General features: G+C 40.3%; 4 protein-coding genes and 4 pseudogenes across 4 annotated transcripts; 1 reads left to right on the forward strand and 7 right to left on the reverse strand.

Annotated features, from left to right (window-relative positions):
- Positions 1-1187: 1187 nt before the first annotated feature.
- On the reverse strand, positions 1188-2075 carry LOC137235776 (uncharacterized). The gene has a single exon (XM_067758620.1). It carries the CDS (start codon positions 2073-2075, stop codon positions 1188-1190), a length of 888 nt encoding a protein of 295 aa, XP_067614721.1.
- Positions 2076-33002: 30927 nt separating this feature from the next.
- On the reverse strand, positions 33003-33956 carry LOC137235777 (uncharacterized). Its single transcript, XM_067758621.1, has one exon. It carries the CDS (start codon positions 33954-33956, stop codon positions 33003-33005), a length of 954 nt encoding a protein of 317 aa, XP_067614722.1.
- A 13014-nt stretch (positions 33957-46970) lies between these two features.
- Positions 46971-47858, reverse strand: LOC137235778 (uncharacterized). Its single transcript, XM_067758622.1, has one exon. The coding sequence runs from the start codon at positions 47856-47858 to the stop codon at positions 46971-46973; it is 888 nt and encodes a 295-aa protein (XP_067614723.1).
- A 14261-nt stretch (positions 47859-62119) lies between these two features.
- On the reverse strand, positions 62120-63007 carry LOC137235779 (uncharacterized). Its single transcript, XM_067758623.1, has one exon. The coding sequence runs from the start codon at positions 63005-63007 to the stop codon at positions 62120-62122; it is 888 nt and encodes a 295-aa protein (XP_067614724.1).
- Positions 63008-64952: 1945 nt separating this feature from the next.
- Positions 64953-67496, reverse strand: LOC137235780 (uncharacterized protein DDB_G0287625-like; annotated as a pseudogene).
- Positions 67497-67830: 334 nt separating this feature from the next.
- Positions 67831-68883, reverse strand: LOC137235781 (uncharacterized; annotated as a pseudogene).
- Positions 68884-85489: 16606 nt separating this feature from the next.
- On the reverse strand, positions 85490-93920 carry LOC137235783 (exocyst complex component 4-like; annotated as a pseudogene).
- A 44506-nt stretch (positions 93921-138426) lies between these two features.
- LOC137235784 (exocyst complex component 4-like) overlaps positions 138427-144179 on the forward strand; it is an 8576-nt pseudogene continuing 2823 nt past the window's right edge.

A 144179-nucleotide genomic window follows, 5' to 3' on the forward strand; every position in this document is an offset into this window, starting at 1 on the left:
TCTCACCAACGAAATTAGAGCGGAGGAAAACCTTCACCCAAGATTACCCGGAGATAGATAGGATTCGAATACCATGTTGGGTACAATTCTCACCAGAAGACGAGGTTGAAATCTACGGCTTCTGTGACGCGTCGGAGAAAGCATATGCAGCAGCCGTGTACATGCGCGTCAAAAAAGAGAATTATGTTTATCACACCTACTTATGGCAAAAACCAGAGTCGCACCAGTGAAGACAATCTCCCTCCCACGTATAGAACTTTGCGGTGCAGTATTGCTCGCGGAGATGATTGACTCAATCTGTAGGAACATCAAATTAGGACCAATCACCATTCATCTATGGACTGATTCCAGCATTGTCCTCGCATTGCTACGGAAACCGCCCTGTTCCTGGTCCACCTTTGTCGCACACCGCATCACGAAGATCATCGACATGGTCGGAAGCAAGGACTGGCTACATGTGGATTCAGAATCAAATCCGGCGGATTTAGGAAGCAGAGGCCTACCAGCGGGTGAATTAGTCAACAATTCGTTGTGGTGGCAGGGACCATCTTGGTTGCAAGAGGACAACATCCAATGGCCAGTACAGGAAACGGACTACCATACATCATATGAGGAGAAGAAAGTGAAAGCACAGTCGTATGCCGTCACACAGGCTGAACAAGAAGATATACTCGATCGTTTTTCAGACTTGCCACGAGCTCTAAGAGTCCTATCCTACGTTAGGAGATTTATAAAAAGAACGCATCCTAAAACAAAAACGGTATGCCACGAAAAGTGGTGAATAATCTCAGCCGAGGAGATTAAGGCAACGACTCAAGCACTAATAAAAGTATGTCAGAAAATATCCTATGGTACAGAATACTTGCAATTAAAAAATAGGGAACCTATTGATCGGAAGAGTGAAACCCTGACGGGATATTATCCGCGTCTTTAAAAGGATTGCACCACGAAGGGCAATACAAAAGAATAGTTCATTCGACAAATTTTTCGCCTCGTCCAAAACGAAGATTTTATATTTTTTCTTTATATTTTTTTTCAACATAAAATTTTTTGGCAATAAATAAGTAAAGAACTAAATATTTATTTTAAACGTTTAATCATGACAATGTTTTACATTAAAACATACATACATATTCATATGTACTCGCACCTACATATTTGCATACGAACTAAGTATAATTTGTTAATTATTCATGAATGAATGTTGCCTTTTGTTTGGGTTTAAATTTGGTCTCACCAATTTCACGTACAATCGGCTTAATATGCGTACAAATTTTTGGTCGTTGATTAAGTTCCATTGAAGCTTTCGATTTTTTATAATTCAAAATATTCATAGCATTTTGACGTTGTGCGTAGAATAAATCATCATAGGGATTAACTTTTTTATCTGTTATAACTGTATCAGTTCCAGCAATGCTCATTGTTTTGGAAGTATCGCCAACAACTTTGACCTCACCACCATCACCATTACCTGCACCTTTATTGGCATCATCTATAACCATTCTTTGCACTACATTACGTAATTCCTCGCGTATCACTTCTGTATTAATTTTAAATTTCTTAGCTTGCAAATGACGCAATTTTGGTACCGTTTGTAGTACCGTTGAAATACGTTCCTCATTTAACATTTCCACAGTTACTTCGATCTCTTGATTGTCGTTATCGTCGTCGTCCGGCAAGGATTCTGCACTGGTTGTTGAGCTCTTACCATTATCGATACGTGATTTATCTTTTAAGCAACGTTCGATTAAAGCATCGATCTCTTCTTTGCGTATAAATTGATCGGTAACGCGTAATTCTTTTAAAATATTTTGAACTTCTTCGCGCACCAAACTTGTTATTGAGTAATTATTGTAGAAGTTCTTTTCCGATAGGCTTGTGCTCGAGTGTGAGCCATTAAAATCCATCATTGTTTTAAAGATTTGTTGTGTCAATGGTATCAAACGTAATTGACTATTCCTTGGCGTACGATGATCTTTCGCTAAGCTAATTAAAGATCCTGCGTAGTTTAGCTCTATTTGTTGTTGCTGTTGCTTGGGTAGCTTTTGCTTTGCAGAATGGAAATCCCTTTCCATATACTAAATAATTCGCACGTTAATCTCGCTTTTATTGTTTGTCGTCCTTTTTGTTAATATAATTAATTGATTTTTTTCCCCTAGATTTTTAAATTTTTGTCACACTTTAAATTTAGCTTTGCAAACTTTATTGACAAATGACTTTAAAATTTTATAAACACACGTTCGAGATTTGAAATTTATTTCCTTTTCTAACGTAAAATTCAAAGCTATATTTCTAAACGTATGGTAAAAACTACTGCGATCGTATTAGAAATCAAAGGCAGTTCCATTGTAAATTTTACGCACAGTTCTCGACTCAGTTTCAAAAACAACTTTAGATTATTTAATTCAAATTTTAAAGTGAGATAATACTTGCCAATTTATGTATACGGAATATATATGGCGTTTTTGTTGTTATTAAAACAATAGTTTTATTTATATTAAAGCTTTTATCATTTTTTTTTTAACTTTGAAAAAACTCCGAACACTATTCCTTCATTATATGACATTCGACTGCCTAGTCCACTGCCTTCCACTCTATTCGCAACATAACCTCTACTTAAGCTGCCAAACTATATAGTAAACAATGGGCAGTTCTGTATGATAGACAACCCTCTAAATTATGCATGCAGAACTTGTCAGAATAACGGAAAACGTCAACGGGATGAGAACACCTGAATATTAATTACATCATGGCGTCTATCCATGATTCAGTTACTAGATTTTTGTTCTCCAATTATGAGAGAGTTTTGACACTCCCAAATTGAAAAATCTGGACGGGTTGGTTTTACGAAGTAAGGAAAACGGGGAATAATTCAATCCCCTTCAGTGAAATTGTAGTAGACAAGTATCTTTGGTAGTATATTAGTAGTGATAATAAATTTGTAAATGCCAAAAGTTTTTGGGGAAATAATTAATAATAATTAATAATTAATTTTCGTGACAAATCCTGAATTGGGAAAATTTTGAAAAATATTTTGAGATAGCATGATTTTGAACAAGCAGCCGACTACTCAGCAGCCGCAATGAACTGACAAAAACAAAAATAAAAGAAAATGGCTTATTGTCTTAGAACTTTATACCTACCTTGACTTTGACAGAAGAGTTAAGCTTTTGTTCGGTCCTGCTACACAGGGAGTATTCACCTTTTTATTCTGAAATTTCGGAAAGCTCTTTTCCGTTAAGTATTCATGGAAGCGTTCCGGATAAAGCGTTAATTTAGAATATTCGTAATACGTTCATTTGATACTACTTCACGAGGTCGAATATGCATAATATTCCAAATATAAGCCGATTCTCCAAATTCTAAAATGGATACGAATGTTCCAAACATACGGAATTAATAGAACAGAAGGTCGACTTTTAATACGCGCCCAAAAATATCTAGAGAAGTGTCAAAAGAGGCGTATTGACCTCGATAACAATAATTCGAAGGCGGTAATCAAAATTTTAGCTCGTTAAAAAAATATTGACGAAAAACCGAAAAATGTTCCCGGGTTGCATTTGCGGCCTCGCGTCGGTTGTGTTACGTGGCTGACTGTTTGGGTGGTGAGGAGCGGCGGCAAGCAGGTATGCTTGCGGGCCCAGGCGGGGTATTGCACCACCGACCTCACCCGCAGCCACATGAACAAAAAAAAGGTTCATACCTGCATGTGATTACAAAGGAAAGCTGAAATAGATAGAAATAGACGTGAGGGGCAAAGTTATAGAGGGGAAAGCATGAGGGGCAGAAAAAGGTGAAGGCCTGTCCTGTCAGGTGGAGTCTACCCTCCCTCTGCAGTGCAACTTGCACTGCACCGTGGGCACTGTGCTGACTCCTGTTTACCTTACAGTGCCCCCAAACCTGACCTGAGTCTGTCCATCCGTCAATAAGTCATTTCCCTATTAGTCACCTTCACCTTACCTTAACGCGCGCAAGCGCAGCACCAACACCAAAATTCGACTTAGCCCCGCATTATGAATGTCTTAAAATTTCATCCAGACATAATTCTTATAATTTATTTACAAAATTTTTTTGGTTTACAAATTACCAACTAATACCCTACTACTAGTTCAATAATTTCAACAAACTTTAAAATCAAAATTTACTACAAAATAATTTTCCAAGGGCTTCAAAAGTTTACTCAAAGTAACAATAAAAAAATTGCTCAAACTTAATGCTAACTTTTATTACTGGCGAACATTAAAAATTCATAAGAGTGCAAGAACCAGTGGATACATTCCAAATTCAATTCTATAAAAAAAAATACCTACGACTAATAGACCCAGTGTCTGGCCTCAAACAAAAAAATTTAAACTTTTAGGGCCACCCTAATGCGATATTATTACTAAGACCTAGTTCTAAGCCCTAAAATTACAAATTCAAATAAAATAAAATAAGAGGGCGAATAAGTAAAAAAATCCAAGTACCCTAATCTCTGACCTACCGCAACCTCACCAGCAAATCCAGAATCAATTTTCTACCACGTAAAAGTAGGTCATCTAAAAAGGTATGTAGGTGCAATTGTATGTTTGAAAAATTCTTATGTATGCATATATATTATTTTGGTTTCCTTTGTCAACGCCAATTCCTTTTCTACTTTAGCAAGACTAGGAAAATTGCCTGGCAATATATGTACATACATACATACGTGCATATATACTCTTCCAAATGTTAAATATTATCACTCACCGTGTCACTCACTCCGTTGAAGGCGCCTGCATGAAGTTGAGCTCGCGAGCTGTAAAGAGAAAACACTCAAAGCATATATGCTCAATGCACATACATTTATCCGGCACACTATTCTTTCTCCGCACTCAGCAAGACCACTCGCTTGTGATCTTGCTGAGTGCGGAGAAAGAATAGTGTGCCGGATAAATGTATGTGCATTGAGCATATATGCTTTGAGTGTTTTCTCTTTACAGCTCGCGAGCTCAACTTCATGCAGGCGCCTTCAACGGAGTGAGTGACACGGTGAGTGATAATATTTAACATTTGGAAGAGTATATATGCACGTATGTATGTATGTACATATATTGCCAGGCAATTTTCCTAGTCTTGCTAAAGTAGAAAAGGAATTGGCGTTGACAAAGGAAACCAAAATAATATATATGCATACATAAGAATTTTTCAAACATACAATTGCACCTACATACCTTTTTAGATGACCTACTTTTACGTGGTAGAAAATTGATTCTGGATTTGCTGGTGAGGTTGCGGTAGGTCAGGGATTAGGGTTTTGAATTTTTTGTTTACCTTTTTTTTTGCACTTAGCTTGAATTTTGTATCTGTAGATTTTAAGATTCTTGTTGGTTGGATAATGCATTAGGGCGGTTCATAAATCCTTTTTTTATGAGAAATCGCCGCCTCTCGTTTTCTTTGTCTGCCTACTTTACTTGTTTTCTTTTCGTTACAAACAATTGTATGGAATCAAACTGAATTTAAATCGTATACTATTATTTCATTTTGCTACTTTTAAAAGGTAATCTTAAGTTTTTTTTGCATCTATATCTTTGGGGACATCCGATAGATTAGATAGCTTTAGGTAAGGAAAATTATAACTGGATTTAGCCAACGTTCGTAGTATATATGCATGAATAGCATTTGACCTTCGTTTTTTTGAATTCTTTGAGTATTGCGTACATTTCCCTAAGCGTGAATATCTACATATTTGTAACTAACTTTGTAATTGCTTTGATGAAGGTCCAATTTGGTATAATTTGTAAGGAGATTGGATAGTGAGATAAAAACTAGGGTATTTCTGGCAGAGCCTTTTCATAGTTATTTTAATTTTTGAAGAATTGTAAATAAAAATGTTTGGATGAAAATATTGACTTGAAATATGCAGAGCTAAATCCAAATTTTTGGTGTTGGTGCTGCGCTTGTGCGCGGTAAGGTAAGGTGAAGGTGAGTGATAGGGAAATGACTTATTGACGGGCGGACAGACTTAAGTCAGGTTTGGGGGCACTGTAAGTAGATAGGAGTCAGCACAGTGCCCACGGTGCAGTACAAGTTGCACTGCAGAGGGAGGGTAGACTCCACCTGACAGGACAGGCCTTCATCTGTTTCTACCTCTTATGCTTTCCCCTTCTAACTTTGCCCCTCACGTGTATTTCTATTTGTTTCAGCTTTTCTCCCCTTTATATATACATGCAGGTATGAACCCTTTTTGTTCATGTGGCTGCGGGTGAGGTCGGTGGTGCAATACCCCGCCCAAGACGACGAGCTAGCCTGGGCCCGCAAGCATACCTGCTTGCCGCCGCTCCTCACCACCCAACAAGCCAGTCACGTAACAATGGCGCCCAACGACAATAGCCCGATCACCTTTTTCACTCTTCCATTTCCCTTTTTATCAATTTTAAATTTGTATTTTGTTTTGCAGTTTTTTTTTTTTTCGATCCCGATTAATCCTTCAAGTTCCGCTTACATTTTTTTTTTAGTTTCCAAAATTTTCTATCAGTTTTTAGCGTTGGTATTACGAACGTTAATAGCTCGACCAATTTTTCATTTCCACGTTAATTATTGATCTCTTGTTTTAAATTTCACAATTTTACTTTAATTAATTATTTCCTATTTATCATTTTTGAAATTCTTAATTTTTTCCCAACCTTTCCTTTCTTAGATTTTCCATTTTTTTCTTTTACCCTTCCAAACCCAATCCTTATTTCCGTCTTTTGACAGGACAGGGACAGTCATGATGGCAACGCCGGTTGGGTTCACCTGATCGACAAGTGTCATCATGACCAGAGGATAGGGATTAGCTGAGTGTCCATGTCAGGGTTCCTTTGTTGAACTTCAACAGCTCAACAAAGTGGTAACTGGTATGACACTTAGCTAGAGACGGACTTAGGTAGGAGATCGTGGCGAGCTGTTCAAGCTACCTTACCGGGAGTCCAGCACTGCCGGTAAGTGAGGTTTACAGTCGTCGCCACGATATTTAGGAGTAGGAGGTGTGGCATCCACGCTTAGGAACAAGTTCTCGAACGTGAAGTGCCACACTTCCACGGACAGCACGATTGACCAGACTTCAAATACATAGAGACGGACTAACCACTTTCGCTGAACCTTCGCCAAGGCAGCACCACGGACACCAATACAAATACATTAAATTTCATTTCTTAACTTTTTAGTTCGAAGTCAAAATTAAATATTTTTGAAGTTTCGAAGTTATAAACTATTTTTGTTTTTTTTATGTTCTTACGGATTATTTTCGTATTAGGATTGTTTCCAAACATTTTTTTTTGAAATTGTGTTTTAAAATTTTTGGGTTTGGAGTAATCCACTACAAATACAACCACTAACAAAGTGCCTGGATAATAACAAACTGTTTCTTATTTTTATTTAATTTTAAGATTTTTACTATTTTGGGTTCATAGAAGGGCTAGAGTAGTACCATTTTTTTTTTTGTTCTTGAATTCGGGAGCATTTTCTCTATTTATATTTTTTTTTATTTGTTTCCTTCATACCTTTGTATCGTAGTTTACCAACTTGAATTTGAATATTTTTTGGTTTCAACTACATATACCCCCGGTTATTTTTTTTTTTTCGGCTTTGGGGTAATTTTTATAGGTCTGCCTACTGGACATATAAGGCATAAAATTTAATCCTTTTAAACATATACACTAATTGAATTACACACACATACACACTAACATATTACTTTTATACATATAAACTGAATTCTTTTGGTATCTTTATGTTATTTATTATTTTTTTTTGAATCACATTACCTGGTTGTTTTATATTTACTTAAGCCTATTTCGATCTGCAAATATACACAGATTGTTCTTATTGAAATTAATTCTTTGGGTCACATTTTTAAATTTTCCTTCTTTTTTCCATTTGAGTTGAACGTCGGTGGGTACTCGCAGTTTGGGATATCGTGCCCGTGGATACATTAGGGCGTCCGGAGCAAAATTTTTATTCCATTCGTTTTTATTTTTCCGATTTTACTTGGGTTTACTTTTGTTTCTGGGTTTCCTTCAGACAGTGAATGTCTGACAAGGACGAGGAGGCCGAGAATCGTGTTGCAGGGGGATTAGGTATACTGAGCACTGCTAGACCAGTCACTAGGAGCGTTACGAGGGCCGCACTAGAAAACCAGATCGCTGGTTCGGTGTTCAATCAAATCGACACTGGTATTCCCAGGGCTGTCGACTTTGTGCCCACAGACTACTTCAATAGGTGCGCGTCGCGGATTTTCGGATCGTTTGGCCCTGAACGTCCGCTGAGGGTGTCTTTCGCGAACGGGGTGTCGTTCAACGACTCGGAAAATAGTTTAAATTTCTCGCAGAAAATCGATTTGGTGTGCCAAATGTCCGACAGCGAGAACGTGGGTGCACAGGGGGGCGATGTTCATTCGCGAAACGCACCAGCAGTAGTTCACGGTGGCCTAAATGCTCCTCGCACCGACGCCAGTGATCACGCAACCAATGTTGAACAGCTGAGCCGCATGATGGCGATGATGGCGCAACAACAAGATTTGGTGGTGCAAATGGCGGGTGAAGTGCGGAGCATCAAGACCAACGTCGATCATCTTGGTGGTCGCGTGGCAGAGATGGAGGCATCCAGTCACGCGGTGGGACATCGGTCCGCTGTGGCATCCACGCCCGAGCCTCAGAACCGTAGGGGGGAGCCTGCTACCCGCAATGGTATTCCGAGTGGCAGTCGGTTGACTGAGCGAGATGGCAGTGACCCTCCAAGGTGGAAAAAGTTAGATTTAGAAAAGTGGCACATCAAATTTGATGGGACCGATAAGAGTATAAGCGTCGAGAGCTTCATCTTTCGTGTTGAACGCATGCGGGAGCAACACAATATTTCCTACTTCCAGCTTTGCACGGACTTTCATAGTCTGGTTTCCGGCGGTGCCTTGAAGTGGTATTGGCAGGTCCTAGAGGACCATGCAGATGAGCCCGATTTCGGCTATTTCGAGCTGAAGGCCGAGATGCTAAGCCACTTCAAGACTGCCGAGTCCGACTATGAAATCATCCGTGAAATAATGGAACGGAAACAGCAGCCCGCAGAAGCTTTCGACGACTTTTATAGCGAAGTCCACAACTTGACGTTCCGTTTGCGGAAGAGGATCCCTGAGAGGGAGTTGGTTGGCATCATCAGGGGCAACCTCAAACCGTATCTGGCCAACTTGACCTTCGCCATAAAAATGGACTCGTTGGCGGAGCTCAAGTCGGAATGCAAGAGAGCCGAAAAACTTATTAAAGAGAATAAGAGTAGGACTAGGGTCGTTAATGAGGTCGATTTTGAGCAGTCAAGGTTAGGAGAGGCAACGAAAGTCGAAGCCTTTGATAGGAAACCCCAACACCAATCCCAATCCTTACCCCAGCACCAAACCACAGCCAATCCCAATATTGTTCGTCCTTCTGTTAGTCCCGCGTCCAAGTCGACTGTGAATTCCTTTTGTGCATCACCCTTCCACTTGATGTTGTGTTTTTCGTGCGGTATGCCGGTGGATCACCTTGTGAAAAACCCGGCAGAAGCACAAAAACCAAATAAGTGTTCGTCGTCGTTTCACAACATGGTCTGTTTTGCGTGTGGAAGTGATTCGTCCTTTTGTGTTTTTAAACCGAAGCAGGGAAACCCCAGGCTGGCGGAGTTGACCGGGGACTTCAGCCAGAAGCCAGGCAACCCGGCAGCACAACCGTAAAGATTTTGAGCAGGGAAGAGGGAGATAGAAGAGTTGAAAAGGTAGAGGGAAAGTTGAAAATGCGCGAGGGAAAAAGTTTACATCAGAGGAAAATTGAATATGAAGAAGCTAGGAAAAGAATATTTTGTGATACAATAAATGCAAGTAGGAAAAACAGAAATTTCAAGAAAATAGAAAAGATGAGGGAGAAGAGAAAATATTTCAAAAGGTTGAAGAATAAAATAGTTGCAACAATCGTTACCGTGAAAGGAGATAACAGATTTTACGCCAAAACAAAGATAGGAGGTCATGAGGTTCTGGCTCTCTTGGACTCAGGGGCGAGTGCCAGCTGCTTAGGCAAAGACTCAGCTGCACTCCTTCGGGGAAAGGAAGCCTCGATTGTGCCAATCAGGGGCCAAAATATCCGAACCGCGAACGGGGAGGAAACCGCCGTGGTAGGAGTAATAAAGTTACCGGTTGTGTGGGATAATTCGATGGAAGAATTAGAATTTTTGATAGTGCCAGGTCTACAACAACAAGTTTATTTAGGTATAGACTTTTGGCAGGCATTCCGTATGAGTGTCGTGAGTAAAGGTATGAATGGGAATGTGTGTCCAAATATAGCCAGTGTGGCGGAGCTCGTGCCCGCCGAGGGTGACTTGTCTTTCGATGCTGTGCAGCACGTTTTAACGCCGGAGCAAAATAATAGGTTGGAGCGTGTGAAAGCCCAATTCCCGTCCTTCGCGGTATTAGGGTTAGGTCAAACAGATAAGGAGGAACACGTCATCGAGGTGGTTGACGAGAATCTGCCAGTAAAGCAGCGCCATTACCCGATTTCACCAGCTATTCAAAAACTCATATACGCAGAGTTAGATCGAATGTTGGACATGGGAGTCATCGAGGAGTCCAACAGCAGCTGGAATTCGCCGGTATCGCTGGTAATAAAAGGGACGAAAAACCGCTTGTGCCTTGACGCTCGCAAAGTCAACGAACGAACAATTAAGGATGCCTACCCCTTACCCCACATTGATGGAATCCTCAGCCGACTACAAAATACACGATTTATTTCCGCGATAGATTTGAAGGACGCTTTCTGGCAGATTCCTCTGGAGAAGAAGTCAAGAGAAAAGACTGCTTTTACTGTCCCTGGCCGACCCCTTTACCAATTTACCGTCATGCCTTTCGGGTTGTGCAATGCAGCACAACGAATGTGTCGTCTCATGGACAAGGTCATTCCGGCCGCTTTACGTGAATGTGTTTTTGTTTATCTTGACGATTTGTTAGTTTGTTCTGTAGATTTCGAGTCCCATATGTGTTTATTGGAAAAGGTCGCTCGGTGTCTTCGCGAGGCTAAGTTAACAATTAACGTAGAAAAAAGCAAGTTTTGTTTTAAAGAAGTTCGCTATTTAGGATACGTAGTCGGGGATGGTTGTATCAGAACGGACGCCAACAAAGTGGTAGCTGTGAGGGACTTTCCAGTTCCGAAAACCCCGAAGCAACTACGACGGTTCCTGGGTATGTCGGGCTGGTACCGACGTTTTATACAGGACTATGCGACTATTGCAGCCCCGCTGCACGACTGCCTCAAGAAAGACAAAATCAAAAAGTTTGCAATGACGGAAGAAGCAATAAAATCATTTGAAATTTTAAAGCAGAGTTTGGTTTCTGCACCGGTGCTCACACATCCTGACTTTAAGCGTCGTTTCTATATTCAATGTGATGCATCAACGGACGGAGTGGGAGGGGTTTTGTTTCAACTGGACGATGACCAGAACGAAAGACCGATTGCCTACGTTTCGGCAAAACTTAATAAGGCGCAGAAAAACTATAGCATTACTGAACTTGAATGCTACGCCGCGATCGTGAGTGTGAAAAGATTCCGACCTTATGTGGAAGGAACCCCGTTCACCATCATAACTGATCATGCCAGCCTCAAATGGCTCATGAATCAGAAAGATCTTTCTGGGAGGCTGGCAAGGTGGAGTTTGAAACTCCAGGGTTATGATTTTGATATCCAACATCGAAAGGGTGCACAAAACGTGGTTCCCGACACACTCTCACGAATGCACATGGACGAAATACAGACGAATGACAGAGCCATAGACGTGTGTCTCGAGTCACCGTGCTTCGAGTCGGAGGAGTATACGGAGTTAAAAAAGACGGTGACCGAAAACAAAGATAAGTTGCCAGACTTATGCATATCGGACGGTTACGTTTATAAACGGACGCAATTCGACAGGGGGGACGATCTTCTAGCGGACCAGACCTGGAAGCTCTGGGTTCCGTCGGAACTGCGACCGGGGCTGGTAGAGTCGTCTCATAGCTCACCGTCCGCTGGTCATGGTGGCATCCACAAGACACTGTCACGACTACGTCAAAAATATTATTGGCCAGGAATGGTCACCGACGTATGCGCCCATGTAAAAGACTGCGAAACCTGCAAAACTAACAAAACTCAAAACGTGTTTAAACAACCCATGATGGGAAAGCAAAAGCTCACAGAGCGACCTTTCCAGCGTCTTTTCATTGATTTTATGGGTCCCTATCCACGTTCTAGTGATGGTAATGTGTATGTCTTTGTATGTTTAGATCATTTTTCAAAGTTCGTGTTCTTAAAACCCATGAAAAGGGCGACTTCAGCTGAGGTAGTCAAGTTTTTGGAAAAGGATGTTTTTCATGTTTTTGGCGTGCCCGAATATGTACATTCGGACAACGGAAAGCAGTTTGTTTCTGAGATGTTCGGTCACTTTTTAGAGAAATATGGCACAAAACATGTGAAAACGGCCTTTTATTCACCTCAGGGTAACGCTGCGGAGAGGGTAAATCGATCTGTCCTACAGATCATTAGATCATTTATAAAAGAGAATCAGAAAAATTGGGACAAATGCGTCAGTGATGCCGCATTTGCACTCCGCAGCGTTACACATGCAGCAATCAACATGTCGCCGTACTACGCCACTTTCGGTATGCCTATGATACAGCATGCTGCATCATATGAGCTATACCGAAAGCTGGCAGCGGTGAAGGATGTGGATTGCGAGGTAGAGGCCTCAGGTGATAAACTGCAACTAATTAGGAACAAAATTATGAAAGAGCTGAAGTTGGCCCATGAGAGAAGCCAAAAGGTATATGACACTAGGAGTAGGGATGTTAAGTTTCGAATTGGACAAGTGGTATATCGCCGAAACTTTAAGCAAAGTTCCCAGGTCGATAACTACAACGCCAAGCTAGCTCCGAAACAAGTAAAGTGTATCGTACTTAATTCTGTAGGTAATTCAATGTACGAGCTTGGCGACAGCAATGGGAAAAAGATCGGCGTATACCACGCTAAAGACATTTTTGCAAAATAGTTTAATGTTTTTTTGTAGTGCTAGTACTCTCGTTCTATGTTATTTATTTATTTATCGACGTATTTTATTTATTAATTTATTGACGTATGTGATTATATTATTAAGTTATTTTTATGCATTTTTTTTTTTTTTTTTTTACCTTTTTATTTATTTGATTATTTTCGCATTTATTTATTCTTTTATTTATTTTACCTACTTGACTATTTGATCTGTGATATTTTTTTATATACATTTTTTTTTGCCATCGGTGATATTTTATTTTATAAATTTTTTTTTGTTCTGCTAACTGTGATATTTTATTTTATTTTATTTTTTTATGTATTCTTTTATTCTATCTGTGATATCTTATTTACTATTAGATATGTAGAGTAGTATCTGTGATATACGTTTAAGTAGTAGCATTAGCCCAGTGACTTAGTTCGTAAGTAAACAGAGCAAAAGTTTAAAGGCGTGAAAAAAAAAATAGGCCCGGCATTGAGTCGTGGGTCGAGGCCACACGTTGGACGCAGGAAATAATACTTAGCAGGCTGCGTTTGGATTCTTTACGCACACGCTCCATAGTGCAGACACCATCGGCGGTTGCGAGCCTGTAACGACAGCCTGTCTCCATACTGGCTTGAATGAGTGGCAGAGTGTATATGCGTCTATGTGTTTATGTGTTTTGTGTCCAGGTCCGTGCCTTAGCCGCAATGTTGCCATTAAAATAATATTAACATGATAACATTAACATTGACAACATTGTGCCTGTAGGGAACACAATGTTGGAACGGAAATTAGATGTTGCGCTTGGCATCATGTTGTTACAATAAGAAAAATTTCACCATGTTGCTAACAACCTAGCAGCCTTGACGAATGGTATGTAACTATGTGTTTGTTCTGTTCGGTATTATGTAGGTGGATGGGTATTCGTGAAAGGCTAGGAACGTGTGGATGCATCAGTGTAAGCGGCCAAGGCGCGAACAAAATGTATCTGTGTAGGTGTTCGTTTTGTGGAGCGGTAAGCGTATGGATGTATGAGTGCATGATTGTATAGACGGAAAATACGGGAAAGCCGAAAAGAAGGTTTAGCTTGTATAGGTAGGAATTTTCCGTTTTCTGGGTAACGTTCCTTACCACGGCGGTGGCTATAAGAAGGGGAAAACTGAGTCAACGGGCCAAAGTCTTGTTTTAACAGTGTCCAGTGCAAGTCTAGTGGTGATAGTCAAAAGTGAAGTGCGCGCTTTTAAACGAAAGTGAAAAAAAAAAAAAAAAAAAAAAAAAATTTAACAAAGTTTGTAGTGCGCGAATTTAATCGCATTTTTGAAAGTTTGTGCGCGTCGAAAGTTTCCGCGGTACGTGCAAGGAGCTGGAAGCAGTTTTCTGTCAATAAATTCTGCAAGAGGTAAGAACACATATTTTTTTTTTTCAGGCATGCTTGACTGGAGCTGGGTCATCCACCTGGCCTACCTCCCAAGCGAGCCAAAAGAAAACTTGCATTATCATTTACGCTCCTACATACAAATATAGGTATGTAGATGAGTATATGACTATGCAGACAGAAAATCCATAGGCAACTGTGTATAGGTACATGTACATAAATACGCTTTTACCTCTGAATTTTCTAAAGAGATTTTTTTTTTGCATTTAATTGCAGCGCATGATTGATTTTTCTGGGGAGAGGGTCCACTGGGCACGGTTCTTGGCGGCGTACCGCCCAAAAACAAATACAGTATTCTTGGCGAAATACCGCCCGGCAACAACAACCACGCACTACACTACACTTTTAATTTGGTGGCGCACACCACAACAACAACTACAACATTTTTGTCATATCGGCGGCGCAACACCAACCACAACCGGTAGTTAGTCTCTATATTGGCGATATACGGAAGCAACAACCACAACAACAATTTATATATATTGGCGGCGAAACGCCCAACGACAACTATATCACATTGGCGACATACCGCTCAGCACCAATTATATCATCCCCATTACATTGGCGACGCAACGCCAACAACAACAACATCACACTGGTGACATTCCGGCCAAAAACAACTGCTACGCATCCACAAGCACCACACTTTATTATTTAGCCGACGGCTAAACACCCAAAAACAATACCCTTGATACACAAGTCTGTTAGCATTCCTTTATTGGCGGAGTAAAACGCATCCACAACAACAACTAACATTGGCTTGCACCGACAATTACACCATTCCAACCACCACAATTGCGATGCATATGCACTGCGGCTAACCACAACAGGTGTCGGCAACACGGATACATCGCCACCATAACAACTACCATTACTCATGCTTATATAGGCCAGCAAAACTACCACAACAACTCAAACATTTCATTATAACACTGGAAAAAGGGTGCTGGCAACATTGTAACAACTACAACATCACGACTGGATCAGCTACCAGATTGGAGAAACAACACAGTCCACGAGATACATTTTTGTCCTGTACATTTGTATTAATTAATAATGGTTACTGGGTTTTTTTTTGTACTTAACCATACTAGCGGTGTAGATATTTGGGAAAAAGGGCATAAGTAGGCATAAACGCCACGAAGTTATCAAGGGGAAGTCATATTTTTAATAAAGTAGGTTTTTTTTTTGATTACGGGGCAAGCTTACGGAAGATATAACCAAAGATAATTTTTCTTTGAACCTTTTTAAGTTTTCTTTCACAAATTCTCATCTCTTTCCCACTGGAAGGAATTCTTGCACATTTTTGTGCCTTTTGCCTTTTTTTTTCTTTTCTTCTTCCTTTTGTTTCTTTTTTTGCAAACTTTCGTTTTTTTTTATTTTTTTTTCACCATACTTCCACCCACACACTCGTGTAAGAACCCATGCGGTTCATCTAACTTTTCGCTAATTTAATAATTGTTTTCTTGCTTTGGCACTTACTGCATTTTATTATTTTTTTTTCTTCTGTAATTCCCGTGGGGTCTCTGAGGCCTCCGGTGCACTCCCATCCCGGAAAGAAACCAGAAAACTAGTAAATTTTTTTTTTGAATAGGAATGCACACAGTAGCAGGCATTTTGGTATTGTCATCGACGCTTTGTCAAACTAACTAACTCAATATCCAAGATCACAAGCGAGTGGTCTTGCTGAGTGCGGAGAAAGAATAGTGGGCCGGATAAATGTATGTGCATTGAGCATATATGCTTTGAGTGTTTTCTCTTTACAGCTCGCGAGCTCAACTTCATGCAGGCGCCTTCAACGGAGTGAGTGACACGGTGAGTGATAATATTTAACATTTGGAAGAGTATATATGCACGTATGTATGTATGTACATATATTGCCGGGCAATTTTCCTAGTCTTGCTAAAGTAGAAAAGGAATTGGCGTTGACAAAGGAAACCAAAATAATATATATGCATACATAAGAATTTTTCAAACATACAATTGCACCTACATACCTTTTTAGATGACCTACTTTTACTTTGTAGAAAATTGATTCTGGATTTGCTGGTGAGTTTGCGGTAGGTCAGGGATTAGGGTTTTGAATTTTTTGTTTACCTTTTTTTTTGCACTTAGCTTGAATTTTGTATCTGTAGATTTTAAGATTCTTGTTGGTTGGATAATGCATTAGGGCGGTTCATAAATCCTTTTTTTATGAGAAATCGCCGCCTCTCGTTTTCTTTGTCTGCCTACTTTACTTGTTTTCTTTTCGTTACAAACAATTGTATGGAATCAAACTGAATTTAAATCGTATACTATTATTTCATTTTGCTACTTTTAAAAGGTAATCTTAAGTTTTTTTTGCATCTATATCTTTGGGGACATCCGATAGATTAGATAGCTTTAGGTAAGGAAAATTATAACTGGATTTAGCCAACGTTCGTAGTATATATGCATGAATAGCATTTGACCTTCGTTTTTTTGAATTCTTTGAGTATTGCGTACATTTCCCTAAGCGTGAATATCTACATATTTGTAACTAACTTTGTAATTGCTTTGATGAAGGTCCAATTTGGTATAATTTGTAAGGAGATTGGATAGTGAGATAAAAACTAGGGTATTTCTGGCAGAGCCTTTTCATAGTTATTTTAATTTTTGAAGAATTGTAAATAAAAATGTTTGGATGAAAATATTGACTTGAAATATGCAGAGCTAAATCCAAATTTTTGGTGTTGGTGCTGCGCTTGTGCGCGGTAAGGTAAGGTGAAGGTGAGTGATAGGGAAATGACTTATTGACGGGCGGACAGACTTAAGTCAGGTTTGGGGGCACTGTAAGTAGATAGGAGTCAGCACAGTGCCCACGGTGCAGTACAAGTTGCACTGCAGAGGGAGGGTAGACTCCACCTGACAGGACAGGCCTTCATCTGTTTCTACCTCTTATGCTTTCCCCTTCTAACTTTGCCCCTCACGTGTATTTCTATTTGTTTCAGCTTTTCTCCCCTTTATATATACATGCAGGTATGAACCCTTTTTGTTCATGTGGCTGCGGGTGAGGTCGGTGGTGCAATACCCCGCCCAAGACGACGAGCTAGCCTGGGCCCGCAAGCATACCTGCTTGCCGCCGCTCCTCACCACCCAACAAGCCAGTCACGTAACACTTAAATCTGTCCGCCCGTCAATAAGTCATTTCCCTATCACTCACCTTCACCTTACCTTACCGCGCACAAGCGCAGCACCAACACCAAAAATTTGGATTTAGCTCTGCATATTTCAAGTCAATATTTTCATCCAAACATTTTTATTTACAATTCTTCAAAAATTAAAATAACTATGAAAAGGCTCTGCCAGAAATACCCTAGTTTTTATCTCACTATCCAATCTCCTTACAAATTATACCAAATTGGACCTTCATCAAAGCAATTACAAAGTTAGTTACAAATATGTAGATATTCACGCTTAGGGAAATGTACGCAATACTCAAAGAATTCAAAAAAACGAAGGTCAAATGCTATTCATGCATATATACTACGAACGTTGGCTAAATCCAGTTATAATTTTCCTTACCTAAAGCTATCTAATCTATCGGATGTCCCCAAAGATATAGATGCAAAAAAAACTTAAGATTACCTTTTAAAAGTAGCAAAATGAAATAATAGTATACGATTTAAATTCAGTTTGATTCCATACAATTGTTTGTAACGAAAAGAAAACAAGTAAAGTAGGCAGACAAAGAAAACGAGAGGCGGCGATTTCTCATAAAAAAAGGATTTATGAACCGCCCTAATGCATTATCCAACCAACAAGAATCTTAAAATCTACAGATACAAAATTCAAGCTAAGTGCAAAAAAAAAGGTAAACAAAAAATTCAAAACCCTAATCCCTGACCTACCGCAAACTCACCAGCAAATCCAGAATCAATTTTCTACAAAGTAAAAGTAGGTCATCTAAAAAGGTATGTAGGTGCAATTGTATGTTTGAAAAATTCTTATGTATGCATATATATTATTTTGGTTTCCTTTGTCAACGCCAATTCCTTTTCTACTTTAGCAAGACTAGGAAAATTGCCCGGCAATATATGTACATACATACATACGTGCATATATACTCTTCCAAATGTTAAATATTATCACTCACCGTGTCACTCACTCCGTTGAAGGCGCCTGCATGAAGTTGAGCTCGCGAGCTGTAAAGAGAAAACACTCAAAGCATATATGCTCAATGCACATACATTTATCCGGCCCACTATTCTTTCTCCGCACTCAGCAAGACCACTCGCTTGTGATCTTGGATATTGAGTTAGTTAGTTTGACAAAGCGTCGATGACAATACCAAAATGCCTGCTACTGTGTGCATTCCTATTCAAAAAAAAAATTTACTAGTTTTCTGGTTTCTTTCCGGGATGGGAGTGCACCGGAGGCCTCAGAGACCCCACGGGAATTACAGAAGAAAAAAAAATAATAAAATGCAGTAAGTGCCAAAGCAAGAAAACAATTATTAAATTAGCGAAAAGTTAGATGAACCGCATGGGTTCTTACACGAGTGTGTGGGTGGAAGTATGGTGAAAAAAAAATAAAAAAAAACGAAAGTTTGCAAAAAAAGAAACAAAAGGAAGAAGAAAAGAAAAAAAAAGGCAAAAGGCACAAAAATGTGCAAGAATTCCTTCCAGTGGGAAAGAGATGAGAATTTGTGAAAGAAAACTTAAAAAGGTTCAAAGAAAAATTATCTTTGGTTATATCTTCCGTAAGCTTGCCCCGTAATCAAAAAAAAAACCTACTTTATTAAAAATATGACTTCCCCTTGATAACTTCGTGGCGTTTATGCCTACTTATGCCCTTTTTCCCAAATATCTACACCGCTAGTATGGTTAAGTACAAAAAAAAACCCAGTAACCATTATTAATTAATACAAATGTACAGGACAAAAATGTATCTCGTGGACTGTGTTGTTTCTCCAATCTGGTAGCTGATCCAGTCGTGATGTTGTAGTTGTTACAATGTTGCCAGCACCCTTTTTCCAGTGTTATAATGAAATGTTTGAGTTGTTGTGGTAGTTTTGCTGGCCTATATAAGCATGAGTAATGGTAGTTGTTATGGTGGCGATGTATCCGTGTTGCCGACACCTGTTGTGGTTAGCCGCAGTGCATATGCATCGCAATTGTGGTGGTTGGAATGGTGTAATTGTCGGTGCAAGCCAATGTTAGTTGTTGTTGTGGATGCGTTTTACTCCGCCAATAAAGGAATGCTAACAGACTTGTGTATCAAGGGTATTGTTTTTGGGTGTTTAGCCGTCGGCTAAATAATAAAGTGTGGTGCTTGTGGATGCGTAGCAGTTGTTTTTGGCCGGAATGTCACCAGTGTGATGTTGTTGTTGTTGGCGTTGCGTCGCCAATGTAATGGGGATGATATAATTGGTGCTGAGCGGTATGTCGCCAATGTGATATAGTTGTCGTTGGGCGTTTCGCCGCCAATATATATAAATTGTTGTTGTGGTTGTTGCTTCCGTATATCGCCAATATAGAGACTAACTACCGGTTGTGGTTGGTGTTGCGCCGCCGATATGACAAAAATGTTGTAGTTGTTGTTGTGGTGTGCGCCACCAAATTAAAAGTGTAGTGTAGTGCGTGGTTGTTGTTGCCGGGCGGTATTTCGCCAAGAATACTGTATTTGTTTTTGGGCGGTACGCCGCCAAGAACCGTGCCCAGTGGACCCTCTCCCCAGAAAAATCAATCATGCGCTGCAATTAAATGCAAAAAAAAAATCTCTTTAGAAAATTCAGAGGTAAAAGCGTATTTATGTACATGTACCTATACACAGTTGCCTATGGATTTTCTGTCTGCATAGTCATATACTCATCTACATACCTATATTTGTATGTAGGAGCGTAAATGATAATGCAAGTTTTCTTTTGGCTCGCTTGGGAGGTAGGCCAGGTGGATGACCCAGCTCCAGTCAAGCATGCCTGAAAAAAAAAAAATATGTGTTCTTACCTCTTGCAGAATTTATTGACAGAAAACTGCTTCCAGCTCCTTGCACGTACCGCGGAAACTTTCGACGCGCACAAACTTTCAAAAATGCGATTAAATTCGCGCACTACAAACTTTGTTAAATTTTTTTTTTTTTTTTTTTTTTTTTCACTTTCGTTTAAAAGCGCGCACTTCACTTTTGACTATCACCACTAGACTTGCACTGGACACTGTTAAAACAAGACTTTGGCCCGTTGACTCAGTTTTCCCCTTCTTATAGCCACCGCCGTGGTAAGGAACGTTACCCAGAAAACGGAAAATTCCTACCTATACAAGCTAAACCTTCTTTTCGGCTTTCCCGTATTTTCCGTCTATACAATCATGCACTCATACATCCATACGCTTACCGCTCCACAAAACGAACACCTACACAGATACATTTTGTTCGCGCCTTGGCCGCTTACACTGATGCATCCACACGTTCCTAGCCTTTCACGAATACCCATCCACCTACATAATACCGAACAGAACAAACACATAGTTACATACCATTCGTCAAGGCTGCTAGGTTGTTAGCAACATGGTGAAATTTTTCTTATTGTAACAACATGATGCCAAGCGCAACATCTAATTTCCGTTCCAACATTGTGTTCCCTACAGGCACAATGTTGTCAATGTTAATGTTATCATGTTAATATTATTTTAATGGCAACATTGCGGCTAAGGCACGGACCTGGACACAAAACACATAAACACATAGACGCATATACACTCTGCCACTCATTCAAGCCAGTATGGAGACAGGCTGTCGTTACAGTTGGGTGGGCTTTGGAGGGTATTAATCCGTTGCGTATTATTATTATTTCGATGCACACTCAGATAAAAACACTTTAGAGGCTTAACTACAAGAAATACGGTTGTATCTGAAATTTTCTTCCCATAAGCTTTAAATTCCCCTTTTAAGATTGCGGGATAAAAGCTGAAGAATTAATTTAAATTGTATTTTGACCTTGTGACCCACAATGACACTGTCAAGGCCACCAATCATTCCTTATGAATCTAAAAAATCTGTATGTGATGCAATGAATTCCTATGCAGTGATTTTTTTAAACATACTCCTTTTGTGTGAATGAAGAATTACATACAAACTGGTTTATCTGAACATAAGCATAGAGATACAATACTTGTTTTAGTAGTTATTAACATTTCAATGAACTTTATTATGAAGCAACGTTTTCCATTTTATTATTCTGTTTATTGTCTTTTTAAATAGTTCAACCCTTATGATTACATTCATAAATATAAAGAGAAAACAATTAACAAAAGAAATCGAGACAATTACTACCCATCGAAGCTGTGCTGTCTTCTTCTCAGTATGCCTAGTCTCTAGTAATCAACGAGTTTCTTTAGCTTTGGTGGTGCAGATATTACGTGAGTAGTATAAACCAACCATTTTCAACATTTTCCATTTTTACTAAATTGCGATTTTGTCATTGTAATTAATATTCGCAAATTAATAGTTTCCATAAATGTGAATTTACCAAGAGTGAATTGTCGATTTCATTAATTTTGCTCTTTAATCAATATAACTTTTTCTGAAGCTTTAACGCGCTCATCCATGCGCATTTGGATTAATAACATTAGAATTATACGCTTTGAATTGCGAGTATACTGTGAAATAATTAGCTTTCCTGACGAACGGGAAGTCTGTGAGTGCTTCACATGCATGAAGAAATATTGTGAAATATTTATCTTTTATAAATAAATTGTAACTACTCGGTATTAATTCTTCTCTTTTTATTTGTTATATTTGCGTGCGATAGCGCCCTACGACACGGGTGCCACATTCCCTCCGCAAGCAAAATATTTTAAAAGGGAGTGGGCCTTAGTTCTATAGGTGGATGCCTTTTCCCAATATCGTTATAAAGGTGGACCAGGATTAACTCTAGAATGCTTTTGTACAATATGAGGATCAAACGAAAGGTGTTAATAAGTATTTTAAAAGGGAATGGGCCTTAGTTCTATGGGTGGACGCCTTTTCGGGATATCACCATAAACGTGGACCAGGGGTGACTCTAGAATGCTTTTGTACAAATTGGGAGTCAAACGAAAGGTGCGAATAAGTATTTTAAAAGGGAATGGGCCTTAGTTCTATGGGTGGACGCCTTTTCGGGATATCAACATAAACGTGGACCAGGGGTGACTCTAGAATGCGTTTGTACAATATGGATATCAAATGAAAAGTGTTAATGAGTATTTTAAAAGGGAGTGGGCCTTAGTTATATAGGTGGACGCCTTTTCGAGATACCGCCATAAAGGTGGACCAGGGGTGACTATAGAATTTTTTTGTACGATATGAGTATCAAATGAAAGGTGTTAATGAGTATTTTAAAAGGGAGTGGGTCTTAAATCTATAAATGGATGCCTTTTCGAGATATCGCCATAAACGTGGACAAGGGGTGACTCTAGAATGCGTTTGTACAATATCGGTATCAAACGAAAGGTGTTGATGAGTATTTTAAAACGGAGTGCGCCTTAGTTCTATAGGTGGACGCCTTTTCGAGATATCACCATAAAGTTGGATCCGGGGTGACTCTACGCTTCCCAAGGCAGTCGGTTCTATGTACCGGAGCGACTCGGAATTTTTCCCGACCAAGGATTGTCATTTCAGTGTAACCCCATTTAATTTGTTGCGTCCCCCCCACAAATTGTCATCCTCCCAGCAGCTCCTTGCAGCAGGACTGCTCCATATTCTCTTGCTCCGGGAAGGTATCGAATCCAATCCGGGTCCGTCTCCTGACCCCGGTCCTGAGAAATGGTTTTGCTGCATCTGCCGGAAAGGAATCTTTTTAGGATGGTCATACTCTGTTCAGTGTGTCTCGTGTAAGGGATGGTTGCATCGGACAGGTTGTTCTGGGCTTGATCCCAAAACCCGACGTCCACGTAACTTTTATAAATCTTTTATGGCTCCTTGCTGTTCACGCCCAAGGGCGTCCCGTAGTCTACGTCTAAGCGCCCTCTACTATCTTCCAGCAGCCCCGCTGCTCTGCAAGCCACAACAAGTACCCGCTGCTGCTCGCACCCCACGGCGCCAACAACTCAAACAGCTGCTACCATTCATAACTACAATCTTCGTAGTAGAGTCGGAAGCAATGCTGAGCAACAGCCCCTGCCCCCGGCTTCTCCTCCCCCTCTTTTCCGGCAGCAATCGTGTAGTCCCTACCTCCGTTTGCACCGTTTGCCAGCACAGAATATATATGTTTGTGACATCCGCCCTATGCAGCTCCTGCCTGGGTTGGTGCCACTTTCCTAGATGTTCTGGTCTCCGCGACGGCAACCCCCCGACGGATTTCATCGCGCCATGTTGCCAGGTCGCAAACCCGGGTACCCCAATGCTTGCCCAAGGACGCCCAGTCCCAGGGCCATAACAGAAATTGCGTCCTGGCCTTCCTCAACCCAGGCGTAGTCACCCGTCACTTACCCCCAAAGTGGCGACGTCTCCCCCCATGCACTTCAGAATTCTGCAGTTAAACTGTAATGGATTAACTGGGAAGATTACGGAGATAGTCAATTTCAAGAAGCGGGACAACATCCGCATTGCTGCGATTCAAGAGACTAAACTCACAGCACGATCTGCATTGCAGACCTGCTCTGGGTATAATGTCCACAGAAAAGATCGCGAGAGCGGAAATGGAGGCGCCCTCGCGTTATAATACATACACTCTGTGCAATATCACATATTTAATCCTGGCATAGAACGCAGGGACAATGTCTTAGAACGTCAAGGCCTATCTGTCCGGTCAGGCGATGCAAACCTCAAAATCATCAACATCTACATCCCCCCTGCCACCTGTTGCCCCAGTGGATACCGCCCTAATATCAGAGCCTTACTCACTGGCAACAATAGCATTATCTTAGGCGATTTCAATGCCCATCATGATCTATGGCATTAAAATTTGCGGGCGGACAGTAGGGGTGAGATGTTGGCGGATCAAATAGAAGAAACGACGTTCTACACAATAAACGGAGATGCCCCCTCACGCATGGTAGGAAGCTGTCACAGCTCGCCTGATATCTCAATCGTGAGCGCAGAACTCGTAAACTGCGTCAACTGGCATCCGACCACCTGCCTATACTTATTTCGCTCGAGCGTACCGCCGATTTCATCGTCACCGAAAAACGCACTTTCATAAACTTTAAAAAAGGAAAGTGTTAAGAATATAAATCTATTACAGACCACCTCTTTGCTGCCCTCCCTATCCCGACTGATGGCCGCCAAGGGAAGCGTGCCTTCCGCAAGGTCATTGAATCCGCCTCGGCACGTTTCATTCCCTCCGGGAGAATTCCCGAAATCCGGCCCACTTCTCGGCGGAGGTCGCAAACTTAGCGAGAGAACGTGACGTTATAAGGTAGCTTGATCCAGGCGACCCCCAAATAAGGGATATAAACCAACGCATCAGATTGCTTGTGGATGAACAAAAGGGGGCGAAATGGGAGGAGCACCTAAGAGGTTGTAACCTCTCTACCGGTGTGGGTAAACTTTGGTCCACTGTAAAGTCCCTATCGAATCCGAATAAGCATAAAGACAAAGTTTCCATCGCCTTTGGCGACAAAGTGCTGTCGGATGCGAAAAAATGCGCGAGCGCTTTCTGCCGACAATATATAATGCATTCTTCGGTCGACAAAGATAGACGGAGGGCCAACAGACACGCACATAAACACAAATTCAGCGCGTCACCAATCACTATCACCGCTAAAGAGGTTGAGGACGCCATTGGTCGCGCTAAACCATCCAAAGCAGTGGGCCCAGACGGCATAGCCATGCCGATGCTTAAAAGCCTAGGGAAAGAGGGTTTCAAATATTTAGCGCAGGTCTTGAACCTGTCTCTTGCCACCTTTGTCATACCCAAGAAATGGAAAATGGCCAAGGTGGTCCCGCTACTAAAGCCTGGTAAACCAGCTAACATAGGAGAGTCGTATCGTCCGATATCTCTCCTATCGCCAGTAGCAAAGACGCTCGAAGCCATTTTGCTCCCTTATTTCCAAGCAAATTTGCAGCTAGCCTCTCATCACCATGGCTTCAGAAAACTCAATAGCACTACCTCCGCGCTAAATGCCATTAGCACCCAGATAAATTGCGGTTTAAAACAAAACCCCCACCATAAAACAGTACTCGTCGCGCTAGACCTATCAAAAGCTTTTGATACGGTCAACCATGGCTCGTTACTGCAAGACCTGGAAGGGTCTACCCTTCCCCCATGTCTTAAAAGGTGGACCGCAAATTATCTGGGTGGTCGGCAGGCATCGGTGCAATTTAGAAACAAAACATCAAAACCAAGGAGAATTAAACAAGGGGTGCCACAGGGTGGTGTACTATTCCCTCTTTTGTTTAATTTCTACATATCTAAGCTACCTTCACCATCGGAAAGAGTCACAATCGTTTCCTACGCCGAATACTGCACAGTAATGGCCACAGGCCCAGGCCCACAGATCGATGAGCTATGCAATAAATTAAACGGCTACCTCCCTGATCTCTCCAGTTTTTTGGCCTCGCGAAACCTGGCATTATCACCGACTAAATCTTCCGCGACCTTATTTACAACATGGACGTCCCAAATGTCGACCATTTTGAACATCCACGTCGATGGCTCTACGCTACCGACTGTCCTACACCCCAAAATCTTGGGTGTGACGTTTGATCAGGATCTACATTTTGGTTGCACGCAGCCGCAATTGTTCCGAGAATTCAGAGTCGTAACAAAATCCTCAAATCCCTTGCTGGCAGTACCTGGGGAAAAGATAAAGAAACGCTCATGACTACATGCAAAGCAATTAACCAGCCGATTACATGCTACGCGTCACCCATATGGTCGCCAAGCCTAAAAATTACCCACTGGAAGAAGTTACAGGCCTGCCAAAATACTGCTCTCAGAATTGCCACGGGCTGTCTTCTTATTTCCCCAGAACACCATCTGCATAATGAGGCGAGAATACTCCCCATCAGGGAAAGAAACGAGATGTTGACCAAACAGTTCCTGTTGTATACCCAGAAGCCTGGGCATCCCAACAGACATCTGATTGATGAGCCAGCACCGCCTAGGGGCTTAAGGAGTCATCTCCGTAAGCATTTTGAGGAAATACGGCACCTGAGAACCCAGCCGTATGAAGCGAACACAAGCAGGTCCTTGGTGAACTCCACAAACAGCCGTCGGACCTTTATGCCGGGAACTGCCCGGTGATTCCAGTACTCAAAGTAAGTATCCAAAACTTGTGGAAGAGGAACGCATACTCCCCAGGGAAACGCGCGTCACTCTGGCTCGTTCTGGATACTGTAACAGGTTAAACTCTTACCTATCCCGAATCAACCCCGACATACAAAATGTATGGCCCGCTTGCAATGTGTCCCCACATGACACCAACCATCTCTTAATTGTAATGTGGAACCAACGCCTCTAACACCCCTTTCCTTATGGTCCACCCCTGTTGAAACAGCAAGTTTCCTTGGACTCCCGTTAGAGGATATTGATGACAATTTGTGATCGGTCTCATCTGTTAGGTGGGGCGAAGCACTGCTTCAACAACAACAACAACAGGGGTGACTCTAGAATTTGTTTGTACGACATGGGTATCAAACGAAAGGCGATAATGAGCATTTTAAAAGGGAGTGGGCCTTAGTTCTATAGGTGGACGCCTTTTCGAGATATCGCCATAAAGGTGGACCAGGGGTGACTCTATAATGTGTTTGTACGATATGGGTATCCAATTAAAGGTATTAATGAGGGTTTTAAAAGGGAGTGGTGGTAGTTGTATATGTGAAGGCTTTTTCGAGATATCGACCAAAATGTTGACCAGGGTGACCCAGAACATCATTTGTCGGGTACCGCTAATTTATTTATATATGTAATACCACGAGCAGTTACGCTTCCAAGATTCCAAGTGCTTTTGATTTCGCCCTGCAAAACCTTTCAATTTCTTCTATTTAATATGGTAGGTGTTTAGGCCCGACGCCTAAATTCTTATTAATTTGCGCCACCCTAATAGCACCATATTATCGACGACTAGTTCGCCCACATGCATGTATAGGTGTATATGGATAGGGTTATTTTGTCCGCACACATATACATGCATGCCGGTACAACTGTGTGGGGAAGCTTCCCCTTAAAACCGGAGACTTTTTCCACGGTTCAACGGTTGTCCTCGACAAGGCAACCGTCTACTTTTCCAGCGATCGCTGAGCGAACCACAGCTACCACCGTCCGAGGAGGCCGGCCACACATTCTTATAAAAGGTAAATTATTGTTCTAATTTAACTTTCACTATAATAAAGAAATTATTATAACGAGAAATATCTCTCGCCTTTCTTTTTCTTTTCATTTAAATTTTTCCCAAACGCAATTGTGGTGCCTCCACTCCGTTGCCGAGTTTGCGACACACCATAATTGTACATGGTCCTTTCTCCCCGTAAAAAGGAACCAACACCTTTATACATCTACAGTTCACATTGCGCAAAATTTTAACAAAATTATCGTGGTGCTTCATATAAAAGAACAAAAAATCAATCTATCCACATCAACGTCGACACATACTGCATTTTATATAAATCTTCGTGGTGATACACTCTTGGTGCTATTGTTGCAGTTTCTTGGTGATACGCACATTACTCAACAAATCTCAAAAAATCATCTTGGTGATACATTACTGGTGGTAACTTGCATCATCCACATACACAACAAACACTCCTTCACGCAGCAGCTACGTAAGTAATATATTTCTTGCCACTTTTTTTTTTGGTTAATTTTGAGGTTAATTTAAATTTAAAAAGTGCTTTCCCCCTACCGCATGTGTCGATCCGGAGTATCCCACGACCACGGCAATTTGATACACAAGAGTACCATAACCCCACTTTTTAAAAGCACCAAATATTTTTCTTGAAAGCAACTACACGGACTCAGCACGTATATCCACTCACGAACACAATAATTTAGTTCAAACATTTTGGCACTGGTAATTTTCACTAGTCCGAGACGGTTTATTATATCGCGCACTCTGCACTTTGCTCCTTATCTGAGCCACAACCTCTTACAAATAAATTAATATACACACCGATACATACATACATATAAATTTACGTGCGGGTGGCGAGTAAGCCACATTGTTGTGTTTTATTCTTTTCGTGGGAAAATCAGACGATTCGGCCAAGTCTGTTCCAAACAAAAAAACGCGTCCTCAACACAAATTAATCATACAGACACATAAATATATATACGTCTGGGTGGCGAGTAGATCCATTTTGTTCAAAGAATTAGATTGGTTTTTTAGTTGGGTAGGAATAATTTGTTGAAAAAATGGAAAATTATGTCCGGTCAGCTGAGGTAATTACAGAGTTTGAGAAACAGTACAGCCTTATTCCAAAGGAACATCATAATAAGCACACTCTTGCGATACAGCAAGAAGAGTTGCGCTCCTTATGGAAGCAGGTTAAGTCTGTGTTTGACTCACTGATGGGATCAGACGATGTCGACGCAAATGATGTGGTGGCCATCCGGAAAAAGCATATGACTACCTACTCAATATATATGCGATGCTCATCCACAATATCTGCTGAGGCAGAGAAATCTAAAAAAGTAGAAAATAGTGCCATCCCTGAGCAAGCACCCCCAGCCGCACCTCGCGGGCATAAGATCCGCCTCCCTCCTTGCGACACGGAGATTTTCAAAGGTGATTATTTATCATGGCCAACCTTTCGTGACCTGTTTACGGCCATATACATAAATAATTCCGACCTACAGGGGGTGGAAAAACTATTCCATCTGAACAACAAGACACAGGGCGAGGCCAAAGATATTGTAAAAAATGCCCTCTAACAAATGATAGGTTCGATATGGCCTGGAAAAACCTGTGCGAAAGGTATGAAAAGAAGGGTATATTAGTCAACACGCAATTGCAAATTCTTTTTAATTTAAAGAAGGTAGAGAGTGAGTGTGGGAGCGCGTTAAAGAAATTACATAGCGATATAAACAATTATCTATCGTCCCTCAAGTGTCACAAAATCGACACATCTAATTGGGATGCAATACTAACATATTTGTGTTCGACAAAGTTACCGGAAAGTACCCCGGCTCTATGGGAACAAAGCATAGACCATAAAATGGACATATCTAAATGGGAAGATATGGACAAATTTCTATCAAATAAGTTTCAGACACTGGAAACAGTGTCTGGTTTCACCGGCACTAACGCCCAAAAGGGACAAAAGCCAGCGAATACTCGGCATACAACATACAACCGAAACCCCCATAAAAAGACTTGGTGCCTTCCAAACGAAGGTATCAAAACCTACTTCAAAATCGACAGCAAGGGTTTTTTGTAAAATGTGCAAAGCTGAACACAGGTTAAGGAATTGTCCCCGATTCTGTGATCTGACCCCAGTGGAGAGAATCAACTTCATCAAATCCACGGAGGGATGCCTGAACTGCTTATCCCCAGGACACACAGTGACGAGGTGCTCCAGTTCGTACAACTGTGCCAAATGCCATTCTCGTCACCACACGCTCCTGCATGCGGATACAGTTCAGCAAACTACGAGGCGCAATCCTTTTAAAGATACGGATAATATCCCGTCAACTTCAGCACAAGCACAAAGAAGACAGGAATCAGGGCAACCAAATTCTTCTGCGAACCAGAATGTAAAATCCTGTCATGCTCATTCCAGCACAGGCGTGCTATTAGGAACTGCTCGCGTACACATCCACCATAATGGTACCGACTTCTCAGCGCGGGCATTAATTAATTCAGGGTCTGAATGTTCCTTCATGACAGAAAGACTCAAACGCACAATCAATTTGCCGGCAAGGAAAATGCATGCCGATGTTTCAGGCGTCGCCAATGCAGTATCTGCTCAAGTTAAAGAGGCATCCACCATCGAGCTACGTTCACCAGTGGATCCATGCTTCAGCTTGACTACTCCTGTTCTAAATTTAGCCAAACTAGCTGGGAATCTGCCATCCTGCCATATCGAAACAATGACTATGCAGGCATTCCCAGACTTAGTTTTGGCAGACAAGAGGTTCTACGTCAATGAAGATGTAGACCTCATACTTGGTGGAGATATATATCCCCAAATTATACTAAGCGGTCTAAAAAAGAAGGTACTTAATACACTTCTGGCCCAAGAGAAAGTGTTCGGTTGGATACTAACCAGTCGTATTGAAGCACCGAATCCAACGAAGAGCATCGTGTCATTTTACAACGAGGTCGCGTTGGACAACCAACTAAAAGCCTTTTGGGAGTTGGAAAATGTACCGAAAATTAAAAGCCCTAGCGACGATGACAGATATTGTGAAAAATTATATAGAGGAACCACAAAGAGAAATGAGGATGGAAGATATGTCGTTTCACTCCCATTTAGAAGGGAATACCCGGAAGAACGAAAATTAGCAGGGTCCCTTAAACGCGCATGCTCGCAATTCTATCGAAATGAAACGCGGTTAACGAAAAATCCGGAGTTAGGGAATGAATACATAAGGGTACTTTCAGAATACCAGACGCTCGGACATATGCACAAAATTAAGGGCACAGTCGCAGCAGATGACCGTGATAATTATTTCCTGCACCATCAAGCCGTGGTAAAGGCGGAAAGCACAACTACTAAAGTCCGGGTCGTTTTAAACGCTTCAAGTCCGACTGCTAATGGTACAAGTCTGAACGACGTTTTGCTCCCAGGCCCGGTACTCCAAGCAGATCTCCCGACTTTCATCATTCGTTGGAGACTTTATCGCTATGTCTTCAACAGTGATATAGAGAAAATGTATAGGCAGATTTGGATGAACGATAATCATACCAAATTTCAACGAATTATTTTTCGAAAAGACATGAACGAACCAATAGGTCTCTACGAATTAAAAACGGTAACTTTCGGAGTTAATTGTGCCCCTTACCTTGCTATAAGAACGCTGTTACAGTTGGCTGACGACGTACAAAGTTCCCATCCCACTGCATCAAACATACTCCGGGAATGTGTGTATGTAGATGACGTCCTCGCAAGAGGACACAACCTCACCTCCACCATTATGGCAAGAAACGAAATTCGACAGGTTTTACATTCGGCAGGGTTCATATTACGAAAGTGGACCTCAAACTCGGAGGAGGTTTTCAAAGACATCCCGAAATCGGATCTGCTCAGCGAGGACTTCTTAGCCTTTGAAGACACCAGCACCGTGAAAGCATAAGGTATAAGGTGGAACGCACATGCTGACTTATTTTATTTCAAAGCGGAATCAATAGACAACCCTAACATGCTAACAAAAAGAGAGATCCTGTCAGTTATTGCCAAACTCTTTGACCCGTTAGGGTGGCTTGCCCCAATGGTCATAGTGGCAAAAATAATTATGCAAAACATTTTGTTAGAAGGTACAGGGTGGGACGAGCCAGTCTCACCAACGAAATTAGAGCGGAGGAAAACCTTCACCCAAGATTACCCGGAGATAGATAGGATTCGAATACCATGTTGGGTACAATTCTCACCAGAATACGAGGTTGAAATCTACGGCTTCTGTGACGCGTCGGAGAAAGCATATGCAGCAGCCGTGTACATGCGCGTCAAAAAAGAGAATTATGTTTATCACACCTACTTATGGCAAAAACCAGAGTCGCACCAGTGAAGACAATCTCCCTCCCACGTCTGGAACTTTGCGGTGCAGTATTGCTCGCGGAGATGATTGACTCAATCTGTAGGAGCATCAAATTAGGACCAATCACCATTCATCTATGGACTGATTCCAGCATTGTCCTCGCATGGCTACGGAAACCGCCCTGTTCCTGGTCCACCTTTGTCGCACACCGCATCACGAAGATCATCGACATGGTCGGAAGCAAGGACTGGCTACATGTGGATTCAGAATCAAATCCGGCGGATTTAGGAAGCAGAGGCCTACCAGCGGGTGAATTAGTCAACAATTCGTTGTGGTGGCAGGGACCATATTGGTTGCAAGAGGACAACATCCAATGGCCAGTACAGGAAACGGACTACCATACATCATATGAGGAGAAGAAAGTGAAAGCACAGTCGTATGCCGTCACACAGGGTGAACAAGAAGATATACTCGATCGTTTTTCAGACTTGCCACGAGCTCTAAGAGTCCTATCCTACGTTAGGAGATTTATAAAAAGAACGCATCCTAAAACAAAAACGGTATGCCACGAAAAGTGGTGAATAATCTCAGCCGAGGAGATTAAGGCAACGACTCAAGCACTAATAAAAGTATGTCAGAAAATATCCTACGGTACAGAATACTTGAAATTAAAAAATAGGGAACCTATTGATCGGAAGAGTGAAATCCTGACGGGATATTATCCGCGTCTTTAAAAGGATTGCACCACGAAGGGCAATACAAAAGAATAGTTCATTCGACAAATTTTTCGCCTCGTCCAAAACGAAGATTTTATACTTTTTCTTTATATTTTTTTTCAACATAAAATTTTTTGGCAATAAATAAGTAAAGAACTAAATATTTATTTTAAACGTTTAATCATGACAATGTTTTACATTAAAACATACATACATATTCATATGTACTCGCACCTACATATTTGCATACGAAATAAGTATAATTTGTTAATTATTCATGAATGAATGTTGCCTTTTGTTTGGGTTTAAATTTGATCTCACCAATTTCACGTACAATCGGCTTAATATGCGTACAAATTTTTGGTCGTTGATTAAGTTCCATTGAAGCTTTCGATTTTTTATAATTCAAAATATTCATAGCATTTTGACGTTGTGCGTAGAATAAATCATCATAGGGATTAACTTTTTTATCTGTTATAACTATATCAGTTCCAGCAATGCTCATTGTTTTGGAAGTATCGCCAACAACTTTGACCTCACCACCATCACCATTACCTGCACCTTTATTGGCATCATCTATAACCATTCTTTGCACTACATTACGTAATTCCTCGCGTATCACTTCTGTATTAATTTCAAATTTCTTAGCTTGCAAATGACTCAATTTTGGTACCGTTTGTAGTACCGTTGAAATACGTTCCTCCAAATTGGTGATACGTTGCTCTAATATTTGAAAATTCTCAACAATTAATTTATTCTTATCTGTTGCATTTAACATTTCCACAGTTACTTCGATCTCTTGATTGTCTTTATCGTCGTCGTCCGGCAAGGATTCTGCACTGGTTGTTGAGCTCTTACCATTATCGATACGTGATTTATCTTTTAAGCAACGTTCGATTAAAGCATCGATCTCTTCTTTGCGTATAAATTGATCGGTAACGCGTAATTCTTTTAAAATATTTTGAACTTCTTCGCGCACCAAACTTGTTATTGAGTAATTATTGTAGAAGTTATTTTCTGATAGGCTTGTGCTCGAGTGTGAGCCATTAAAATCCATCATTGTTTTAAAGATTTGTTGTGTCAATGGTATCAAACGTAATTGACTATTCCTTGGCGTACGATGATCTTTCGCTAAGCTAATTAAAGATCCTGCGTAGTTTAGCTCTATTTGTTGTTGCTGTTGCTTGGGTAGCTTTTGCTTTGCAGAATGGAAATCCCTTTCCATATACTAAATAATTCGCACGTTAATCTCGCTTTTATTGTTTGTCGTCCTTTTTGTTAATATAATTAATTGATTTTTTTCCCCTAGATTTTTAAATTTTTGTCACACTTTAAATTTAGCTTTTCAAACTTTATTGACAAATGACTTTAAAATTTTATAAACACACGTTCGAGATTTGAAATTTATTTCCTTTTCTAACGTAAAATTCAAAGCTATATTTCTAAACGTATGGTAAAAACTACTGCGATCGTATTAGAAATCAAAGGCAGTTCCATTGTAAATTTTACGCACAGTTCTCGACTCAGTTTCAAAAACAACTTTATATTATTTAATTCAAATTTTAAAGTGAGATAATCCTTGCCAATTTATGTATACGGAATATATATGGCGTTTTTGTTGTTATTAAAACAATAGTTTTATTTATATTAAAGCTTTTATCATTTTTTTTTTTAACTTTGAAAAAACTCCGAACACTATTCCTTCATTATATGACATTCGACTGCCTAGTCCACTGCCTTCCACTCTATTCGCAACATAACCTCTACTTAAGCTGCCAAACTATATAGTAAACAATGGGCAGTTCTGTATGATAGACAACCCTCTAAATTATGCATGCAGAACTTGTCAGAATAACGGAAAACGTCAACGGGATGAGAACACCTGAATATTAATTCCATCATGGCGTCTATCCATGATTCAATTACTAGATTTTTGTTCTCCAATTATGAGAGAGTTTTGACACTCCCAAATTGAAAAATCTGGACGGGTTGGTTTTACGAAGTAAGGAAAACGGGGAATAATTCAATCCCCTTCAGTGAAATTGTAGTAGACAAGTATCTTTGGTAGTATATTAGTAGTGATAATAAATTTGTAAATGCCAAAAGTTTTTGGGGAAATAATTAATAATAATTAATAATTAATTTTCGTGACAAATCCTGAATTGGGAAAATTTTGAAAAATATTTTGAGATAGCATGATTTTGAACAAGCAGCCGACTACTCAGCAGCCGCAATGAACTGACAAAAACAAAAATAAAAGAAAATGGCTTATTGTCTTAGAACTTTATACCTACCTTGACTTTGACAGAAGAGTTAAGCTTTTGTTCGGTCCTGCTACACAGGGAGTATTCACCTTTTTATTCTGAAATTTCGGAAAGCTCTTTTCCGTTAAGTATTCATGGAAGCGTTCCGGATAAAGCGTTAATTTAGAATATTCGTAATACGTTCATTTGATACTACTTCACGAGGTCGAATATGCATAATATTCCAAATATAAGCCGATTCTCCAAATTCTAAAATGGATACGAATGTTCCAAACATACGGAATTAATAGAACAGAAGTTCGACTTTTAATACGCGCCCAAAAATATCTAGAGAAGTGTCAAAAGAGGCGTATTGACCTCGATAACAATAATTCGAAGGCGGTAATCAAAATTTTAGCTCGTTAAAAAAATATTGACGAAAAACCGAAAAATGTCCCCGGGTTGCATTTGCGGCCTCGCGTCGGTTGGGTGGGCTTTGGAGGGTATTAATCCGTTGCGTATTATTATTATTTCGATGCACACTCAGATAAAAACACTTTAGAGGCTTAACTACAAGAAATACGGTTGTATCTGAAATTTTCTTCCCATAAGCTCTAAATTCCCCTTTTAAGATTGCGGGATAAAAGCTGAAGAATTAATTTAAATTGTATTTTGACCTTGTGACCCACAATGACACTGTCAAGGCCACCAATCATTCCTTATGAATCTAAAAAATCTGTATGTGATGCAATGAATTCCTATGCAGTGATTTTTTTAAACATACTCCTTTTGTGTGAATGAAGAATTACATACAAACTGGTTTATCTGAACATAAGCATAGAGATACAATACTTGTTTTAGTAGTTATTAACATTTCAATGAACTTTATTATGAAGCAACGTTTTCCATTTTATTATTCTGTTTATTGTCTTTTTAAATAGTTCAACCCTTATGATTACATTCATAAATATAAAGAGAAAACAAATAAACAAAAGAAATCGAGACAATTACTACCCATCCAAGCTGTGCTGTCTTCTTCTCAGTATGCCTAGTCTCTAGTAATCAACGAGTTTCTTTAGCTTTGGTGGTGCAGATATTACGTGAGTAGTATAAACCAACCATTTTCAACATTTTCCATTTTTACTAAGTTGCGATTTTGTCATTGTAATTAATATTCGCAAATTAATAGTTTCCATAAATGTGAATTTACCAAGAGTGAATTGTCGATTTCATTAATTTTGCTCTTTAATCAATATAACTTTTCTGAAGCTTTAACGCGCTCATCCATGCGCATTTGGATTAATAACATTAGAATTGTACGCTTTGAATTGCGAGTATACTGTGAAATAATTAGCTTTCCTGACGAACGGGAAGTCTGTGAGTGCTTCACATGCATGAACAAATATTGTGAAATATTTATCTTTTATAAATAAATTGTAACTACGCGGTATTAATTCTTCTCTTTTTATTTCTTATATTTGCGTGCGATAGCGCCCTACGACGCGGGTGCCACATTCCTCCGCAAACAGAATATTTTAAAAGGGAGTGGGCCTTAGTTCTATAGGTGGATGCCTTTTCCCAATATCGTTATAAAGGTGGACCAGGATTAACTCTAGAATGCTTTTGTACAATATGAGGATCAAAAGAAAGGTGTTAATAAGTATTTTAAAAGGGAATGGGCCTTAGTTCTATGTGTGGACGCCTTTTCGGGATATCATCATAAACGTGGACCAGGGGTGACTCTAGAATGCTTTTGTACAAATTGGGAATCAAACGAAAGGTGCGAATAAGTATTTTAAAAGGGAATGGGCCTTAGTTCTATGGGTGGACGCCTTTTCGGGATATCAACATAAACGTGGACCAGGGGTGACTCTAGAATGCGTTTGTACAATATGGATATCAAAAGAAAAGTGTTAATGAGTATTTTAAAAGGGAGTGGGCCTTAGTTATATAGGTGGACGCCTTTTCGAGATACCACCATAAAGGTGGACCAGGGGTGACTCTAGAATTTTTTTGTACGATATGAGTATCAAATGAAAGGTGTTAATGAGTATTTTAAAAGGGAGTGGGTCTTAAATCTATAAATGGATGCCTTTTCGAGATATCGCCATAAACGTGGACAAGGGGTGACTCTAGAATGCGTTTGTACAATATCGGTATCAAACGAAAGGTGCTGATGAGTATTTTAAAACGGAGTGCGCCTTAGTTCTATAGGTGGACGCCTTTTCGCGATATCACCATAAAGGTGGATCCGGGGTGACTCTACGCTTCATAAGGCAGTCGGTTCTATGTACCGGAGCGACTCGGAATTTTTCCCGACCAAGGATTGTCATTTCAGTGTAACCCCATTTAATTTGTTGCGTCCCTCCCACAAATTGTCATCCTCCCAGCAGCTCCTTGCAGCAGGACTGCTCCATATTCTCTTGCTCCGGGAAGGTATCGAATCCAATCCGGGTCCGTCTCCTGACCCCGGTCCTGAGAAATGGTTTTGCTGCATCTGCCGGAAAGGAATCTTTTTAGGATGGTCATACTCTGTTCAGTGTGTCTCGTGTAAGGGATGGTTGCATCGGACAGGTTGTTCTGGGCTTGATCCCAAAACCCGACGTCCACGTAACTTTTATAAATCTTTTGTGGCTCCTTGCTGTTCACGCCCAAGGTCGTCCCGTAGTCTACGTCTAAGCGCCCTCTACTATCTTCCGGCAGCCCCGCTACTCTGCAAGCCACAACAAGTACCCGCTGCTGCTCGCACCCCACGGCGCCAACAACTCAAACAGCTGCTACCATTCATAACTACAATCTTCGTAGTAGAGTCGGAAGCAATGCTGAGCAACAGCCCCTGCCCCCGTCTTCTCCTCCCCCCTCTTTTCCGGCAGCAATCGTGTAGTCCCTACCTCCGTTTGCACCGTTTGCCAGCACAGAATATATATGTTTGCGACATCCGTCCTATGCAGCTCCTGCCTGGGTTGGTGCCACTTTCCTAGATGTTCTGGTCTCCGCGACGGCAACCCCCCGACGGATTTCATCGCGCCATGTTGCCAGGTCGCAAACCCGGGTACCCCAATGCTTGCCCAAGGACGCCCAGTCCCAGGGCCACAACAGAAATTGCGTCCTGGCCTTCCTCAACCCAGGCGTAGTCACCCGTCACTTACCCCCAAAGTGGCGACGTCTCCCCCCATGCACTTCAGAATTCTGCAGTTAAACTGTAATGGACTAACTGGGAAGATTACGGAGATAGTCAATTTCATGAAGCGGGACAACATCCGCATTGCTGCGATTCAAGAGAATAAACTCACAGCACGATCTGCATTGCAGACCTGCTCTGGGTATAATGTCCACAGAAAAGATCGCGAGAGCGGAAATGGAGGCGCCCTCGCGTTATAATACATACACTCTGTGCAATATCACATATTTAATCCTGGCATAGACCGCAGGGACAATGTCTTAGAACGTCAAGGCCTATCTGTCCGGTCAGGCGATGCAAACCTCGAAATCATCAACATCTACATCCCCCCTGCCACCTGTTGCCCCAGTGGATACCGCCCTAATATCAGAGCCTTACTCACTGGCAACAATAGCATTATCTTAGGCGATTTCAATGCCCATCATGATCTATGGCATTAAAATTTGCGGGCGGACAGTAGGGGTGAGATGTTGGCGGATCAAATAGAAGAAACGACGTTCTACACAATAAACGGAGATGCCCCCTCACGCATGGTAGGAAGCTGTCACAGCTCGCCTGATATCTCAATCGTGAGCGCAGAACTCGTAAACTGCGTCAACTGGCATCCGACCACCTGCCTATACTTATTTCGCTCGAGCGTACCGCCGATTTCATCGTCACCGAAAAACGCACTTTCATAAACTTTAAAAAAGGAAAGTGTTAAGAATATAAATCTATTACAGACCACCTCTTTGCTGCCCTCCCTATCCCGACTGATGGCCGCCAAGGGAAGCGTGCCTTCCGCAAGGTCATTGAATCCGCCTCGGCACGTTTCATTCCCTCCGGGAGAATTCCCGAAATCCGGCCCACTTCTCGGCGGAGGTCGCAAACTTAGCGAGAGAACGTGACGTTATAAGGTAGCTTGATCCAGGCGACCCCCAAATAAGGGATATAAACCAACGCATCAGATTGCTTGTGGATGAACAAAAGGGGGCGAAATGGGAGGAGCACCTAAGAGGTTGTAACCTCTCTACCGGTGTGGGTAAACTTTGGTCCACTGTAAAGTCCCTATCGAATCCGACTTAGCATAAAGACAAAGTTTCCATCGCCTTTGGCGACAAAGTGCTGTCGGATGCGAAAAAATGCGCGAGCGCTTTCTGCCGACAATATATAATGCATTCTTCGGTCGAAAAAGATAGACGGAGGGCCAACAGACACGCACATAAACACAAATTCAGCGCGTCACCAATCACTATCACCGCTAAAGAGGTTGAGGACGCCATTGGTCGCGCTAAACCATCCAAAGCAGTGGGCCCAGACGGCATAGCCATGCCGATGCTTAAAAGCCTAGGGAAAGAGGGTTTCAAATATTTAGCGCAGGTCTTCAACCTGTCTCTTTCCACCTTTGTCATACCCAAGAAATGGAAAATGGCCAAGGTGGTCCCGCTACTAAAGCCTGGTAAACCAGCTAACATAGGAGAGTCGTATCGTCCGATATCTCTCCTATCGCCAGTAGCAAAGATGCTCGAAGCCATTTTGCTCCCTTATTTCCAAGCAAATTTGCAGCTAGCCTCTCATCACCATGGCTTCAGAAAACTCAATAGCACTACCTCCGCGCTAAATGCCATTAGCACCCAGATAAATTGCGGTTTAAATCAAAACCCCCACCGAATACTGCACAGTAATGGCCACAGGCCCAGGCCCACAGATCGATGAGCTATGCAATAAATTAAACGGCTACCTCCCTGATCTCTCCAGTTTTTTGGCCTCGCGAAACCTGGCATTATCACCGACTAAATCTTCCGCGACCTTATTTACAACATGGACGTCCCAAATGTCGACCATTTTGAACATCCACGTCGATGGCTCTACGCTACCGACTGTCCTACACCCCAAAATCTTGGGTGTGACGTTTGATCAGGATCTACATTTTGGTTGCACGCAGCCGCAATTTTTCCGAGAATTCAGAGTCGTAACAAAATCCTCAAATCCCTTGCTGGCAGTACCTGGGGAAAATATAAAGAAACGCTCATGACTACATGCAAAGCAATTAACCAGCCGATTACATGCTACGCGTCACCCATATGGTCGCCAAGCCTAAAAATTACCCACTGGAAGAAGCTACAGGCCTGCCAAAATACTGCTCTCAGAATTGCCACGGGCTGTCTTCTTATTTCCCCAGAACACCATCTGCATAATGAGGCGAGAATACTCCCCATCAGGGAAAGAAACGAGATGTTGACCAAACAGTTCCTGTTGTATACCCAGAAACCTGGGCATCCCAACAGACATCTGATTGATGAGCCAGCACCGCCTAGGGGCTTAAGGAGTCATCTCCGTAAGCATTTTGAGGAAATACGGCACCTGAGAACCCAGTCGTATGAAGCGAACACAAGCAGGTCCTTGGTGAACTCCACAAACAGCCGTCGGACCTTTATGCCGGGAATTGCCCGGTGATTCCAGTACTCAAAGTAAAGTATCCAAAACTTGCGGAAGAGGAACGCATACTCCCCAGGGAAACGCGCGTCACTCTGGCTCAACTTCGTTCTGGATACTGTAACAGGTTAAACTCTTACCTATCCCGAATCAACCCCGACATACAAAATGTATGGCCCGCTTGCAATGTGTCCCCACATGACACCAACCATCTCTTTAGTTGTAATGTGGAACCAACGCCTCTAACACCCCTTTCCTTATGGTCCACCCCTGTTGAAACAGCAAGTTTCCTTGGACTCCCGTTAGAGGATATTGATGACAATTTGTGATCGGTCTCATCTGTTAGGTGGGGCGAAGCACTGCTTCAACAACAACAACAACAGGGGTGACTCTAGAATTTGTTTGTACGATATGGGTATCAAACGAAAGGCGATAATGAGCATTTTAAAAGGGAGTGGGCCTTAGTTCTATAGGTGGACGCCTTTTCGAGATATCGCCATAAAGGTGAACCAGGGGTGACTCTATAATGTGTTTGTACGATATGGGTATCCAATTAAAGGTATTAATGAGGGTTTTAAAAGGGAGTGGTGGTAGTTGTATATGTGAAGGCTTTTTCGAGATATCGACCAAAATGTTGACCAGGGTGACCCAGAACATCATTTGTCGGGTACCGCTAATTTATTTATATATGTAATACCACGAGCAGTTACGCTTCCAAGATTCCAAGTGCTTTTGATTTCGCCCTGCAAAACCTTTCAATTTCTTCTATTTAATATGGTAGGTGTTTAGGCCCGACGCCTAAATTCTTATTAATTTGCGCCACCCTAATAGCACCATATTATCGACGACTAGTTCGCCCACATGCATGTATAGGTGTATATGGATAGGGTTATTTTGTCCGCACACATATACATGCATGCCAGTACAACTGTGTGGGGAAGCTTCCCCTTAAAACCGGAGACTTTTTCCACGGTTCAACGGTTGTCCTCGACAAGGCAACCGTCTACTTTTCAAGCGATCGCTGAGCGAACCACAGCTACCACCGTCCGAGGAGGCCGGCCACACATTCTTATAAAAGGTAAATTATTGTTCTAATTTAACTTTCACTATAATAAAGAAATTATTATAACGAGAAATATCTCTCGCATTTCTTTTTCTTTTCATTTAAATTTTTCCCAAACGCAATTGTGGTGCCTCCACTCCGTTGCCGAGTTTGCGACACACCATAATTGTACATGGTCCTTTCTCCCCGTAAAAAGGAACCAACACCTTTATACATCTACAGTTCACATTGCGCAAAATTTTAACAAAATTATCGTGGTGCTTCATATAAAAGAACAAAAAATCAATCTATCCACATCAACGTCGACACATACTGCATTTTATATAAATCTTCGTGGTGATACACTCTTGGTGCTATTGTTGTAGTTTCTTGGTGATACGCACATTACTCAACAAATCTCAAAAAATCATCTTGGTGATACATTACTGGTGGTAACTTGCATCATCCACATACACAACAAACACTCCTTCACGCAGCAGCTACGTAAGTAATATATTTCTTGCCACTTTTTTTTTTGGTTAATTTTGAGGTTAATTTAAATTTAAAAAGTGCTTTCCCCCTACCGCATGTGTCGATCCGGAGTATCCCACGACCACGGCAATTTGATACACAAGAGTACCATAACCCCACTTTTTAAAAGCACCAAATATTTTTCTAGAAAGCAACTACACGGACTCAGCACGTATATCCACTCACGAACACAATAATTTAGTTCAAACATTTTGGCACTGGTAATTTTCACTAGTCCGAGACGGTTTATTATATCGCGCACTCTGCACTTTGCTCCTTATCTGAGCCACAACCTCTTACAAATAAATTAATATACACACCGATACATACATACATATAAATTTACGTGCGGGTGGCGAGTAAGCCACATTGTTGTGTTTTATTCTTTTCGTGGGAAAATCAGACGATTCGGCCAAGTCTGTTCCAAACAAAAAAACGCGTCCTCAACACAAATTAATCATACAGACACATAAATATATATACGTCTGGGTGGCGAGTAGATCCATTTTGTTCAAAGAATTAGATTGGTTTTTTAGTTGGGTAGGAATAATTTGTTGAAAAAATGGAAAATTATGTCCGGTCAGCTGAGGTAATTACAGAGTTTGAGAAACAGTACAGCCTTATTCCAAAGGAACATCATAATAAGCACACTCTTGCGATACAGCAAGAAGAGTTGCGCTCCTTATGGAAGCAGGTTAAGTCTGTGTTTGACTCACTGATGGGATCAGACGATGTCGACGCAAATGATGTGGTGGCCATCCGGAAAAAGCATATGACTACCTACTCAATATATATGCGATGCTCATCCACAATATCTGCTGAGGCAGAGAAATCTAAAAAAGTAGAAAATAGTGCCATCCCTGAGCAAGCACCCCCAGCCGCACCTCGCGGGCATAAGATCCGCCTCCCTCCTTGCGACACGGAGATTTTCAAAGGTGATTATTTATCATGGCCAACCTTTCGTGACCTGTTTACGGCCATATACATAAATAATTCCGACCTACAGGGGGTGGAAAAACTATTCCATCTGAACAACAAGACACAGGGCGAGGCCAAAGATATTGTAAAAAATGCCCTCTAACAAATGATAGGTTCGATATGGCCTGGAAAAACCTGTGCGAAAGGTATGAAAAGAAGCGTATATTAGTCAACACGCAATTGCAAATTCTTTTTAATTTAAAGAAGGTAGAGAGTGAGTGTGGGAGCGCGTTAAAGAAATTACATAGCGATATAAACAATTGTCTATCGTCCCTCAAGTGTCACAAAATCGACACATCTAATTGGGATGCAATACTAACATATTTGTGTTCGACAAAGTTACCGGAAAGTACCCCGGCTCTATGGGAACAAAGCATAGACCATAAAATGGACATATCTAAATGGGAAGGTATGGACAAATTTCTATCAAATAAGTTTCAGACACTGGAAACAGTGTCTGGTTTCACCGGCACCAACGCCCAAAAGGGACAAAAGCCAGCGAATACTCGGCATACAACCGAAACCCCCATAAAAAGACTTGGTGCCTTCCAAACGAAGGTATCAAAACCTACTTCAAAATCGACAGCAAGGGTTTTTTGTAAAATGTGCAAAGCTGAACACAGGTTAAGGAATTGTCCCCGATTCTGTGATCTGACCCCAGTGGAGAGAATCAACTTCATCAAATCCACGGAGGGATGCCTGAACTGCTTATCCCCAGGACACACAGTGACGAGGTGCTCCAGTTCGTACAACTGTGCCAAATGCCATTCTCGTCACCACACGCTCCTGCATGCGGATACAGTTCAGCAAACTACGAGGCGCAATCCTTTTAAAGATACGGATAATATCCCGTCAACTTCAGCACAAGCACAAAGAAGACAGGAATCAGGGCAACCAAATTCTTCTGCGAACCAGAATGTAAAATCCTGTCATGCTCATTCCAGGACAGGCGTGCTATTAGGAACTGCTCGCGTACACATCCACCATAATGGTACCGACTTCTCAGCGCGGGCATTAATTAATTCAGGGTCTGAATGTTCCTTCATGACAGAAAGACTCAAACGCACAATCAATTTGCCGGCAAGGAAAATGCATGCCGATGTTTCAGGCATCGCCAATGCAGTATCTGCTCAAGTTAAAGAGGCATCCACCATCGAGCTACGTTCACCAGTGGATCCATGCTTCAGCTTGACTACTCCTGTTCTAAATTTAGCCAAACTAGCTGGGAATCTGCCATCCTGCCATATCGAAACAATGACTATGCAGGCATTCCCAGACTTAGTTTTGGCAGACAAGAGGTTCTACGTCAATGAAGATGTAGACCTCATACTTGGTGGAGATATATATCCCCAAATTATACTAAGCGGTCTAAAAAAGAAGGTACTTAATACACTTCTGGCCCAAGAGACAGTGTTCGGTTGGATACTAACCAGTCGTATTGAAGCACCGAATCCAACGAAGAGCATCGTGTCATTTTACAACGAGGTCGCGTTGGACAACCAACTAAAAGCCTTTTGGGAGTTGGAAAATGTACCGAAAATTAAAAGCCCTAGCGACGATGACAGATATTGTGAAAAATTATATAGAGGAACCACAAAGAGAAATGAGGATGGAAGATATGCCGTTTCACTCCCATTTAGAAGGGAATACCCGGAAGAACGAAAATTAGCAGGGTCCCTTAAACGCGCATGCTCGCAATTCTATCGAAATGAAACGCGGTTAACGAAAAATCCGGAGTTAGGGAATGAATACATGAGGGTACTTTCAGAATACCAGACGCTCGGACATATGCACAAAATTAAGGGCACAGTCGCAGCAGATGACCGTGATAATTATTTCCTGCACCATCAAGCCGTGGTAAAGGCGGAAAGCACAACTACTAAAGTCCGGGTCGTTTTAAACGCTTCAAGTCCGACTGCTAATGGTACAAGTCTGAACGACGTTTTGCTCCCAGGCCCGGTACTCCAAGCAGATCTCCCGACTTTCATCATTCGTTGGAGACTTTATCGCTATGTCTTCAACAGTGATATAGAGAAAATGTATAGGCAGATTTGGATGAACGATAATCATACCAAATTTCAACGAATTATTTTTCGAAAAGACATGAACGAACCAATAGGCCTCTACGACTTAAAAACGGTAACCTTCGGAGTTAATTGTGCCCCTTACCTTGCTATAAGAACGCTGTTACAGTTGGCTGACGACGTACAAAGTTCCCATCCCACTGCATCAAACATACTCCGGGAATGTGTGTATGTAGATGACGTCCTCGCAAGAGGACACAACCTCACCTCCACCATTATGGCAAGAAACGAAATTCGACAGGTTTTACATTCGGCAGGGTTCATATTACGAAAGTGGACCTCAAACTCGGAGGAGGTTTTCAAAGACATCCCGAAATCGGATCTGCTCAGCGAGGACTTCTTAGCCTTTGAAGACACCAGCACCGTGAAAGCATAAGGTATAAGGTGGAACTCACATGCTGACTTATTTTATTTCAAAGCGGAATCAATAGACAACCCTAACATGCTAACAAAAAGAGAGATCCTGTCAGTTATTGCCAAACTCTTTGACCCGTTAGGGTGGCTTGCCCCAATGGTCATAGTGGCAAAAATAATTATGCAAAACATTTGGTTAGAAGGTACAGGGTGGGACGAGCCAGTCTCACCAACGAAATTAGAGCGGAGGAAAACCTTCACCCAAGATTACCCGGAGATAGATAGGATTCGAATACCATGTTGGGTACAATTCTCACCAGAAGACGAGGTTGAAATCTACGGCTTCTGTGACGCGTCGGAGAAAGCATATGCAGCAGCCGTGTACATGCGCGTCAAAAAAGAGAATTATGTTTATCACACCTACTTATGGCAAAAACCAGAGTCGCACCAGTGAAGACAATCTCCCTCCCACGTCTGGAACTTTGCGGTGCAGTATTGCTCGCGGAGATGATTGACTCAATCTGTAGGAGCATCAAATTAGGACCAATCACCATTCATCTATGGACTGATTCCAGCATTGTCCTCGCATGGCTACGGAAACCGCCCTGTTCCTGGTCCACCTTTGTCGCACACCGCATCACGAAGATCATCGACATGGTCGGAAGCAAGGACTGGCTACATGTGGATTCAGAATCAAATCCGGCGGATTTAGGAAGCAGAGGCCTACCAGCGGGTGAATTAGTCAACAATTCGTTGTGGTGGCAGGGACCATCTTGGTTGCAAGAGGACAACATCCAATGGCCAGTACAGGAAACGGACTACCATACATCATATGAGGAGAAGAAAGTGAAAGCACAGTCGTATGCCGTCACACAGGCTGAACAAGAAGATATACTCGATCGTTTTTCAGACTTGCCACGAGCTCTAAGAGTCCTATCCTACGTTAGGAGATTTATAAAAAGAACGCATCCTAAAACAAAAACGGTATGCCACGAAAAGTGGTGAATAATCTCAGCCGAGGAGATTAAGGCAACGACTCAAGCACTAATAAAAGTATGTCAGAAAATATCCTACGGTACAGAATACTTGAAATTAAAAAATAGGGAACCTATTGATCGGAAGAGTGAAATCCTGACGGGATATTATCCGCGTCTTTAAAAGGATTGCACCACGAAGGGCAATACAAAAGAATAGTTCATTCGACAAATTTTTCGCCTCGTCCAAAACGAAGATTTTATATTTTTTCTTTATATTTTTTTTCAACATAAAATTTTTTGGCAATAAATAAGTAAAGAACTAAATATTTATTTTAAACGTTTAATCATGACAATGTTTTACATTAAAACATACATACATATTCATATGTACTCGCACCTACATATTTGCATACGAACTAAGTATAATTTGTTAATTATTCATGAATGAATGTTGCCTTTTGTTTGGGTTTAAATTTGATCTCACCAATTTCACGTACAATCGGCTTAATATGCGTACAAATTTTTGGTCGTTGATTAAGTTCCATTGAAGCTTTCGATTTTTTATAATTCAAAATATTCATAGCATTTTGACGTTGTGCGTAGAATAAATCATCATAGGGATTAACTTTTTTATCTGTTATAACTGTATCAGTTCCAGCAATGCTCATTGTTTTGGAAGTATCGCCAACAACTTTGACCTCACCACCATCACCATTACCTGCACCTTTATTGGCATCATCTATAACCATTCTTTGCACTACATTACGTAATTCCTCGCGTATCACTTCTGTATTAATTTTAAATTTCTTAGCTTGCAAATGACGCAATTTTGGTACCGTTTGTAGTACCGTTGAAATACGTTCCTCATTTAACATTTCCACAGTTACTTCGATCTCTTGATTGTCGTTATCGTCGTCGTCCGGCAAAGATTCTGCACTGGTTGTTGAGCTCTTACCATTACCGATACGTGATTTATCTTTTAAGCAACGTTCGATTAAAGCATCGATCTCTTCTTTGCGTATAAATTGATCGGTAACGCGTAATTCTTTTAAAATATTTTGAACTTCTTCGCGCACCAAACTTGTTATTGAGTAATTATTGTAGAAGTTCTTTTCCGAAAGGCTTGTGCTCGAGTGTGAGCCATTAAAATCCATCATTGTTTTAAAGATTTGTTGTGTCAATGGTATCAAACGTAATTGACTATTCCTTGGCGTACGATGATCTTTCGCTAAGCTAATTAAAGATCCTGCGTAGTTTAGCTCTATTTGTTGTTGCTGTTGCTTGGGTAGCTTTTGCTTTGCAGAATGGAAATCCCTTTCCATATACTAAATAATTCGCACGTTAATCTCGCTTTTATTGTTTGTCGTCCTTTTTGTTAATATAATTAATTGATTTTTTTCCCCTAGATTTTTAAATTTTTGTCACACTTTAAATTTAGCTTTTCAAACTTTATTGACAAATGACTTTAAAATTTTATAAACACACGTTCGAGATTTGAAATTTATTTCCTTTTCTAACGTAAAATTCAAAGCTATATTTCTAAACGTATGGTAAAAACTACTGCGATCGTATTAGAAATCAAAGGCAGTTCCATTGTAAATTTTACGCACAGTTCTCGACTCAGTTTCAAAAACAACTTTAGATTATTTAATTCAAATTTTAAAGGGAGATAATCCTTGCCAATTTATGTATACGGAATATATATGGCGTTTTTGTTGTTATTAAAACAATAGTTTTATTTATATTAAAGCTTTTATCATTTTTTTTTTAACTTTGAAAAAACTCCGAACACTATTCCTTCATTATATGACATTCGACTGCCTAGTCCACTGCCTTCCACTCTATTCGCAACATAACCTCTACTTAAGCTGCCAAACTATATAGTAAACAATGGGCAGTTCTGTATGATAGACAACCCTCTAAATTATGCATGCAGAACTTGTCAGAATAACGGAAAACGTCAACGGGATGAGAACACCTGAAAATTAATTCCATCATGGCGTCTATCCATGATTCAATTACTAGATTTTTGTTCTCCAATTAAGAGAGAGTTTTGACACTCCCAAATTGAAAAATCTGGACGGGTTGGTTTTACGAAGTAAGGAAAACGGGGAATAATTCAATCCCCTTCAGTGAAATTGTAGTAGACAAGTATCTTTGGTAGTATATTAGTAGTGATAATAAATTTGTAAATGCCAAAAGTTTTTGGGGAAATAATTAATAATAATTAATAATTAATTTTCGTGACAAATCCTGAATTGGGAAAATTTTGAAAAATATTTTGAGATAGCATGATTTTGAACAAGCAGCCGACTACTCAGCAGCCGCAATGAACTGACAAAAACAAAAATAAAAGAAAATGGCTTATTGTCTTAGAACTTTATACCTACCTTGACTTTGACAGAAGAGTTAAGCTTTTGTTCGGTCCTGCTACACAGGGAGTATTCACCTTTTTATTCTGAAATTTCGGAAAGCTCTTTTCCGTTAAGTATTCATGGAAGCGTTCCGGATAAAGCGTTAATTTAGAATATTCGTAATACGTTCATTTGATACTACTTCACGAGGTCGAATATGCATAATATTCCAAATATAAGCCGATTCTCCAAATTCTAAAATGGATACGAATGTTCCAAACATACGGAATTAATAGAACAGAAGGTCGACTTTTAATACGCGCCCAAAAATATTTAGAGAAGTGTCAAAAGAGGCGTATTGACCTCGATAACAATAATTCGAAGGCGGTAATCAAAATTTTAGCTCGTTAAAAAAATATTGACGAAAAACCGAAAAATGTCCCCGGGTTGGATTTGCGGCCTCGCGTCGGTTGGGTGGGCTTTGGAGGGTATTAATCCGTTGCGTATTATTATTATTTCGATGCACACTCAGATAAAAACACTTTAAAGGCTTAACTACAAGAAATACGGTTGTATCTGAAATTTTCTTCCCATAAGCTTTAAATTCCCCTTTTAAGATTGCGGGATAAAAGCTGAAGAATTAATTTAAATTGTATTTTGACCTTGTGACCCACAATGACACTGTCAAGGCCACCAATCATTCCTTATGAATCTAAAAAATCTGTATGTGATGCAATGAATTCCTATGCAGTGATTTTTTTAAACATACTCCTTTTGTGTGAATGAAGAATTACATACAAACTGGTTTATCTGAACATAAGCATAGAGATACAATACTTGTTTTAGTAGTTATTAACATTTCAATGAACTTTATTATGAAGCAACGTTTTCCATTTTATTATTCTGTTTATTGTCTTTTTAAATAGTTCAACCCTTATGATTACATTCATAAATATAAAGAGAAAACAAATTAACAAAAGAAATCGAGACAATTACTACCCATCGAAGCTGTGCTGTCTTCTTCTCAGTATGCCTAGTCTCTAGTAATCAACGAGTTTCTTTAGCTTTGGTGGTGCAGATATTACGTGAGTAGTATAAACCAACCATTTTCAACATTTTCCATTTTTACTAAGTTGCGATTTTGTCATTGTAATTAATATTCGCAAATTAATAGTTTCCATAAATGTGAATTTACCAAGAGTGAATTGTCGATTTCATTAATTTTGCTCTTTAATCAATATAACTTTTTCTGAAGCTTTAACGCGCTCATCCATGCGCATTTGGATTAATAACATTAGAATTGTACGCTTTGAATTGCGAGTATACTGTGATATAATTAGCTTTCCTGACGAACGGGAAGTCTGTGAGTGCTTCACCTGCATGAACAAATATTGTGAAATATTTATCTTTTATAAATAAATTGTAACTACTCGGTATTAATTCTTCTCTTTTTATTTCTTATATTTGCGTGCGATAGCGCCCTACGACACGGGTGCCACATTCCTTCCGCAAACAGAATATTTTAAAAGGGAGTGGGCCTTAGTTCTATAGGTGGATGCCTTTTCCCAATATCGTTATAAAGGTGGACCAGGATTAACTCTAGAATGCTTTTGTACAATATGAGGATCAAACGAAAGGTGTTAATAAGTATTTTAAAAGGGAATGGGCCTTAGTTCTATGGGTGGACGCCTTTTCGGGATATCACCATAAACGTGGACCAGGGGTGACTCTAGAATGCTTTTGTACAAATTGGGAATCAAACGAAAGGTGCGAATAAGTATTTTAAAAGGGAATGGGCCTTAGTTCTATGGGTGGACGCCTTTTCGGGATATCAACATAAACGTGGACCAGGGGTGACTCTAGAATGCGTTTGTACAATATGAATATCAAATGAAAAGTGTTAATGAGTATTTTAAAAGGGAGTGGGCCTTAGTTATATAGGTGGACGCCTTTTCGAGGTACCGCCATAAAGGTGGACCAGGGGTGACTCTAGAATTTTTTTGTACGATATGAGTATCAAATGAAAGGTGTTAATGAGTATTTTAAAAGGGAGTGGGTCTTAAATCTATAAATGGATGCCTTTTCGAGATATCGCCATAAACGTGGACAAGGGGTGACTCTAGAATTCGTTTGTACAATATCGGTATCAAACGAAAGGTGTTGATGAGTATTTTAAAACGGAGTGCGCCTTATTTCTATAGGTGGACGCCTTTTCGAGATATCACCATAAAGGTGGATGCGGGGTGACTCTACGCTTCCCAAGGCAGTCGGTTCTATGTACCGGAGCGACTCGGAATTTTTCCCGACCAAGGATTGTCATTTCAGTGTAACCCCATTTAATTTGTTGCGTCCCTCCCACAAATTGTCATCCTCCCAGCAGCTCCTTGCAGCAGGACTTCTCCATATTCTCTTGCTCCGGGAAGGTATCGAATCCAATCCGGGTCCGTCTCCTGACCCCGGTCCTGAGAAATGGTTTTGCTACATCTGCCGGAAAGGAATCTTTTTAGGATGGTCATACTCTGTTCAGTGTGTCTCGTGTAAGGGATGGTTGCATCGGACAGGTTGTTCTGGGCTTGATCCCAAAACCCGACGTCCACGTAGCTTTTATAAATCTTTTGTGGCTCCTTGCTGTTCACGCCCAAGGGCGTCCCGTAGTCTACGTCTAAGCGTCCTCTACTATCTTCCAGCAGCCCCGCTGCTCTGCAAGCCACAACAAGTACCCGCTGCTGCTCGCACCCCACGGCGCCAACAACTCAAACAGCTGCTACCATTCATAACTACAATCTTCGTAGTAGAGTCGGAAGCAATGCTGAGCAACAGCCCCTGCCCCCGTCTTCTCCTCCCCCCTCTTTTCCGGCAGCAATCGTGTAGTCCCTACCTCCGTTTGCACCGTTTGCCAGCACAGAATATATATGTTTGCGACATCCGCCCTATGCAGCTCCTGCCTGGGTTGGTGCCACTTTCCTAGATGTTCTGGTCTCTGCGACGGCAACCCCCCGACGGATTTCATCGCGCCATGTTGCCAGGTCGCAAACCCGGGTACCCCAATGCTTGCCCAAGGACGCCCAGTCCCAGGGCCACAACAGAAATTGTGTCCTGGCCTTCCTCAACCCAGGCGTAGTCACCCGTCACTTACCCCCAAAGTGGCGACGTCTCCCCCCATGCACTTCAGAATTCTGCAGTTAAACTGTAATGGACTAACTGGGAAGATTACGGAGATAGTCAATTTCATGAAGCGGGACAACATCCGCATTGCTGCGATTCAAGAGACTAAACTCACAGCACGATCTGCATTGCAGACCTGCTCTGGGTATAATGTCCACAAAAAAGATCGCGAGAGCGGAAATGGAGGCGCCCTCGCGTTATAATACATACACTCTGTGCAATATCACACATTTAATCCTGGCATAGACCGCAGGGACAATGTCTTAGAACGTCAAGGCCTATCTGTCCGGTCAGGCGATGCAAACCTCGAAATCATCAACATCTACATCCCCCCTGCCACCTGTTGCCCCAGTGGATACCGCCCTAATATCAGAGCCTTACTCACTGGCAACAATAGCATTATCTTAGGCGATTTCAATGCCCATCATGATCTATGGCATTAAAATTTGCGGGCGGACAGTAGGGGTGAGATGTTGGCGGATCAAATAGAAGACACGACGTTCTACACAACAAACGGAGATGCCCCCTCACGCATGGTAGGAAGCTGTCACAGCTCGCCTGATATCTCAATCGTGAGCGCAGAACTCGTAAACTGCGTCAACTGGCAGCCGATGGTAACAGTGGCATCCGACCACCTGCCTATACTTATTTCGCTCGAGCGTACCGCCGATTTCATCGTCACCGAAAAACGCACTTTCATAAACTTTAAAAAAGGAAAGTGTTAAGAATATAAATCTATTACAGACCACCTCTTTGCTGCCCTCCCTATCCCGACTGATGGCCGCCAAGGGAAGCGTGCCTTCCGCAAGGTCATTGAATCCGCCTCGGCACGTTTCATTCCCGCCGGGAGAATTCCCGAAATCCGGCCCACTTCTCGGCGGAGGTCGCAAACTTAGCGAGAGAACGTGACGTTATAAGGTAGCTTGATCCAGGCGACCCCCAAATAAGGGATATAAACCAACGCATCAGATTGCTTGTGGATGAACAAAAGGGGGCGAAATGGGAGGAGCACCTAAGAGGTTGTAACCTCTCTACCGGTGTGGGTAAACTTTGGTCCACTGTAAAGTCCCTATCGAATCCGACTAAGCACAAAGACAAAGTTTCCATCGCCTTTGGCGACAAAGTGCTGTCGGATGCGAAAAAATGCGCGAGCGCTTTCTGCCGACAATATAATGCATTCTTCGGTCGACAAAGATAGACGGAGGGCCAACAGACACGCACATAAACACAAATTCAGCGCGTCACCAATCACTATCACCGCTAAAGAGGTTGAGGACGACATTGGTCGCGCTAAACCATCCAAAGCAGTGGGCCCAGACGGCATAGCCATGCCGATGCTTAAAAGCCTAGGGAAAGAGGGTTTCAAATATTTAGCGCAGGTCTTCAACCTGTCTCTTGCCACCTTTGTCATACCCAAGAAATGGAAAATGGCAAAGGTGGTCCCGCTACTAAAGCCTGGTAAACCAGCTAACATAGGAGAGTCGTATCGTCCGATATCTCTCCTATCGCCAGTAGCAAAGACGCTCGAAGCCATTTTGCTCCCTTATTTCCAAGCAAATTTGCAGCTAGCCTCTCATCACCATGGCTTCAGAAAACTCAATAGCACTACCTCCGCGCTAAATGCCATTAGCACCCAGATAAATTGCGGTTTAAATCAAAACCCCCACCATAAAACAGTACTCGTCGCGCTAGACCTATCAAAAGCTTTTGATACGGTCAACCATGGCTCGTTACTGCAAGACCTGGAAGGGTCTACCCTTCCCCCATGTCTTAAAAGGTGGACCGCAAATTATCTGGGTGGTCGGCAGGCATCGGTGCAATTTAGAAACAAAACATCAAAACCAAGGAGAATTAAACAAGGGGTGCCACAGGGTGGTGTACTATTCCCTCTTTTGTTTAATTTCTACATATCTAAGCTACCTTCACCATCGGAAAGAGTCACAATCGTTTCCTACGCCGAATACTGCACAGTAATGGCCACAGGCCCAGGCCCACAGATCGATGAGTTATGCAATAAATTAAACGGCTACCTCCCTGATCTCTCCAGTTTTTTCGCCTCGCGAAACCTGGCATTATCACCGACTAAATCTTCCGCGACCTTATTTACAACATGGACGTCCCAAATGTCGACCATTTTGAACATCCACGTCGATGGCTCTACGCTACCGACTGTCCTACACCCCAAAATCTTGGGTGTGACGTTTGATCAGGATCTACATTTTGGTTGCACGCAGCCGCAATTGTTCCGAGAATTCAGAGTCGTAACAAAATCCTCAAATCCCTTGCTGGCAGTACCTGGGGAAAAGATAAAGAAACGCTCATGACTACATGCAAAGCAATTAACCAGCCGATTACATGCTACGCGTCACCCATATTTAATTTAATTTAATTTATTTGGATTAAAGTCGACACAGACACAATGCGGTCGACTACTAAGATATATAAAACATAAAATTAATGTTATAATTAAAAATATTTAAATTCAACCATACATAGGAAAGAAAGTACAAAATATCAGGCCAGACGTGACAGTATTGAATTATGCAACTCGGAAAACGAACATTCAAAACTGATGCAGTTATACAAGTTGTTGTAGTGCGAACACCAACTTCGCAGTGGATTATTTTTGGCAAAATTTTGCCGCCAAAGTGGTAAATAAAAAGGCACAAAGTGCCTGGACGTTCTACCAGGAACAGCAAAATTTAGTCGACTAACAAGATCAGATGAGTCAATCTCGCCCATAATGAGCTTGTGAATGAACATTACCCCGAGTAAAGTTCTTCGATTTTCTAAAGTTGGCAGATTTATAAGGAGAAGCCTATTTCTATATGGTGGCAAATGCACACTAGAATCCCAGTTAAGACCACGTAGTGCAAATATAATGAATTGCTTCTGTACTGACTCAATACGCTTTATAAAGTTTTGATACCCTGGGCACCAGACACACGAACAATACTCTAAGATTGGTCGTACCAACGATGTGTAGAGGGTCTTAGTCAGATACGGATCATTAAACTCCTTAGCCCATCGCTTCACAAAACCGAGTATACCCGTTGCTTTGCTTACCATTGATGAGATATGCGTATTAAAAGTCAGTTTAGGATCAAAAAGAACGCCTAGATCACTTACGACAGATATACGCTCCAAAGGCGTGCTGTTTAACGTATACGATGTCAAACTTGGCTTCACTCGGTGAAATGTCATTAGTTTACACTTCGAGCAATTCAAAACTAGTAAATTTGCAGTACACCAACATTGAAATGAGTCCAAGTCTGCCTGAAGAAACTCCACACGGGAAGACTCCGAAGGCCAAGCCTAAAAATTACCCCCAAGCCTAAAAATTACCCCCTGGAAGAAGCTACAGGCCTGCCAAAATACTGCTCTCAGAATTGCCACGGGCTGTCTTCTTATTTCCCCAGAACACCATCTGCATAATGAGGCGAGAATACTCCCCATCAGGGAAAGAAACGAGATGTTGACCAAACAGTTCCTGTTGTATACCCAGAAACCTGGGCATCCCAACAGACATCTGATTGATGAGCCAGCACCCACTAGGGGCTTAAGGAGTCATCTCCGTAAGCATTTTGAGGAAATACGGCACCTGAGAACCCAGTCGTATGAAGCGAACACAAGCAGGTCCTTGGTGAACTCCATAAACAGCCGTCGGACCTTTATGCCGGGAATTGCCCGGTGATTCCAATACTCAAAGTAAAGTATCCAAAACTTGCGGAAGAGGAAGGCATACTCCCCAGGGAAACGCGCGTCACTCTGGCTCAACTTCGTTCTGGATACTGTAACAGGTTAAACTCTTACCTATCCCGAATCAACCCCGACATACAAAATGTATGGCCCGCTTGCAATGTGTCCCCACATGACACCAACCATCTCTTTAGTTGTAATGTGGAACCAACGCCTCTAACACCCCTTTCCTTATGGTCCACCCCTGTTGAAACAGCAAGTTTCCTTGGACTCCCGTTAGAGGATATTGATGACAATTTGTGATCGGTCTCATCTGTTAGGTGGGGCGAAGCACTGCTTCAACAACAACAACAACAGGGGTGACTCTAGAATTTGTTTGTACGATATGGGTATCAAACGAAAGGCGATAATGAGCATTTTAAAAGGGAGTGGGCCTTAGTTCTATAGGTGGACGCCTTTTCGAGATATCGCCATAAAGGTGGACCAGGGGTGACTCTATAATGTGTTTGTACGATATGGGTATCCAATTAAAGGTATTAATGAGGGTTTTAAAAGGGAGTGGTGGTAGTTGTATATGTGAAGGCTTTTTCGAGATATCGACCAAAATGTTGACCAGGGTGACCCAGAACATCATTTGTCGGGTACCGCTAATTTATTTATATATGTAATAACACGAGCAGTTACGCTTCCAAGATTCCAAGTGCTTTTGATTTCGCCCTGCAAAACCTTTCAATTTCTTCTATTTAATATGGTAGGTGTTTAGGCCTGACGCCTAAATTCTTATTAATTTGCGCCACCCTAATAGCACCATATTATCGACGACTAGTTCGCCCACATGCATGTATAGGTGTATATGGATAGGGTTATTTTGTCCGCACACATATACATGCATGCCGGTACAACTGTGTGGGGAAGCTTCCCCTTAAAACCGGAGACTTTTTCTACGGTTCAACGGTTGTCCTCGACAAGGCAACCGTCTACTTTTCCAGCGATCGCTGAGCGAACCACAGCTACCACCGTCCGAGGAGGCCGGCCACACATTCTTATAAAAGGTAAATTATTGTTCTAATTTAACTTTCACTATAATAAAGAAATTATTATAACGAGAAATATCTCTCGCCTTTCTTTTTGGTCTCATTTAAATTTTTCCCAAACGCAATTGTGGTGCCTCCACTCCGTTGCCGAGTTTGCGACACACCATAATTGTACATGGTCCTTTCTCCCCGTAAAAAGGAACCAACACCTATATACATCTACAGTTCACATTGCGCAAAATTTTAACAAAATTATCGTGGTGCTTCATATAAAAGAACAAAAAATCAATCTATCCACATCAACGTCGACACATACTGCATTTTATATAAATCTTCGTGGTGATACACTCTTGGTGCTATTGTTGTAGTTTCTTGGTGATACGCACATTACTCAACAAATCTCAAAAAATCATCTTGGTGATACATTACTGGTGGTAACTTGCATCATCCACATACACAACAAACACTCCTTCACGCAGCAGCTACGTAAGTAATATATTTCTTGCCACTTTTTTTTTTGGTTAATTTTGAGGTTAATTTAAATTTAAAAAGTGCTTTCCCCCTACCGCATGTGTCGATCCGGAGTATCCCACGACCACGGCAATTTGATACACAAGAGTACCATAACCCCACTTTTTAAAAGCACCAAATATTTTTCTTGAAAGCAACTACACGGACTCAGCACGTATATCCACTCACGAACACAATAATTTAGTTCAAACATTTTGGCACTGGTAATTTTCACTAGTCCGAGACGGTTTATTATATCGCGCACTCTGCACTTTGCTCCTTATCTGAGCCACAACCCCTTACAAATAAATTAATACACACACCGATACATACATACATACATATAAATTTACGTGCGGGTGGCAAGTAAGCCACATTGTTGTGTTTTATTCTTTTCGTGGGAAAATCAGACGATTCGGCCAAGTCTGATCCAAACAAAAAAACGCGTCCTCAACACAAATTAATCATACAGACACATAAATATATATACGTCTGGGTGGCGAGTAGATCCATTTTGTTCAAAGAATTAGATTGGTTTTTTAGTTGGGTAGGAATAATTTGTTGAAAAAATGGAAAATTATGTCCGGTCAGCTGAGGTAATTACAGAGTTTGAGAAACAGTACAGCCTTATTCCAAAGGAACATCATAATAAGCACACTCTTGCGATACAGCAAGAAGAGTTGCACTCCTTATGGAAGCAGGTTAAGTCTGTGTTTGACTCACTGATGGGATCAGACGATGTCGACGCAAATGATGTGTTGGCCATCCGGAAAAAGCATATGACTACCTACTCAATATATATGCGATGCTCATCCACAATATCTGCTGAGGCAGAGAAATTTAAAAAAGTAGAAAATAGTGCCATCCCTGAGCAAGCACCCCCAGCCGCACCTCGCGGGCATAAGATCCGCCTCCCTCCTTGCGACACGGAGATTTTCAAAGGTGATTATTTATCATGGCCAACCTTTCGTGACCTGTTGACGGCCATATACATAAATAATTCCGACCTACAGGGGGTGGAAAAACTATTCCATCTGAACAACAAGACACAGGGCGAGGCCAAAGATATTGTAAAAAATGGCCTCTAACAAATGATAGGTTCGATATGGCCTGGAAAAACCTGTGCGAAAGGTATGAAAAGAAGCGTATATTAGTCAACACGCAATTGCAAATTCTTTTTAATTTAAAGAAGGTAGAGAGTGAGTGTGGGAGCGCGTTAAAGAAATTACATAGCGATATAAACAATTGTCTATCGTCCCTCAAGTGTCACACATCTAATTGGGATGCAATACTAACATATTTGTGTTCGACAAAGTTACCGGAAAGTACCCCGGCTCTATGGGAACAAAGCATAGACCATAAAATGGACACATCTAAATGGGAAGATATGGACAAATGTCTATCAAATAAGTTTCAGACACTGGAAACAGTGTCTGGTTTCACCGGCACTAACGCCCAAAAGGGACAAAAGCCAGCGAATACTCGGCATACAACCGAAACCCCCATAAAAAGACTTAGTGCCTTCCAAACGAAGGTATCAAAACCTACTTCAAAATCGACAGCAAGGGTTTTTTGTAAAATGTGCAAAGCTGAACACAGGTTAAGGAATTGTCCCCGATTCTGTGATCTGACCCCAGTGGAGAGAATCAACTTTATCAAATCCACGGAGGGATGCCTGAACTGCTTATCCCCAGGACACACAGTGACGAGGTGCTCCAGTTCGTACAACTGTGCCAAATGCCATTCTCGTCACCACACGCTCCTGCATGCGGATACAGTTCAGCAAACTACGAGGCGCAAACCTTTTAAAGATACGGATAATATCCCGTCAACTTCAGCACAAGCACAAAGAAGACAGGAATCAGGGCAACCAAATTCTTCTGCGAACCAGAATGTAAAATCCTGTCATGCTCATTCCAGCACAGGCATGCTATTAGGAACTGCTCGCGTACACATCCACCATAATGGTACCGACTTCTCAGCGCGGGCATTAATTAATTCAGGGTCTGAATGTTCCTTCATGACAGAAAGACTCAAACGCACAATCAATTTGCCGGCAAGGAAAATGCATGCCGATGTTTCAGGCATCGCCAATGCAGTATCTGCTCAAGTTAAAGAGGCATTCACCATCGAGCTACGTTCACCAGTGGATCCATGCTTCAGCTTGACTACTCCTGTTCTAAATTTAGCCAAACTAGCTGGGAATCTGCCATCCTGCCATATCGAAACAATGACTATGCAGGCATTCCCAGACTTAGTTTTGGCAGACAAGAGGTTCTACGTCAATGAAGATGTAGACCTCATACTTGGTGGAGATATATATCCCCAAATTATACTAAGCGGTCTAAAAAAGAAGGTACTTAATACACTTCTGGCCCAAGAGACAGTGTTCGGTTGGATACTAACCAGTCGTATTGAAGCACCGAATCCAACGAAGAGCATCGTGTCATTTTACAACGAGGTCGCGTTGGACAACCAACTAAAAGCCTTTTGGGAGTTGGAAAATGTACCGAAAATTAAAAGCCCTAGCGACGATGACAGATATTGTGAAAAATTATATAGAGGAACCACAAAGAGAAATGAGGATGGAAGATATGTCGTTTCACTCCCATTTAGAAGGGAATACCCGGAAGAACGAAAATTAGCAGGGTCCCTTAAACGCGCATGCTCGCAATTCTATCGAAATGAAACGCGGTTAACGAAAAATCCGGAGTTAGGGAATGAATACATAAGGGTACTTTCAGAATACCAGACGCTCGGACATATGCACAAAATTAAGGGCACAGTCGCAGCAGATGACCGTGATAATTATTTCCTGCCCCATCAAGCCGTGGTAAAGGCGGAAAGCACAACTACTAAAGTCCGGGTCGTTTTAAACGCTTCAAGTCCGACTGCTAATGGTACAAGTCTGAACGACGTTTTGCTCCCAGGCCCGGTACTCCAAGCAGATCTCCCGACTTTCATCATTCGTTGGAGACTTTATCGCTATGTCTTCAACAGTGATATAGAGAAAATGTATAGGCAGATTTGGATGAACGATAATCATACCAAATTTCAACGAATTATTTTTCGAAAAGACATGAACGAACCAATAGGTCTCTACGAATTAAAAACGGTAACTTTCGGAGTTAATTGTGCCCCTTACCTTGCTATAAGAACGCTGTTACAGCTGACGACGTACAAAGTTCCCATCCCACTGCATCAAACATACTCCGGGAATGTGTGTATGTAGATGACGTCCTCGCAAGAGGACACAACCTCACCTCCACCATTATGGCAAGAAACGAAATTCGACAGGTTTTACATTCGGCAGGGTTCATATTACGAAAGTGGACCTCAAACTCGGAGGAGGTTTTCAAAGACATCCCGAAATCGGATCTGCTCAGCGAGGACTTCTTAGCCTTTGAAGACACCAGCACCGTGAAAGCATAAGGTATAAGGTGGAACGCACATGCTGACTTATTTTATTTCAAAGCGGAATCAATAGACAACCCTAACATGCTAACAAAAAGAGAGATCCTGTCAGTTATTGCCAAACTCTTTGACCCGTTAGGGTGGCTTGCCCCAATGGTCATAGTGGCAAAAATAATTATGCAAAACATTTGGTTAGAAGGTACAGGGTGGGACGAGCCAGTCTCACCAACGAAATTAGAGCGGAGGAAAACCTTCACCCAAGATTACCCGGAGATAGATAGGATTCGAATACCATGTTGGGTACAATTCTCACCAGAAGACGAGGTTGAAATCTACGGCTTCTGTGACGCGTCGGAGAAAGCATATGCAGCAGCCGTGTACATGCGCGTCAAAAAAGAGAATTATGTTTATCACACCTACTTATGGCAAAAACCAGAGTCGCACCAGTGAAGACAATCTCCCTCCCACGTCTGGAACTTTGCGGTGCAGTATTGCTCGCGGAGATGATTGACTCAATCTGTAGGAGCATCAAATTAGGACCAATCACCATTCATCTATGGACTGATTCCAGCATTGTCCTCGCATGGCTACGGAAACCGCCCTGTTCCTGGTCCACCTTTGTCGCACACCGCATCACGAAGATCATCGACATGGTCGGAAGCAAGGACTGGCTACATGTGGATTCAGAATCAAATCCGGCGGATTTAGGAAGCAGAGGCCTACCAGCGGGTGAATTAGTCAACAATTCGTTGTGGTGGCAGGGACCATCTTGGTTGCAAGAGGACAACATCCAATGGCCAGTACAGGAAACGGACTACCATACATCATATGAGGAGAAGAAAGTGAAAGCACAGTCGTATGCCGTCACACAGGCTGAACAAGAAGATATACTCGATCGTTTTTCAGACTTGCCACGAGCTCTAAGAGTCCTATCCTACGTTAGGAGATTTATAAAAAGAACGCATCCTAAAACAAAAACGGTATGCCACGAAAAGTGGTGAATAATCTCAGCCGAGGAGATTAAGGCAACGACTCAAGCACTAATAAAAGTATGTCAGAAAATATCCTACGGTACAGAATACTTGCAATTAAAAAATAGGGAACCTATTGATCGGAAGAGTGAAATCCTGACGGGATATTATCCGCGTCTTTAAAAGGATTGCACCACGAAGGGCAATACAAAAGAATAGTTCATTCGACAAATTTTTCGCCTCGTCCAAAACGAAGATTTTATATTTTTTCTTTATATTTTTTTTCAACATAAAATTGTTTGGCAATAAATAAGTAAAGAACTAAATATTTATTTTAAACGTTTAATCATGACAATGTTTTACATTAAAACATACATACATATTCATATGTACTCGCACCTACATATTTGCATACGAACTAAGTATAATTTGTTAATTATTCATGAATGAATGTTGCCTTTTGTTTGGGTTTAAATTTGATCTCACCAATTTCACATACAATCGGCTTAATATGCGTACAAATTTTTGGTCGTTGATTAAGTTCCATTGAAGCTTTCGATTTTTTATAATTCAAAATATTCATAGCATTTTGACGTTGTGCGTAGAATAAATCATCATAGGGATTAACTTTTTTATCTGTTATAACTGTATCAGTTCCAGCAATGCTCATTGTTTTGGAAGTATCGCCAACAACTTTGACCTCACCACCATCATCATTACCTGCACCTTTATTGGCATCATCTATAACCATTCTTTGCACTACATTACGTAATTCCTCGCGTATCACTTCTGTATTAATTTTAAATTTCTTAGCTTGCAAATGACGCAATTTTGGTACCGTTTGTAGTACCGTTGAAATACGTTCCTCATTTAACATTTCCACAGTTACTTCGATCTCTTGATTGTCGTTATCGTCGTCGTCCGGCAAGGATTCTGCACTGGTTGTTGAGCTCTTACCATTACCGATACGTGATTTATCTTTTAAGCAACGTTCGATTAAAGCATCGATCTCTTCTTTGCGTATAAATTGATCGGTAACGCGTAATTCTTTTAAAATATTTTGAACTTCTTCGCGCACCAAACTTGTTATTGAGTAATTACTGTAGAAGTTCTTTTCCGAAAGGCTTGTGCTCGAGTGTGAGCCATTAAAATCCATCATTGTTTTAAAGATTTGTTGTGTCAATGGTATCAAACGTAATTGACTATTCCTTGGCGTACGATGATCCTTCGCTAAGCTAATTAAAGATCCTGCGTAGTTTAGCTCTATTTGTTGTTGCTGTTGCTTGGGTAGCTTTTGCTTTGCAGAATGGAAATCCCTTTCCATATACTAAATAATTCGCACGTTAATCTCGCTTTTATTGTTTGTCGTCCTTTTTGTTAATATAATTAATTGATTTTTTTCCCCTAGATTTTTAAATTTTTGTCACACTTTAAATTTAGCTTTTCAAACTTTGATGACAAATGACTTTAAAATTTTATAAACACACGTTCGAGATTTGAAATTTATTTCCTTTTTCTAACGTAAAATTCAAAGCTATATTTCTAAACGTATGGTAAAAACTACAGCGATCGTATTAGAAATCAAAGGCAGTTCCATTGTAACTTTTACCAAGTAGTCACATGCACAGTTCTCGACTCAGTTTCAAAAACACCTTAAATTATTTAATTCAAATTTTAAAGTGAGATAATCCTTGCCAATTTATGTATACAGAATATATATGGCGTTTTTGTTGTTATTAAAACAATAGTTTTATTTATATTAAAGCTTTTATCATTTTTTTTTTTAACTTTGAAAAAACTCCGAACGCCATTCCTTCATTATATGACATTCGACTGCCTAGTCCACTGCCTTCCACTCTATTCGCAACATAACCTCTACTTAAGCTGCCAAACTATATAGTAAACAATGGGCAGTTCTGTATGATAGACAACCCTCTAAATTATGCATGCAGAACTTGTCAGAATAACAGAAAACGTCAACGGGATGAGAACACCTGAATATTAATTCCATCATGGCGTCTATCCATGATTCAATTACTAGATTTTTGTTCTCCAATTATGAGAGAGTTTTGACACTCCCAAATTGAAAAATCTGGACGGGTTGGTTTTACGAAGTAAGGAAAACGGGGAATAATTCAATCCCCTTCAGTGAAATTGTAGTAGACAAGTATCTTTGGTAGTATATTAGTAGTGATAATAAATTTGTAAATGCCAAAAGTTTTTGGGGAAATAATTAATAATAATTAATAATTAATTTTCGTGACAAATCCTGAATTGGGAAAATTTTGAAAAATATTTTGAGATAGCATGATTTTGAACAAGCAGCCGACTACTCAGCAGCCGCAATGAACTGACAAAAACAAAAATAAAAGAAAATGGCTTATTGTCTTAGAACTTTATACCTACCTTGACTTTGACAGAAGAGTTAAGCTTTTGTTCGGTCCTGCTACACAGGGAGTATTCACCTTTTTATTCTGAAATTTCGGAAAGCTCTTTTCCGTTAAGTATTCATGGAAGCGTTCCGGATAAAGCGTTAATTTAGAATATTCGTAATACGTTCATTTGATACTACTTCACGAGGTCGAGTATGCATAATATTCCAAATATAAGCCGATTCTCCAAATTCTAAAATGGATACGAATGTTCCAAACATACGGAATTAATAGAACAGAAGGTCGACTTTTAATACGCGCCCAAAAATATCTAGAGAAGTGTCAAAAGAGGCGTATTGACCTCGATAACAATAATTCGAAGGCGGTAATCAAAATTTTAGCTCGTTAAAAAAATATTGACGAAAAACCGAAAAATGTCCCCGGGTTGCATTTGCGGCCTCGCGTCGGTTGGGTGGGCTTTGGAGGGTATTAATCCGTTGCGTATTATTATTATTTCGATGCACACTCAGATAAAAACACTTTAGAGGCTTAACTACAAGAAATACGGTTGTATCTGAAATTTTCTTCCCATAAGCTTTAAATTCCCCTTTTAAGATTGCGGGATAAAAGCCGAAGAATTAATTTAAATTGTATTTTGACCTTGTGACCCACAATGACACTGTCAAGGCCACCAATCATTCCTTATGAATCTAAAAAATCTGTATGTGATGCAATGAATTCCTATGCAGTGATTTTTTTAAACATACTCCTTTTGTGTGAATGAAGAATTACATACAAACTGGTTTATCTGAACATAAGCATAGAGATACAATACTTGTTTTAGTAGTTATTAACATTTCAATGAACTTTATTATGAAGCAACGTTTTCCATTTTATTATTCTGTTTATTGTCTTTTTAAATAGTTCAACCCTTATGATTACATTCATAAATATAAAGAGAAAACAAATTAACAAAAGAAATCGAGACAATTACTACCCATCGAAGCTGTGCTGTCTTCTTCTCAGTATGCCTAGTCTCTAGTAATCAACGAGTTTCTTTAGCTTTGGTGGTGCAGATATTACAATGCGATTTCGATTCGTATTATTACCAGTGCTAACGCTACTACTGTCAGTAGCAGCTTCATGTCTATTGTTGCCAGTTGCATCAAGTTGATGCCGCTCCTTGCCTCTATCTCTGTCCCTTTCCCTATCACGATCACGTTCCCGTTCGCGCTCCCTGTTCCTATCTCTCTCCCTGTCTCTATCGTGGCTCATTTCTTGAACGTGACCGTCTACTACGGTCCCGATCCCTATCACGATCGCGCTCCCTCTCTCTATCACGATCCCTCTCCCGTTCACGTTCTTCGTAACGTTGTGTGCGTTGTTGACGTGATGCACGCTCGCGACTCGTGTCACGATGCCAACGGGAACGTGATGCACTTCGACGCTGGCATCTAGAAGCGCTTCGACGACCACGCGAACGTGAGCGTCGTTCACCAGCCGCCGCCGCAGACCATTACGTTTGATTATAGGATTGACTGCGACTGCGTGAACGATGGGTGCGATCATGGCTTCTACTTCGTTTTTCTGACCTATGCCGATGAGAATGTTGATGATGTTTTGCCGTTGCTTCTGTTGATTGCTGCTTATCTAACAGCTGTTGTTCACTAGAACCAGTTTGTGTTGGGTTACTTTTTCTGTGGGATTCTTTTCCGTTGCTGTAACCATTGTTGTTGTACCGCTACTACTCGCCGATCTGCTGCGCCTTTGCGATGGTTGATTTGATTTATTTGATTTTGCTCCTCCTGAAGCATCACTGTCCGAATACTTTTCGCTTGTCGGTGTACCATAACGATGGCGCAGTTCCGTTGCCTTCGTCTAAGTTTCAGTGCCATTTCCCGCATTTCATCCTCACGTTCCTGTTGCAATTGGCGTTCACGTTGCCATTTCTCGATTTCAGCACGTTTGTCTGCTTTGTATTGCTTGTTTAGTAAATTTTGCATTTTCCGTTTCAGCCTTTCGCGTAAATTCAAACGAGCGCTGCCTTGAGGCGTTGATAATGATGAGGATGACGTTGACTTTGGTTTCTGTAGCATTAGAAAAACTTGGATTGGTTTTCGCCAGAGCTGTTGTGCTATATTTGCCTGTTTGTTTACCAGTAATTGACATCGATGATGATGGCAAAGGGTTGGAGCGTTCAGAGGTAGTGTCCACATCCATACGTTCTTCACTGTCATTTCCATCACCAGCATCAGACGCTTTCTGTTTTGATATATCTTTATTGTCGGCATTGGTATCAGATTCAGAACCGCTGTTAGAGCTTGAAGAATCATTACCCCTTTTTCGACCGTAGTAACGTTTTAGTGGCGGCGGTGGTGGTTCAACCACTTGTGGTAATATGTTCGTTACATTCGTACTACCAGTTGCGCCAATACCTTGTAAGGATGTTGATGTCAAAACCGATTGTGGATGCGGTGGTGCTGCCTTGGCCGCAACCGCTGTTGTCATGCCTGCAATTCGCGTTGATAGTGGATAGCTAATCATAGACGGTGCTGTAGTAGTAGTAGAAGTTATAACGACACTTGGAGCGCAAACCGGCAGAGCGCTAATAGGGGCTGCTTTGGTTTTTTCGTCTATTGTTGTAGCACCGGTTTCAAGTGTTGTAGCACGAGTTTTCGTTCGCGATCTTGAACGCGTGTGTGTACGGCGGTGATGTTGATCTACAGGCGATTTACGTTGCTTATAATCCAGTTTACGTTGTTGATCGGAATACCTGCTGCTGCTAGAAACTGAGCGAGAGCTACGCCGTCTCGACCGATGTGATGAACTGCTTGTTGAGCGATAACGTCTTTTACGGGATACATCATGTCTACTACCACGTGACCGTGATCTAGACCGTGAACCAGATATGGTGCTTGAGTGTCTGGAGCGCCGTTTTCTTCTTGAACGTGCATATGAACTAGAGCGCATCCTAAAACAAAAACGGTATGCCACGAAAAATCGTGCATAATCTCAGCCGATGAGATTAAGGCAACGACTCAAGCACTAAGAAAACCACTCAGAAAACATCCTGCGGTACAGAATACTTGCAATTAAAAATAGGGAACCTATTGATCGGAAGGGTGAAATCCTGTCACTCAACCCATACATCGACAAAGATGATATTATCGGAACAGGGGGGCGTCTAGGGGCTTCAAAAGACATGTCGTACAACGAGCGTCATCCGATCATCTTGCCTTACAATTGCAGGCTGTCTTGCGTTGCAGTCATGATGTTTCCCTTCATGGCGAGAATCAGCTCATGCTCCGCCTTATTCGAACCCAGTATTAGATTCCGAATATCAAGACAATGATCAGAGCCATCATCCACAATTGCAAAACTTGCATTATTCACAGGAAGCAGACGCAGTCCCAACTTATGGGCACCCTTCCCTGAGAACATACTACTTTTACCCGAGCGTTCACTAATACCGGGGTAGATTTCGAGGGCCTTTCGACACCAAAAGCTACCACGGTAGGGGATGTCGACTGTCCAAAGGCTACGTATGCCTCTTTGTCTGCTTCTCCACTAAGGCCATCCACTTAGAAGCCACTAGTGATCTTAGTACTCCATACTTTCTCGCAGCCTTTGCGCGTTTTATCGCGAGAAGGGGATGTCCGAAAAACATCTACTCCGACAATGGTACGAACTTTGTCGGAGCTTCCAGATCTCTACGATCGAAATTCAAAGGCTTCCTGGCAGAAAGCGGAGACAAAAGAGTCTCCAGGTATAGCCATCAAGCATTAACTTGGCATTTTATTCCCGCCGGCGCTCCACATATGGGCGGCCTGTGGGAAGCGGGAGTGAAGAGCTTCAAAAGCCACTTCAAAAAGGTCGCTTCTTCATGAATGAATGTTGCCTTTTGTTTGGGTTTAAATTTGATCTCACCAATTTCACGTACAATCGGCTTAATATGCGTACAAATTTTTGGTCGTTGATTAAGTTCCATTGCAGCTTTCGATTTTTTATAATTCAAAATATTCATAGCATTTTGACGTTGTGCGTAGAATAAATCATCATAGGGATTAACTTTTTTATCTGTTGTAACTGTATCAGTTCCAGCAATGCTCATTGTTTTGGAAGTATCACCAACAACTTTGACCTCACCACCATCACCATTACCTGCACTTTTATTGGCATCATCTATAACCATTCTTTGCACTACATTACGTAATTCCTCGCGTATCACTTCTGTATTAATTTTAAATTTCCTAGCTTGCAAATGACGCAATTTTGGTACCGTTTGTAGTACCGTTGAAATACGTTCCTCCAAATTGTTGATACGTTGCTCTAATATTTGAAAATTCTCAACAATTAATTTATTCTTATTTGTTTCATTTAACATTTCCAGTTACTTCGATCTCTTGATTGTCGTCATCGTCGTCGTCCGGCAAGGATTCTGCACTGGTTGTTGAGCTCTTACCATTATCGATATGTGATTTTTCTTTTAAGCAACGTTCGATTAAAGCATCGATCTCTTCTTTGCGTATAAATTGATCGGTAACGCATAAATATTTTAAAATATTTTGAACTTCTTCGCGCACCAAACTTGTTATTGAGTAATTATTGTAGAAGTTCTTTTCCGATAGGCTTGTGCTCGAGTGTGGGCCATTAAAATCCATCATTGTTTTAAAGTTTGTTGTGTCAATGGTGTCAAACGTAATTGAATATTTCTTGGCGTACGATGATCGTTCGCTAAGCTAATTAAAGATCCTGCGTAGTTTAGCTCTATTTGTTGTTGCTGTTGCTTGGGTAGCTTTTGCTTTGCAGAATGGAAATCCCTTTCCATATACTAAATAATTCGCACGTTAATCTCGCTTTTATTGTTTGTCGTCCTTTTTGTTAATATAATTAATTGATTTTTTTTCCTAGATTTTTAAATTTTTGTCACACTTTAAATTTAGCTTGTCAAACTTTGATGACAAATGACTTTAAAATTTTATAAACACACGTTCGAGATTTCAAATTTATTTCCTTTTTCTATCGTAAAATTCAAAGCTATATTTCTAAACGTATGGTAAAAACTACTACGATCGTAGTAGAAATCAAAAGCAGTTCCATTGTGAATTTTACCAAGTAGTCACACGCACAGTTCTCGACTCAGTTTCAAAAACAACTTTAGATTATTTAATTCAAATTTTAAAGTGAGATAATCCTTGCCAATTTATGTATACAGAATATATATGGCGTTTTTGTTGTTATTAAAACAATAGACGGTGCTGTAGTAGTAGTAGAAGTTATAACGACACTTGGAGCGCAAACCGGCAGAGCGCTAATAGGGGCTGCTTTAATTCTTTCGTTTATTGTTGTAGCACCGCTTTTAAGTGTTTTAGCACGAGTTTTCGTTCGCGATCTTGAACGCGTGTGTGTACGGCGGTGATGTTGATCTACAGGCGATTTACGTTGCTTAGAATCCAGTTTACGTTGTTGATCGGAATACCTGTTGCTGCTAGAAACTGAGCGAGGGCTACGCCGTCTCGACCGATGTGATGAACTGCTTGTTGAGCGATAACGTCTTTTACGGGATACATCATGTCTACTACCACGTGACCGTGATCTAGACCGTGAACCAGATATGGTGCTTGAGCGTCTGGAGCGCCGTTTTCTTCTTGAACGTGCATATGAACTAGAGCGCATCCTAAAACAAAAACGGTATGCCACAAAAAGTCGTGCATAATCTCAGCCGATGAGATTAAGGCAGCGATCTCTTGCCTCTTTGTCTGCTTCTCCACTAAGGCCATCCACTTAGAAGCCACTAGTGACCTTAGTACTCCATGCTTTCTCGCAGCCTTTGCGCGTTTTATCGCGAGAAGGGGATGTCCGAAAAACATCTACTCCGACAATGGTACGAACTTTGTCGGAGCTTCCAGATCTCTACGATCGGAATTCAAAGGCTTCCTGGCAGAAAGCCGAGACAAAACAGTCTCCAGGTATAGCCATCAAGCATTAACTTGGCATTTTATTCCCGCCGGCGCTCCACATATGGGCGGCCTGTGGGAAGCGGGAGTGAAGAGCTTCAAAAGCCACTTCGAAAAGGTCGCTTCTCTACATAAATATACCATGGAGGAGTTCCAAACCCTTTTGTGCCGGATCGAGGCATGCCTAAATTCACGGCCTCTCATCCCTGCATCCAATGACCCAACGGACCTGGAGCCACTAACCCCAGGACATTTCTTAACTGGCAGCCATCTTCTGGTGCCACCAGAACCAGTTGCGAACGAAATTCCTGCCTCCATGATAAATAGATGGCAGAAGCTCAAGGCCCTCCATCAAACCTTCTGGCGGCTATGGAAAACCGAATATTTAACCGAACTTCAAAAACGAGTGAAGTGGAAGAATCCCAAAGAAAATATAAAAGTGGGAGACCTCGCTGTCCTCAAAGAGGACAACTTATCTCCCAACGAGTTGAAGCTAGGTAGAGTCGTCAACGTACACCCCGGCGAAGATAACCGAGTACGTGTTGTCGACCTCAGAACCGAGAAGGGTCAAGTCAGACGACCTTTGGTCAAACTGATCCTTCTTCCTACGGAGATAGATTGTGAGAGGACCACGAGATCCTCTTAACAATCCTTCCGTTCCTCATTTCAGAAACATCAACCCCAGCTCTCGTTCACCCGGAACGAGGACAACCAACAACACAACCGCAGATCCGTTATCTGCCTTTATCTGAATTCGGCCCATTCTATTTTTTAATTTCCAAAACTAATGCATTCGGCCCATTAAATTTTTTTAATTTTCCAAAAAAGATACCATCCCACAATTCACTCGCTCACCCCGAGCGAGGACACCAGAACCCTAACACAGACCCACGATCTGCCACAGAACGCAAATGGACGAGGCCAGCCGCACCGAAGCGGGGTTAGCACTCAGGATTCCAATATTATTCCTAACAAACACAGTAAACGTAATGTAAGTCTGTAATAAGGTTTTCTCAAACAAACATTAAGCTTACAAAACGTTGGTGGGTCGCAAATTGTGTAAAATTAAGCTGAAGTAATCGACACGGCTCGTCACTTCAAGCTGATGAATGAAAGCTTTTAAAAATCTTCTAAAGAAAAGCGTGTTATAAATGGCCTCCCAAAACCCCTTATAAATAACAAGATATCTCGATTATCCAATAGATAGATTACCAAAAATGTTTTCTAACATTTCTCCAATTAAGGTGCATTTCAATTTAAGCAAAAAAAGAAAAAAAAATTTAAAAAAATTGATCCGAGACCCTCTTCAGTTATTTGTCATCGGTTAGAAAATTGACCAAAATTGATCGTGACTTCAAACTTTTTAAATGGAGTTCTTGAGGATATTCTGAGTATGAAGCATGCGAATGTGATGTTTTTTTGGAGTATTTTTATATAAAATTTACAAAAGATAGTTTTTGGAAAACATTAAAGGATTATCGAAACCAACTACGAAATTCCGAAGTTGTAGGTAGCCTACCAGCGATCTAACTGTCTCGAAAAAAAACCAAAGACTTGTCTACTTTCTACATGTAAATTATTGTCAAATTTCAGTAACTTTCAAAACCACATTAATTTAAAATGATCGTCAAATTGTTTTTAAATATAACAACAGCTTTTCAAATTGAATACGAGAAATTTTCGACGCCGAAAACCGAGACATGGCTGACAGCGAATTTACAACTCAAATTTTAAAGGTACACTGTCAAATGTAATAGGACGTTTTTTAATGGAGAGATAAGTTTTTTTTTCACATAAGAAAAAAAAGGCGACATTTTTTTTTTGCCATCACTTAAACATCTCTCATACAATCTTGCTCCCTTGCTTTAAAAGTTCTGAATTTCGAACGTTCAGCTTTACAAGAACTGCGACAATTACATTTTTGGAATTAGTTTACGAACTGCATATACAACTTCCTTCGAGCTTGTTATTCAAATCGTTTTTATTAAGCACCTTTCATGCGGAGTACGGCAACTCCTGCAATGAACAATTTTCAATGCTAACAACAACATATGTACAAAAGCTTTTATTTTCATTAACACATCCTCTGCAATTGCCATTAATGCAGTGTATGACCAACACACTTAGATTAAAAAAAAAAACCAAAAACAAAAAACGACAAATTGTACATTCATTCAACCACTTGCGCGCTCCTACAATAAAACAAATTTGGCTCTACATACGATCTATCAAATTGATGAAATTATCTGGAAAATACCAACTCTGTCATGTAATTCACCCTTCCACCAGCCCTTATTCGGCAATTCCATGCTTATACTCGTGATGACTTTCCCCACTTTCGATTCGAATTCGTCATCGTTTTGTGGCGCATATGGATATTCGACGCGACAATATTCACGCTGCCGTTTCGGTGGCAACGATGGCGCACCATCATCTACCCATGTTGTATGATTGATTGTGCTTGCCGCGGCAATGGAGCTACTACTAATGCTGCTGTTATGCAACAAACCCTCTTTGGAATTATGAAAACTTAAACGATAAATTTTTGTTGTTGAACTAGTGCTGCTGCACGCTGCGGCATCTAAGTTACCCGATGATGTGGTTGTGCTGGTACTACTGGCGACATCACTTGACTTATCCATCAATGCAGAGGCTGCAGCAGTGGTAGTAGCTGTTTTTTTTTTGATGTTGTTATTGTGATATTTCTTGTTGAGGTGTTAGGACCGGCTGATGGTCTTTTGCCAGCTCAAATTGGTGATGGTTCGATAACAGTAACCAAAATTTGAAGGAGAGACACCGATTCTATGTTTTAAAAGCACACGCTACCAACCTCCCTCGATCTAAATAGCAAATAGGAAAATAAAATTAGAATGAAAGCATATGTGAAAATATTGAGGACTGTAGCAAGAATGATAATTTCAAACTATATAACTCGAAGCATTTTGTAAAAACTATAATTTATCACTGATTTCAAATACTATTCCAAATTCAAACAATTTGGCAGCTTCGAACAATTTTCGAAGCTAAACCCTTCTAATATTTTATTTGAACACACAAGGGGATTTATTTACGTAATTCAATATGGTTAAGCCCAATTGGAACTCGTTACAATTTCTTCAATTTTTTTTGAAAATCCACTTCGAATGATTTTTAGAACTTGAATTATCTTCCAAATTCAAAATATCCCTACCGTTTTATAACAGCGATTACTTTCGAAATTCGAAACCTTTGAAGCTAGATTTATTTGACTCGCATATTCGGTAATTCTCGAAAAATTTACAGAACTTAATTATCTTGAAATCCGAATGAAACTCTTTGCCTTTTTCTTTGTCTGATTCTAATTCATTCACATGCGCAGTATGACGCACACTTTGCCGCATTTTATTATCCAACTGTCTAATTGATTTTCTTCTACTTGATAATTCGGATAAGGATTCGCTTGATATTTCCATTCCTTCAGTCATTACCGAAAGTCGGCTGTAACGACGTAAAGCCTTATCCGGTTTGCAATTAATATCTATAAGCGAACCGTGCTGCAGGCGGTGAGATATACGGCGTGAGCGGCGCTTTTGATTTTTAGTGCGCTTTGACTCTTCTAACTCATCGGAAGCTATTCCCATAGTCGACTCAGCACTAACTCATTCTCTATTAGGCACAGCCGGTACTTTGAAGACTGGACTACTTGTGACGAACAGTTGACATTTTAGATTTGTTTCTAAGATCGATGATCCCAGTATTGGTGAATCATTTATTTTCTCCAAGGGTGTGCTCTTGGATCGGCATTCTTACTCAATACCTCTTGTATAATACTCCTGTCTCAGCGCTAAGGGTTATGAGGTTACATTATTATTTGCTGCCATTGGTGTAGAGCACGGCGTGTTTTCTGTCATTATAGTTCGCTGTCGAAAAATTTTTTACTTAGATCTTTTAAAGTCTCCATGAGCTGAGACATTTTTTTCTCCATAACATTTTCAATTGCTACCATACACTTCCGCACAACTGGACTACAACTCATAAATGCACTTGAGTTGTTCCGTCATTCCCAAATATTGTTAATGACGATACATGTATACTTAAAATTGACACTCAGTGAATCAAAAACCTTTTCATTATAAATTTCAATAAACGAGGCATATATTCTAACCGGATTCGCTGTATTAGTTTCGGCGTTCGGGTCTGAGCTAAGTATTTCACTGAAACATCGTGGTATAATTCCTACATTCCTACCTTCAGGGCAATTCGAATTTAGTTCCACTGAATACGATTTCCCAGTTCCTGTTTGCCCATAAGCCAAAGCTGTGCAGTTGTATCCTTGCTTTACCTTGCCAACAAGGGGGCGGACATCCAAGAACAACTGCTCCTGAGTAGCCGTTGGTTTCAACACCTTATCAAAAGTAAATGGCCTACCGTCGACAACTAATCCCATCAATTAGTTGCTTGGATCGGATACGGTTGTATCCAGTGTAGAGTTAGATAATTCAAGGTTGAAGGGAGGCACGATTGGTTCATGATGAGATGGCGCTGCACATGCCATTGGACGAGGGTTTGTGCCTGAATAACTTTCTGTTGACATTCCCTGAACTGGAAAGGCAACTCTTTTGTGCAAATAGAGTTTTGGTCGGCCTTGTGAGTGTGTTGCACTGTTAAAAGCTGGAGGATCATTCCATCCTGGTGTAAGCGAATGGTTTAAAAGGTGGTGGAATATGTGACGAATTATCCGCCATTACAACTGTCACAATCAAATTTATTAAAACTGATTATTTACTTCCATTTCAAACCAATTTGAACAATTCTAATAATTGGTCACAGAGTTAGGGGCACATTATTCTCTACATCTTTGCAGACTATTATAATTATTTGATTTGCATATTCTGTAGTCTTGTTTTATACCAGCTCAACTCATGTTTGCACCACATTCTGACCAATGACATCATACATATCGTAGGCATTTGGAGCATCGTTAAAAAAAAAAGAAAAAAAAAAACAATACGAGATCGTTGAAACTTGAAGCACTCTTTGCCTTTTTTCGTACCTCCATTGCAACCACCAATGCACCCAACCATTCGCCCTCATCCCATGCATCTTCATGGACAAATTTGCAGAAATTTAATACCAATTGCCACGTGGGACATTGGGGTTTTTGGTATTGCGTTAGGTTGGTATAACCTTCAAGGGAAATATGCGTATCTACATCGTTCAATGTCTGTCTCTGTGCTGGGTACGCAGTTTTCTCTAATCCCGTTGGGTCAGTCCGCCGTAAAATAACCTGAAAGTAAAAAAAAAAGGGGAGAGAAAATCCATTACTAAATTTCGTCAATGGGCATCGCAGAGGTGTTACAACTGACAGCGCGGCCGACGCCGAAGTTGGAGCACCCTTTTGCGATGCCGGCATCTGTAACCTAAAACGAAATTCAACCTGACCAATGCGTTCCATGCCCATTCTCCACCTGAAAAATAAAATAAAAGTAATCATTAATGGAAAAGGAAAAAATGGTTTTATTTTTATAATAATATGTAGATAGAAAGAAAATATTGCAATGTACTTATCATTCTAAGCCAACCGTGCTACATCAGGCGTAAAAAATGAAAGAATAAAGCAACGGAAGAAATCTTTCAATTAGTCCCGTTTGCTTCAATTCTGAGGAATTTACATTCTATACACGGTTGTGTATGAATGTGCACAATATGTTTTTCTTTGCTGCTAGTAAATATTTACCAGTGCACGGACATTTTTAAAAAACAACTCACACATTAAATCACATACCAAAACGTCTCACTACCACAACAATTTTCCAATGTACCAAAAAATACTGCCGCAAAAAGAACCGATTTCGGCATGTTATCGTTTACGTAAAACGTTTTCATTTTCGCAAAAATAACCGAATTCGGCATGTTATCGTTTACGTAAAACGTTTTTATTTTCGTTCAAATTATTCAAAAACAAAACTGTGGAGGCCCCGGCGAGCGCAGAAAATATTCGCGTGCTCAGTTACTATATTTCTCTAATCAAAAATTTATTTCCTGTTTAAGCTCTTCACAAATTTTTCAAAATTGACTTGTTTGGCCAGTATCGCCTCCTAATGTTAGTTGGATGGGCTCGGCAATTCAATACTTTAAAATTATCGCAGTCTACGTTTTCAGTGCGAAAATACTGATATATTGGTAGAATCTAAGTAGCAGAAGTCGTAGACGTAGTAGAAAATGAAGAATGGGTCAAAAAGGTATGTCAATCTACCAATGCGGTAAAGTCCGTGCACTGACTGCCCATTTACTTGTACCAACGTATGTACATATATGCCGAGTTTTAAATGTACATTGTATTAGGGATGCATAAAATGATGCAAACGGGTACCCAAAAACCCGTTTCTGGCAAATCGGTATCGGAGCCAAATACACTTCGGGAAACGTGCCTTTTAGTAAAGACCATCAATAAAACAGGACTACAAGCGTAATTGGGAACAGTTGAACAAATAATCGAAGGGCAATACAAAAAAATGGTTCATTCGAAAAATTTTTCGCCTCGTCCAAAACGAAGATTTTATATTTTTTCTTTATATAGCATAAAATTTTGCTGACCAAACATTTTTTTTCTGTGGCCGGCAGGAAAGTTGTTGGTTTTTAGCACCAACAACACAAATAACAATGACTCGCAAGATCCCACATTATACACTCTCTATCCGTTTCGGTAGCAAAATGTGAGTACCAAGCAACTTAAATGTCAATTTTTCTGCAGCACTAGTATGCCTGACTAGCTGAAGCGCTACCAGATGACACAAAAATAAAGAGAATAAGGCACTATAAGACCCAGGCACATAACGTGCGGGGAAAGAGGCCACGCACATAACGTACGCGAGATGAACATATTCTCGTAGGCATTTGGACATGTTTTCACTCTACTCACGCGCGAAATTACAAAAGCGCCCGATAATAGAAATGGGGCTTGCTCGCCGCCGAACGCGTAAAATAGTCATAATAAATCAACAAGTTCCCTTTATTTTTTATTCCATCTTCTCTAAATATAATGACTCGCAACTTAAATGTCAATTTTTCTGCAACACTAGTATGCCTGACTAGCTGAAGCGCTACCGGATGACACAAAAATGAAGAGAATAAGGCACTAAAGACCCAGGCACATAACTTGCGGGGAAAGAGGCCACGCACATAACGTACGCGAGATGAACATATTATCGTAGGCATTTCGACATGTTTTCACTCTACTCACGCGCGAAATTTCAAAAGCGCCCGATAATAGAATTGGGGCTTACTCGCCGCCGAACGCGTAACATAGTCATAATAAATTAACAAGTTCCCTTTACTTTTTATTCCATCTTCTCTAAATAGAATGACTCGTTACGCTTCGCTTCGAAAGAGGACCGAGCGCCAGGCCACTCGTTATCCAAAGCCGTGCCATTTATGCGACGCGAAACATCCCATCAAGTCATGCCCGATATACCGCGCGAAGTCCCCGCTGCAACGACTGCGCGAAATTATAAAGGCCAAGTACTGCCAAAATTGCCTCTCAATGGTACATCGCGCCCGAGACTGCACGAGTCAAGGCAGGTGCTGAAGATGTGGTAGCAACCATCATACCACGCTGCACCTGTCGATGGAGGACTTGTGGTCCGAGCCAGAGCCGCCGAAGAGCTGGAACCAGCTGGTCATGGAAGAAGAGGACGAAGGGTATGAGCGGATGCTCACTATGCAAGAGGTGGACGACGGGACGTTGGATGAGGCACTGTCTCTCCACGCATCCGAGTCGGCCTTTACCGACGAGCAACCTTTACCATCCGGGAGTGGAGCGGGCACCCATATAGCCCAATCAAACAGTAGGGGATCGGACCCACGGCCGTTCCGACCCCTACTAGCCCACGAACAACGAGAAATCGGGGGATCGGACCCACGGCCGTTCCGACCCCTGTTAGCCCACGAAAGACGGAGCCAAAGTGGCGCGGAACCACGGCCTTCCCGCACGCTCCATCAACGCCGAACGCGTAATCATACAAGCGGCCACGAACGCCGACTGGTCATGCGGCCACGCCAGCGACAACGCACGAGTACCAACGCCCGCAACCAAGAGAGTAGACGGGCCCCACGGCCGTGCCAGCTACGCGCCATACGCAATTGTCATGAGGATAACCGGAACGGTAGACTGGCCACTCGGCCGCGCCAGCTACCGCAACACAGTTCCTTTAGGAACGGGATCATTGCAGCCCACGCTACAGCCGCTACGACCAATGGCTACTCTGGCGCCAACTGCGGCCGTGAAAGTGGGAGGCGTTTGCACCTCATCCGTGCACTCAATGACGCATGTTCCCCTCGCACAACATCGACCGTCGGCTGGCGCGAGAATTAGCACTGCCGAAGACCGACGCGGCCGGCGAAAGCGGCTGCTTTATTAGGTTCAGGGGCAAGCATGGACAGAGCAAGACGGTGACCACACATGCAGTCTGCGTCCATGATTTCAAGCGCGTCAGCCCAACCTATCACGTCGACCCCCGCGTCGCGGCTCCATACGAGCATGTCCGATTGGCGGATCCACAATTTTATGCTTCAACGCCCATCCGCCTCGTTCTCGGCGGCGACTTTTATGCCGACATTATGACGCCGGGCACGTTACCACCATCGTTTGGCTCGCTGCTGGCCCAAAGCACCATCTTTGGCTGGGTGCTTTCGGGGACACACCCGATCTAGCATACCCTAATGGCTATTTAGGATTATTTAGTTTAGTGGAAGTTTAAACATGTAAGTGGTACATTTTGATAAGAATTAATAGCCTTTATATTAAATAATATATTTTTAAATTTTTGAGCTGAAGGCAAATTTAAATAAAAACACAACTTTTTGTATTATAGTTGTATAATTTATTCTTGCTGATATTTCGGCTTTATTCTAAAGCCATCTTCGGGACTAGGGGTATAAAAAAAACAAACCATTAGAACGTATTCTACATAATGTTTACGTATATACATATAATAAGCGACTTACTCATATAAATATGTTCGATCGACTAAATTAGCAATGGCCAAAAATCTGTGTTGAAGGTACAAAAAGCGAAAGCATGAAAAATAAACCAATGTACCGAATACCACAAATGTAAACAAATTTTCAAGAACAGTAAGTATAAACAAAAATTTTACAATAATAAAATACATGTAACAATAAGACATAACTTAGTATGTATATCAACCCCCTTTTGCTTAGTTGTTGTCTTGAAGTATGCTGGATGCTGAATATTCTTATTTAAGTGAGCGCGGTGTATGTTGCTGTTGTTTCAAAATCAAATTGCGATAAGCACTCGCACAGTGGGCAGTGTCCATTTTAAAATTAATTCTTTTTTCACTAGGAGTGTTCAATATATGTAGCATTTCTAAGGTATAGCGTTTTTGGTAATGTTTTTCCTTCTCCAATATATTTACGTTCTCAAAATCAGGGTGATGTCCTGTATCTTTGCAGTGGGCAGATAGGGCCGTCTTATTTCCTGAAAAACTTTTCCTTAATTTTATGTTTGACCTGTGACCGGAAATCCTTGTCATGAGCTTGAGTTTTGTTGTCCCCACATATACCTTCTCGCATACGCGGGACCCGTCGCCGTTGCATGGGATTCGATAAACTACGTCAGATTTCTCGAACTTGGGGATCTTATCCTTTATGTTATTAAAAACTTGCCTTAGTGTATTTTTGTACGTGAACGCTAGATTATAGCTATCCTTGTCGTACAGATTGGAGCTCCTTATCCTCTCCGATAATCCTGGAACATATTCCATTGTCAAATACTTTTTGTTGGCCGCGTCCGTTCTTTTTTCTTCATTATTTTTCGTGGTATGAAAATTGTGGATAAGTCTATTTGTTAACTCTTTGGGAAAGTCGTTCTGTTCCAGGGTTACTTTAATTATCCTAATATTTTTCTCGTGGAAAACCTCATCACTGATTGTGAGAACACTTCTAATAAAATTTTTCGCCGGGTTTATTATTGTTCTTCTTTCATGCTTGGAGTTGTAGCTTATCAGCCTTCCAGAAGACGTTGGTTTCTGATACCAGTCAATATGTAACTTATTATTCTTTCTGACTATTAACGTATCGAGGTAGGGGAGTTGACCATCCCTTTCTGTTTCTACTGTAAATTGTATGTTCTTGTGGTACGTATTAAGCATGTGGAGCATATTTTGAATGTGTTCTTTTTTGACAACAGCAAAGATGTCGTCCACATATGTTGTTAGCAGCCTTGGTTTTTCTTTGGACTCTAGCTCAAATTTTGTCAGTAGCTCTTCCATAACTATATCCGCTATAACTGGCGAGGCTGGTGACCCCATAGGCATTCCTGACCGTTGCTCATATACTTTGTCATTATATTTAAAATATCTGTTTTCTTTTATGCAAAATTTAACTACTGTTAAGAAAAACTCTTTGTTCATCAACGTATATTCTTTGATGTCATTCCACCTCGAGGCTATGATTTCAATCGCCAAATCAACAGGAATACTGGGGAATAACGAAACCACGTCAAATGACACCAAACTCTCATCGTCATAAATGTATGTGTCTTTGACCTTGTCTTTGAATTCTTTGGCATTTTCAACGTTGTATGTAGACGATTTCGTTATATTTTTGAGAACTCGGACAACATATCTGCATAAATTATAGGATGGGGCATCTATAGACGAACAAATCGGACGAAGGGGTATGCCTTCCTTGTGGATTTTTGGCAAACCGTAAATTCTGGGTGTGATAGCGATTTTACACGTCAAATGGTTCTTTTCTTTTTCATCAATGCATCCATCATTGAACATCTTAAGTACCAATTCGTTGTTCTTGTCTGTAATTTGTTCGTCGGGTCTCGTTTTAGAACTCGATAAGCGGAAATGTTATTTAATATGTCCTGCATTTTTCTTGAGTATTCCGTCCTGTCCATCACTACAGTGGTGTTACCTTTATCAGCACTGAGTACTAAAAGTTGTTTGTTATTTTTCAGAAATGACTTCGCGGAATGGAGTGTGTGGCATGTAAACTTATCTCGCAATGAGGTTGTATTTTTGGTTAAATTATCACCTATCAGAGCCGTTAGATTATTTCTTTCAATTTCTTGCCTCTCTTTATCTTTTACTGTTTGTATCGCATTTTCTCCATCCGCTATAACTTGAAAAATCGGAAATTTTCCTTTCTCTAACGGCATTACATATTTTGGATCTAGAGATAGCAGCCATTGAATATCTTTTGGGATGTCTAAAGATGTATTATTAAAAAACCATTTTGGTACCACCCTAATATTCAATTTATCTTGTTCTTTTTGTCTGAGGATTTCACACTTTTTTGTTTGTGTTTTTTTAACACGGTCCGTGAGATTATGCAACAGAAGTTCCTCACTTTGAAAAAATGTAGCTGAATGCTGAGAGTCGAGAGTATGCTCGATTAGGGCCTTTAAGCCAGTTATCTCTCTTCTCTTTGCTCTACTTTTCTCATGCTTAATACGTATGATAATGTTTAAAAGTTTTATTTGAACTTTGTCGATATATGTGGATATGATCTTGGCAAACTTACATGGTATTTTCTTGCTGCATATGTTGTTGTTTCAAGTGGTATCGATGTTTTTTGTTGCGTTCTAGATGAAGTTGGGAGTTAAACTGCTTCTCTTGCACCTCTCCAAGAATTTTGTTGATTCTGCCAATCTTGTTACATGTCGTGTGATTTGTTGGTAGCGTTTTATGGTTTGTACAATATCTAGAGGGAGAAAGATGAGAAATTTGTGGATGGACAGACTGTACGCATGAGTTCAACAGTACAAAATGTTCTTTATTACAAAATTCATAATGTAAATTCAAATTCAAATTTCATTTTTTTGATATTTATCTGCGACCATTTAGGCTCTAGATACTCCAGAAAGCACGAAGCCGAATATCGTGCTTTGCGCCAAGAGCGGGCCGAATGACGCTGGCAGAACTTGATTTAGAATAATGTCGGCATATACGTCTGCCCCGAGAACTAGGCGAACTGGCGACGCGACGTAGAATTTTGGATCGGCGAGACAGATGTGTGTATACATAGCCGCGATGGCTCGATCCAGGCTGTGACTAGGCGCCACTCGGTGGAAATGTGGTGTGACGACGGCATGGGTCGCAATGCGTTTGTTATCGCCGTGCTTCCCCCGCAGACACACCACACAGCCTGTCTGGCTACCCACTCGAGTTTCGTCCAGCCGCAGATCCCGGACCAAGTCGGCCGATATGACGGTTGACGGCGAACAAACATCGATCAATGCTCGTAGTCGTCCTCCAGCTTCTATTTTGACGATAGCGGTCGGCGAAAGTGAGATCATGGGCCGCAGTACCGGTCCAGCGATGGGGTCCAGCCCTGTACGTCCACTGCGGAACGTTAGCGGCGTCCTTAGCTGGCGAGTGGCAATGACCCCTCGAGAATCGGCGGCGGTCGACGTAGAGCGAGGCAGGCTAGTCGTGATGGCTTCGTGACGGCGGTTTGTGTTGTTGCTGGTCAGCTGGGGGCGTTGTCGTTGTCGGCGACGACGGTGAGGGGTTCTTTTCGACTGTTGGCGCTCATGTTGTAGCAGGGGTCGGAAGAGCCGTGGTTCCGATCCCCCTGATAGTCTGAAGGGCAGTGGTTCTGATCTATCGGAGAGTCGGAAAGGCAGTGGTTCCGATCTCTCTTGGACCATGCTGGCCGGTTGAGAATAGATGTCCCTCTCCGTGGTTTCTCGTTCCATCTCCTCCGCCTCAATATCGGAGGCGTATAGTGATAACGCCCCTTCGAGGTTCTCGCGTTCTTCCTCCTCTACCTGCACGCTCCACGGCTTATACGGCTCACGTGAGGCTTTGGCTTGCTCATCCACGTGAAGGGTGGTGTGGTGTTTCTCGCCACATCGCCGACATCTCCCGTTGCTTGTGCAACCAGCCGTGCGATGCGCCATGGAGAGGCAATTGCCACAATAATTGCCCAGAAGAGCTTCGCGCATCCGTTCCTCAGGCGTCTTTGAACGGTAGACTGGGCATAAACGGATCGGATGCCTAGCCGAACACAAATGGCATGGGACCTTGAAATAGCTGGCCTTTTTTTCATATGCCTTGCGCAATTGGCCGTAGCGGGTCATGAGGCCTGCAATTAAACTCATTAAGCCATATTATATACGTGTCGATTATTTTTCACAAAAAAATATCTGGTTGTGGCTGAGTGACGAGATTACCTCAAAATTGTGACTTATAAAATTTTTCAGAACCCGGTATACAAATTTCGGTATACAAAATGAGGTATACAAAATTTAGAAACAGGTATACAAAATTAGGTATACAAATTTCAGAACCCGGTGTACAAATTTCGAACTTAGGTATACAAATCCAGGTATACAACATTAGGTATACAAATTTAGGTATACAAAATTTAGTAGTATTTTAAAGTGCAGAGCCTTGCTATACATGGTGGTGATGTTTACTATAAACCACCCTGGGCTCCCACCAACAAAAAATTTGTTCACAAAACTTTACAATGTCCATGCAAATGTGACTATGAATACAACCCATGACCGTAAAATGACTAGTCAAATGACGAGAGCGTTTTTGCCAGGCACCAACAAGGTGCAAAACTTTGCTGGATTAATGTGTGGACATTATTACACTGGTGGTTAGATCGGTTATTACCCCTCCCTTGTACTAATTTTTCACCTCATACATTCATTCGTAAACGAGTTGGTCTACGTTCTGAATTGGTATTTCATTGAATAGCAACGTCTTATTTGCTATTAACGATCTACCAGAATATTTGGTGCATTTGGCTTTTTGGCCTAAAATGGTGCAGGGTGAGTCAAGTGCTCATTAATTGCGGTCATGGGTGTAGGCATCACTGTTGATTAGTTATTAAAGGCATTTCCTGAATGAGAAATGTCATAATGAAAAATTCCACGAGGCGGTACGGTGGCATAGCAGAGATAAGTATAGTAAATCGATTGTGATTTCTTTTTACTATTATTTTTTTAATTTCTTCTATTTTCAAGACAACTCCCTACTTTTCCTATTGCTGGCAGGAAAAAAATTTCGATTAATACTTCATTGTGAAAACTTCCAGCAAAAATTTTATCATAGCTAAAACTAATATTAAAACGACCAGTAAAGTGCTGTGCTAACTTCGTTGATTAATAAATATTTGAAAGGTTAAAAATAAAACTTGGCTGTACAAAAAAAGTGTATAAATTAGAACACAAAGTGCAGTAAATTAAAAGCTTTCATTTCTGCCTTTGAAAACGGTGAAAGTAAATGCAGCTGGTTTAATAAATATAAAAAAAGAATTGTTTGTGGGTATGAGTTTGAAGTGGCAATAAAATAACGATTACTTGGAAAATACACTTGTGCGAGTTCTTAATTTCAGCTGTTGCCGGAGGAAGCATATTCTATAGGGCGTTTCGTCATCATCAGCGCCCGTTAATGCGCCATTTCAGCCGTCCCCGCAACGTGTGACTCGTTGTTGTGCCCACTTCAGGTGGATGCGCAATTCATATCGCATATTGTAATAGCGAGCTCTCAAAAAACACAGTAACAGCATATAATTATACTAGCTTCTGTGTGTGCAGCATCAGCTAACGTTTCATTTTTGTGGTCGCCGACGCATTACGACCATATTTGTGTGGTCAATTTGTCGTCAATATGAAGAAAATTTTTTCAAAGTTCGATCAAAATGAAAAATTGGATATTTCCCACAATCACTCCACTTCGAAAGAAACCAATAGCTTTGTTGGCAAAGTGTTTACAGTGGGACGCGTAAGTGTGACCGTGGAAGATGTCTTGGCTGAAGGTGGCTTTGCCATGGTCTTCCTTGCAAAAGCCAATACAGGCAATACAAAATATGTTGGCAAAGTGTTTACAGTGGGACGCGTAAGTGTGACCGTGGAAGATGTCTAGAATCGTATGCATCAACAATGCGAACCATGTAAGCGCATTGTACAAGCGCATAAGAAATGCTTTCATGTTTAGAAATAGCGCTTTCACAGCCACTTTTAGAATTTATTGACGGGATTGCCGATGAAATTGGAAATCAAAAGGAACAATTTTCCAGTACTTTGCTAAATCGTTTTCATGATGAAGTTTCCACCCTTTTCGGTGGTAGTCCAAAAAATAGAGGAACTACGAAGTGCATCGGGTATGTTGTATGTGCATTCAATTTCCACTTTGTAATATTATTAGTATTTTGTATATATGTATATAGTAATAGCTAATAATTAACCGAACAGTCCTTTAAGGTGAATCACTAAAGGTTATGCCTGCGCATATCTTAATATTTTCATACATTATTTGTATATATGACGTGTTACTTATCATAAGCCTGCTTTTGCAATGGGCAATTACGCCTTAATTTAAAAAACACAAAGGAAAGCACACTGATTTCTCTGTACATTTCGTTAAGCAAAACGAAGCCTTAATTATTTGAGCAAATAATTTCTATCTCTATGGTTTGGCTAACTTAACACCAAAACAACAGAAAAATTTAAACAACGATGCCAGTAGATGGTTTAGTACCCAAAATGTCTGATAAGTTTTGCTGATATGAAGCTAAAACATTTGCTTCTACTATGCCGCGCGCCTTACACGGTCATTGCAGTCCATTTAGATATTGCATTTCGGTAAACTGAGCTCCTTTCTCAACGATGTTAGTTAGAATATCATCTGGTTCCTTGCATAGCAACTCTTAAAGGTTTTCCGCCTAATCCAATGCCACTTCATACGATGCTGTACTATTGCTGAGTGTTTGTTATAATGCTAGCGCATTGCGACACATACGTTGCACTGTCGCCTGATCGATGTGCTCCAAATAGTTAGAGGCTTGAATAAGTATACGTGCGGCCAAGTGTGCTAATCCTTCAAAAATGTACCTCGTTTTGCGTGGATGTAGTGCCGCACTGAAGGCTTCATCCATTTCTGATAAACACTTAGTTACCATTTGCACCTGTCGGTCGGGCTCAAGAATATCATCGTCCTTGGTTCCCATAAAACGGTGGGATTTGTTGGCGGGCTTAGTTCGCAAATAATGGAAACATTGTACGCGTACGTCCAAATGTAACACCAACAAACATGTATTGGCTAATTCATCGATCTCCAGCTCTAAATTAGTTAATCCTTTAATTGTGCCATCCTTTATTGCTGTCGGATGTGTAGCCGTGCATTCGACCGTTAAGATGTTAAGGCCATTAACTAAAGGCTTGCGTAGTTCGTTCGCGAATTCCGATACGCGCCCAGAAAACCATTCCATACTCTCTTGAAGTACGGCAAGTTCTTTTAGTACACTTATATCAGCTAAAATTTCTTGCGTGTAATACCACCTTAACCCAAGTTACTAGTAAGCATTTCAGCTTCACGTATATTACGTTGTTCCACTTGTAGGGGACTTTCCTCCTCGGAGGCGTCGAAATTGTTACGTTGCAGCTTCTTGCTGTGTTTTACGCGGTGGCTAGACGACTTTAAATCGGTCCAATTGGGAAGTGGTTTTTAAAAACCGACTAATATCTTCATCCTTCAGCCAAGCTACACTGTAAATACGCTTATCCTCAGAGTTAGGCTGCACAACACCTCTATAAGCCGTTTGTGATATCTCGCGATATGTCTTCAATAGCGCGCGTACCATTTTCAAAAATTCATCAGAATAGCATGGCAATTCCTGTATGAGCGTTTTGGTCTCTTGCAAACGCCGTTCTACCATGGCAGTGGACTGCAGTAGTGGACAAGAAAAGCCCATTACTTTCACTTCTTCTGGCGTAATAATCATGCGCCAAGCATCCTAATTTTTCGATAGAGATTCGATGGTTAATTGCAAATTACGATAGTGCCCTTTGGAAAGGAACGTATCCTTAATGTAATTACCAATGAAGTCATGTGAACGGCATGGTTGTCCAGGTTTGCACTTATGAATCCTTCAACTTCTCGCATATAGGTCAGAAGTGGCAAATATACCTTCGTAATCACACTTTGATCGGCCTTACAATAAGCACTTTTCCCGGTGCTGTTTCGTATGCGCGAAATTGCCACTGCCACTGCCACTGCCGCCACTTCCCAGTGCTGTGGCTGTCAGATTGTCATCTGTGGAGACATCAGAGGCTTTACGTCGATGCTCTTTTACGGTACCATCCCCAATTGTTTGGCCAGCACTCTGTTGCAGTGGAATGTGATGATTTATCAAATTTGAAGAGCGACTTTTTGGTGCTTGGAACTTTACGTCGGAGGAAATAAGAATTAATATTATTAGTTGGTTCAGCGAATGCCGACTGTGTAGCGTTATCACCGGAAGCATTTTGTATGTCCAAATAATCGGTTAACAGCAATCGTAGCACAGACTGTGATCTTGCCTAAAAATCAGTTAAATCGTATAGCTGTGGTCCGACCACAGCAGACCTTTGTCCTACGGACAAATAGTTTTCTAACAACAACGAATGTGTCGTCGCTATAGCTTTAAATTGTTTAACGATGACTTCAAGCAGTGTGAGTAAGGGATTATCGCGTCCATTTGTATTTAAATTGAGCGAAATTAAATGATACTTGGTTTGGCGCACCACCTCCAGCAACGGTGTTTGAATTTGTACACGTAATACCTCAAACGAATCCGGTACTTTACTCAACATCCCAAAACTCGACTATAATGGAAATAAAATAGGTCATACTCAATTCTGGATCAATTAAGTCCGCATTTTCAATCACTTCGGACTTGTCTATATCGAATCCTTGAGTCATTTCCATAAGCGCTTTACGTACATGTGCATTAGCTTCTGTTCGATCTGTGGGACGGCGAGCATCAATACTCCGCGTAAAACTCGAATTTAAACGGTTCGACTTGCTGCGCTGAAAAGTGGAGAATGCTTCTGCAGCGGAATTTTTTGTATAGCTGCGTTACAAGCTCTTCATGTCTACACTGCAACAAACGTTTGCACGCACCCAGATTTTCCTTTACACCGTGTATACGTTCCCGGCTTGCTGTTATCTCGTTCGATACTTGACTGAATAATGACAAAACCTGAGTCAGTTGTTGGTCATGGCGTGATACTAAATCATTTAAACGTTGATCGGAACGCTTGTATTCTTTTTCAATTTTGAGTTTTTCTTGTTGTCGCTCCTCCGTAGTCTCACTAAAGCCAAGTGACTTGATGACGTTGAGGAGGAATCCACAGCCCGACTCATCTTTTCCATATTTAACTCCGCGCGGAGGTTTTGTTGTGCTTTGTGTTACCTCATCGCTTGTAAATTTTAATTTATTCAAATCGATATTTAATTTTTGTTCATGCTGTGGCATAAACTGTTGAGACTTTTGTGATTGCTGATAGTAGTGACGCTGATTACTTGAGAAAATTGCTTTGCTGAAACGTCACATATTAGGTTGAAAGTTCGACTTAACATGTTGAATTGTCAACGGTGGTTGTTTTTATTATTGTGTTTGTAGAAGATTTTGTATTGAACAGACTACTTTTATTATTTACGGAATTTGAATTTGACTTTCCCAACATTAAATTCAAGCTAGCCGCTTTACTTTTGATGCTATTATTGCTAAATCGACGCTTTTTCAAAAGTGTCTTATTGAATGTCCCTTTCGTTTTTAATGAATATGAGAATTTCACTGGTATGGATAGTTTTTTAAATACAGGTATTAAATCACCATTGAAAGGTGAAGGAGCGCGTAAAGGCCGACAGTTGTGTTTCTCCCCCTTTTTTTAATATTTGAACATGCATTCAAGGCAACTTGATGCTATCGAAAAGTGCTTTTACTCCGTCTGTTTTCGATAAGGTTGTCAGTTCACTGGTTGAAATTCCACTAGATTTATAAGTTGGGCGGCTCACGACGTAGACTCATTAGTTTGGTCTTTCGTGAAGTGGAAGACAATAGAAAGGATTTTTAATTGGATGCCGCAGATTCTTCTGCCTCATCGCGATTGTAGGGCAAGATTATGAGTTTTACTAAGGGTCGGGTTATCTGGCATTTCATCGTCATGATATCGACCACTCTGACGCGATCGTCAGGTCCTGGGTGTAATTTGACCACCCGTCCGAGTCTCCATTCATTTGGAGACAAATTATCCTCCTTTATTACGACCAAGTCCCCGATTTTTAGGTTCGTTTTGGGAAATCTCCATTTGTTTCTTTTCTGCAGTTCAGAGAGGTATTCCGATTTCCACCTCTTGCAGAAGGAGTGATGTAGGGATTTTAACTTTTGGCATCGATTTATGATTGAAGCAGAGTTTTCGCTGGCGTCAGGTTCTGGTGGAGATAAGAGGTGTCCTCCTACCAGAAAGTGACCTGGGGTTAGTGGCTCCAGGTCTGATGCATTGTTTGACGCAGGGCTCAATGGTCGGGAGTTGAGGCAGGCTTCGATCCTGCATAGCAAAGTCGCAAACTCCCCAAAGGTGAATTTGCTACTTGACGCGATTTTTGTGAAGTGGCTTTTAAAACTTTTCACTCCCGCCTCCCACAGTCCCCCCATGTGAGGAGCTGATGCGGGAATGAAGTGCCACGATAAGGATTGATGGGAGTACTTGGATAGGGTGTTATCGCGGGCATTTTGTAGGAATTCCTTCATTTCCGCTTTAAGTGCTCTAGAAGCCCCGACAAAATTCGTGCCATTATCGGAAAACATTTTACTAGGGCAGCCTCTCCGCGATACGAACCTCGCAAATGCTGCTAAAAATGATTGGGTGCTGAGGTCGGAGGTGGGTTCAAGGTGAATCGCTTTCGTTGCAAAGCAAACGAACAAGCACACATACCCCTTCGACACTCGACAACCTCGCCCTCGAAAGTTCTTCATATCGAAGGGTCCCGCAAAATCAACTCCTGTGTTTGTGAATGCCCGTGAGTACGTAGTTCTCTCCTTGGGTAAAATTCCCATTAGCTGGGTTTGAACACGTTTTCGGTAAATCGTGCATTCCTTGCAATTGTGGATTGTCGATTTTATCATGTTCTTGACTCGTGGTATCCAATACTGAGGCGGCCGCCTGCCCTCATAATCCCCCTTTCATCTAAGAATGGGTTCAGTGGTAGTACCTCGCTCTTTGCTCCTATACGTTTTTTAGACTTTAAAGATGAATACTCCTCCCCATAATGCCTCTTTTGATAAATAATAGTCAGACGTTGGGCCGTTGCTTTTATTTCGCTTGACGAAATTGAGCAAGACTTCGACTGAAATGAGGCTCTTGTTTTTGGGTTAGTGCTTTGAAAGAATCTCCAGACGTAGGATAGTACTTTCAAAGCTCTCGAGAGGTCAGAAAATCTTGTGAGGATATCAGAGTCGGTATCTACTATTGATGAGTGTACCTGGACCCGCTTTTCTTCTGACGTGGTGGTATATTCTGTTTCTTGGGTAGTCCAATTTGAACTATCTTCATGAAGCCAAGACGGGCCCTCCCACCACAGGGCTTTGTTTATAAGATCTTCAGCGGGTATACCTCTACTTGCGAGATCTGCCGGGTTTGATGCCGAGTCGACATGAAGCCAGTTTGCTTTCCCTAATTTGTCGATTATTTTCGTCACCCTATGGGCAACGAAAGTGGACCACGAGCATGGGGGCTTGCGAATCCATGCAAGGACGATTGTCGAATCCGTCCATAGATAGGTTGTAGGGTTGTTAAAATTAAGATTTTTCGCGACTGACTGTACTATTTCTGCTAGCAGGAGCGCACCACATAGTTCAAGGCGGGGCAGAGATATAGTCTTCACCGGGGCTACCCGGGTTTTTGCGTAGAGCAGATTTACGAACACATGATTATCAACTTGTACCCTCAGGTATATTGCGGCTGCATATGCTTTCTCGGAAGCATCGCAGAAGCCATGTAGTTCGCTGCTCGCTACCGGGGAAAACTGTACCCAACGTGGTATACGAATGCTTTCAATATGTCTGTAGCTTTCTAAAAAATCATGCCATCTATCTAATATCGCGGGAGACACGGCTTCGTCCCAGCCCGTGCCTTCCAGCCAAATACCTTGCATAATGATTTTCGAGGTAATAATAAATGGCCCTAGCCAACCTAGCGGATCAAATAATTTTGCTATAGCAGATAATATTGTTCTCTTTGTGAACACGACTTGGTTATCGATGGGTTTTGCAGAAAAATAGAAATAGTCAGAGTGGGCATTCCATCTGATCCCTAACGCTTTAACCATGCTAGCATCTTCAAAATTTAAAAAATTTTCGTTTAATAAATGCGATCTTGGAATACCTTCCAGTAGTTGGTCGCAATTGGAAGTCCACTTCCTGAGGGAGAAGCCGGCTGATTGTCATGCCGCTTGGATTTCGTCCCTTGCCTTCGTGGCGGTGGCAATGGTGTGTCCGCCCGCTAAAACGTCGTCGACATACATAAACTGTCGTAGGATGTCCGATGCGATGGGATAGGTTTCCTCGACGCCCTCTGCTAGTTGAAGAAGGGTCCTTATGGCCAGGTAGGGCGCGCAGTTTACTCCGAAGGTCACCGTCTTCAATTCGTATATGCTGATGGGTTCGCTGGTGGATGACCTGAAGACGATGCGTTGATACCTGGTGTCCCTGGGCTCTAGCAATATCTGCCGGTACATCTTTTCGATGTCACTGTTGAATACGTATCGGAACAATCTCCAATGGAGTATGAGAATTGTTAGATCACTCTGAAGGACTGGGCCTGAATGAAGGACATCATTTAAACTGATTCCATTAGCAGTGGGACAGGAGGCGTTAAAAACAACTCTCACTTTAGTGGTGGTGCTTTCTTCCTTAATGACTGCGTGATGGGGTAAAAAATAGGTATCGCATGTATCTGCCGGAACATGCTCTTCTACTCGTGCCATATGAGCTAACGTTTCATATTCTGATACGACTCGGTTATATTCTGTCTGCAATTCGGGATTTTTCGCTAACCGGGTTTCATTTCTGAAAAATTGTGAGCACGCGCTCTTTAGCGACGGTCCTAATGAGATACCCTTTTTAAAATCCTGCTTAAAAGGCAAAGACACGATATATTTGCCATCCTCATTTCTTTTGGCGGTTTTTTGATACAGCTCCTCGCAGTAATTTTCGTCTTTGGTATAAATATGGTTTTTGGGAATGTCCTCCAGCTCCCAAAATGACGCTATTTGTTTGTCCAGCGATACCTCATTAAAGAACGACACACACCTGCCGGCTAGGCTGGCCGTTTCCGTTTGGCCAGTTAATATCCAGCCAAATACTGTTTCCTGCGCAAGGAGGGTGCCTAAAACATTTTTTCGTATACCGCCTAGCATTATCTGCGCGTAAATATCCCCACCCAAAATAAGATCTACTTGTTCATTTACGAAGAACCTCCGATCTGCTAGCACCAAGTCCGGGAAGAATAGGTGTGTCGTGGGGTCAATTTGACAGGTTGGCAGATTGCCGGTGAGCTGGGCTAAAACCAATGCTGTAGTGTGTATGCGTACACTCGGGTTTATTGATGACCGCAACTGAATGAAGCATGCCTCTTTCACTTGGGCTGACACCGTGTTGTTTATCCCTGACACTTGTGCATTTACCTTCCGACAGGGCAATCCTTCTCTTAAGTCGTTCCGAAATGAACGAGCACTCTGATCCGGAGTCTATTAAGGCGCGGGCCGAAAAGTTTTCGTTGTTATAAAAGATATTGACTTACGCAGTACCTAATAGAACCCCCTTGCTTGTATTCGCGAAACAGGAATTGAAGTTGGTTGGTTGATTATTTGCCGTGGCAAACTGACGGTGGGCCTGAGCCTGTGCCGAAGTAGATGGTCTTTGATCTAACTGTGCTTGTTGGGTTGTGGTTGGTCTTGCACTCGTGCCCGCATTTTGTTGAATATGCAGGAGTGTATGATGCCTGAGATGGCAAATGCTACAATTAAAGGAGCACGTACATTTGGATACTGTGTGTTTCGCTGAGAGGCAATTCAGACACCCCCTACTGTCTTTGGCATTGTGCCAGCTTGTGGTTATTTTTCTTACAGCATCTGCAAGTGTTTCTAGCTACATTTGCTTGGTAGGCGCCTACTTTCTTTTGAGACGAATCACTATTATGTTTGGGTGGTGGTTGTTTGGGAGCTTTGGTATTTTTGCTACCTGTTAATCCCGAGACTGTTTCCAAGGTCTGGAACCTATTCGATAAAAATTTATCCATATCTTCCCATTTCGATATTTCAGTTTTATTCTCTATGGTCTGTTCCCATAAAGCTAGCGTACTCTCGGATAGTTTGGTGGAGCATAGATATGTGAATATCGCATCCCAATTGCCTATGTCAATTTGATGAGCTTTTAGAGCTGAGATGCAGTTATTTATTTCCCGCTGAAGTGTTTTAATCGCGGTGCCACACTCACTTTCTACGCTTTCAAGATTGAATAATATTTTTAATTGGGTATTGACGAGAATTCGTTTATTCTCATATCTTTCCCCTAAATTCTTCCACGCTGTGTCGTCAAACCCATCGTTTGTAAGGGGGCATTTTTTAACTATATCCCTTGCCTCACCCTGCGTTTTTTGGTTGAGGTGAAATAACTTCTCAACTGGGGTGAGGCGCTTATTTCGTATGTATATTGCCGTGAACATGTCACGGAACGTTGGCCAAGAGAGGTAGTCACCTTTGAATACATCCGTATCGCACGGAGGTAGTCGCATGCTGTGTTCTGGGTCAGGTGTATCTTCTCCCTCTTTATCGCGTTTATTTAGTTTTGCTATTAGTTCAGCCATGGTTGAACTGCCGCGTACATATACGGAATACGTTGCCTGGTATTTAGGTTTGGCCTGCGCTAACACCTTTTTCTCTGCCGGTTCAGAGTATAAGAGATCCTCATAAGCTAGCTTTGCCTTTCTCCAATTATTTTTTAACTCTTCTTGGTGAATGGCTAGAGTATATTTTGTGTGTTCAGCTTGAGGTCTGTTGTTGAACTCAGCCTCAAACTGTGCCACCTCATCAGCTGCTTTAATGAATTTCTCCATATCGTTTGATATTTAACAGAGAATAGCTACTATGCAGAGCCTAATTAGAAAATTTAAGTTTGATGCTCAGAAGCAAAGGGAAGGGTTTCAATAACCTAACACCACCACTCAAAAAAAAAAATTTTACGCAAAAGAAAAATTTTGGAATCACCTCTTTATGATTTTTTTAAATTTATTATAACCAAATATATATATGTATATGCAAGAAAGTGTTATGTTCAGCTCTTCGCCACTGAATACCAGATTTTATGAAAAATAATTATATACGTGTGTGTGATATAAGTAATGACAAAGTATATGAGCAACGGTTAGGAATGCCTATGGGGTCACCAGCCTCGCCAGTTATAGCGGATATAGTTATGGAAGTATGCAGCCACCGTGGTGTGATGGTAGCGTGCTCCGCCTATCACACCGTATGCCCTGGGTTCAACTCCCGGGCAAAGCAACATCAAAATTTTAGAAATAAGATTTTTCAATTAGAAGAAAATTTTTCTAAGCGGGGTCGCCCCTCGGCAGTGTTTGGCAAGCACTCCGGGTGTATTTCTGCCATGAAAAGCTCTCAGTGAAAACTCATCTGCTTTGCAGATGCCGTTCGGAGTCGGCATAAAACATGTAGGTCCCGTCCGGCCAATTTGTAGGGAAAATCAAGAGGAGCACACCGCAAATTGGAAGAGAAGCTCGGCCTTAGATCTCTTCGGAGGTTATCGCGCCTTACATTTATTTTTTTTTTTAGTTGTGGAAGAGATACTGACAAAATTTGAGCTAGAGTCCAAAGAAAAACCAAGGCTGCTAACAAAATATGTGGACGACATCTTTGCTGTTGTCAAAAAAGAACACATTCAAAATATGCTCCACATGCTTAATACGTACCACAAGAACATACAATTTACAGTAGAGATGGAAAGGATGGTCAACTCCCCTACCTCGATACGTTAATAGTCAGAAAGAATAATAAGTTACTTATTGACTGGTATCAGAAACCAACGTCTTCTGGAAGGCTGATAAGCTACAACTCCAAGCATGAAAGAAGGACAATAATAAGCACGGCGAAAAATTTTATTAGAAGGGTTCTCACAATCAGTGATGAGGTTTTCCACGAGAAAAATATTAAAATAATTAAAGTAACCCTGGAACAGAACGACTTTCCCAAAGAGTTAATAAATAGACCTATCCACAATTTTCATACCACGAAAAATAATGAAGAAAAAAGAACGGACACGGCCAACAAAAAGTATTTGACAATGGAATATGTTTCAGGATTATCGGAGAGGAAAGGAGCTCCAATCTATACGACAAGGATAGCTATAATCTAGCGTTCACGTACAAAAATACACTAAGGCAAGTTTTTAATAACATAAAGGATAAGATCCCCAGGTTCGAGAAATCTGACGTAGTTTATCGAATCCCATGCAACGGCGACGGGTCCCGCGTATGCGACAAGGTATATGTGGGGACAACAAAACTCAAGCTCGTGACAAGGATTTCCGGTCACAGGTCAAACATAAAATTAAGGAACAGTTTTTCAGGAAATAAGACGGCCCTATCTGCTCACTGCAATGATACAGGACATCACCCTGATTTTGAGAACGTAAATATATTGGAGAAGGAAAAACATTACCAAAAACGCTATACCTTAGAAATGCTACATATATTGAACACTCCTTGTGAAAAGCGAATTAATTTTAAAATGGACACTGCCCACTGTGCGAGTGCTTATCGCAAGTTGATTTTGAAACAACAGCAACATACACCGCGCTCACTTAAATAAGAATATTCAGCATCCAGCATACTTCAAGACAACAACTAAGCAAAAGGGGGTTGATATACATACTAAGTTATGTCTTATTGTTACATGTATTTTATTATTGTAAAATTTTGGTTTATACTTACTGTTCATGAAAATTTGTTTACATTTGCGGTATTCTGTACATTTGTTTATTTTTCATGCTTTCGCTTTTTGTACCTTCAACACAGATTTTTGGCCATTGTAAATTTAGTCGATCGAACATATTTATATGAGTAAGTCGCTTATTATATGTATATACGTAAACATTATGTAGAATACGTTCTAATGGTTTGTTTTTTTATACCCCTAGGCCCGAAGAGGGCTTTAGAATAAAGCCGAAATATCGACAAGAATAAATTATACAACTATAATACAAAAAGTTGTGTTTTTATTTAAATTGGCCTTCAGCTCAAAAATTTAAAAATATATCATGTAAATGGTACTTTTTCCGAAATAAATGAAGTTTATATGAATGGCAAGAAATATATCATACGGTTTCCATTAATTTTTCTTATCGTCCTAGCTCTAGGTCACGGCGAAGGCAAGGATGATGCCGTCGCGAATCCGGCGCGCACGTTTAATTTTAGAATCTAGTTTTAAGACAAATCGTGGTCGAGGACGCTCGGGCGGAGTCTGGGATGTTGCGTATCGCAAGGGGCCGTCATGTTTAGGCCAGACGCCTAAATTCTTATTAATTTGCGCCACCCTAATAGCACCATATTATCGACGACTAGTTCGCCCACATGCGTGTATAGGTGTATATGGATAGGGTTATGTTGTCCGCACACATATACATGCATGCCATTAAAACTGTGTGGGGAAGCTTCCCCTTAAAACCGGAGACTTTTTCCACGGTTCAACGGTTGTCCTCGATAAGGCAACCGTCTACTTTTCCAGCGAGCGTTGTGCGAACCACAGCTACCACCGTCCGACGAGCCCGGCCACACATTCTTATAAAATGTAAATTATTGTTCTAATTTAACTTTCACTATAATAAAGAAATTATTATAACGAGAAATATCTCTCGCCTTTCTTTTTCTTTTCATTTAAATTTATCCCAAACGCAATTGTGGTGCCTCCACTCCGTTGCCGAGTTTGCGACACACCACAATTGTACAGTATGTGTCACACCCATTTCACAAAGTTTTTTTCTAAAGTTATATTTTGCGTCAATAGACCAATCCAATTACTATGTTTCATCCCTATTTTCGTATTTGGTATATTATTATGGCATTTTTTTCATTTTTAGTAATTTTCGATATCGAAAAAGTGGGCGTGGTCATAGTCGGATCTCGGCCATTTTTTACACCAATATAAAGTGATTTCAGATAAGTACGTGAAATGAGTTTAGTGAAGATATATCGATTTTTGCTCAAGATATCGTGTTAACGGCCGAGCGGAAGGACAGGCAGTTGAATGTGTATAAAAATTGGGCGTGGCTTCAACCGATTTCGCCTTGTTTCACAGAAAACAGTTATCGTCCTGGAATCTAAGCCTCTACCAAATTTCACAAGGATTAGTAATGTTTTGTTCGACATATGGCACTATGACGATAACCGTTTTCTGTAAAAGAGGGCGAAATCGGTTGAAGCCACGCCCAGTTTTTATACACATTAGATCGCCTGTCCTTCCGCTCGGCCGTTAACACGGTAACTTGAGCAAAAATCGATATATCTTTACTAAACTCAGTTCACATAATTATCTGAACACACTTTGTATTGGCATAAAAAATGGCCGAAATCCGACTATGACCACGCCCACTTTTTTGATTTCGACAATTACGAAAAATGAAAAAATGCCATAATTCTGTGCCAAATACGAAAAAAGGGATGAAAAATGGTAATTGCATTGGTTTATTGACGCAAAATATAACTTTAGAAAAAAACTTTGTAAAATGGGTATTGAAATATTTAAATTTATAAAACGAAATGTTTGTGGTTTGAATGTCTGAACATCAATTAATTTATTAAACAAATTCTTTTTATTTTATAGATACATTCTTAACCTACCCATTCATAATTACCTTAATACTAAAAATATGTACATTTGTATTAACACTAATCATACATGTAAATTTTTATACACGGTATGCATACATGTAGATTTGTAAGCATGATATGCTTACCTGTAGATTTGTATGCATAGTCTGGATACATGTAGATTTGTATTCACACTATGCATACATGTAGATTTGTATGCATAGTCTGCATGCATGTATATTTGTATGCATGCTATGCATATATGTAAATATGTATGCATTCGTCAGCAAATCGGTATTCTGTCTGGTTAATTCTCATGATTGGTTGTATGTAAATACTTTGGTGAGAAACTAAAATTGATAATAAGCAGAATTTATTATTTGTGAACAGACAAGGGTTTCATATTCGGCATTCTATTGATGTTAGGTAACCGCTGTGTTAGGTCAATAATTTGTATAATATTGTAATACGATTGAGCTGTTAAAAATGTATTGCATAGGAGTTCATGATGTGTAATGCCGAAAAATGTATTGCATAGGGCTATACCATCCGCCTTAGAAAAAGAGGATTATATAATTGTTTTGTGAACAATTGTATAAGACTCTTTGTTTGCATTTAGATGATTTTTATATTTTACTGTAACTTAATATTGTACTGAAAGAGTTTTGGATTTAATTTCTGATTTGCTGACCTTCATACTTTTATTATTTGCATCTTACATATATTTTTTTTTGTTTTTTGTACAAGTCCCTTTTTTTCAAAATTTAAAATTTTTAGATATAGAAATTTTTAAATTTTACTTATTTTATTTATTTTATTTGTTTTATTGCCGGATTCTAAATATGTCGACCCATCTAAAATCCGCTTCTTTTTAAAAGTTTTTATTAAATAATTGGGTAAATTGGAATGATTATTTGTTTTAAATTAACAAAAGATATTTTAAATGGGTTTAAGTCTATTCTTATGGACTATTATTTCTTTTGTTTTGTTTGTACTATCTCTATTTCGTATGCTATTAGGTATTAACGTATAATTATTATTTTTGTCTATACTTTTTACTTTATAACTTCCTTTGTACTTATTATCTAGCTTATGGCTAGCTTCTCCTCTTACTAATACTAAATCTCCTAATTTTATTTCCTTACTGGTGCTACTTTTGTCGTAAGTGACTTTTTGTTTTTCTTTAGCTTCTTTCACTAATTTTCTAGCTCTTTGTTGTGATATTTGAAGTATATATTTAATTTCCTTATCATATGCCTCGTGATTATATACTGGACTTATTTTATTCTCGTTTAAGAGTTCGTACATCGGGGGATTTTTCGCAAATATAAGCTCGTAAGGGCAATATCCGTGTACGGTCGATGGGGTCGTGTTGTAGAAGTACGCGAAATATTTTAGGTATTCATCCCAATCATCTTTGTCACTGGATATGTATGAACGTACATATTCATTAAACGTTCTATGACTACGCTCTACAGTGCCCAAAGTTTGATGATGGTATGATGTTGAGCTTTTGTGCTCAACTTTTAGCAATTTGCACAGCTCTTCGAATAATTTATTTTTGTTTCGGTTTCAATATCTGTTAGGATTGTTTTCATGGGACCATAAATCAAACTGAAATGCTCGAATATAGCTTTAGCAACTGTTATCGCATGTTTGGTCGAGACTGGGATTGGTACCAAGTATTTTGTGAGATCGCATATAATGGTAACTGCGTATTCGTTTCCGTTTATTGACCTTGGCAATGGTCCTACCGTATCGATCTGTACTATATCGAAACCCCTAGGAGGTGTCTCCGTTATTGTCATTGGCTCTTTTATATGCTTATTTGTTTTATTCTTCTTACAGTGGATGCAGTTATTTACGTATTTCTTTATGCCACCTCGCATATTTTTCCAGCAATAGCTTTGTTTGATTTTCTTTATCATGCGATTTATTCCTGGGTGGCCACCACTAATAGGATCGTCATGATATTTCTGCAGAATTTCTCTAATTTTCCCGGGACTAGTCACGTACACAACCTCTGGGGTTAGTGCAATTGTTAATTTTTTGAGAACCCTATTTCCTAATTCAATAAATTTGCCTACTCGAGTATAATTACTTTTAAACAATTAGTCCCCTAAGGACAACTGTATCTTTTCAAGTCATAAATTGGCGGCTTATTTTCGAGCCTGATAAAGAATTGTCCTAAGTCAATTTTATCATCTACAATTAGGTTCCTTGTATTTATAGTGCTACAAATTTTCTTTCCCTTTTTGAAATATAATTTCGAGGGATTGAAAACGAGCCTGACATGTCTTTTTACTTCAAATTTATTTAGCGCTTCATATGTTTTGGGGTTCTCAGTGTGACTTTCTTGAATTTTAGCATTATTTTTTATATTTTTAGCTGTTGATCTAGTTGTGACTTTCATTATTTTGCATGCTTCCACTGACATTTCTTTTAAATTTGTTATGTTAATGCGAGAAAATGCGTCCGCGATGTGAGTTTCTTTTCCAGCAATGTACTCCACTTCGAAATCATACTCCTCTAAATCAAGTCTTATTCGTGATAACTTAGATGAAGGGCTTTTCATCGAGAAAAGGTATGTTAAGGGGCGATGGTCGGTTTTAATTTTGAATTTTCTGCCATAAACGTATGGTCTGAAGAAGGTTATGGCCCAATGGATTGCTGCTAGTTCTTTTTCTATTGTAGCTTTATTTGTTTCGCCTTTTGTGAAGGATATAGAAGCGTAAGCAATTGGTAACTGTTTGGCGTCATATTCTTGGCTAAGGACTGCTCCGCAAGCATACCCACTAACGTCTGTTGTTATGCAGAATTCTTTATTGAAGTCGGGGTATTGCAAAGGTTTTGGGCTGATTAATGCTTCCTTTAAATAGACAAAAGCTTTTGACATTCTTCTACCCAGTCGAAGGAAATGTTCTTTTTGCAAAGCCTAGTTAATTTTCTTCAGTATTCTGCGAAATTCGGTACAAATCTTTGTAATAATTGCAGAACGCTACGAATCTTTTAACTTCATCTGCTGTTTTTGGTGTTGGGTAATTTTGAACTGTTTCAAATTTGCTTGGGTCGGGTAGTATTCCCTCGCTTGTGCATTTATGTCCTAAATAAGTTACCTCTTCGCTGAAGAATAGGCGTTTATCTGGATGCAATTTTAAGTTGTATTTCCTACAAGTAGAGAAAACATCTCTTAAGTTTTTCAGCATGTGTTTTTCTGAACACCCTAGTACAACTAAATCATCCATATATAGAAATGCTTGTGATGGTTTGAGGCCTGCAAATGCCAGTGTCATCATTCTTTGGAATGAGTTTGGTGCTACTTTTAATCCATAGGGTAGTCTTTTAAATCTATATGTACCATTTTCTGCTGTGAACGAGGTTATATCTCTAAAATCTTGGTATAATTCTATTTGGTGGAAACCCGACATAAGGTCAAGGCATGAAAAATATTTTGCTCTTCGAAGTTGGTCTAAAATATCGTCAATTCTTGGAAGTGGGAATTTATCCGCTGCTAGTTTTTTGTTTACTTGTCTGTAGTCAACTACCAGTCTCGATCTTTTTTCAGTATTACCTGGTAGTGATTTTTTTGGTACCAGTAAAATTGGGCTATTATACTCTGATATTGAGGGTTCTATAATGTCATCTTCGATCAATTTATTAAACTGTTGGCTTATTTCCCCTTTTTGTGTCTCGGGCAATCTATAGTTTTTTATGTATACTTTTGTGTCATCTTTCATGTGTAATTTTTGCTTATAAAAATTATTAGAGGAAATTGGTTCTGTTTCCAGTGCAAATATGTCTATGAATTCTGTGCATAATGAGGTTAGTTGTGAATTGACAAATTTCGGGAAATTTTTAGTTAATATTTTTAATTTTTCTGTGTTATTACCCTGTTTAGTGTGTGTGTTAGTTTTAATTAAATTGTAGTCATCTCAATTTTCAGTATGTATTTTGTAATTTGGAATAGTTGTGTTTTTATGTGTGGTGTTTATAATTCTAACAAAAGTTTGTTCTTTATTTGTGATTGTGTTCGCTATGAAAATGCCTTCAGATAATTGTTGATGGGGTATGAAGATGGTTTTATTATCAGTTATCACTGTTACTTCTCTAATGACTTCAGATCTAGCAGGGATCGTAATTGTGTTAGCGGAAAGGTAATTTGTTAGGTACATGGTCTTAGGATTAGTTTATCCTCTGTTCTGCCATAATATTGAATACAATTATATTTCTTTATAAAGTCCAAACCTATTATTTCATCGCACGGTATTGGAAAGACGTCTCCTACGACGTGAAATTTATGATAAATTAGAAGGCCATCGCCTTTTAAATCAGCTTTAATTGTGCCTAATGTACTGGTTATACCCTGACCAATGCCCTTTAGGTCTGTTATTTGTTCTGTATTTATTTTTGTATGATTAAGTACTTGATACTATTTAATTATGGAGATATCTGCTCCTGTGTCTACTAAAAAATTTGAAATTGAGTTATTTAAAGATGTTTTTGTAGATATATAACTATTTAAGTGTAAATTTAGTACACCTATTTTCCTATCTACTGATTTTGAAGTGGAGTTTCTTGGTTTTCCTGCTGGGTAAAATTTCGCACGTTACGCGTCTGATTGTACTGTCTGTTGTCATTTTGGGTTTGTGCTCCTCTTTGGGCATTATTATTTGTTCTCGAATTATTATTGTATCTCGGATGTGGTCTAAATCTTCTGCCTCGGTAACCTCCACGGAAATTACTTCGATATTGATTTTGTTGCCGGATATTTAAAATTGTGTTCGAGCTGCCTGTGATTTCCGTGCAGCTGTTTGTGAATTTTGAAATTGCGTCGTTCATTGTTGTGAACGTTCCCGCTTGCATAATTATTTTCACTTTATCATTGGAGCAGTTCTTGCACATAGCTTAGACTGCTGCTTGGGTAGCATATCTTGTTGCCAACTCTGGGTTTAATCCGTCCGAGATATAGGCTCCCTCCAATGACCTAGTTATCTTTTCTATCTCTTCAGTGTATTGATTTGCAGTTTTGCTACGCTGTTGGATATTCAGAAGTTTTGCTGTCAAAACTTCTACTGATTCGCCTTTGATTGCAGTTTTTAATTTTAGTTTTATTTGTGCGATTGTATTCTCATTACTTATGAAATTTCTTGCCGCGCCTTTTAGCTTAGTCTTTATCATGGTTATAGCTATGGCTTCATGATTATCCTTGATTTGGTCGAGGATATCGAGGGCATCTAAGAAACTATGCAAATTTTCAGGCTTGCCTTCAAACTCTGGCAGCACTGATGAGGCGGTTTTGATGAATTCTACTACGGTTTGTTGCATTGTGATATTTATGAGTGGGATTTCCAGTGGTTTATTTTCTTCTATTGACGAAGTGTGACTCAATGCTGGTGATGGGGTGCGAATTTGGGTCAATTCAATTAGAATTGAGTTAAAGTCAATTTGGAGTTTTTCTTCTACTGTAGTTGGTATAGTTATTTCTATGTTGTATCTAGCTAAAGAGGATACCAATTTGTCTCGCTTGGTGTTCTTTAGTGAGTATATTATTTACCCTATTGATTTCTTGTCCTATATTATTTAGGGCTTCTACGATCGTGTTTAAGTGTTTCACTATAGTTTCTGGCTTTGTCGTGATGTTTTTATTTATGCACTTGTATGCTTTTTCTGCCTTAATTTTCTCTTCGGATAACGCTTCAAAGATTTGTTCCCATTTGTTCATTTATATCTTGGGGAAGCATGAGTGAGAAAAAAAATTCTAAATTTGAAGGGTTTTTATGAGGACGAGTTAATCATTCCAATTTACTGAGAAAATGTTTACGTTAATTTGTACTGAGAATATTTTTATTTATTTTTTATTTCTTAATTCTCTAATTTTTTCTTTTAATTTTATTCTATCTTCCTTATTGGTTATAATATTTAATAATTTAAAAGTTTCAGCTATTTCCTTCTTTTTTTTTAAATTGTTTACCTCCCCGTTTTCTTCTTCTTTTTATTGGTGTTCTTTAGTGAGTATATTATTTACCCTATTGATTTCCTGTCCTATATTATTTAGGGCTTCTACGATCGTGTTTAAGTGTTTCACTATAGTTTCTGGCTTTATCGTGATGTTTTTATTTATGCACTTGTATGCTTTTTCTGGCTTAATTTTCTCTTCGGATAACGCTTCAAAGATTTGTTCCCATTTGTTCATTTCTATCTTGGGGAAGCGTGAGTGAGAAAAAAAATCCTAAATTTGAAGTGTTTTTTATGAGGACGAGTTAATCATTCCAATTTACTGAGAAAATGTTTACGTTCATTTGTACTGAGAATATTTTTATTTATTTTTTATTTCTTAATTCTCTAATTTTTTATTTTAATTTTATTCTATCTTCCTTATTGGTTGTAATATTTAATAATTTAAAAGTTTCAGCTATTTCCTTCTTTTTTTTTTAAATTGTTTATCTCCCCGTTTTCTTCTTCTTTTTATTGTCGGGGAAGGTATTATAGGAATTTCTTCCTTCTTGTAAAGTTTGTTTCGTCGCCGATACTCATCTATTTTAATCGGTGTTGGACCTTGCTTAGCTGTTTTATTTTTTTTTTAACTTCTTCTGCGATTTTTATAAATTCCTTAATGGTGTCTTCGCACTTTTTAAAAATTTTATGAAAATCTCCTCAGTTTTTATTTCTTGCATACTAAAGGAGATAGCTGAGCTTTTTCTTTTTTTGGTTTGAATTAAAAAAAAATTGTTCAAAATTCTACATATATATATTCTTCCTATTTTTTTTTTTTTGATTAGATATAAGTCCTATTTTGCTCATAGTTTAGCGTCCATAAAGGCCGCCCAATTTGTTTCAAAATATACTTATGATATGCCGCTTTTCGCCAATCATGATGCCAGTTTAAATCGTAGTGCAAAGTTGTATACCGTCAGTCGAGTTGAAATATTATTCCATTTCTTCTATGCGCATCCAACTGTATCCAAATTTGTGTGTCGCCAGTTTGGTTGAAATGTTATTCCACTTCTTCTATGCGCAATCAGCTGCGTCCAAATTTGTGTGTCGCCAGTTTGATTGAAATGTTTTTTAAAAAACCTAATATCCGTTAATGCTCCTTGTCCAAGTAAAATATTCGCCAGTGTTCTTCATCTAGTATTCGCCAGTGCTCTTGATTAGTGTAAAAATTATATTGCTAGGACTTTTTGTTAGTCCTCTTTGGCACTAATGTGTGCCCATTAAATTTTGTAATATATTTAATATTTTAATATTTGACAAAAACTTGGCAGGATATCTGTTCAGCAAGATCTAGCGAATTTTGCTTAATGAGCAAATTTTCAGCTAATTGAAGATCAGGCTGGCAGGATCGCCATGCAATATTTAAATTTATAAAACGAAATGTTTGTGGTTTGAATGTCTGAAAATCAATTAATTTATTAAACAAATCCTTTTTCTTTTATAGATATATTCTTAACCTACACATTCATAATTACCTTAATACTAAAAATATGTACATTTGTATTAACATTAATCATACATGTAAATTGGTATACACGGTATGCATACATGTAGATTTGTAAGCATGGTATGCTTTCTGTAGATTTGTATGCATAGTCTGCATACATGTAGATTTGTATGCATAGTCTGCATGCATGTAGATTTGTATGCGTGCTATGCATATATGTAAATATGTATGCATTCGTCAGCTAATCGATATTCTGTCTGGTTAATTCTCATGATTGGTTGTATGTGAATATTTTGGTGAGTAACTAAAATTGATAATAAGCAGAATTTATTATTTGTGAACAGACAAGAGTTTCATATTCGGCATTCCATTGATGTTAGGTAACCGCTGTGTTAGGTCTATAATTTGTATAATATTGTAATATGATTGAGCTGTTAAAAATGTATTGCATAGGAGTTCATGATGCGTAATGCCGCAAAATGTATTGCATAGGTGGGCATAGACGCTTAATGCTACAGTGTGACACCTACCATATTAAGTAGAAGAAAATGAAAAAGTTCTGCAGGGCGAAATCGAAAGCCCTTGGAATCATGGCAGGAATACTGTTCGTGGTATTACATATATAAATTAATTAGCGGTACCCGACAGATGATGTTCTGTGGCACCCTGGTCCACATTTTGGTCGAAATCTCGAAAACGCCTTCACATATACAGCTACCACAACTCCCTTTTAAAATTCTTATTAATACTGTGGCGCCTATACTTGTTGTCAATACACTGTACTTTTATATTATTTCTTTTGAACAAATATGCTAAGAGTTTTTTGTAAAAATATTGAAAAGACTTTTTTGGTGATTAAAAAAGTTTAGTTGTTCAGAAAATATTCGTTTGTGTAAAAATTAATTTCTTAAAGATATTATTTAAGTGAATCCTTTTCTAAGGCACTTAATTGGTGACCCCGACAGAGCTTTGTGAATATTTTTCAAGCATGTTCAACTCTCCACAACTAGCGCCAATAACCAGAAGTTTCGCGAGCCGTGGTTTATACGAATCCGAACAGCCACAACTTTATCAGCATGAAATGGAACAACAAGAGGAACATTTTGCTGATGCATCCAACATCATGGTCAACCCATCAAGTGCAGCAGCAGCCGTGTTAATTAAATCACAGCCACCAAAACTACAAGGATATGCAGTAACTAATATCCATTCATGGTTTATTCGACTAGAAGCATACCTTCAGATTCATGGTTTGCAGCAGGATGAAGATAAGTTTAACGCCACCATCGTCAATTTAGATGAGCGCTTTTCGATCAAGCTTATGATGTTATCGACAATCCACCAATCAGCAACAAGTTCGGAGTCCTTAAATAAACTCTCATTGATAAATTTTCAGCGTCATCTTTAACTCGTCTAGAGCAATTGTCCTCCGGTATACAATTAGGTGACAACAAACCAAGTCGTATGTTGACACAGCTTCAAAGAACTAAGGTTACGCGTGATCAACAAATTATAAAAGACTTTTGGCTGCAACCTTTACCAGCTGCAGCACGTGCAGTAATTGTTGGTGTAACTAAAACCCAACCGTCCATGTCAGTTGAAAGCCTTGCTAAAATTGCTGATGAGATAATTGACACTATGCGTAACAGCATTATTGAAGCTGTAGGCACGCAACAACATGTCGAAGCTGTTCACAACAGTAGTAATCGCCATAACCACGATCGATTTTCACAAATTGAGCAGCCCATTGATCGTTTGGAAAGTAAACTTAATCAGTTACTCAGAAGCGATGCTCAAACTTCAAAATTATCATCGCCTGTTAACATAAAAACTGCCGATGTGTGCTGGTATCACACAAAATTTGGTGAAAAAGCAAATCAGTGCCAGAAACCCTGTTCTTATCAAAAAAACTAGCTTCGTCGACGACGTCATTTGATAGCGTCGTCGATGATCAAATTGAAGCAAGCTCTGGACTTTCTAACAACTTGTTTTTTTTTTCGAAACTTCTTTTTATCACAGATCGCTCCACCAAACGCAAGTTTTTAATCGATACTGGCGCAGATGTTTCCTTGATTTCTTCCTCGGGTATTGGAAATTTGACAAGAACTTCTCCCGTACTTTTCGCAGCAAACAACAGCCCTATTCCAACTTTTGGCACCATTCGAATACTGATTGATTTTGGACTTAAACGAAAATTCGAATGGACGTTTGTAATAGCATTCACGCATTACAATATAATTGGGGCTGATTTTTTAAATAATTTCGGGTTAGTTGTTGATGTTAAAAACTCGTCTATCGTCGATGCACTCACTAAATTTCAAACGAAAGGTGTCAACATGTTAAGCAAAAATTACAGTTCAATCAAGACGTGTGATTCATCCTCAACCTATAGTCAGCTCTTAGCTGAATTTTCTGACAAAACTCAGTTAAACAAAATTTCATCGTCTTCATCTACGGCAACCGAGCATGTAATTGAAAGACATGGTCCACCTGTCACGGCAAAACCTCGTCGACTCACTGACGAGAAATTGAAAGCTGCAAAGGAAGAATTTTTTTTCCTTGTGCAGCTTGGCATATGTAGACCATCGAGGAGTTCGTATACCTCACCACTTCATATGGTTCGTAAACCTAACGGATCTTGGCGGCCTTGCGGGGACTATAGAGCACTCAACGCACAAACGATGCCAGATAAATAACCCTTGCCACACATACAAGACATTAGTAATATTATGTACGGAAAGTGTATTTTTAGTAAAATCGATTTAAATCGTGCTTATAATCAAATTCCGATTAGAACGGAGGATATTCCGAAGACGGCTATCATAACACATTTTGGCCTTTTCGAGTTTACACGTATGACATTTGGCCTTTGTAACGCAGCACAGACATTCCAGCGTTTCATGCATGAAGTTTTATCAGGTTTAGAATTCACATTTTGCTATCTGGATGACATTTGTGTAGCGTCGTCATCATCAGCTGAACATTTACAACATTTGCGTAAAGTTTTTATATTCAGTTGAGCAGAGCTCACAGAGCATATTAACTTTGATTGGATAACGGTTGGTTGTAAAGGTATAAAGGAATCGAGATAGATATAGACTTCCATATATCAAAATCATCAGTATCGAAAAACAAGTAAGGAAGGCTAAGTTCGGGTGTAACCGAACATTACATACTCAGTTGAGAGTTATGGAGACAAAATAAGGGAAAATCACCATTTAGGAAAATGAACCTAGGGTAACCCTGGAATGTGTTGTTTGTACGATATGGGTATCAAATGAAAGGTGCTAATGAATATTTCATTCATTCATTTCATTTTAAAAGGGCGTGGGCCTTAGTTCTATAGGTGGACGCCTTTTCGAGATATCGCCATAAAGGTGGACCAGGGGTGACTCTAGAATTTGTTTGTACGATATGGGTATCAAAAGAAAGGTGTTAATGAGTTTTTTAAAAGGGCGTTGGCCTCAGTTCTATAGGTGGACGCCTTTTCGAGATATCGCCATAAAGGTGGACCAGGGATGACTCTAGAATTTGTTTGTTCGATATGGGTATCAAATGGAAGGTGTTAATGAGTATTTTAAAAGGGAGTGGGCCTTAGTTCTATAGGTGGACGCCTTTTCGAGATATCGCTATAAAGGGGGACAAGGGGTCGCACTAGAATCTGTTTGTACGATATGGGTATCAAATGAAAGGTGTTGATGAGTATTTTAAAAAGGAGTGGGCCTTAGTTCTATAGGTGGACGCATTTCGGGATATCGCCATAAAGGTGGACCAGGGGTGACTTTGGAATTTATTTGTACGACATGGGTATCAAATAAAAGGTGTTAATGAGTATTTTAAAAGGGAGTGGGCCTTAGCTCTATAGGTGGACGCCTTTTCGGGATATCGTTATAAAGGTGGACCACGGGTGCCTCTAGAATGCGTTTGTACAATATGGGTATCAAACGAAAGGTGTTGATGAGTGTTTTAAAAGGGAGGGGGGGCATTAGTTCTATGGGTGGACGCCTTTTCGAGATATCGCCATAAAGGTGTTCCAGGGGTGACTCTAGAATTTTTTGTACGATATGGGTATCAAATGAAAGGTGTCAATGAGTATTTTAAAAGGGAGTGGGCCTTAGTTTTATAGGTGGACGCCTGTTCGAGATATCGCCATAAAGGTGGACCAGGGATGAATCTAGAATTCGTTTATACAATATGGGTATCAAACGAAAGGTGTTAATGAGTATTTTAAAAGGGAGTGGGCCTTAGTTCTACGGGTGGACGCCTTTTCGAAATATCGATATAAAGGTGGACCAGGGTGACTCTAGAATTTGTTTGTATGATATGGGTATCAAATAAAAGGTGTTAATGAGTATTTTAAAAGGGAGTGGGCCTTAGTTCTATAGGTGGACGCCTTTTCGAGATATCGCCATAAAGGTGGACCAGGGGTGACTTTAGAATTTATTTACGGTATGGATATCAAATGAAAGGTGTTAATGAGTATTTTCAAAGGGAGTGGGCCTTAGTTCTATAAGAGGACGCCTTTTCGGTATATCGTTATAAATGTGGACCAGGGTTGACTCTAGAATGCGTTTGTACATTATGAGTATCAAACGAAAGGTGATAATTATAATGAGTATTTTAAAAGGGAGTGGGCCTTAGTTCTATAGGTGGACGCCTTTTCGATATATCGCCATAAAGGTGGGCCAGGGGTGACTCTATAATGTGTTTGTACAATATGGGTGTCAAATTAGGGTGTCTATTTAGGTGCAGGAGAAATCGCATCATTTCGAACAAAAACATGCGTGGAATTCATTAAATTTTAATTGACAAAAGGCTTTTTAACTGTATGATGTGCCGTATCCGATGGACGCATGGATCGCATTATATCTGTTAAGTTTTTTACGAACTCGATCTGTGGAATGAATTTACTGTCGGTAAATATTTCACCCGGCAGCCTTAATGAAGCACCAAAAACCATTTCAGCAGGGCTGGCTCCAGTATCCATCGTTCTATTAAACCATTCGCTTGCGGATGATAAGCTGTTGTTTTAATATGGTTGATTCCAAGAAGTTTTGATAACTCAGTAAAAAGTGTGGATGTAAACTGCCTTCCTTGATCGGAAGTAATGCGAATTGGTACTCCAAACCTTGAACACCAATCACTTACGAGTTTGCTTGCTACAGTTTCCGCGCTGATATCAGTAATTGGAAAAGCTTCAGGCCATCTTGAGAATCGATCAATAACAGTAAGACAATAACGATATCCATTTGATGGGGGTAAAGGACCAATTAAATCAATATTAATGTGCTCAAAGCGCTGAGATGGAAGTACGTACCGATGTAAAGGTGTCCATGTGTGTGTTTGTATTTTTGCGCGTTGGCAATTGATGCAGTTTTTAACGAAAATTGCAATATCTTTTTGCATGTGCGGCCACACGAAACGTTCACGAATGGTTTTAGAAGTAGCTTTGATACCGGTGTGTGCTAAGTTGTGTATTTTTGCAATTAAATTATCTCTGCAAGGACGTGGTATGAAAGGCCTTACATAAGATGTAGAAAAGTCGCAAACGATAGGATTGGACAACTGCGGAAAGTTAAAAGGTTTGAGCTGAAGAGAGGTTGTTTTAGACTCAAGAAAAACTTTTATTTCCGCTCATTTGCGCTGTTCTTTTGCTATAGTATCAAAATCTATAACTGTACTCATCGACTGCAAAGCATTTACTAGGGATAATGTATCAGCTGTAATGTTATCTTTTCCCGGAACATGTTTAATGCATGTTGAATGTTTAGGCAGGATGCCTAACTTTTCCGCATCTGATTGCGACCACCCCAATGCAACTCTGCAAATCGATACTCGATACTCGAATTAATTTATAACCACCCACACCATCGCCCTCATGCATGTGCATGCATGTACAGGCACGTGTATGTGTGCTTTTTGTCAGTACTCATGCATATGCATGTCGGGGTTGATGTGTGGGTGCCTTTCCCCTCCAAAACGGTGGATTTTGCGGGTCAACGGTTGTAGCTTGCTATACAACCGGCCTCTTTGATTTCAACAGCCAACGCGTACACATCTGCCGCCAGCGATCTCTGCCGTAGTCACATATTCACAAGGTAATATATTTTCCTGTATATTTGTTAGCTACCCAATAAAACATATCATTATAACGAGAAATCTCGTATTCTCCTATTTTTATTTCCACACGCCATATTCCCATTGAGATCGACCCCGGTGCGCCCACCTCTCCAGGATTAGACGCACAGCGGCCGAACATTTGGTCCTATCTCACCAGGAATTGGAAACAGCACCTTAACAATACAGTCCACAACATAATTAGCCCGAAAAATTCGTCAGGAAAAGTAGTTTGCCACCAACAAAAAAGTCTATTATTTAATACCAACGTCAAAACACTGAGCAAGCGACAGCCAGCGGAAGCCACTGCATCACACAAACTACTTGCCACATAAGCACCACTATACAAATCGCCATAAAAAGCCAGAGTAAGTGCAATATTTCTTGCCACATTTTTTTTGGTTGGTTAAAAACAATAAATAAAAAGTGCGAAAAATCATTTAAAGTGCCATACGTGATTGTAGTTAACCGCGAAAAGTGTGAAAAAACTGTGTAGTGCCAAAAAAGAAAATAAGTGCAAACGCGTTGCATTAACGTCGGTTAAGACTCCTTGTGACTATCTGGTCTGTCCCCCCACCAGCGGTAAGGCTCTCCAGACACAGCACAGGGAAGAGGTGCACATAATCTCACTTTCACAAAAATTTCACGCCATTTGACTGCGGAAAAATTTAATTTCTTTTGCGTCACTATTATTTTCACTAATTTCCTTAATCAATCTTGTTACACAGTTTTTTGTTCTTTGTTGCATAAGATCTATTTCACGGTTTCACACTTTTCGTCGAGTTTATATCAACGCGCGCACTTAGTATACAATACAATTTAACTTGGAAGTGGCGAGTGGCCCCCTTTATTTACACAAAACACATTGGTGTTGCTTCCCCCTGCTCCCTGTTTTACGGCACAATAGTCTGCAAAGTCAGACAAAAATAAACAAATTAAAAGTAATAATCAATTCTGCGTAATTTTAATAGTTGTTGGTTGGGTGTTTCGCTCAGGTTTTTTCAAGTTTATATCCCTTGGTTAATTCGCTTTCCACTTTTCAACCATGAACATGGACTCCTACATTAGATTGGCCGATCGAATAATCGAATTCGAGGCCGATTTTAATGATATCAATGCGGCTCTGCACACTATACACACTCTTGCAATACAGCAAAAAGAGTTGCAAGCTAAGTGGGACAAAGCAGAGAACGCCCTAGAGGAGTTGCTTGGCTCTGACACGCTCGACGCAAAGAAAATTGCAGCGGTCAAGATCAAGCATAAAGCGGCATATGCCGTATTCCTAAGATGCATGCCGAACATGGCTGAACTTCAAGCCAAATTGAAGGAGGAAAAAGATAGGGCAGTCAAACCTGAGGGAGAACGTGCGCGCGAACATAGTATCCGCCTGCCAGCTTGTGATACTGAGGTGTTCAAGAGCGACTACCTATCTTGGCCAACGTTTCGTGACCTGTTCACGGCCATATACAAAAACAACAGTCACCTAAGCCCGGTAGAAAAGTGGTTCCACCTCAATCAGAAAACTCAAGGTGAGGCAAAGGACACCGTCAAGAAATGTCCCTTGACAAATGAAGGCTGCGAAACAGCCGGGAAAAACCTATGTGAGAGATACGAGAATAAGCGGATTCTCGTAAACTCTCAACTACAAATTTTGTTTAATCTAAAAAAGATAGATAGCGAGTGCGGCAGCTGTATCAAAACCTTACAGCGCGACATAAATAATTGCTTGGCATCTTTAAAAACACATCAGATCGATGTTTAAAATTGGGATGCGATTATTACCTATTTATGTTCGACGAAATTACCTGAAAATACGTTGGCTCTCTGGGAGCAGAGCATTGACCACAAGACGGACATATCCAAGTGGGAGGATATGGACAAATTCTTGTCAAATCGTTTCCAGACACTTGAAACCGTGTCTGGTTTTACAGGGAATGCCACTTCTAAAGTGCAAAAATCAAACACGTCGCGCCAGTCGACGGAAAACCCTACAAAAAGACTTGGTGCTTTTCAAACCAAAGTAACCAAGCAAACAACAAAATCAATGTGTAAAATGTGCAAATCTACGGAGCACAGATTACGCAACTGTTCACGCTTTTGCGATTTAAACCCGGTAGAAAGGATTAAATTCGTCAAATCCACAAATGGCTGCCTGAATTGTTTATCCCCAGGACACACAGTGACGAGGTGCACCAGTTCATACAACTGTTCCAAATGCCACTCTCGTCACCACACGCTCCTGCATGCGGACACACTTCAGCAACCGGCGGGACGAAATCCCTTCAAAGATGCGGATAATGCCCCACCAACTTCGGCACAGGCAAGGAAAAGACAGGAATCGGGACAACCACCTTCCTCTGCAAATCAGAATGTCAAATCCTGCCATGCCAATTCCAGCACAGGCGTGCTATTAGGAACTGCTCGCGTACACATTCACCATAATGGTACCGACTTCTCCGCGCGGGCATTAATTGATTCTGGGTCTGAATGTTCCTTTATAACTGAAAGACTGAAACGCAGAATCAATTTGCCAGCGAGGAAAATGCATGCCCATGTTTCAGGCATCACAAATGCGGTGTCAGCTCTGGTGAAAGAAGCATCCAACATCGAACTACGTTCACCAGTGGATCCCTGCTTCAGCCTGACTACACCCGTACTAGTTCTAACTAAACTCACTGGGAATCTTCCATCCTGCCATATCAACGCAATGACTATGCAGGCATTCCCAGACTTAGTTTTGGCAGGCAAGAGGTTCTACGTCAACGAAGACGTAGACCTCATACTTGGCGGAGACATATATCCCCAAATTATAATGAGCGGTATAAAGAAGAATGTGTTAAACACACTCTTAGCCCAAGAGACAGTGTTCGGTTGGATAATAACCGGTCGTATCGAATCACCGAATCCAACGAAGAGCATTATGTCTTTCTACAACGAGGTTGCGTTAGACAACCAACTCAAAGCTTTCTGGGAGGTAGAAAATGTACACAAAAATAAAATATTAAATGAGGATCAAAGGTACTGCGAACAACTATTTAAAGAAACAACGCAGCGAAGTGAGAATGGAAGGTACACCGTGTCACTACCATTCCGGCAGGATTACCCTAACAATATTAACTTAGGACCATCCCTGAAGCGTGCATGCTCTCAATTCTTCCGGAATGAGGGGCGGCTAATAAAAAACCCAGACTTAGGTAAAGAGTATGTTCGAGTGTTGTCAGAATATGAAACGCTCGGACATATGAGAAAAACTGAAAAGAATTTTCCATCCGACGATTCGGATAATTATTTTCTGCCCCACCACGCCGTTATTAAAGCGGAAAGTACCACTACAAAGGTACGCGTAGTATTCAATGCCTCGAGCCCTACGGCCAACGGGAAGATCCTAAATGATATTATACTCCCAGGCCCAGTTCTACAAGCCGATCTACCCATCCTCATATTACGGTGGAGGCTATACCGTTTCGTCTTCAATAGCGACATCGAAAAGATGTATCGGCAAATTTGGGTGAACGAAAATCACACCAAATTTCAACGTATTGTGCATCGCACTTCCCCGAATGACCCTATTAGTCTTTACGAATTAAAGACGGTTACCTTCGGAGTGAATTGCGCTCCATATCTCGCGATAAGAACGCTCCTACAACTGGCTGACGACGTCGCAAATTCACACCCTACAGCGGCTAACATACTAAGAGAGAGTATGTACGTAGATGATGTTTTATCTGGAGGACACACAATAGCGTCAACCATCAAAGCAAGAAAAGAGATTCACGAAGCCTTACACTCAGCTGGCTTTCCATTACGCAAGTGGACTCCAAACTGTAAGGAAATTCTAAAGGACATCCCCAAAACGGACTTGCTCAGCGAGGATTTCTTAGCGTTCGAAGAAGCTAGTTCGGTAAAAGCCCTGGGAATACGATGGAACGCTCGCTCAGACGTATTTTATTTCAAGGCAGGAACCCTGGAAAATGGTGCAAACATCACCAAACGAGCAGTCCTATCCGCTATAGCCAAACTTTTCGACCCTTTAGGCTGGCTTGCGCCTATGGTCATTGTGGCAAAAATACTCATGCAGAGTATTTGGTTGGAAGGCACCGCTTGGGACGAACCAGTATCTACCTGTACCTGCACCTGTGGACGGATTCAACGATCGTCCTCGCATGGATAAGGAAACCGCCCTGTTCCTGGTCAACCTTCGTCGCACATCGGATCACCAAGATCATCGACATGGTCGGACATAGGGACTGGTTGCACGTGAACTCAGAGTCCAACCCAGCAGATTTAGGTAGCAGAGGAGTACCTGCGTCTGAATTGGTCAACAATTCGTTGTGGTGGCAGGGACCTTCTTGGCTGCAAGAAGACACTTCCCAATGGCCAGCACAAGAAAGTGACTACATCACCTCCGTAGAGGAAAAGAGGGCAAAGACCTGCGCAACAACAACCGTCAATCCTACCGATATTCTTCAACGTTTTTCCGACCTACCTAGGGCTCTACGGGTCTTATCATACGTTATGAGGTTCTACCGAAGAACCCACCCCGAAACAAAAAATTCATTCCAGGTCATGTCGCACTTAATCTCCCCTGATGAAATTAAGGCCACTACACGACTTTTAATTAAGATCTATCAGAAACAACATTATAGTTCCGAATATAATTATCTAAAGGCCGGAAAACCAATAGGAGGGAAAGTGCAATACTTTAACTTAATCCCTACTTAGACCAAGATGGCATCATTCGGGTAGGAGGGCGACTCGGGGCGTCAAAGGACTTAGCCTTTAATGAACGCCACCCAATCCTCCTCCTATACAACTGCAGGTTATCCCGTCTTACAGTCCTAATGTTTCATCAACAAAGTCTGCATGGGGAAAATCAACTCATGTTGCGTCTGATACGCACCCAATACTGGATACCTAACATCAAAACCATGATTAGGGCAACCATTCATAATTGCAAAACCTGCACTATTCACCGAAAACAGGCGCAGTCCCAACTCATGGGTACCCTTCCCTGCGAACGGACTACTTTTACCCGCGCGTTCACCAATACCGGGGAAGACTTTGCGGGGCCTTTCGACATCAAAAGCTACCGCGGTAGGGGATGTCGACTGTCAAAAGGCTACGTATGCCTTTTTGTCTGTTTCTCCACTAAGGCCATCCACTTAGAAGCCACTAGTGACCTTAGTACTCCCTGCTTTCTCGCAGCCTTTGCGCGTTTTATCGCGAGAAGAGGATGTCCGAAAAACATCTACTCCGACAATGGTACAAACTTTGTCGGAGAGTCAAGATCTTTACGATCCGAGTTTAAAGCCTTCCTGGCAAAAAGCCGAGACAAAACAGTCTCAAAGTACAATCATCAAGCATTAAGCTGGCATTTTATTCCCGCCGCTGCTCCACATATGGGCGGCTTGTGGGAGGCGGGAGTGAAGAGCTTCAAAAGCCACTTCAAAAAGATCGCGTCTCCCCATAAGTACACCATGGAGGAGTTCCAAACCCTTTTGTGCAGGATTGAGGCGTGCCTCAACTCGCGCCCACTTAGTCCAGGTTCGAATGACCCAACGGATCTGGAACCACTAACCCCAGGACATTTCCTACCGGCAGCCACCTACTGGCTCCGCCAGAACCAGAGGCTAGTGAAAGCTCTGCCTCGATGATAAATCGGTGGCAGAAACTCAAAGCCCTCCATCATACTTTCTGCAAGCGATGGAAGGCGGAATATCTATCCGAACTTCAAAAACGAGTGAAGTGGAAGCATCCCAAAGAAAACATACAAGTGGGAGATCTCGCCGTCCTCAAAGAGGACAACTTATCTCCCAACGAATGGAGGTTAGGACGAGTCGTCAATGTACACCCCGGCGAAGATAACCGAGTACGTGTAGTCGACCTCATGACCGAGAAGGGTCAAGTCAGACGACCTTTGGTCAAACTGATCCTTCTCCCTACGGAGATCGATTGTGAGAGGACCACGGGCTCCTCTTAACAATCCCTCCTTTCCTCCCCATCCCTCTTTTCAAAATCTACCCTAACCTAACGCAGATCCTCTATCTACCACAGAACCTAGATGGACTCAGCCCATTCTACCCTTAAGCTTCCAAAGCAAACCCAAATTCACTCGTTCTCCCATAACGAGGACACCAGAAACCATCCCATTCACTCGTTATCCCATAACGAGGACATCATAAAAGCCTAACGCAGAAGGGCGAACCGATCTGCCACAGAACCTAAAGGCGTTCAGCCCATTATCTTTCTTAATGCCCAGCTCTCGTTCACCCCGAACGAGGCCAACAACCCGCTTAACCCAGCTCTCGTTCACCCCGAACGAGGCCAACAACCCGTATAACCCTGCTCTCGTTCCCCCGAACGAGGCCAACACAATCCTGACGCAGATCCCCAATCTGCCACACAACACAAATAAAAACCACCCGCTCCCCGAAGGTCGCTGGTTTTACTACATATGCATTAAATTTGACTTACGATTCACGACCTTCTTCGTTCATATGGGCATTTGGATTGAAATTGTTTACTTGGAGCTCTTGCGAATCTTCATCAGTATTATGACTTGGAGTATTACGAGTGTAAACTCATCATCATCTTTCGGGTCTGGTGCATAAGAGTCCTAAACTCATTTGAATATTAATAAACATTTGGCATACCAATCGAATATTTTATTCGGAGATACATACCTCCTCATCTTCAACTTTTGGCATATCTGGCGAGTAATAGAGCGTTTGTGCTGGCTGAGTTTGTACACTGTTCATTAGTTGGTTTTCTTGATGTTGGAAATTTTTAGCATTTCGTATAATTTATTGCATATCGGCAAAAGTTAGATGAAAGGGCAAAGGTGGTACTGGTACATCCGTATTATTTGAAATAGCTTGTCTCATTTCCGGTAATGTCATATTGTAAGAAAATATGGGTGCAGGGTTTGAGGTGGATGGTGCATCAGGGTTATTGGCATTAACTGCATTGCCGCTCATATTATGAGTGAATAACATAGACCCGCCAGCGGCGGCAGCACTATTCGCACCCATAGCAGCAACAGCTGCGGCTGCATTTTGTCTTTGAAGAGCTGCCTGCAAATTCTTTCTTGTCAAGAATAGGTTTGCGTTCATGTTGTACAGAACCACTTCGCATTCCACTGGCTAAACATTTTTGTAGACGACAAAATTGACAGCGATTTCGATGATGTTTTGGTAACTTCACAATTCATAGAACCACAACATCGATATCCCAATTGTTTGCGGTGGAACGGCATCAAAAAAAATCAACAACTCTCACAAAACAGAGAAAGCCGTCAACAAGCAGTTCAGATGACTTTTTTAATGACGACTCAAACGATGAATCATACAAAGAGGATCTAGAAGATGAGCTAGACAAGATGTATCGTGCAATTGCTAAAGATAGCGATTCTAATTTTTCGGATGAATCTAAAATTGTCACCACACGCCCCATAAAGCGAGTTAAACAACAACCACAGCAACGCAAAACTCCTATTGGGCCACCGAATGCCTCTACAACGCCACGTCCAACTGCCTCTACCACGCCACGTCCAACTATCACAACAACGCCACGACCAACGTCTACAGTCGCCCAAAAAAGTCAGCCTTCACAATTGCTACTTCTCAGAAAATCCTTTGCTGCTAATGTAAATCGTTCGATTGAGCCTATGGCAGGTGTTAAGCGTGCTCGTAATGATTTAGATATCAGCGATAGTGACGCAGATGTATCGGGCATCGCGCGGAAACGCTTCTTATTAGCAAAGTCATCATCAAATGTGGCAAGCGGTAGAGATAATGAACAACAGCAACAACATAATAAAACTTCAAATTCCAGCGAGATTACTATGCTTATGAGAAAGACGAATCAACAACAACGGCAAACTCTAAATGGTAGAAAAATAATTAAGTTAAAAACGGATGGTCTTGCATTATTGGAGGAACCAAAACGAAATACAACAACAAGAATTATAGAAAAGCGTACATTAATGGATGGTAACTGTGTTACATTGAGGATGACGCAGCAACCTAGATTTCTACAAACTGTGCGTAGTAATAATAGTAATATTAAAACTACAGCAAAATCTTCCACACAAACATCAACTTCAACATCACGCACTCTTATAACAATGCCAAAGAAAATGCAACATGCGCGCCGTCTGTCTTTACCAAAACGTCGAAGTACGTCATCTGCTATTACGAAGCCGATACCAAAGTCTACAGTCAAGCGTAAATCAACAAATGAGAGTATTGAGGAAAATAAAGCAATAGAAGCAGAACCCCTCTCAACAACTATAGAGGATTTTGAGACTATGCCCACTTTCACAATAGTCAATATAAACGATATAATTAATAAAAAAGGAGATGTACTAATTTCGAAAAGTGACAAAACACAGAAATTAGATGACAACGATATGTCAGATGATTACGCTTTGGTAGAAAACAGAAAACCTGATGACTATTCTCCTGTTAAGCCGGAACGTCGCAAATTTGTGCCGCCCATTAAAAAAGCAAGTGGCGATGTTCGCCTGCCTAGAAGTCCTATGACCACGTCAACAAAAAGCCACCAACTCCGAAAATTCTCAATCACATACTTACAAAAAAAAAATCATCGCCAACTAATCCCAATTCATCCCCTAATAGTAATAAAGTGAACTCAAGTATTTCGTCTGATAAGCCCGCACCACGTATACTTAATTCCGTAGTAGTAACGAAAAAAAAAAAAAAAACTCAACCTGTCAAACCGATGATAGCAAATTTTGATGATTCAGATAATGAAGATTCATATCAATTTTCATTAGATGGAGATGAGGATATGGGTGGGTTAGATGAAGATAAGGACGATACAAACGATCCAACTAATTTTGTATAGGTATCAGCAACTGTAAAGCTTTTTCAATAACACGTCGATCTAATAAAGTTTGTATTTGCGCAACTGCTGTGGCAGGACTATGCATGGGATCCATATTGAGATTTAGATTTTGCGTATTATTGTTATTTGCACTGTTGGTGAGATTTTGTAAGCATTGTGGGCTGCTATTATCCAAATAATCATCATCATCATCAATCTCCACCGCCAGTCACCTAAAAGGAAAATAGAAAGACAAAAAAATTAATTAATAAAGAGAAATAAAATTCAACAATGAAAATTAAAATAAAAGCCTGGACGTATTGTTTTTCATACCCTGTATCTGAGTAATAGTATCATTACTGCCACGTCCTAAAACTGAATTGACAAGCGCTTCCGGAATACGTATTTGTTCTTCCACTGTAGTACGAGCTGTTGAGGCCAAACGTTGTGCTACTGCTGCAGCTTGGGCTAATGCTTGTGAAATATTAGCAGCCCCTCCGCCACCAGCGTTACTGCCATTTGAATTATTATACTCATTTCCCGGGCTGGTAAAACGTTTCATTTCTGGACCGGAATCGTTGTCTTCATGAGAACGCTTAAAACCTGCACCCGGTGTTGGTGATGCAGCCACACCTGCGCTATTTTGCTGTGAGGCATTTGGCTGTATCGTTGCCGCTATCTGTTTGGCACGTTGCAGTGCAGCAGCAAAGGCCTGCGATTGATTTAGGTTAGAGCGTGCTCCAGCAAATTCACTCATTTTATATATATATGGATTTTTTCACTAATCTCAAAATAGTTTCTTCCCAAGTAAATTTATGGGTTTCACACTACAAATTCTATTAGATAATACTTTGAAACAATATATTATGTACCGTGATGCCTTTTTCACTTGAAAAAATCAATTATATTCTGTTTTAAGATAAAATCGCAAAAATTTAACAGACACCACATGAATTCTTTCACGTAAAATCAGATGAATGAAGAAACGGCGAAATAGATCGAATGATTTATTTACCGTTTGTTTCAATTCATTTGAAATTTGCACTCTCTACACGGGTATGAATGTTCATTTTTCTGTTGTCTTCTACCGTTGGCATATTTGTAACCAACGTACGTACATATGTATGTATGTATTCCTACTTGGTTCGGCATATCATATTAGTGCTGCATCAAGTGACGCACACTGGTACCGAAAACCCGCAAAAGAAACAAAATCGGGATCGGCTTTTTTGACCCGGGCAGTCACAAAACATGCTTACGCAAAAAAAAAATATATACAGGCAAACACCTCCTTCAAAATTAATTGCTCTCATTTACAAACAAAAAAAAAAAAATTTTTTCTTTTGGATGTTTGATTTTTTTTTTGCCGTCGGTACTGTCTGCTTTTTGGCGGGGGGGTAGGAATTGTTGTTTCTCAACAACAAACATCACAAACAGTCATTATAAGGGCTCGGTACAAAAACAATCCGAGTCCCGAAATTAAAGAATCCCGACAAGACAAAATCCCGAAATGGGAAAAGTGAACTGTTTCTACCGGCCTAGTGTGCTACTGCCCCAGTGACCTAGTTTCTTTTCAAGGGCAAGCAAGTACCTGTATGTACATATATATACTCGCACACCACAAATTCACCATACCAGCTGTCAGCTAACCAAGAAATACACGACAGAGTTGCATGGTACATTTAACATAATGGTACGTGCAGATAGAACGCGTCATGAAGAACGCATCGCCAATCTGCATGTAAGCACCGGCAGTTGGTACATTTTCCAATTTAATTACGATGCCCGCTCTTCGTCATGAGCTGTCGCACAAAATTAAATCAATACCGTCGTCAACCTCTCCGGTTCGTTTTAAACTCGTTTTAGTCATATAGTTTAACGTACGGTTGTTAATAAAACACCACGCGTATCACGAAACCAAGTAATTTTGCGCGGGTGGCTTGGAATCACGTCCGCTCCAACCTCCCACACACCGCAATCTTGCTGGTTTTGTTGAAATACATAAGCTGCTCGAAATCACAGCACTAACTACTTTGCAAAAACGCTCTCGTCACTCCACGTCAGTTGACTAGTCATTTTACGGTGATAGGTTATATTCGTAGTCACATTTGCATGGGCGTGGGTAGGTTTTGTAGCGTAATAATATAATACACAACTGACGAAATACATGCGCTGCAGCGAAAACGCGCATCACCCAACCAACCTCACGGCCACTCGCCCTGGCACATCCATAAAATGCCACAGTCGCCCTGAGAGCGAGACGACCACGTTATACGCTGGAACGGAGACCTCGGCCTCTTCGTCCAACCCAGAAAAACCTCAAAACCCTCCAGTCTGGAACGGAGACCTCTGCCTCTTCGTCCAACCAACAAAAAAACCGCAAATCTGGAATGGAGACCTCGGCCTCTCCATCCGGACCGAAAAAAAAAAACCAAAGAATAACAAACAATGGTGCCACTCTGGAACGGAGACCTCGGCCTCTTCGTCCAGCCTTACTGGCCATCGACAATTCACATATTACATTCTGAATTTCTATATTTAAGAATTATGTATAATTCAATGGCAAGAAATATTCACTTCACTGTTCATAACCGCTAATTCTTTCATCTTAGCTCAGGTGGCATGCTAAGCAAGTCGAAAGGCATTCCCGGCCATGTTGCGTCGCAGACGAACTCTTCACTTAGATTAAGTTTAGTGTGTAAGTCTTATAATAATTTTTCTCGTTTCAGCGGAGGTCATTGGCGGAAAACGATGTTGCGTATCGCAAGGGGGGCCGGCATGTTTAGGCAGGATGCCTAACTTTTCCGCATCTGATTGCGACCCCCCAATGCAACTCTGCAAATCGATACTCGATACTCGAATTAATTTATAACCACCCACACCATCGCCCTCATGCATGTGCATGCATGTACAGGCACGTGTATGTGTGCTTTTTGTCAGCACTCATGCATATGCATGTCGGGGTGCCTTTCCCCTCCAAAACGGAGGATTTTGCGGGTCAACGGTTGTAGCTTGCTATACAACCGGCCTCTTTGATTTCAACAGCCAACGCGTACACATCTGCCTCCAGCGATTTCTGCCGTAGTCACATATTCACAAGGTAATATATTTTCCTGTATATTTGTTAGCTACCCAATAAAACATATCATTATAACGAGAAATCTCGTATTCTCCTATTTTTATTTCCACACGCCATATTCCCATTGAGATCGACCCCGGTGCGCCCACCTCTCCAGGATTAGACGCACAGCGGCCGAACATTGAAAATTGGCCTATGAAATCTAAGTGACGAATTTGACGAGGTGTTGATGAGTCTTGTTTTTTCAAGAAAGCAAATGTTAACGGTTTGCGATCTGTCCAAATGACAAAATCGCGTCCTTCTAAAGCATATATAAAATGTTTTACAGCTAAATATATTGCCAATAACTCACGATCATATGTGCTATATTTTTGTTGAGCAGCAGATAGTTTTTTCGAAAAGAAAGAGTCTGCTTACATTGCTCGAAGTGATGTTTTGTTTCTGGCGTCCATGCAATTAGGCTTTTGTCTTTTTTCTTGTTTCCTGGAATTAACTTGATAAGGGGTTGTTGATGTACAATTGCAAGCGGAATGAATCTCCTATAAAAATGTATCATGTTCAGAAAACCTTTAAGTTCAAAAACTTTCGTGGGTATCGGATAATTCACGATGGCTTCAATTTTTGCTGGATTTGGTGCTATGCCTGTACTGGAAATCACATGTCCTAAGAAAAGTATTTCAGACTTTCCAAATTCACATTTTGAGGGATTAATGGTGAGGCTAAAGAGACGCATCCTTTCAAAAACTTTACGCAAATGTTGTAAATGTTCAGCTGATGATGACGACGCTACACAAATGTCATCCAGATAGCAAAATGTGAATTCTAAACCTGCTAAAACTTCATGCATGAAACGCTGGAATGTCTGTGCTGCGTTACAAAGGCCAAATGTCATACGTGTAAACTCGAAAAGGCCAAAAGGTGTTATGATAGCCGTCTTCGGAATATCCTCCGTTCTAATCGGAATTTGATTATAAGCACGATTTAAATCGATTTTACTAAAAATACACTTTCCGTACATAATATTACTAATGTCTTGTATGTGTGGCAAGGGTTATTTATCTGGCATCGTTTGTGCGTTGAGTGCTCTATAGTCCCCGCAAGGCCGCCAAGATCCGTTAGGTTTACGAACCATATGAAGTGGTGAGGTATACGGACTCTTCGATGGTCTACATATGCCAAGCTGCACAAGGAAAAAAAATTCTTCCTTTGCAGCTTTCAATTTCTCGTCAGTGAGTGGACGAGGTTTTGCCGTGACAGGTGGACCATGTCTTTCAATTACATGCTCGGTTGCCGTAGATGAAGACGATGAAATTTTGTTTAACTGAGTTTTGTCAGAAAATTCAGCTAAGAGCTGACTATAGGTTGAGGATGAATCACACGTCTTGATTGAACTGTAATTTTTGCTTAACATGTTGATACCTTTCGTTTGAAATTTAGTGAGTGCATCGACGATAGACGAGTTTTTAACATCAACAACTAACCCGAAATTATTTAAAAAATCAGCCCCAATTATATTGTAATGCGTGAATGCTATTACAAACGTCCATTCGAATTTTCGTTTAAGTCCAAAATCAATCAGTATTCGAATGGTGCCAAAAGTTGGAATAGGGCTGTTGTTTGCTGCGAAAAGTACGGGAGAAGTTCTTGTCAAATTTCCAATACCCGAGGAAGAAATCAAGGAAACATCTGCGCCAGTATCGATTAAAAACTTGCGTTTGGTGGAGCGATCTGTGATAAAAAGAAGTTTCGAAAAAAAAAACAAGTTGTTAGAAAGTCCAGAGCTTGCTTCAATTTGATCATCGACGACGCTATCAAATGACGTCGTCGACGAAGCTAGTTTTTTTGATAAGAACAGGGTTTCTGGCACTGATTTGCTTTTTCACCAAATTTTGTGTGATACCAGCACACATCGGCAGTTTTTATGTTAACAGGCTATGATAATTTTGAAGTTTGAGCATCGCTTCTGAGTAACTGATTAAGTTTACTTTCCAAACGATCAATGGGCTGCTCAATTTGTGAAAATCGATCGTGGTTATGGCGATTACTACTGCTGTGAACAGCTTCGACATGTTGTTGCGTGCCTACAGCTTCAATAATGCTGTTACGCATAGTGTCAATTATCTCATCAGCAATTTTAGCAAGGCTTTCAACTGACATGGACGGTTGGGTTTTAGTTACACCAACAATTACTGCACGTGCTGCAGTTGGTAAAGGTTGCAGCCAAAAGTCTTTTATAATTTGTTGATCACGCGTAACCTTAGTTCTTTGAAGCTGTGTCAACATACGACTTGGTTTGTTGTCACCTAATTGTATACCGGAGGACAATTGCTCTAGACGAGTTAAAGATGACGCTGAAAATTTATCAATGAGAGTTTATTTAAGGACTCCGAACTTGTTGCTGATTGGTGGATTGTCGATAACATCATAAGCTTGATCGAAAAGCGCTCATCTAAATTGACGATGGTGGCGTTAAACTTATCTTCATCCTGCTGCAAACCATGAATCTGAAGGTATGCTTCTAGTCGAATAAACCATGAATGGATATTAGTTACTGCATATCCTTGTAGTTTTGGTGGCTGTGATTTAATTAACACGGCTGCTGCTGCACTTGATGGGTTGACCATGATGTTGGATGCATCAGCAAAATGTTCCTCTTGTTGTTCCATTTCATGCTGATAAAGTTGTGGCTGTTCGGATTCGTATAAACCACGGCTCGCGAAACTTCTGGTTATTGGCGCTAGTTGTGGAGAGTTGAACATGCTTGAATAATATTCACAAAGCTCTGTCGGGGTCACCAATTAAGTGCCTTAGAAAAGGATTCACTTAAATAATATCTTTAAGAAATTAATTTTTACACAAACGAATATTTTCTGAACAACTAAACTTTTTTAATCACCAAAAAAGTCTTTTCAATATTTTTACAAAAAACTCTTAGCATATTTGTTCAAAAGAAATAATATAAAAGTACAGTGTATTGACAACAAGTATAGGCGCCACAGTATTAATAAGAATTTTAAAAGGGAGTTGTGGTAGCTGTATATGTGAAGGCGTTTTCGAGATTTCGACCAAAATGTGGACCAGGGTGCCACAGAACATCATCTGTCGGGTACCGCTAATTAATTTATATATGTAATACCACGAACAGTATTCCTGCCATGATTCCAAGGGCTTTCGATTTCGCCCTGCAGAACTTTTTCATTTTCTTCTACTTAATATGGTAGGTGTCACACTGTAGCATTAAGCGTCTATGCCCATCTATGCAATACATTTTGCGGCATTACGCATCATTAACTCCTATGCAATACATTTTTAACAGCTCAATCATATTACAATATTATACAAATTATTGACCTAACACAGGGGTTACCTAACATCAATGGAATGCCGAATATGAAACTCTTGTCTGTTCACAAATAATAAATTCTGCTTATTATCAATTTTAGTTACTCACCAAAATATTTACATACAACCAATCATGAGAATTAACCAGACAGAATATCGATTAGCTGACGAATGCATACATATTTACATATATGCATAGCACGCATACAAATCTACATGCATGCAGACTATGCATACAAATCTACATGTATGCAGACTATGCATACAAATCTACAGAAAGCATACCATGCTTACAAATCTACATGTATGCATACCGTGTATACCAATTTACATGTATGATTAATGTTAATACAAATGTACATATTTTTAGTATTAAGGTAATTATGAATGTGTAGGTTAAGAATATATCTATAAAAGAAAAAGGATTTGTTTAATAAATTAATTGATGTTCAGACATTCAAACCACAAACATTTCGTTTTATAAATTTAAATATTGCATGGCGATCCTGCCAGCCTGATCTTCAATTAGCTGAAAATTTGCTCACTAAGCAAAATTCGCTAGATCTTGCTGAACAGATATCCTGCCAAGTTTTTGTCAAATATTAAAATATTAAATATATTACAAAATTTAATGGGCACACATTAGTGCCAAAGAGGACTAACAAAAAGTCCTAGCAATATAATTTTTACACTAATCAAGAGCACTGGCGAATACTAGATGAAGAACACTGGCGAATATTTTACTTGGACAAGGAGCATTAACGGATATTAGGTTTTTTAAAAAACATTTCAATCAAACTGGCGACACACAAATTTGGACGCAGCTGATTGCGCATAGAAGAAGTGGAATAACATTTCAACCAAACTGGCGACACACAAATTTGGATACAATTGGATGCGCATAGAAGAAATGGAATAATATTTCAACTCGACTGACGGTATACAACTTTGCACTACGATTTAAACTGGCATCATGATTGGCGAAAAGCGGCATATCATAAGTATATTTTGAAACAAATTGGGCGGCCTTTATGGACGCTAAACTATGAGCAAAATAGGACTTATATCTAATCAAAAAAAAAATAGGAAGAATATATATATGTAGAATTTTGAACAATTTTTTTTTAATTCAAACCAAAAAAAAGAAAAAGCTCAGCTATCTCCTTTAGTATGCAAGAAATAAAAACTGAGGAGATTTTCATAAAATTTTTAAAAAGTGCGAAGACACCATTAAGGAATTTATAAAAATCGCAGAAGAAGTTAAAAAAAAAATAAAACAGCTAAGCAAGGTCCAACACCGATTAAAATAGATGAGTATCGGCGACGAAACAAACTTTACAAGAAGGAAGAAATTCCTATAATATCTTCCCCGACAATAAAAAGAAGAAGAAAACGGGGAGATAAACAATTTAAAAAAAAAAGAAGGAAATAGCTGAAACTTTTAAATTATTAAATATTACAACCAATAAGGAAGATAGAATAAAATTAAAATAAAAAATTAGAGAATTAAGAAATAAAAAATAAATAAAAATATTCTCAGTACAAATGAACGTAAACATTTTCTCAGTAAATTGGAATGATTAACTCGTCCTCATAAAAACACTTCAAATTTAGGATTTTTTTTCTCACTCACGCTTCCCCAAGATAGAAATGAACAAATGGGAACAAATCTTTGAAGCGTTATCCGAAGAGAAAATTAAGGCAGAAAAAGCATACAAGTGCATAAATAAAAACATCACGACAAAGCCAGAAACTATAGTGAAACACTTAAACACGATCGTAGAAGCCCTAAATAATATAGGACAAGAAATCAATAGGGTAAATAATATACTCACTAAAGAACACCAAGCGAGACAAATTGGTATCCTCTTTAGCTAGATACAACATAGAAATAACTATACCAACTACAGTAGAAGAAAAACTCCAAATTGACTTTAACTCAATTCTAATTGAATTGACCCAAATTCGCACCCCATCACCAGCATTGAGTCACACTTCGTCAATAGAAGAAAATAAACCACTGGAAATAAATAAAAACATCACGATAAAGCCAGAAACTATAGTGAAACACTTAAACACGATCGTAGAAGCCCTAAATAATATAGGACAGGAAATCAATAGGGTAAATAATATACTCACTAAAGAACACCAATAAAAAGAAGAAGAAAACGGGGAGGTAAACAATTTAAAAAAAAAGAAGGAAATAGCTGAAACTTTTAAATTATTAAATATTATAACCAATAAGGAAGATAGAATAAAATTAAAAGAAAAAATTAGAGAATTAAGAAATAAAAAATAAATAAAAATATTCTCAGTACAAATTAACGTAAACATTTTCTCAGTAAATTGGAATGATTAACTCGTCCTCATAAAAACCCTTCAAATTTAGAATTTTTTTTCTCACTCATGCTTCCCCAAGATATAAATGAACAAATGGGAACAAATCTTTGAAGCGTTATCCGAAGAGAAAATTAAGGCAGAAAAAGCATACAAGTGCATAAATAAAAACATCACGACAAAGCCAGAAACTATAGTGAAACACTTAAACACGATCGTAGAAGCCCTAAATAATATAGGACAAGAAATCAATAGGGTAAATAATATACTCACTAAAGAACACCAAGCGAGACAAATTGGTATCCTCTTTAGCTAGATACAACATAGAAATAACTATACCAACTACAGTAGAAGAAAAACTCCAAATTGACTTTAACTCAATTCTAATTGAATTGACCCAAATTCGCACCCCATCACCAGCATTGAGTCACACTTCGTCAATAGAAGAAAATAAACCACTGGAAATCCCACTCATAAATATCACAATGCAACAAACCGTAGTAGAATTCATCAAAACCGCCTCATCAGTGCTGCCAGAGTTTGAAGGCAAGCCTGAAAATTTGCATAGTTTCTTAGATGCCCTCGATATCCTCGACCAAATCAAGGATAATCATGAAGCCATAGCTATAACCATGATAAAGACTAAGCTAAAAGGCGCGGCAAGAAATTTCATAAGTAATGAGAATACAATCGCACAAATAAAACTAAAATTAAAAACTGCAATCAAAGGCGAATCAGTAGAAGTTTTGACAGCAAAACTTCTGAATATCCAACAGCGTAGCAAAACTGCAAATCAATACACTGAAGAGATAGAAAAGATAACTAGGTCATTGGAGGGAGCCTATATCTCGGACGGATTAAACCCAGAGTTGGCAACAAGATATGCTACCCAAGCAGCAGTCTAAGCTATGTGCAAGAACTGCTCCAATGATAAAGTGAAAATAATTATGCAAGCGGGAACGTTCACAACAATGAACGACGCAATTTCAAAATTCACAAACAGCTGCACGGAAATCACAGGCAGCTCGAACACAATTTTAAATATCCGGCAACAAAATCAATATCGAAGTAATTTCCGTGGAGGTTACCGAGGCAGAAGATTTAGACCACATCCGAGATACAATAATAATTCGAGAACAAATAATAATGCCCAAAGAGGAGCACAAACCCAAAATGACAACAGACAGTACAATCAGACGCGTAACGTGCGAAATTTTACCCAGCAGGAAAACCAAGAAACTCCACTTCAAAATCAGTAGATAGGAAAATAGGTGTACTAAATTTACACTTAAATAGTTATATATCTACAAAAACATCTTTAAATAACTCAATTTCAAATTTTTTAGTAGACACAGGAGCAGATATCTCCATAATTAAATAGTATCAAGTACTTAATCATACAAAAATAAATACAGAACAAATAACAGACCTAAAGGGCATTGGTCAGGGTATAACCAGTACATTAGGCACAATTAAAGCTGATTTAAAAGGCGATGGCCTTCTAATTTATCATAAATTTCACGTCGTAGGAGACGTCTTTCCAATACCGTGCGATGAAATAATAGGTTTGGACTTTATAAAGAAATATAATTGTATTCAATATTATGGCAGAACAGAGGATAAACTAATCCTAAGACCATGTACCTAACAAATTACCTTTCCGCTAACACAATTACGATCCCTGCTAGATCTGAAGTCATTAGAGAAGTAACAGTGAAAACTGATAATAAAACCATCTTCATACCCCATCAACAATTATCTGAAGGCATTTTCATAGCGAACACAATCACAAATAAAGAACAAACTTTTGTTAGAATTATAAACACCACACATAAAAACACAACTATTCCAAATTACAAAATACATACTGAAAATTGAGATGACTACAATTTAATTAAAACAAACACACACACTAAACAGGGTAATAACACAGAAAAATTAAAAATATTAACTAAAAATTTCCCGAAATTTGTCAATTCACAACTAACCTCATTATGCACAGAATTCATAGACATATTTGCACTGGAAACAGAACCAATTTCCTCTAATAATTTTTATAAGCAAAAATTACACATGAAAGATGACACAAAAGTATACATAAAAAACTATAGATTGCCCGAGACACAAAAAGGGGAAATAAGCCAACAGTTTAATAAATTGATCGAAGATGACATTATAGAACCCTCAATATCAGAGTATAATAGCCCAATTTTACTGGTACCAAAAAAATCACTACCAGGTAATACTGAAAAAAGATCGAGACTGGTAGTTGACTACAGACAAGTAAACAAAAAACTAGCAGCGGATAAATTCCCACTTCCAAGAATTGACGATATTTTAGACCAACTTCGAAGAGCAAAATATTTTTCATGCCTTGACCTTATGTCGGGTTTCCACCAAATAGAATTATACCAAGATTTTAGAGATATAACCTCGTTCACAGCAGAAAATGGTACATATAGATTTAAAAGACTACCCTATGGATTAAAAGTAGCACCAAACTCATTCCAAAGAATGATGACACTGGCATTTGCAGGCCTCAAACCATCACAAGCATTTCTATATATGGATGATTTAGTTGTACTAGGGTGTTCAGAAAAACACATGCTGAAAAACTTAAGAGATGTTTTCTCTACTTGTAGGAAATACAACTTAAAATTGCATCCAGATAAACGCCTATTCTTCAGCGAAGAGGTAACTTATTTAGGACATAAATGCACAAGCGAGGGAATACTACCCGACCCAAGCAAATTTGAAACAGTTCAAAATTACCCAACACCAAAAACAGCAGATGAAGTTAAAAGATTCGTAGCGTTGTGCAATTATTACAAAGATTTGTACCGAATTTCGCAGAATACTCAAGAAAATTAACTAGGCTTTGCAAAAAGAACATTTCCTTCGACTGGGCAGAAGAATGTCAAAAGCTTTTGTCTATTTAAAGGAAGCATTAATCAGCCAAAAACCTTTGCAATACCCCGACTTCAATAAAGAATTCTGCATAACAACAGACGTTAGTGGGTATGCTTGCGGAGCAGTCCTTAGCCAAGAATATGACGGCAAACAGTTACCAATTGCTTACGCTTCTATATCCTTCACAAAAGGCGAAACAAATAAAGCTACAATAGAAAAAGAACTAGCAGCAATCCATTGGGCCATAACCTTCTTCAGACCATACGTTTATGGCAGAAAATTCAAAATTAAAACCGACCATCGCCCCTTAACATACCTTTTCTCGATGAAAAGCCCTTCATCTAAGTTATCACGAATAAGACTTGATTTAGAGGAGTATGATTTCGAAGTGGAGTACATTGCTGGAAAAGAAACTCACATCGCGGACGCATTGTCTCGCATTAACATAACAAATTTAAAAGAAATGTCAGTGGAAGCATGCAAAATAATGAAAGTCACAACTAGATCAACAGCTAAAAATATAAAAAATAATGCTAAAATTCAAGAAAGTCACACTGAGAACCCCAAAATATATGAAACGCTAAATAAATTTGAAGTAAAAAGACATGTCAGGCTCGTTTTCAATCCCTCGAAATTATATTTCAAAAAGGGAAAGAAAATTTGTAGCACTATAAATACAAGGAACCTAATTGTAGATGATAAAATTGACTTAGGACAATTCTTTATCAGGCTCGAAAATAAGCCGCCAATTTAGGACTTGAAAAGATACAGTTGTCCTTAGGGGACTAATTGTTTAAAAGTAATTATACTCGAGTAGGCAAATTTATTGAATTAGGAAATAGGGTTCTCAAAAAATTAACAATTGCACTAACCCCAGAGGTTGTGTACGTGACTAGTCCCGGGAAAATTAGAGAAATTCTGCAGAAATATCATGACGATCCTATTAGTGGTGGCCACCCAGGAATAAATCGCATGATAAAGAAAATCAAACAAAGCTATTGCTGGAAAAATATGCGAGGTGACATAAAGAAATACGTAAATAACTGCATCCACTGTAAGAAGAATAAAACAAATAAGCATATAAAAGAGCCAATGACAATAACGGAGACACCTCCTAGGGATTTCGATATAGTACAGATCGATACGGTAGGACCATTGCCAAGGTCAATAAACGGAAACGAATACGCAGTTACCATTATATGCGATCTCACAAAATACTTGGTAGCAATCCCAGTCTCGACCAGACATGCGAAAACAGTTGCTAAAGCTATATTCGAGCATTTCATTTTGATTTATGGTCCCATGAAAACAATCCTAACAGATATTGAAACCGAAACAAAAATAAATTATTCGAAGAGCTGTGCAAATTGCTAAAAGTTGAGCACAAAAGCTCAACATCATACCATCATCAAACTTTGGGCACTGTAGAGCGTAGTCATAGAACGTTTAATGAATATGTACGTTCATACATATCCAGTGACAAAGATGATTGGGATGAATACCTAAAATATTTCGCGTACTTCTACAACACGACCCCATCGACCGTACACGGATATTGCCCTTACGAGCTTATATTTGCGAAAAATCCCCCGATGTACGAACTCTTAAACGAGAATAAAATAAGTCCAGTATATAGTCACGAGGCATATGATAAGGGAATTAAATATATACTTCAAATATCACAACAAAGAGCTAGAAAATTAGTGAAAGAAGCTAAAGAAAAACAAAAAGTCACTTACGACAAAAGTAGCACCAGTAAGGAAATAAAATTAGGAGATTTAGTATTAGTAAGAGGAGAAGCTAGCCATAAGCTAGATAATAAGTACAAAGGAAGTTATAAAGTAAAAAGTATAGACAAAAATAATAATTATACGTTAATACCTAATAGCATACGAAATAGAGATAGTACAAACAAAACAAAAGAAATAATAGTCCATAAGAATAGACTTAAACCCATTTAAAATATCTTTTGTTAATTTAAAACAAATAATCATTCCAATTTACCCAATTATTTAATAAAAACTTTTAAAAAGAAGCGGATTTTAGATGGGTCGACATATTTAGAATCCGGCAATAAAACAAATAAAATAAATAAAATAAGTAAAATTTAAAAATTTCTATATCTAAAAATTTTAAGTTTTGAAAAAAAGGGACTTGTACAAAAAACAAAAAAAAATATATGTAAGATGCAAATAATAAAAGTATGAAGGTCAGCAAATCAGAAATTAAATCCAAAAACTCTTTCAGTACAATATTAAGTTACAGTAAAATATAAAAATCATCTAAATGCAAACAAAGAGTCTTATACAATTGTTCACAAAACAATTATATAATCATCTTTTTCTAAGGCGGATGGTATAGCCCTATGCAATACATTTTTCGGCATTACACATCATGAACTCCTATGCAATACATTTTTAACAGCTCAATCGTATTACAATATTATACAAATTATTGACCTAACACAGCGGTTACCTGACATCAATAGAATGCCGAATATGAAACCCTTGTCTGTTCACAAATAATAAATTCTGCTTATTATCAATTTTAGTTTCTCACCAAAGTATTTACATACAACCAATCATGAGAATTAACCAGACAGAATACCGATTTGCTGACGAATGCATACATATTTACATATACGCATAGCATGCATACAAATATACATGCATGCAGACTATGCATACAAATCTACATGTATGCATAGTGTGAATACAAATCTACATGTATCCAGACTATGCATACAAATCTACAGGTAAGCATATCATGCTTACAAATCTACATGTATGCATACCGTGTATAAAAATTTACATGTATGATTAGTGTTAATACAAATGTACATATTTTTAGTATTAAGGTAATTATGAATGTGTAGGTTAAGAATGTATCTATAAAATAAAAAGAATTTGTTTAATAAATTAATTGATGTTCAGACATTCAAACCACAAACATTTCGTTTTATAAATTTAAATATTTCAATACCCATTTTACAAAGTTTTTTTCTAAAGTTATATTTTGCGTCAATAAACCAATGCAATTACCATTTTTCATCCCTTTTTTCGTATTTGGCACAGAATTATGGCATTTTTTCATTTTTCGTAATTGTCGAAATCAAAAAAGTGGGCGTGGTCATAGTCGGATTTCGGCCATTTTTTATGCCAATATAAAGTGTGTTCAGATAATTATGTGAACTGAGTTTAGTAAAGATATATCGATTTTTGCTCAAGTTACCGTGTTAACGGCCGAGCGGAAGGACAGGCGATCTAATGTGTATAAAAACTGGGCGTGGCTGCAACCGATTTCGCCCTTTTTTACAGAAAACGGTTATCGTCATAGTGCCATATGTCGAACAAAACATTACTAATCCTTGTGAAATTTGGTAGAGGCTTAGATTCCAGGACGATAACTGTTTTCTGTGAAACAAGGCGAAATCGGTTGAAGCCACGCCCAATTTTTATACACATTCAACTGCCTGTCCTTCCGCTCGGCCGTTAACACGATAACTTGAGCAAAAATCGATATATCTTCACTAAACTCATTTCACGTACTTATCTGAAATCACTTTATATTGGTGTAAAAAATGGCCGAGATCCGACTATGACCACGCTCACTTTTTCGATATCGAAAATTACCAAAAATGAAAAAAATGCCATAATAATATACCAAATACGAAAATAGGGATGAAACATAGTAATTGGATTGGTCTATTGACGCAAAATATAACTTTAGAAAAAAACTTTGTGAAATGTGTGTGACACATACTGTACAATTGTGGTGTGTCGCAAACTCGGCAACGGAGTGGAGGCACCACAATTGCGTTTGGGATAAATTTAAATGAAAAGAAAAAGAAAGGCGAGATATATTTCTCGTTATAATAATTTCTTTATTATAGTGAAAGTTAAATTAGAACAATAATTTACATTTTATAAGAATGTGTGGCCGGGCTCGTCGGACGGTGGTAGCTGTGGTTCGCACAACGCTCGCTGGAAAAGTAGACGGTTGCCTTGTCGAGGACAACCGTTGAACCGTGGAAAAAGTCTCCGGTTTTAAGGGGAAGCTTCCCCACACAGTTTTACCGGCATGCATGTATATGTGTGCGGACAACATAACCCTATCCATATACACCTATACATGCATGTGGGCGAACTAGTCGTCGATAATATGGTGCTATTAGGGTGGCGCAAATTAATAAGAATTTAGGCGTCTGGCCTAAACATGACGGCCCCCTTGCGATACGCAACATCCCAGACTCCGCCCGAGCGTCCTCGACCACGATTTGTCTTAAAACTAGATTCTAAAATTAAACGTGCGCGCCGGATTCGCGACGGCATCATCCTTGCCTTCGCCGTGACCTAGAGCTAGGACGATAAGAAAAATTAATGGAAACCGTATGATATATTTCTTGCCATTCATATAAACTTCATTTATTTCGGAAAAAGTACCATTTACATGATATATTTTTAAATTTTTGAGCTGAAGGCCAATTTAAATAAAAACACAACTTTTTGTATTATAGTTGTATAATTTATTCTTGTCGATATTTCGGCTTTATTCTAAAGCCCTCTTCGGGTCTAGGGGTATAAAAAAACAAACCATTAGAACGTATTCTACATAATGTTTACGTATATACATATAATAAGCGACTTACTCATATAAATATGTTCGATCGACTAAATTTACAATGGCCAAAAATCTGTGTTGAAGGTACAAAAAGCGAAAGCATGAAAAATAAACAAATGTACAGAATACCGCAAATGTAAACAAATTTTCATGAACAGTAAGTATAAACCAAAATTTTACAATAATAAAATACATGTAACAATAAGACATAACTTAGTATGTATATCAACCCCCTTTTGCTTAGTTGTTGTCTTGAAGTATGCTGGATGCTGAATATTCTTATTTAAGTGAGCGCGGTGTATGTTGCTGTTGTTTCAAAATCAACTTGCGATAAGCACTCGCACAGTGGGCAGTGTCCATTTTAAAATTAATTCGCTTTTCACTAGGAGTGTTCAATATATGTAGCATTTCTAAGGTATAGCATTTTTGGTAATGTTTTTCCTTCTCCAATATATTTACGTTCTCAAAATCAGGGTGATGTCCTGTATCATTGCAGTGAGCAGATAGGGCCGTCTTATTTCCTGAAAAACTGTTCCTTAATTTTATGTTTGACCTGTGACCGGAAATCCTTGTCATGAGCTTGAGTTTTGTTGTCCCCACATATACCTTCTCGCATACGCGGGACCCGTCGCCGTTGCATGGGATTCGATAAACTACGTCAGATTTCTCGAACCTGGGGATCTTATCCTTTATGTTATTAAAAACTTGCCTTAGTGTATTTTTGTACGTGAACGCTAGATTATAGCTATCCTTGTCGTATAGATTGGAGCTCCTTATCCTCTCCGATAATCCTGAAACATATTCCATTGTCAAATACTTTTTGTTGGCCGTGTCCGTTCTTTTTTCTTCATTATTTTTCGTGGTATGAAAATTGTGGATAGGTCTATTTGTTAACTCTTTGGGAAAGTCGTTCTGTTCCAGGGTTACTTTTATTATTTTAATATTTTTCTCGTGGAAAACCTCATCACTGATTGTGAGAACCCTTCTAATAAAATTTTTCGCCGTGCTTATTATTGTCCTTCTTTCATGCTTGGAGTTGTAGCTTATCGGCCTTCCAGAAGACGTTGGTTTCTGATACCAGTCAATAAGTAACTTATTATTCTTTCTGACTATTAACGTATCGAGGTAGGGGAGTTGACCATCCTTTCCATCTCTACTGTAAATTGTATGTTCTTGTGGTACGTATTAAGCATGTGGAGCATATTTTGAATGTGTTCTTTTTTGACAACAGCAAAGATGTCGTCCACATATTTTGTTAGCAGCCTTGGTTTTTCTTTGGACTCTAGCTCAAATTTTGTCAGTATCTCTTCCATAACTAAAAAAAAAAATAAATGTAAGGCGCGATAACCTCCGAAGAGATCTAAGGCCGAGCTTCTCTTCCGATTTGCGGTCTGCTCCTCTTGATTTTCCCTACAAATTGGCCGGACGGGACCTACATGTTTTAAGCCGACTCCGAACGGCATCTGCAAAGCAGATGAGTTTTCACTGAGAGCTTTTCATGGCAGCAATACACCCGGAGTGCTTGCCACACACTGCCGAGGGGCGACCCCGCTTAGAAAAATTTTCTTCTAATTGAAAAATCTTATTTCTAAAATTTTGATGTTGCTTTGCCCGGGAGTTGAACCCAGGGCATACGGTGTGATAGGCGGAGCACGCTACCATCACACCACGGTGGCCGCATACTTCCATAACTATATCCGCTATAACTGGCGAGGCTGGTGACCCCATAGGCATTCCTAACCGTTGCTCATATACTTTGTCATTACTTATATCACACACACGTATATAATTATTTTTCATAAAATCTGGTATTCAGTGGCGAAGAGCTGAACATAACACTTTCTTGCATATACATATATATATTTGGTTATAATAAATTTAAAAAAATCATAAAGAGGTGATTCCAAAATTTTTCTTTTGCGTAAAATTTTTTTTTTTGAGTGGTGGTGTTAGGTTATTGAAACCCTTCCCTTTGCTTCTGAGCATCAAACTTAAATTTTCTAATTAGGCTCTGCATAGTAGCTATTCTCTGTTAAATATCAAACGATATGGAGAAATTCATTAAAGCAGCTGATGAGGTGGCACAGTTTGAGGCTGAGTTCAACAACAGACCTCAAGCTGAACACACAAAATATACTCTAGCCATTCACCAAGAAGAGTTAAAAAATAATTGGAGAAAGGCAAAGCTAGCTTATGAGGATCTCTTATACTCTGAACCGGCAGAGAAAAAGGTGTTAGCGCAGGCCAAACCTAAATACCAGGCAACGTATTCCGTATATGTACGCGGCAGTTCAACCATGGCTGAACTAATAGCAAAACTAAATAAACGCGATAAAGAGGGAGAAGATACACCTGACCCAGAACACAGCATGCGACTACCTCCGTGCGATACGGATGTATTCAAAGGTGACTACCTCTCTTGGCCAACGTTCCGTGACATGTTCACGGCAATATACATACGAAATAAGCGCCTCACCCCAGTTGAGAAGTTATTTCACCTCAACCAAAAAACGCAGGGTGAGGCAAGGGATATAGTTAAAAAATGCCCCCTTACAAACGATGGGTTTGACGACACAGCGTGGAAGAATTTAGGGGAAAGATATGAGAATAAACGAATTCTCGTCAATACCCAATTAAAAATATTATTCAATCTTGAAAGCGTAGAAAGTGAGTGTGGCACCGCGATTAAAACACTTCAGCGGGAAATAAATAACTGCATCTCAGCTCTAAAAGCTCATCAAATTGACATAGGCAATTGGGATGCGATATTCACATATCTATGCTCCACCAAACTATCCGAGAGTACGCTAGCTTTATGGGAACAGACCATAGAGAATAAAACTGAAATATCGAAATGGGAAGATATGGATAAATTTTTATCGAATAGGTTCCAGACCTTGGAAACAGTCTCGGGATTAACAGGTAGCAAAAATACCAAAGCTCCCAAACAACCACCACCCAAACATAATAGTGATTCGTCTCAAAAGAAAGTAGGCGCCTACCAAGCAAATGTAGCTAGAAACACTTGCAGATGCTGTAAGAAAAATAACCACAAGCTGGCACAATGCCAAAGACAGTAGGGGGTGTCTGAATTGCCTCTCAGCGAAACACACAGTATCCAAATGTACGTGCTCCTTTAATTGTAGCATTTGCCATCTCAGGCATCATACACTCCTGCATATTCAACAAAATGCGGGCACGAGTGCAAGACCAACCACAACCCAACAAGCACAGTTAGATCAAAGACCATCTACTTCGGCACAGGCTCAGGCCCACCGTCAGTTTGCCACGGCAAATAATCAACCAACCAACTTCAATTCCTGTTTCGCGAATACAAGCAAGGGGGTTCTATTAGGTACTGCGTAAGTCAATATCTTTTATAACAACGAAAACTTTTCGGCCCGCGCCTTAATAGACTCCGGATCAGAGTGCTCGTTCATTTCGGAACGACTTAAGAGAAGGATTGCCCTGTCGGAAGGTAAATGCACAAGTGTCAGGGATAAACAACACGGTGTCAGCCCAAGTGAAAGAGGCATGCTTCATTCAGTTGCGGTCATCAATAAACCCGAGTGTACGCATACACACTACAGCATTGGTTTTAGCCCAGCTCACCGGCAATCTGCCAACCTGTCAAATTGACCCCACGACACACCTATTCTTCCCGGACTTGCTGCTAGCAGATCGGAGGTTCTTCGTAAATGAACAAGTAGATCTTATTTTGGGTGGGGATATTTACGCGCAGATAATGCTAGGCGGTATACGAAAAAATGTTTTAGGCACCCTCCTTGCGCAGGAAACAGTATTTGGCTGGATATTAACTGGCCAAACGGAAACGGCCAGCCTAGCCGGCAGGTGTGTGTCGTTCTTTAATGAGGTATCGCTGGACAAACAAATAGCGTCATTTTGGGAGCTGGAGGACATTCCCAAAAACCATATTTATACCAAAGACGAAAATTACTGCGAGGAGCTGTATCAAAAAACCGCCAAAAGAAATGAGGATGGCAAATATATCGTGTCTTTGCCTTTTAAGCAGGATTTTAAAAAGGGTATCTCATTAGGACCGTCGCTAAAGAGCGCGTGCTCACAATTTTTCAGAAATGAAACCCGGTTAGCGAAAAATCCCGAATTGCAGACAGAATATAACCGAGTCGTATCAGAATATGAAACGTTAGCTCATATGGCACGAGTAGAAGAGCATGTTCCGGCAGATACATGCGATACCTATTTTTTACCCCATCACGCAGTCATTAAGGAAGAAAGCACCACCACTAAAGTGAGAGTTGTTTTTAACGCCTCCTGTCCCACTGCTAATGGAATCAGTTTAAATGATGTCCTTCATTCAGGCCCAGTCCTTCAGAGTGATCTAACAATTCTCATACTCCATTGGAGATTGTTCCGATACGTATTCAACAGTGACATCGAAAAGATGTACCGGCAGATATTGCTAGAGCCCAGGGACACCAGGTATCAACGCATCGTCTTCAGGTCATCCACCAGCGAACCCATCAGCATATACGAATTGAAGACGGTGACCTTCGGAGTAAACTGCGCGCCCTACCTGGCCATAAGGACCCTTCTTCAACTAGCAGAGGGCGTCGAGGAAACCTATCCCATCGCATCGGACATCCTACGACAGTTTATGTATGTCGACGACGTTTTAGCGGGCGGACACACCATTGCCACCGCCACGAAGGCAAGGGACGAAATCCAAGCGGCATGACAATCAGCCGGCTTCTCCCTCAGGAAGTGGACTTCCAATTACGACCAACTACTGGAAGGTATTCCAAGATCGCATTTATTAAACGAAAATTTTTTAAATTTTGAAGATGCTAGCATGGTTAAAGCGTTAGGGATCAGATGGAATGCCCACTCTGACTATTTCTATTTTTCTGCAAAACCCATCGATAACCAAGTCGTGTTCACAAAGAGAACAATATTATCTGCTATAGCAAAATTATTTGATCCGCTAGGTTGGCTAGGGCCATTTATTATTACCTCGAAAATCATTATGCAAGGTATTTGGCTGGAAGGCACGGGCTGGGACGAAGCCGTGTCTCCCGCGATATTAGATAGATGGCATGATTTTTTAGAAAGCTACAGACATATTGAAAGCATTCGTATACCACGTTGGGTACAGTTTTCCCCGGTAGCGAGCAGCGAACTACATGGCTTCTGCGATGCTTCCGAGAAAGCATATGCAGCCGCAATATACCTGAGGGTACAAGTTGATAATCATGTGTTCGTAAATCTGCTCTACGCAAAAACCCGGGTAGCCCCGGTGAAGACTATATCTCTGCCCCGCCTTGAACTATGTGGTGCGCTCCTGCTAGCAGAAATAGTACAGTCAGTCGCGAAAAATCTTAATTTTAACAACCCTACAACCTATCTATGGACGGATTCGACAATCGTCCTTGCATGGATTCGCAAGCCCCCATGCTCGTGGTCCACTTTCGTTGCCCATAGGGTGACGAAAATAATCGACAAATTAGGGAGAGCAAACTGGCTTCATGTCGACTCCGCATCAAACCCGGCAGATCTCGCAAGTAGAGGTATACCCGCTGAAGATCTTATAAACAAAGCCCTGTGGTGGGAGGGCCCGTCTTGGCTTCATGAAGATAGTTCAAATTGGACTACCCAAGAAACAGAATATACCACCACGTCAGAAGAAAAGCGGGTCCAGGTACACTCATCAATAGTAGATACCGACTCTGATATCCTCACAAGATTTTCTGACCTCTCGAGAGCTTTGAAAGTACTATCCTACGTCTGGAGATTCTTTCAAAGCACTAACCCAAAAACAAGAGCCTCATTTCAGTCGAAGTCTTGCTCAATTTCGTCAAGCGAAATAAAAGCAACGGCCCAACGTCTGACTATTATTTAACAAAAGTGGCATTATGGGGAGGAGTATTCATCTTTAAAGTCTAAAAAACTTATAGGAGCAAAGAGCGAGGTACTACCACTGAACCCATTCTTAGATGAAAGGGGGGTTATGAGGGCAGGCGGCCGCCTCAAAGCTTCCGAAGATATCCCGTACAACGAGCGACATCCAGCCATTTTGCCGTATAATTGCCAGTTGTCGCGTCTTATTGTAAAGTTTACCCATAGGATCTCACTCCATGGGGAAAACCAACTTATGCTACGCCTCATCCGTACTCAGTATTGGATACCACGGGTCAAGAACATGATAAAATCGACAATCCACAATTGCAAGGAATGCACGATTTACCGAAAACGTGTTCAAACCCAGCTAATGGGAATTTTACCCAAGGAGAGAACTACGTACTCACGGGCATTCACAAACACAGGAGTTGATTTTGCGGGACCCTTCGATATGAAGAACTTTCGAGGGCGAGGTTGTCGAGTGTCGAAGGGGTATGTGTGCTTGTTCGTTTGCTTTGCAACGAAAGCGATTCACCTGGAACCCACCTCCGACCTCAGCACCCAATCATTTTTAGCAGCATTTGCGAGGTTCGTATCGCGGAGAGGCTGCCCTAGTAAAATGTTTTCCGACAATGGCACGAATTTTGTCGGGGCTTCTAGAGCACTTAAAGCGGAAATGAAGGAATTCCTACAAAATGCCCGCGATAACACCCTATCCAAGTACTTCCATCAATCCTTATCGTGGCACTTCATTCCCGCATCAGCTCCTCACATGGGGGGACTGTGGGAGGCGGGAGTGAAAAGTTTTAAAAGCCACTTCACAAAAATCGCGTCAAGTAGCAAATTCACCTTTGGGGAGTTTGCGACTTTGCTATGCAGGATCGAAGCCTGCCTCAACTCCCGACCATTGAGCCCTGCGTCAAACAATGCATCAGACCTGGAGCCACTAACCCCAGGTCACTTTCTGGTAGGAGGACACCTCTTATCTCCACCAGAACCTGACGCCAGCGAAAACTCTGCTTCAATCATAAATCGATGGCAAAAGTTAAAATCCCTACATCACTCCTTCTGCAAGAGGTGGAAATCGGAATACCTCTCTGAACTGCAGAAAAGAAACAAATGGAGATTTCCCAAAACGAACCTAAAAATCGGGGACTTGGTCGTAATAAAGGAGGATAATTTGTCTCCAAATGAATGGAGACTCGGACGGGTGGTCAAATTACACCCAGGACCTGACGATCGCGTCAGAGTGGTCGATATCATGACGATGAAAGGCCAGATAACCCGACCCTTAGTAAAACTCATAATCTTGCCCTACAATCGCGATGAGGCAGAAGAATCTGCGGCATCCAATTAAAAATCCTTTCTATTGTCTTCCACTTCACGAAAGACCAAACTAATGAGTCTACGTCGTGAGCCGCCCAACTTATAAATCTAGTGGAATTTCAACCAGTGAACTGACAACCTTATCGAAAACAGACGGAGTAAAAGCACTTTTCGATAGCATCAAGTTGCCTTGAATGCATGTTCAAATATTAAAAAAAGGGGGAGAAACACAACTGTCGGCCTTTACGCGCTCCTTCACCTTTCAATGGTGATTTAATACCTGTATTTAAAAAACTATCCATACCAGTGAAATTCTCATATTCATTAAAAACGAAAGGGGCATTCAATAAGACACTTTTGAAAAAGCGTCGATTTAGCAATAATAGCATCAAAAGTAAAGCGGCTAGCTTGAATTTAATGTTGGGAAAGTCAAATTCAAATTCCGTAAATAATAAAAGTAGTCTGTTCAATACAAAATCTTCTACAAACACAATAATAAAAACAACCACCGTTGACAATTCAACATGTTAAGTCGAACTTTCAACCTAATATGTGACGTTTCAGCAAAGCAATTTTCTCAAGTAATCAGCGTCAC

The sequence above is a fragment of the Eurosta solidaginis genome, unplaced genomic scaffold (assembly GCF_040869045.1).
Source record: "Eurosta solidaginis isolate ZX-2024a unplaced genomic scaffold, ASM4086904v1 ctg00001068.1, whole genome shotgun sequence".
NCBI lineage: Eukaryota > Metazoa > Arthropoda > Insecta > Diptera > Tephritidae > Eurosta > Eurosta solidaginis.

What these genes read in the sequence shown, in the direction of transcription:
- LOC137235776 (XM_067758620.1), bottom strand. Translation starts at nt 2,075, where the DNA reads ATGGAAAGGGATTTCCATTCTGCAAAGCAAAAGCTACCCAAGCAACAG.
- LOC137235777 (XM_067758621.1), bottom strand. Translation starts at nt 33,956, where the DNA reads ATGGAAAGGGATTTCCATTCTGCAAAGCAAAAGCTACCCAAGCAACAG.
- LOC137235778 (XM_067758622.1), bottom strand. Translation starts at nt 47,858, where the DNA reads ATGGAAAGGGATTTCCATTCTGCAAAGCAAAAGCTACCCAAGCAACAG.
- LOC137235779 (XM_067758623.1), bottom strand. Translation starts at nt 63,007, where the DNA reads ATGGAAAGGGATTTCCATTCTGCAAAGCAAAAGCTACCCAAGCAACAG.